Source organism: Arachis stenosperma, chromosome 8 (genome assembly GCF_014773155.1).
Source record: "Arachis stenosperma cultivar V10309 chromosome 8, arast.V10309.gnm1.PFL2, whole genome shotgun sequence".
Taxonomy (NCBI): Eukaryota; Viridiplantae; Streptophyta; class Magnoliopsida; order Fabales; family Fabaceae; genus Arachis; species Arachis stenosperma.
In genome coordinates this window covers 26175683-26317454 of record NC_080384.1, presented here as the reverse complement: position 1 = coordinate 26317454, position 141772 = coordinate 26175683, and the positions used below count along the sequence as shown (strand labels likewise).

Sequence of the window (141772 nt, the reverse complement as noted above, 5' to 3'; positions counted from 1 at the left end):
AATTACTTGTTATTATTAATTAATAATAAATCTTAATGACTTTAATTAACAAAATAGAAAACGTGTATGGATGGTTAAAAAATATTATATCAAAATAATGTTTTGCAATAATTTTTTTTATTGTATTCTCTAATCTAATAAGTCAAGGACTACTAATTAGCCGTAAATCTGAATTATTATATATATATAAGATAAGATTCAAATCTCCAACACTTAGTTAAATAGATTAGAACAACCCAACTTAATTTGCAATAAAAATGTTTAAACATAGCAGGATAATTAAAATACTAACAAGACATTTAGTATTTGGACCAAGATGTTGGATTGTTGTTGGCCCATCGTTAATCTGGTTCCAAAAAGCTTGTTGTCATGAGTCTGCTGTTGAACCTTTGAGAAGATATGGTAGGTGCTAATTAATAGACAGAATAAAAAAAAAAGAACAACTGGCTTTTATTTTCTTGCCGGTCACTCGTATTGAAAAAAAATAATACCAGAAAATAATCAACACTAAAGTTTATATTAAATGTGTTACCAACATCATAAACTAATTAACTACTTAATTAAACAGCATTGAAATGTATTAGAGCATTACGTCATCAACTAACTAATTAACCCCGTTGTTTTCTCAACACAGAGGTCACAGCTTAATTTTGATTTAAATATGATGAGTGAGAGACGAAGAATACATTTAACTACTTACTGGGAAATGGAAAACTAGAGAAAGGGAAATTTCAAGACATGCCAAGTCCCAATGCAATCTATATATATGATATGATATGATACGATGCATCGTCATCAAAATAACTAAATTAACTTAAAATGGATAGAGACACAACGACATTTGCCACGAGCTAGCTAGCCATATATACATAACATACATTATATTGTTACGTTGTTTAATTAAGTCCATGCAACTAGCTAGCTACGCTGCTTTATTTTAGACTTTTCAACGAAAAAAAAAAGTGACCAAATGCAATTTAATTTAAGATCACTGCCTACATGAAAATATTTTTCATAAAAAATATTATATAATTAAGATGTAAATACGAATTATCTTAAAATAAATCTAATTAAATATGTCGAATTATCTAATCCTTTAAAATTATTATAAATTATCCAATGGCAATTTTTTAGGGTTTTTTAACTAATGAAGTAATGATCTTTTAGTCTATTATTATATTTGTTATGGCCCGGCCCAAGGTCCACACGGGTCGACCCGGCCCAAGTTCTACCCGACCCGGATGCCTGCACTCCAACCGACCCGGACACGCGTCCTGTACGGCTCACACCCGGCTGCATGGCAGCGTCCTTGGAGAATTGGGCCTGACCTCACGTGGGGCCCATTACTGACATGTATAAAAGGGGAAGATTGGCTCTTCCCCCGAGGTACGTCACTTTCTACATCACTCCCCCTGCTTGTACGATTTCTGACTTGAGCGTCGGAGTGTCTTTGCAGGTGGCACCCCCCCCTCGTCCGTTCACCAACTCAAGTGCTCGCCAGCTCGGCAGACCCTCGATCAGCGCACCCAGGACTAAGACACCCTCATCTATCCACCTTTGCATCTTCTGTCCACCCGACCTGTTCAGGAGCCGACTAACGAACATTGGCGCCGTCTGTGGGGACTCTAAATGGAGGTTGTACTGGGTCTTGGCGACCAAGGCCGGGCTGCCGGAGCGGAGGGGGCAGCCTCCGTCGCCTCGCAAGGGGGGCGGCGAAGGTCCCCCCATCGACGCACGGGGACACGACCATTCGGAGGAACGGGCGGCGATAGCGCCATAATAATGCAAGAGCTGCGCCACCGAGTCCAGAACCTGGAGCGGCAGCTTGCCGACCGGGAGCGGGACGGACGCTCTACCGATCCGAGCTATACCCCGTCTCCCGGAAGCGAGGAGGGAAGACTCTTACCGAAACCGCCCGCGGACGGAAGCAGAGAGTTCGCGGGAGGAGTCACCCATAATGAGGAGACGAAATGACACGATCATCTACTCCCGAGGCAGACCGACCCATCGAGCGACAAGAGGTCGCGAAGACGGAAGAACACGACAACTGTGATAATGGGCGCCACCCGTTCCACCGATCTATCCTCGAGGTCCGGCTGCCGAAACACTTCGACAAGCCAACGGACATGAGGTACGACGGAACTCAAGACCCTCTAGAACACCTGACGGCCTTCGAGGCCAGAATGAATCTAGAGGGGGTAGGCGACGAAGTGAGATGCCGCGCCTTCCCGGTGACCTTAGCAGGACCAGCGATCAAATGGTTTAACGGCCTCCCCCAAGGTTCTATCTACAATTTCTCAGACATCAGCCGCGCTTTCCTGGCTCAATTCACAACGCGAATAGCAAAGGCTAAGCATCCTATCAACCTTCTCGGGGTAACCCAAAGACAGGGAGAGCCGACCAGGAAGTACTTGGATCGGTTCAACGACGAATGCTTGGAAATTGACGGCTTAACCGACTCGGTGGCCAGTCTTTGCCTAACGAACGGCCTCCTCAACGAGAACTTCCGGAAACACCTCACCACGAAACCAGTTTGGACGATGCATGAAATCCAAACAGTGGCCAAGGAGTATATAAACGACGAGGAAGTCAGCCGAGTCGTGGCTGCCAACAAACGGCAGTCCGGTTACAGCCAAGCACGGAGCCCGTCGACGGAGAGAGAGCTAAGGAAAAAGCTAGGGAAGAGGCGTCAAACAGGGCACCTCGACCATTCCCCAGGGTCGGGAAATTCAACAATTACACCCCACTCACTCTCCCCATCGTGGAGGTCTACCAACAGATAGCGGAGAAGGGAATCCTCCCGAAGCCCGAGCACTTAAGGACCGAACAGGAGGAAACAAGAACCTTTACTGTGATTACCACAAGGGGTATGGCCATCAAACACAGGACTGTTTCGACCTGAAGGATGCATTAGAGCAAGCGATAAGGGAAGGAAAGCTGGCAGCGTTCTCCCATCTTATCAGGGACGAGAAGGCGTTATCGCGACCAGGACGAGGAAGGCAAGACACGCCGGTCAAGCGGCGACAAGAGCCTGAAGACAGAGACCACGGCCTCACGGTGATAAACGTGGTAACGGCAAAGAACACTGCACCAAAATCCCGGTCGGCACACAAGAAAGACGCCAAGGTACTGGCGATTCATCTTCACCAGTGCAGAGTACCAAAAAACCCGTCCATTTCTTTCGGCCCAGAAGATCAATGGTTCAGCGACGCCCCGGAAAACCCTCCCATGGTCATCACGGCCAGAGTAGGAACCGGCCTCGTCAAACGGATCCTTGTCGACACTGGGGCCGACTCAAACATCATGTTCCGAAACGTGTTCGACGCACTGGGGCTGAAGGATGCCGACCTGACGACCCACCAGCACGGGGTTATCGGGTTAGGCGACCACTACATCAAACCAGACGGAGTCATTTCCCTACCGATCTCGGTAGGACAGATGCAAGGCCGAAGGTCGGCGATGGCCGAATTCGTGATCCTCCGAGACTCCACAGCCTACAATATCATCTTGGGAAGGAAGACAATCAATGATTTTGAGGCCATAATCAACACCAAGCTACTAGTTATGAAGTTCGTCACCGATGATGGATCCATAGGGACCATAAGAGGAGACCTCGAGACGGCGGTCGCCTGCGACAACGCCAGCCTTTCCCTCAGAAAGAAGTCCAAGGAAGCATCCGGCGTATTCCTAGCCGACCTCGATGCCAGAGTAGAGGACAACCCGAGGCCGGAACCAGAAGGGACCTGGAGAAATTTAGCATCGGTGACGAAGGGGAAAGATTCACATTCGTTAACAAGAACCTCCCGCATGAGTTGAAGGAGCCTTTGATTGAAATGATAAGGGCCAACAAGGACTGTTCGCATGGACGCCAGCCGACATGCCGGGCATTGATCCACAAATCATTTCACACCACCTAGCGTCAAGCCGGAAGCACGCCCAGGGCTCAACGAAGAAGAAAGATGTCGGCGGAAAGAACAGAGGAGGTAGCCAAGCAAACGGCCGGCCTCCTAGAAGCAGGCTTCATACGAGAAGTGGACTACTCGACGTGGCTCTCAAATGTGGTATTGGTGAAAAAAAACAATGGCAGATGGAGAATGTGCGTGGACTACTCTGACCTTAACAAAGCATGCCCCAAAGATTGCTTCCCTCTCCCCAACATAGATGCACTCGTCGACGCTGCGGCGGGGTACCGGTATCTGAGTTTCATGGACGCCTACTCCGGTTACAATCAGATACCGATGCACCGACCAGACGAAGACAAAACGGCGTTCATAACGCCAGGAGGAACTTTCTGCTACAAGGTAATGCCGTTTGGCTTGAAAAATGCAGGGGCGACATATCAAAGGCTGATGAACAGGATATTCCGCGACCTCATAGGGAAAACGGTCGAAGTTTACGTGGACGACATCCTGGCAAAAATGACACGACCTGACGACCTCCTAAACGACCTGGCAAGTGTGTTTGCGTCCCTCCGTCAACATGGTATGAGGCTGAACCCCCTCAAGTGCGCCTTCGCCATGGAAGCCGGCAAGTTCCTAGGATTTATGATAACTCAGAGAGGGGTAGAAGCCAACCGGAGAAATGCCAGGCAATACTTCAGATGAAGAGCCCGGGCTGTGTCAAGGACGTCCAGAGGTTGGCAGGGCGATTGACATCGCTTTCCCGGTTCTCGGGGCCTCGGCGACAAAGGCCCTGCCATTCTTCAACCTCATGAAGAAAGGGATGGCGTTTGAGTGGACACCCGCGTGCGAAGAAGCCTTTCAACACTTCAAGGAAATCCTAGCGGCACCTCCCGTTCTCGGGAAGCCAAGGGACGGGGAACCACTGTACCTATACCTCGCTATAACAAGCGAAGCCCTGGCCGCAGTACTAGTGCGGGAGGACGGGAGGACCCAACAACCAGTCTACTTCATAAGCAGGGCCCTACAAGGAGTAGAGTTAAGATATAGCAAGTTGGAAAAGCTAGCCTTAGCACTCCTAACTTCCTCGAGAAGGTTAAAACAGTACTTCCAGAGTCACCAAGTGGTCGTCAGAACGGACCAAGGGATCCGACAAGTTCTCCAAAAACCCGACCTGGCGGGAAGAATGATGACTTGGTCCATCGAACTCTCTCAATATGACATACGGTATGAGCCCCGGCAAGCCATCAAGGCGCAGGCGATGGCGGATTTTTTGGTTGAAGTAACAGGAGACCCAGGCGAAGACATGGGTACACGGTGGAAGCTCCATGTGGACGGAGCCTCCAACCAGACCTTCGGAGGAGCGGGATCATCCTAGAAAGTCCAAACGGGGTCGTATACGAACAATCGGTCAGATTCGAGTTCCCCATCTCGAACAACCAAGCAGAATACGAAGCCCTCATAGGAGGCTTGACCCTAGCAACAGAGGTCGGCGCAAAAAGGCTGGAAGTATGCAGCGATTCCCAAGTCGTCACTTCCCAAGTAAACGGCAGCTATCAAGCCAAGGACCCTTGTTGCAGAAGTACTTGGAAAAGGTCAAAAGCTTGAGCCAAAAGTTCGACGAGGTCACGGTCCAGCATGTACCCAGAGAAAGAAACACACGAGCAGACCTCCTATCAAAATTAGCCAGCACGAAGCCAGGGGAGGGAAACCGGTCTCTCATCCAAGGCATGACAAGGGAACCTGCAATTGCACTACACATAACAACCCTAAGTCCTTCATGGCTAGACCCATCACTAACTACCTAGAACACGGCCAAGTCCCTGGTGACGAAAAGGATGCGGTGAAATTAAGGAGAGAAGCGGCCAAATACGCCGTCATCCAAGGACAGCTGTTCAGAAAAGGGCTCAGCCAGCCCCTACTGAAGTGCCTACACCCCGACCAAACGGACTACGTCCTCAGGGAAGTCCACGAGGGCTGCTGTGGGCACCACATCGGAGGAAAAGCCCTAGCAAGAAAGTTGATCCGAGCTGGGTACTACTGGCCGTCGATGATGGCAGATTCCAAAGAGTTTGTCAAAAAGTGCATAAAGTGCCAACAGAACGCCAACTTTGCCAAGGCACCGGCAAACGAGTTGAGCTTGCTGACGACCTCCCGGCCATTCGCTCAATGGGGAATCGACCTCTTAGGGCCCTTCCCTGTCGGCCCTGGGCAGGTCAAATATCTCATAGTGGCAATTGATTACTATACCAAATGGATAGAAGCCGAACCATTGGCTAGCATATCCTCAACCAATGCAGAAAATTCATGTGGAGGCAGGTGATAACACGGTTCGGGATACCAGAAGTCGTCATCTCGGACAACGGCACACAATTTGCTGACAAAAAGTTCACAGAATTTCTCAACGGCCTAGGTATAAGGCAAAGGTTCTCTTCGGTAGAACACCCTCGGACGAACGGACAAGTGGAGTCCGCCAACAAGGTTATCTCTCAGGCCTAAAGAAGAGGTTGGACAACAAAAAGGGTGCTTGGACCGACGAGCTAGCGTCGGTCCTCTGGTCTTACCGAACAACCGAGCAGTCCTCCACCAAGGAAACTCCTTTCCGGTTAACGTACGGGGTGGACGCGGTAATACCCGTAGAAATCGGAGAACCAGCCCACGACTCTTTTGAAAGGGGTGGAGGAAGCCGTAGAAAAGGACCTGATAGAGGAAGCCCGAGAAATGGCCCACTTGACAGAAACGGCGCTAAAACAAAGAGTGGCGCTCCGCTACAACACCAAAGTGCTCAAGAGGGAATTTGAGCCAAACGACCTCGTCCTGAGGCGAAATGATATCGGCCTGCTGACCCCGGAGAAGGCAAGCTGGCGGCCAACTGGGAAGGCCCATATAGAGTCAAGAAGTGATGGGAAAAGGAGCATTCAAACTAGAAAGACTCGACGGCAAGGAAGTCCCGAGAACTTGGAATGCGGACAACCTAAGAAGATTCTACTCCTAGAGGAAGGGCCGGCGCGCCGACCAGGCTAGCTAAGTAGTCGTTTTGCTCATTTATCTCTTGAAATTCTCATAGCGATTTACGTGTCCTTTATACGACTGCTGAATAAGACATACTTGTGCAAATTCTCCATTCTTTTACCTCCGTTTTTCAGATAAATCGTCTTGTCATGACTAACGACAACGCCTAACCCGGGACTGATCACCCCGGGAGGTCATCAACTACCATTGTAACAAACAACTACACGAGAGCCCACGGGCCGCCGATATAAACAACTATAAACCAAAAACGGTTATTAGAAGCGATAACGCAATCGGACAAGTAAGAAAAACTTTATCGCGACAACACGAGCAAGCAACTAAAAAGTCATTGTTCACGAGCCAAAATTAAAACGGCTAAGACTAAATTGTTCATAGGCCAAAACGGCTAAAATCAAGTGTTTACAAGCCAAAACAAAAACGGCTAAACAAGAAACGACGAAACAAAGAGTTCATTTCTTGGGAGCATCGACAACTTGGCCATCCTTAATAATCTTGAAAAACCAATAGCCGACGTGTCGAACTCAGGGGCAACAATTTTAATTTGAGCCTTCAAGGCTTCCTCGGTACCCAAAATCGCGCCTTTACCCTGTTTGACGACGTCTTTGTACTTAGCCTTCCACGTTGCCAGTTCGGCCTCTACGGCCTGCTTCTCCTTCTCGACCTCGGCAGCACGCTTCTGCGCCTCACCGACCTGTTTCTCCAATGCCATCTCACGCTCAACCAACCGTTCAACCGTCGCGTCCGATTCTTTCTGCTTTTTCTCAGCGGTTGTGGCCTTCTGTTCGGCGGCAGTGGCTTTCTGCTCGGCAGCAGTGACCTTCTTCTCGGCGGCATCTAGTTTCTCTGAAGACTGAGTCAGCTGCTCCCGAAGAGTTTCAACTTCACTCTTCAACTCATTATTGGCTTTCCCACTGGCCTCCAACCTCCTGCGGAGGGACTCCATCCCGGACAGCTCAAACTCGGCCTTCCGGGCTATCACGGCGCCCCGCAGGAGTGTTCGGTACATCCACCTCGCCTGCCCGGCAAGGGATGACTCGTGGAAGTACTCCTCAGTGCCAGGGATCAATTGGGTATCTATGAAGTTACTCGCATCAAAGTTCCTCTCCATGACGGTGAGGACCCCTTCAGGGCTTGACGACGCCGTAGAGACTTTCTTCCTCTTTCTCTTCAGGCCGGAGACTTCTACCACCTCCTCCTCATCATCCGGAGTGGGCACCGAACCCCCAATCCCGGTCACCTCACGGATAGGGGAAACGTGGACCGCCTTGCCACCTTCTACCATGGCGCCCTGAGCCGAGGTTCCGATCCCGTCGGTTGCGGCCCTCTGCTCGGGAGCATCCTGGCCCTCCGGAGGAGCATCAGGTCCCTCGGGGGTAGGCTGCTCGTCACCCTCCTCGTCATCACCACCGGCAAGAAAGGTTTGAAACAAGTCGGCAAGGCCCGTCACCGACGCAGACATATCCACTGCAGGAAAACAAAGAAGGTCGGTTAGTCGCCACACAATATCAATAAAAGGAAAAAAGACAAAGGGCAAAGTGAAAAGCTCCTCACAAATATAATTACGGCCGGACTCCCTGTCACCCATGAGGAGATGGGGATTTACCGGGTTCTTCCCAAAAACTGCGTTTAGCACCTCGGCAATCTGCTTATCTACTGCCGACATGCTTTTATAATTTACCTTAATAAAACTATTGGACCCTGCCCCGAAGCTCCAATAAGTCGGGATGAGCCGTACCCCCTCCAAAGACAGCCAAAAGGGGTGACGACCTTTGGCAGGGCGGACCTTAAAATACTTGTCCTTAAACCCATGGTAGGAATCTTCAAACAAACCGAAGATCTTCCGACCCTGGGCAGCACGGAAGGACATGAACCCTTTTCTATGTTTTCCCTCCTTGGAAGGGTTTGTGAGGGTAAAGAAGAAGAGGAAGACATCCACGGACACCGGCAGTTCGAGATATTCACAGACCATCTCGAAACAGCGGATCGAAGCCCAACTGTTCGGATGCAACTGCGACGGTGACACGGAAATTCGGTTTAAGAGCGCCATTTGAAAGGCTGAGAAAGGAATGCGAACTCCGACTTGAGTGAACATGGCTTTGTAGAACCAAATCCAGTCGGCGACCTGGCGGGGTTGGAAGTTGATTTCGTACAAACGCTCGTGAGGAGCCGGGACGAAAACGTCGTAATTGGCCTCCTCGTCGGTCCCGCCGCACAAATACCCGGCTTGTCAGAACTCGGTGAGCTCCTCCTCGCCCATTTGATTGGGTGAATCCCTTACATCAGAGACGACCCAAGCATACTGGTCGTACGCCGCAGGGTTGACGGATGCCCGGGAGACCGTGCGAGCCATACCTACATGGGGGTACCATCCAGTTAGTCTAAGAGATCGGTTGCTCAGGCCGAACGCAAACATCACCCTCACGACTTCTCGACTAAGGCTAAACAAGACTGAATGGCTAAAAGAACGAGAAAAAAGCCTACCCTGGAATGGTACTTTCCCCCTAACACATCTACTCGCAACTAAAAGGCTACAACGTCGAAAAACCAAATAACAAGCATACAGAAATAATGCATAAAAGGGAGGTTGATCAGAAAATTACCTGAATTGAGGAAAAGGAGATGGAGTTGCAAAACTGGGAAAATGCAGGATAGATGAACGAAGGCACCACAATAATGCTCCGAAATCTCGCCACAGGAAGAAAAGAAGAGAATGGGAAGTGTGATAAAACACAGAAGCACAAAACCGACTGTTTAAAAAACTGCTCCCCCAAAGCGCGAAAACACCTGGGGGCAGAATAGTCTTTTCAAACGGGGTTTTTCCACCCCATTATGAGCATTCAATGCTCGGCACGAGAAACGGAGCGACGAAACGGCTGCCTACGCAAACCAAAGGACACGCGCGTTGAGAGCGCCTCCTCCCCACGAGCGGCCGACCAGACGACATGCGAAACTACACGCCATTGGTAGCTCCCATGACCACCATTGGCGCGTGGGGGCACTGTTATGGCCCGGCCCAAGGTCCACACGGGTCGACCTGGCCCAAGTTCTACCCGACCCGGATGCCTGCACTCCAACCGACCCGGACACGCGTCCTGTACGGCTCACACCCGGCTGCATGGCAGCGTCCTTGGAGAATTGGGCCTGACCTCACGTGGGGCCCATTACTGACATGTATAAAAGGGGAAGATTGGCTCTTCCCCCGAGGTACGTCACTTTCTACATCACTCCCCCTGCTTGTACGATTTCTGACTTGAGCGTCGGAGTGTCTTTGCAGGTGGCACCCCCCCTCGTCCGTTCACCAACTCAAGTGCTCGCCAGCTCGGCAGACCCTCGATCAGCGCACCCAGGACTAAGACACCCTCATCTATCCACCTTTGCATCTTCTGTCCACCCGACCTGTTCAGGAGCCGACTAACGAACAATATTGAATTATTTTTTAATTTTCAACTACTATTTTGATCACTAAATAATTTTTAAATTAATTATTGACAATTATTATTGTATTTTCTCACTGATTTAGGACTTGATTTGAAATTAGCCAGAAAAATATCAATGGTTAGATGACAGTTAATTCTTTTAAAATTAATTTTTTTAACAAATTAGTGACGATTTTGTAATTATTTATACAGAAAATTTTATTTTTCTCTCTTGTGAGATGCTAAAATGACACTTCCCTCCCTTCTATTTTATAAATATACATTCTCATCCCTTCTAACTTTTAAAAAAACATCCTCTTTAATCCATTTTAAACTTTTTGTGTTAACTAATGTTAACTTTATCGAATTTTTAAGAAAAAATAAATTATTTTTTAAAAAAATACCCATTAGTAAAAATTTTATTTTTTATCATTAAATTTTGCTTACAAAAATATCCTTTAATAATTTTTTTATTGATTAAATTATATTTTTTAAAAAATATAATAATTATATTATTTTTTTAAAATACCCTTCAATAATTTTGTAATTATTAAATTATAATTTTACCAAAATTTTCATTAATAATTGTTTTATATTTTACTATTAATTTTTCGATATCTATATATATATATATATTATTTTAATATTAAATAAAAAATTTTAGTAAGATTATTTTTCAATATTAATATATATTAATTGTTATACATATTAACAATGGTAAAAATTTTTTATTTAATATTAAAATAATATATATTGATATCGAAAAATTAATAGTAAAATATAAAAATAATTGTCAACAAAAATTTGGGTAAAATCATAATAATTTAATAATTAAAAAATTATTGAAGAGTAGGTATTTTAGAAAAAAATAATTTAAATATTAATTTTTTAAAAGTATTTTGATAAAATACAATTTAATCAATAAAAAATTTATTAAAGAGTATTTTGGTAAACAAAATTTAATGATAAAAAATAAAATTTTTGTTAATAAATATTTTTTTAAAAAATAATTTATTTTTTCTTAAAAAATAAATAAAGTTAATATTAGTTAACACAAAAAATTTAAAATAAATTAAAGAGAAAGTTTTTAAAAATTAAAAAAAAATGTACATTTATAAAATAAAAAAAAAAGTGTTATTTTAATATTTAACAAAGAATGTGAAATTTTCTCTTATTTATACGATAGCTAAGCCTAATCTAGGAAATTCCAGTAAGTGTTAATTTAATTGAAGAAAACGTGGTTGATGTGGTCACCCCCGGGCCCTGAAATAAATTTTACTAAGCTAGTATTTATTATAGAGAACGGAAGTACGTAGCTTATATGCAGAGTATGCGGTTGGAGTTGGTGGATGGCATTAAAGCAGCTTAGGACACTCAACACAAATGCCACATGATCATCATCAAATTGGCCCAAATAAACCATTTTTAATTGGAAAAGTATAAGGTACCAACATATTATCTGTCAATTTATTGTCAACAATGATTAATTATTATATTTTAAATATATATATAAAGAAACACATTCAAATATATATTTATAAAGATACTTCTATTAAATACAGCTATAAAAAAGATATTTTTATTAGACACATCTACAAAAACACTTCTATTAAACACACTTATAAATAAGAGTTGGCAGATATTGGTAGAAATGTTGTTAATAACATAGCGGGGTTGTTCTTAATTTATTACTGCTATATTGCAAACTAATAATAATAAGCTTGAAATAGGACTCTCCTATTTTGAATTCTATGTTTCTTAGCCCTTTATTATTAATTTCCACGGTAACAAAATAACATGTTATGAAACGCTGGACTAGGGGATCGGAGTATTAAACATTACATTTTCATTTCCTTTATGTGTGTTGTAAATTAAATTACATTCATATATAAGGGATATAGAATGATCGTTTTCATTAGTAATAAAAGTTAATGGTCAAATTAATTTTTTTTAAATGACTTATTTTTTAAAATTATATTTATTTTTTGGTATTCTATTAATAATTAATGATGTGAAATATTAATTAACAAATACATATTATATTATGACATACATGTCTAATTGAACATTGATTATGTATGTTTTCTTTTTTCTATGGTATCTCTCAACTTGACAGGTCAAGGACTAATTTATTGCAGTACTGAGCTCCATTCTAAAATTTATCAATTTAGTCTCTTTCTCTAATTATATAAATCCTAATTTCAATGTAATCTAATAACTAAATTGATAAATTTTCATAAATATATTTATTTAAATATTTTAGATATTATATTTCATTTGTTGTCAGTTAATGGAGTAAAAAAGATAAATATAATTAATTTATAATTTTTAAAAGGAAAAGTTTAGGGGACCAGCAGTTTTATTGAATTTTGGCCAGCATATAACCAGCAGAGAAAGGTGAACCATTGGATGAAATCTCACATCAATCTCACACCATCAGATCATCATTGATGGTTAATTGATGGCTAACAATCACAAAAATTGCTGGCCCCCTAGCATTGCTCTTTTTAAAAATTTAATTCAATTGATAAAATCTTTTAAAAACGAATTTTAAAAAGAATTTATCATTCGAATACTACTTTAACTATCAACTCGTAATAATAATAATAATAATAATATGAAAACCTCTTCTATATATATATATATATATATATATATATATATATATAACTACCGACAAACTAGGTATTTTTAGGAAAATAGAACAAAAATTATAATGAATTACACGATTATCTTAAAGGAGATTTTCTTTCGTTTTTCGTTTTTTTTTTTTTAGAAAGTAATCGTTATAGGATTTAATTATAATCCAGTAATTTACAAGTATACATCACATCACCAAATCGATAAATTCCAATCTAGATATATATAAGTAGTGATAGTAGTGTAGTGAATTTTTCAGATTGTACAGATATAAAATTCATTGAACTACCAAATTTACAAATAAAATATATTTTACTCATGAATTATAGAAGCTAAAGCTCCCATGAGAAGTAGAAACTTATCTACACTTCTAAGTTCTATTGCATGCAATATATATAGATTTTTGGAATAAATAACGGGTTACTCAAGTCTTTCTTCCACTTTAAAAAGTATATAAAATTTTCCTCCTTAGTATTTTTTACAGAACAATTACTTTAAAGTATTTAGAATCTTTTTCTACACATTAGAAGTATGTTTTGATAAAAGGAAAATTAAAATAATCTAAAATGATAAAATGTGAATTCAATAATTATCATTCAATTTGTTACTTTATTCTATGTTTGTGTCTTACTATATCTTTCGCTTTTTTACTTCATCAAATTGTTTATAGCCTGTAGACAAAATAGCTATATGGCCATATGGGTTAAAAAAAAACGAGCTAAGGAAGAGTATGTTGGTTGAGTATGAACCAAAAGAGGCTTTGTATTGAAGTGAATTAGTTGGGCTTAAATAGTGAAAACATTTTCTGTTGACAAATAATAGGTGGTTTCAGCCGAAAATGTGTCTGCTAAAACCTTTTGTATAGGAGGTACCCGGCCGCTGTACCTATATTAAATATAATTATTGCCAGAATTTAATTTATCAGTGACTATTTTGTTACGGAAAATGTTTTTATGGATATTTGATTTATCCAGATGTCTTTTATGTATTTTTTTATAATAATTTTAGATGTTTTTTTTAAGGCTACAAAATTAACGAAAGAAGAAAAATGCAACAGTAGAAAAGACAGAAAAGACATGCAACACTGCAGAATTGATGGAGGAAAGTCAACATTTTGTTATTGTAAAATCAGAATTTTGCTATAACATTGGCTGATTTGTTAAATTATTAATAGGAGGAGTATTGGTTATTTAGATTTTTTTTTTCTTTTATTAACGTTAAAGGTGAATTCTATGGTGTAGAAATAAAAAATTTTTTTTACTTATAGAACATTAGTGTCATATTTCTAGACCAACATGTGGCGGACTGAATCATTCTGAAATTTCAGAATTGATGTAGACATGGTATGATTCATAAGTACTATTATTTTTTGCACATAAATTAACAGTTTCATTAAAAAAAAGTATAATAGTATTTTATAATAATTGATTATATGTTGAGCTTATTATATTGGATCAATATGTTATTTCATGTAGTTGTGGGCTTATAAAAAAATAAATATAAAATTAATTTATCATATATTTAAAAAAATTATATTTGTGAAATATAAATTAATTTATTTATCATTGTTAAAAAAAAGTTATCATTAATTCTAATTTTTTCTCGGCTTTTGTAACTCTTTTTCTAATGTACTTTTTTTTAAAAAAATTATTATTAAAATATTATTTTTTAAATTAATTATTTAAATATTATTTTTATTAAGGTAACAACAGATTTATTATTTATTTTAAGTTATAATTAATTATCATAATATACGAAATGACATTTGAATAATTAATTAAAAAAATGACATTTTGATAGTAAATTTTAAAATAGATGCACAACAATAAAATTGTCGATCTTTGTCACATAAATATATAAAAATAAAAAAATTAATTGACTTTGCTAAGTATTTTAATTTATCTATAGCACAAACTATCAGTTTAACCACAACGATAAATTAGATAAGAAATATAATAAGTCCAACATATAATTAATTATTATAAAACACTATTATACTTTTTTTAATAAAACTGTTAATTTATCTGCAAAAAATAAAAGTACGTATCATGTCTACATCAATTCTGAAATTTTAAAATAGTTCAATTCGCCACATGTTGGTCTAGAAATATGACACCAATATTTTATAGGTGTAGAAATTTTTTTATTTCTACACCATAGAATCCACCAACATTAAAATAAAAATAGAGGAGTGTTAGGAGACTAATAAGTTTTGTAATTTATAATTATTAATTATTCATTATTAATAATTTTAATAGTGTAAAATTTTATCTAAAAATATAAAATTACTCACTTTACTTTTACTAATTAAGTGCTGGCCCATAAAAATATGTATCATCACTAATACTTCCTTTTTAAAAATGGTCTTAAGCTTTTAGTCACATAAGGGAAAACAAAAAGTGACGTTAGCTGTTAAATCACTCTTTAATCATACTTTCATTTCTCCCTCCTTTTCATTAATTATTTATTGCGATGGTTTTATATATATGTAATTTCTCAAAAAGATCTATCACTGTTTAATAATTTACATCTATTATATATTTATAATTTTACAATAAAAATATATTACAAATCACTTTTTTATTATAATTAAAATTAAATTTTTTCCTCTAAAATTAAGGAATTTTTCTCTCCTACTTACTAATTTTACAACTAAAATGTATCACATGTTACTCTCTTATTATAATTGAAATTAAGTCTTTCCCTCCAAAATTAAAGAATTCTTCCCTCCTCCTCACTAATTTTACAACCAAAATGTGTTACATATCACTCTCTCATTGCAATTAAAATCAAATCTTTTCCTCCAAAATTAAAAAGTTTTCCCCTCCTCCCTCTTCCTTTCTCTATTTCTCTCATTCGTTCAACCACTCTATTTATTTTATATATCATTACCAATATCAATGATTAATTATTAATTTAACAATCAAAATGTATAACATGACATTCTTTAATTACATTAAAATTAAAATTGAAATATTAAAATTGAAATTAAAATATACCTATATTATATATCATATATTACTATCTAATTTAATAATCAAATATGTCATATGACACTCTCTTATTAAAATTGCGAGAAAATATTTTTTTTTTCAAAATTAATAAACTTCATTCCTAAATTCTTTCATCTACCTCTCTCCATTTTTCTATTGCTCTCTACCATTTTTACTCTATATATAATTTATATTTTATATTAGTAATTTGACAAATTCAGATATGTCATCCGATATTTTTACAATTAAAATATTTTTTTCTTCCAAAATTAACAAACTCTCACTCTCACTCTTATTCTTCATCTTTATATCTTTCTCTCTCTTTTTTCTCATTCTCTATTTTTTTCTATCTTTCTCTTCTACAGAAAATAAAATTAACAAAATAATATAATTTAAATAAAAATATTATTATTATTGTTATTATATACATAATTTTTTATTTTTTATTTAATTTTAAATTTTTACCGCTTATCTTTCTAATCTATATTTTCATTTCTCTTTTTTCAAATATTTATTACATATAATCTAGAGAGAATACTAATGTTATAATTAAAAGTTAAAATCAAGATTCGGTTGTTTTTAAAAAAAATTAATTTTGAGTTAATTTTATAACTATCAATATAATTTTTTTATACTAATATCTAATTATATTTATATACATAGAGAGAAAAATATTATTTTTAAATAACAAGTATACAAATTAATTATTTCTATTTGTACAACAGACTTAAAATTCAACACCTAATTAAATATAAAAATATATACGTTAAATTATTTTAAATTTTAAATAACGAATGTTAAAATTAATTATTAATAAAAAAAATAGACTTTTTCATATAAAAATAATAATTAAAAATTTTATTATTTGATTTTTATCTACAGATACCTTGGTCTTTTTAGCCAAAGACTTTTTTCAACTTTCGATTTTTTTTATAAAAGTAGTTTGATTTTATAAATCTTTTGTACCATGTATAATCTATACTATCACAACTTAATAGACCGTAATTTTAAAAAATTTATATTCCCGTAATGTTATTATGGATAAAATTACTAGTATATTATTATATATACATATCAGATCGATTCACCTAAAAAAATAATAAACTAATAAGAAAATAAGAGTTTAATTTTTTAAAATTAAGATAATAAAATTAATATATTATATAAATTACAAATTTTGTAATAATGAGCCTTTTATTTTTATTTTTTACAGTATTATTTTATCCAATATACCAAAAATTAATTTATCCTACGCATTTAAATAAACGAACAAAATGAACCACTCAAATAATTTAAATTAATTACTATGATGAATCTTTGATTTTAATATTGTACAATTAAGATAAGTGTTTTTCGCATGTGCACCACAACAATAAATAAAAGGAAGTAGCTAGAAGCAAGTATATTAGTGGCGGAGAAGTGATACATATATATAGTAGTGAGGTTGAAAAGGTGCTACTTTGTGTGTTGCATCATATTGTGTTAAGTACGAGACATTAATAATAATAATAATGGAGAACTACTCATCTCTGGAGAGAGATCTAAGTGACATGAAGGCTTATTTTGGGACCGGAAAAACAAAGGAAGCATCATGGAGACAATCTCAGCTTAAGGCTTTGCATAAATTCCTCCTTGAAAATGAGGATCAAATCTTCAAGGCCCTCAACCAGGATCTGGGCAAGCCTCAAGTTGAAGCTTTTAGAGATGAGGTAATTAATGATTAATTAACCGTTTTAATTACTACAACAGAGTAGTCCATAGAAAGAAAAAAAAAAATGTGCATGCATATATTTTGGCATCTCTAAGCTCCACAAGTTAATGATTAATCCGTTACGGATTTAAATTCCATTTAAAAGTTTATTACTGATTAAGTGGTTGAGTGAACTTATCATTCGACCAATCAAAGTTAATTTATGTGCATGCATATATATAGCACTAATTTAATTAGCTTAGGTAGCTGTTACAATTTCTAATTAATTAGCGAGAAATTGCAGGTGGGAACTTTGATTAAGACCTTAAATTTCGTGACCAAGTCTTTGAAACAATGGATGGCTGGCAAAGAGGTGAGTTTTCCGCACAAGATATGGTGTCAATTATGCTAAGTTATATAAAATTAAATCATGTTAACACACTATTTAATTTTGAAGTTCTATTTTTGACTCCTTTGCATGGTTAATTAATTTGTTGATATGTTTGTTAATTAGGCTAAACTGCCACGAATAGCAGTGCTTTCGAGTGCAGAAATAGTTGCTGAGCCTCTTGGCTTAGTTCTCATATTCTCGTCATGGAATTTTCCCTTGGGTTAGTCAATTTCTTTTTCCCTTTGTCTCTAAAAAGATAATTAATTAACAATAAGCTAGCTTAATGAACATGTGTAGGACTATCATTGGAGCCACTAATAGGAGCAGTAGCTGCTGGAAACAGTGTAGTTCTGAAGCCATCAGAGATGTCACCTGCTTGTTCTTCTCTTCTGGCCAATGTTCTTCCTTCTTACTTGGATTCCAATGCCATCAAGATCATCCAAGGTGGACCAACTCTTGGGGAGCTACTCTTAAAGCAAAGATGGGACAAGATCTTCTTCACAGGTACTAATTACTTAATTAATTTATATAATTATAATTAATTATTTAAGAATTTAAATTTGATGTATTGACACGTACGGTAATTTAATTATATCTATTTCTTTGGTGGTTATTTATACAGTTAAGATAAAATATAGTTATTTTTAATTTTAATTACTCTGTCGATATCTATAGTTTTATCGATTTTTTAGTTAAGTTCTTATATTTTTTTTCTTTTTCATTGAATTTTAATATCATATTAGATTTTGTAATTAAATCTCTATTGTAATAAAAATGTTAAAAGTAATAGAATATTCCATTAAATAAAATATGTCTAATATTTTACTTAATATTCTGTTTTGTTTAATATAATATTTCATTAATTCCAACATTTTTTTACGATCAGAATCTAATTATAAAATCTGATATAATATAGTAGAGACTCAATTAAAAAAATTAAGATTTAATTAAAAATTAATACAACAATTAAATCTTATTTTTACTAATATGATATTATATAATTAAATAAAAATATAAAATTAATTAATATTAAAATTAAATTCATTAATTAATTATATTTGTGTTTCCAAATAATAATGCAATTGTAATATAGGAAGTGCAAGGGTGGGAAGGATTGTTATGAGTGCAGCAGCAGAGCATCTGACACCTGTGAGTTTGGAGTTAGGAGGAAAGTGTCCAGCATTGCTTGATTCTCTTGCAACAACTTGGGATAGAGAGGTGAATTTGCTATTTATGTATTATTGCATTCAATTTTGCCACATGCATGTCATGTACTTATTAACTCTATAACTCTAGTGAGATAACAAGTTGAAGAATATAGATGCATTCATTGTCACATGTCATATGTACTTCACTCTATTGAAGTTGTTGATAAAATAGGAGGAGCATGAGGAGAAGAAGAGTGATGAAAAGAGTTTATTAAACAAGACACATAAAAAGATCTGAAAAGGGAAAAAGAATTTTTGTTTTCTTATTAGTTTTGTTAATTAAGTTGATTTGATATTTACTGATATTATATTAGTGTTTGTCATGTTACTTTATTTCTTAAATAGATTAAAATGTGTAGCTTTAAGACATTTTTTTTATTTCTATAATAGAAACTGTTATATATACCTTTTAAACATTAAAACCTAGGGGAGTTGCAAAAGGGGAAAATGTGAGGGTACGTAGGTAAAATATCAAGAGGACTATAAGTAAAGGAAGCTAATTAATTCATTATAGAAAATGCCTTATATTTATAAATATCTAAAAATTTTAGCTTATGTGATAAAATTTATAATAATAATAATAATAATAATAAAACAGTAGCTAATTTGAGTTAGTCAAATAATTATGAGGAGTGTTAGGGAGTTAGCAACTTTTATCATTTTTAACCATCAAGTAGTTATCAATTATGTTTTTAATGGTATAAGATTTCATTTAATGATGTGAAATTACTCATTTTCGTTTTACTGATTATATGCTGGTCATAATTTAATAAAGTTGCTGACCTCCTAAACTTTTCCAATAATGATTTCACTTGTCTATTTAAATAAATGTCAAGAATTCGAATATTATTTTGTGTATACAGTAATCTATTAGTCTAAAATAAATATTTAAATGAAATTCAAATTTGTCACATATTAGTTTTTAACTTTTGGATTCAGGGATGTCCTAAGAAATAAAAAATATAGAGTAGTTAAGATAGGATTCGCTTAATGAAAATATTTAATTAACTTATCGGAAAAGTTCCTTGGTTGAACCACAAGGTGGCTGTGCAACGAATTTTGGTGGCCAAATATGGAGCTTGTGCAGGACAAGCATGCATAACAATCGATTATATCCTTGTAGAAAAGGCTTTCATTTCTACATTGGTACGTAATATATATTACTATACTCCAAAGATAATTAATTTATATATATATATAATATGCTTCTCTACTATTATTTTCTTTAGATGCCATTACTGAAGGATGGGATTAAGAAAATGTTTGGAGAAAATCCAAGAGAGTCCAAGAGCATTGCAAGGATAGTTAATAAACAACATTTCTTGAGACTCAAGTCTCTCATCAACAGTGATCCTAAGGTCAAAGAATCGGTGGTTCTTGGTGGTTCATTTGACGAAGATAACTTGTAAGTTTTTATTATTCAAATAATGCATATATATGTATGAACAAATGTAATAATGTGCTAACCATGCAATAATTGTATGTAGATTTATTGAACCAACTATATTGGTGGATCCGCCTCTTGAATCGGCAATCATGACGGATGAAATCTTTGGCCCACTTCTTCCAATTATCACCGTAAGATATATAATTTAGGTGTCATCAAATTACTTAACCCAACCATGTTATAAAATTAACAGGCCAATACATTTTATTAATATTAGTTAATATTTTATTTTTATATTTATTAAGATTTATAAATTTAGAATTAACAGTTCAGAATTTAGCATTTATAATTTAGAATTGGCAAAGTGTATATTAATAAAAAATAATTAATTTTATTAGCCATATAATATTGATATAAATTTATTTAACTCATAATCTAAGTTGATACATATATATATATATATATATATATATATATATATATATATATATATAACTACTATATTTAATAATAATTTAATTAAAAAATTAAGTATTTTTTTCATCAATTTCAATTAATTTTTTAAAATTATCCTTTAATGTTTTTTTCCCTCTCAATCCTACAATTCACTCCTCACTGCTCACTGCTAGCCACATTGCTAGTCACTCCAAATCTTAAATAATACATTTTAGATCCCTGAATTTTATTTTTTGAACATTAAATTCTGTATTTTTAACTCTAAATTTTAATTTTTTTAAAAAAATAAAGATTTAAAAATAATTTTATAATAAACAAATTAGTTAACCTTGACTAATTAAAAATTAATTTTATGTAATTATTATTATTTAATTTGGTTAATTTTGCAGGTGGAGAAGATTGAAGATAGTGTTAAATTCATAAACTCAAGGGCAAAACCTCTAGCAATCTATGCCTTTACCAAAAACAAATCTCTACAAAAAAGGATGGTAGCTGAGACATCATCTGGAAGCCTTGTATTCAATGATGCAATTGTACAAGTACATATCATCATGAATTACTTATTAATTAAGTTGAGAGCATAGTGAATAATATATTTAATTAACTCTATTTAATTTTGTGTAGTATATAGCTGATACCCTGCCATTTGGAGGAGTTGGTGAGAGTGGATTTGGAAAGTACCATGGCAAGTTCTCCTTTGACATTTTCAGTCACCACAAGGCAGTCGCAAGAAGAAGTTACTATACAGATTTTTGGTACAGGTTTCCTCCATGGACTCTTAAAAAGCTTCAACTCCTTGAGGTCTCTTACAATTTGGACTATATTGGAATCCTCCTTGTCTTGCTGGGTTTAAGGAGATCAAACCGGAAATTCATTAATTAATTCACTAATCCAGATTAATTAAGGTGTATGTGTTTATTATTGGTTCTCTATGTCTTGTTTCTTTAATAATTAATTGGCTTTATTGTGGAAACTATTGGAATAAGGATAGATAATGGAATATGTGCAGGTGTATGCTATGTGTTTGGGGGATAATAAACCATTTAATTTCGTGATCAATTTTCAATATGTGATGTGATGCCAACTACATATTATTTTTGTATGGTCCATAAATGTATAAAATTGTGAAGCCACCTAAATCTCACGCCAGCATTTATTATATGCTTACTCATGTGGTTATATATGATAGTACGTTCGTTTTGAATGAATTCAATAGAGAGAAGAAACGTATTAAATTGTTTTGATATATATGCATGCATCATGTTATTGTCATCAACTAATTAAATTGTTTCGGTCCACTATCCAATTATGGGTCTCAAGTATCTCTTTAGTCCAAATGTGTTTCCTTAAGAGCAAACCCTATTCTTAATAATTATTTAATTTTGTTTGTGTGATTGTTTTTTAATACAATTATTAAATAATTTCAGTTTATTTTAGATTTAAATAAGATATATTTGGCCTGTGTTTGTTTTAAAATGAGTTTGTTTGAATATTGTTATTATTAAATAATTTCAGTTTATTTGAAATTTATTTTTTAGTTCATTTTCAATATAATTTCGGTCTATTTCTAAGTGAATTAAGGTGTATTTGGTCTTGGTGTTCTACATAATTCAAAACTCTTCCTCCTCACATATTCTTTTGAAAGGAATAAAACTAAAAAAAAGAAGAAAAATCAAACAAAAAAGAAGAAACAAAAATAAAAAATTTCTCAAAACTTCTCATTATGTTCTTCTTCTTCTTGTCTTGTTCATCTTCTCTGATCTTTCTTGTTTTTTCTTCTCATAATTCTTCTTATTTTACCCTCTTAACAATAATAAAAACATGAAAAAATCAAACAAAAAAGAAGAAAAGTATAATGCTACAAAATCACTTGATGGATTTGGATGTGTATTTATTCATGATTCAATTTTGTTTGTCTGCTTGTTTTTTAACACAATCATTAAATAATTTTGGTTCATTCTAAATTTAAATAAGATATACTTTGGTCTATGCTTGTTTTGAAACGAGTTTGTTTGTGTATCGTCGTCATTAAGTAATTTTGGTTCTTTCTGGATACAATTTCGATTCATTTATGAGTAAATTAAGGTGCACTTGGTCTCGTTATTCTGCACAATTCAAAACTCTTCCTCCTCTTTCTCCTTCTTTTCTTATTATAATTTCTTCTCTTCATTCCTTTTCACCCTTCTCCTCCATCATCATCATCATCATCATCATCATCATCATCATCATCATCATCATCATCATCATCATCATCATTGTCTTCTTCTTTTAATATGTGTCGTCGTTATCGTTATCGTCGTTATTGTTATCGTTATCATCAAATTTTTGGCATATTGATGATATTGTTTGATCCAAAATTGATTTATCATCATCATCATTATCATCATCATCATCATCATTGTCTTCTTCTTTTAATATGTGTCGTCGTTATCGTTATCGTCGTTATTGTTATCGTTATCATCGAATTTTTGGCATATTGATGATATTGTTTGATCCAAAATTGATTTAGATGTGTTTTTATTTAAAGCTGACTTGGTATATACTTGTTATGAAACACGTTTGTTTGTATATTGTCATCATTAAGTAATTTCGCTTCATTCAGAATTTAATTTTCGGTTTATTCTATATGTAATTTCAGTTTATTTCTGAGTGAATTTTTTATTATTCAATTTTATTTTTGTGCTTATTTTCAAACAGAATCATTAAATAATTTTTGTTCATTCTAGATTTAAATAAGGTGCACTTGGTCTATGTTTGTTTTGAAATAAGTTTATTTGTGTACCCTCATTATTAAGTAAATTCGGTTCATTCGGAATTTAATTTTTGGTTCATTCTAGATGTAGTTTTGGTTCATTTATGAGTGAATTAAAGTGCATTTAGACTCATTATTCTACAAAATTCAAAACTCTTCCTTCTCATCTTCTACTGCTGCTACTTCAATTCGTCTTTTTTTTTATTTTTTTTCTTTATCTTTTTTTTATTTTTTTATATTCTTCTTGTTTCACTCTCTTGAGAGGAATAAAACCAAAAAAAATAGAAGAAAAATCAAATAAAGAAGAAGAAGAAACACATAATGTTGCAAAATTACTAAGGAGAAGAGGAGGAAAAGAATGATATTGAGGAGAAAACATGCGAAGAAGAAGGAACACGAAGAAGAAGAAAAATGAAAAAAATGAGGAGGAGAAGGAGGAGGAATGCGAAGAAAAAGAAGAAGACGACGCCAATGATAATGTAAAGCTCCGCGCGTATAATCACGCTCTTTTAATGAGAGTAATTTTTATTGGTGTTAAGTCTATTTGATTAAATTTGGATTGACAATAATACTTAGATATATAACAGATCTGTATAATTAATATATATAAATATCCTAATATATATATCCTAAAATAATTGACGTTGAATCTTTGAAATGTAAATATACTTGTAATGATCTCTTTTTGAGTTACTATTTAAAGTGGTTCTTAAATTTGTAGTCGATCGAGTGTTAATGTTGTCTCTAAACTTAAAATTGTCCCAAATTTATTCTTGAATATATCAACATTCGTCCTGTGACGAAATGATGATGTGGTTGGATGGAGGCTACGTTAAAAATCACGCTAGCTTGGTAAAACGTCGCCTTTTTATTTTTGGCGCCCAAATAGAATATAAACGATATCGTTTAGAGTATTTTGAGAGCTTTAACATGTTAGAGTTAAAACCTCTCAAAATACTCTAAAAGAGGTCGTTTATGTTCTATTTGGGCGCAAAAAATAAAACGGTAGTATTTTACCAGTGCCGGTGGCATCTATCAAATAAATCACATTATTATTATTTCATTAGAAAGTATTTTAGAGATTACTATTATTATATAAGTTTATGAACAAATTTAGGACAGTTTAAAATTTAGAGACAACACTAAAGTCCGATTGCAAGTTGAGGAACTTTGAATATTAATTCATTTTTAATAAGACAAATCAAATTAATTTTAATATTAATGACACAATCATTAAATCGATATACATTTATTGTTATAATGAATAATTAATGGAATTAGAACTTTTCAAAAACGGACAAAATCAGAAATATTTTGGTAAGATAATATAGATGATGTGTTATTAATAGAGGTGAGCTATCGTACGGGTAACGGATATCAGATTACTTGTCCGAACTAACTAAATTGGTTCTAAAACTAACGGGTAATAATCGGATCTAATCCAAACCAAATTGATGATATTTATTAGTGATTGGTTCAGGTTTCACACTTCAAGAACCGATATCCGAACCAACCCGCAAATCCAATCATATATTAATCAATATATATATATATATATATATATATATATATATATATATATATATATATGTGATTTTTTCATTAGATAGAGATTATTCACTATTAATATGTTTAGATTTTAATGAATTTAATTTTTAATGTATTTGGTGTTTAACATATTTGGATTATTTTTATTGATGTTACATGTTTATTGTACTTGTTGAATTTTTAAGATAAAAATTTGGTTTTTTTAAGAATTTTAAAGTTATCGGGTACTCAATGACTCGAACTGAACCAATCCGTTCTTATTCGGTTTGGTTTGCTTCGGATACATGTACAAAAAAACACAAATTCGAAACAATTATATTTTGATAAGTTCGGTTATAATTTTATTATGAACCCAACCCAAACCGATCCGTGCTCACCCCTAGTTATTAATAATTGAAGAGTGTGTAACTAGCTTCATCTTTAATAATAATATATAAGAGAAATAAGATAAATAGAAAAAGAAAAAACATCGAAAAAGATAGAGAAAAAAGAAACCATTTCCTTTATTTTGAAAAAAAAATAATTTTAATTCAATTATAAAACAGTGTCATGCAATATATTTTAAATTGATAATGTTAAGGAAACAAAAAAAGTAGTCAGAATTTATCTTATTTACCATTCTTGACAATTAATAATATTAAATAAGACAAATTCTAACTATTTTATTTTAGTTAATTTTTTTGATAACCAAATATTTTTAATTTTAATTATAACATTATTAATTATTAATATATAATAAATGAATATTAAATGCAGTCACTCATCAATTAAATAAAAATGATATTTACATTGATTAAGTATATTATCAATAAATAAAATCATAAATTTCAGTTGACTAAAATCATCTCTATCCTCAACCACTTCTATAAATTAAATAAAAAAGTGCCTTGACAATTCTATAGTCACAATAGTATTTAGTAGCGACTATTTAATCTTATTCTCATCCTCAGACACATCTAATAGTTCTACACAAATAATTCTCATGATACAGAAAACAATGAAGAATCAAATTATGCCAACTTCTCTTATAATTTTGTTTGTTTTTCTCTCCTTTGTCTCTGGTATGTATTACAAGTAACGTAGCTGATCATTTGTTCATGATTCATCCTTGTCATGTGTTCTAAAAATAATTAATTAATAATAAATAATATTGTTTTATTGTTGCAGACGGTGGATTATTAGTAGAGGCACAACTATGGACATGTCACAAGCTAGAACCCTTTCCAAATTGCACTTTCGAAAGTTGTCGTTCATACTGTCGTTCGGTGTATTCAAGTCCCGTGTCGATTCCAAGAGGCTCTTGCAAAGATAACAACACACAATGCTTGTGTACTTACACACGGCTCGACCCTTGCCAGCCAGAAGATCATTTGATTTAATTTGCCATAATCATTATCATGCGTTTCGCGGCCCCTCATATATTATAAAAAAATTTTAAATTTATCTGTATATCAGTGTTTTAATAATTTTTATTCGTTGATTTTAATTATAAAAAATATATAATTAAAATCGATAATTAAAAATTATTGAAATATCGATGTAATGATATACTTAAAATTTTTTTATATTATAATAATAAATCCATAGTTCCATAGTTATATACATTACAACCTTGAATAATGAGAATTTAATAAAAAAGCATATGTAGATATATTTTAAAATATTTTATTTAAAGGTAATTATTAATAAATGGATGGATATTTTAATAAAAATATTATAATTATCTTCACATGAAAATTATTCATTTTAATAAGTAGATGAAGATTATAAGATTTAGTTTTAATACGTTATAAAAGCGTTATTATTGTCTAACAAAATTGTTAATTTTTAAAATTATTATTTTTTTTATAAATCATATTTTTAAAATGTGGTTAAATAATAAATATTTTTATAAAAAATATTTGTGAAATCTTTATTAAAGTAACTACTAAATAAAATTATTTCTTAAACTCATATGCGAATGTTGGATTTACATAATTCGACGTTTGCATTTTGAAGGTGATATCATACACAGAAACGATTATAAAGTCGTAGAAAATACTTTTTCTAATGACCTTTTTCATTGCTCTGTCCATCTGTGATAACGCACGCATGAACTTTGTCTAACCTTTCATAACTTCCAAAAAATCTTTCAAGTAGTTAGGAATAAATTAAATCTCTTCGATTTCATTTGCAACAAGGGCAACAACAAAAACAATGGTTTAGATATAATGATTTATGCCAAAAAACACAAACAGTTGGCACATGTATTTATTTTTTCGATAGGTTGCATTAAATGCAACAATATCTCTAAATATATCATAATCTAATTGATTACAGTTATGAAAAAAATACACCACAAATGATGGGAGTGGATCTTCTCGAAAAAATAATTGGATAATGTTTAGTGTCTAATCTAATCCTTTATTGTTTTCTCTCTCTTATTTAATTTTGATCTCACTTATAGAATTAAAAGTGAAAGATCACACTTTATTCTCTCAAGTGAATTTTCTATTCCAAAAGATCCATTTCCCCAAACAACCTATTTCGTTTGCTAAGTAACGCACAAAATAATGAATTCACCATTTTTATCTCGGCTTTAAATTGTAAGACGGAACATAAACATGACTCATAAAATTAAAAAAACTATAAACTATAAAAAATCTTCCAACAAAACATTGATTTCACAAATAATAAAATAAATTCTAAAAAAAAGAAATTACCCATAACTAATATAAACTATAATCAAAATAGTTATACACTTGCCGCTAGGTCAATATACATTTTAATTTAGCATTGGATCAGTCACATTCATAGTCGTTGAACTCAGATTATAGGAAGCTTTGGCATTAACATGTGTTGGACCATATTGTAAATATAAAGTTTTTAACATGCTCATGTATTATATAACACATTTTTTGGAAATTAATTTGGGTTGATTGAGTGGTTAGCTCACTCGTCTGCTTAAGCAAGTGTCGAGAATTCGAATCCCGTTTTATGCATATAGTAATTCATTGGCCAATAAAATTAATGTTAAAACTCATCCGATATATATCTACATTAAAATCAATCACCAAAACTAATATATTACTAATTATTAATAAATAATATATATTATTTAATTTATTTTTAATATATACTTTATATTCTAACATATATATTATACTAGTGGTTGATTTTAATAATTGATTTTAATGTATACCTAATATAATAGTTTGCATAATTTACGGTATCTATATACATAAATATTTGTGTTTAATTTTCATATATTACTAATGAAAGTTTACTTATATCAACATTTAATTAAGTGTTAACTTGTATAAAAAAATTTGTTATCTTTTATGCATAATATTATTCCGAAGAGGAACCATTTTTATCTATGTATAGTAATATAAATTACACATTTGTTAAAAAAGATTAAACTTTGGATATTTCCCTTGTTCAAAAAATTTTTCAGAAAGAGTAATTGGAAAATTATATAATTTTGTAAACGTTTTTTTTTTTTTTTTACTTTCTATTTTTGTCTAGCAGACAATTTTCTTTTGTCGATAAGAAGGCTTAGTACATGCCTTTTTACAATCTAATTACTATATATATTCGTTACAAAAAAATGGGCTGATGGGTTGGGCTTGAAAGGGTCCATCACTTGGCCCAACAATCAAAATAGGCGCAAAAAAATAGACGTTGTTTAAAAGGTGAGGGAGCGAGAGGGAACATTTCGCGCCAATTCTTATCGTAGTTAAGCACAGACACACACTGACACACACTCTCTCACGAAACCCTAGCTATAGCTCCAAGTTGCAGCAGCTTCATCCGTTCGTTTCATCCATGGCTGCAACTCCAATCAAGTCACTTCAATCTCCTTCAAAGCCCAATCTCAGATCCCAATCCAATTACAAACCATCACCCGCCATTACTCCACTCACTCCCCAATCCCTGCCAACTCCACGCAGATCCACGCGCCAACGGTCCCTCCACTTCAACTCCACCGAACCTGCCAAGTTTCGCCAATCCATTGATTACGCCGATGATTCCACCGAAGTGATAAAACGTAGAACTGGAACTGCGCGAAGTGCTTCGGTTGTTAAAGGTGGATCTGAAAAGAAGGCTGGTGAAGAAGTGAAGCAAAAAAATGCGAAAGCCAGGGATTTGGTTGAGATTCAGTTTGCTCCGGCATCGCCTGAGCAGTCGGAAACGAAGAAGAGGAAGATGGAGAGTGAGAGAAAGGTTGTTACCAGAGCCATGGCTGCTAAAAAGGGGAAATTAGAAAATGGAGATAAGGGTGGAAAAAAGGGTGGGAGGTTGACTAAGAGGCGCGTGTATTATAAGAAGGTGGTTTATGATGGAGGCGAGTTTGGAGTTGGTGACGATGTTTATGTGAAGAGGAGGGAAGATGCTAGCTCCGATGATGAAGATCCTGAAGCGGAGGAGTGCAGGCTGTGCTTTGATTCTGGAAGTGAGGTAATGATTGAGTGTGATGATTGTTTAGGTGGGTTTCACTTGAAGTGCTTGACGCCTCCATTGAAAGAGGTTCCTGAAGGGGATTGGGTATGTGGGTTCTGTGAGGATCGTAAGATGGGTAGGAAAGCTAGCTTTCCAAAGCCGCCGGAGGGCAAGAAACTAAGTAGGACGCTGAGGCAGAAGCTTCTTTCAAGTGATTTATGGGCTGCGCATATTCAAAGGTACATCTTATGTTGTGCAATTAAAGGAGCTTGTACTGTTTGCTTTTTTGTAGTGATGGTGATTGATATTGATTAGATGTTTTCCTTGATTTGTAAAATTGGTATTGGTGTGAGCAGTATATGGAAAGAAGTGGATGACAACTACTGGTGTCATGTGCGGTGGTATGTGATCCCAGAAGAGACTTCTGCTGGGCGACAACCTCATAACCTGAGCAGGGAACTGTATCAAACCAACGAATTTGCAGACATTGAGGTGCTATATTAGAACTTTTTTGGCTTTAACATTCAAATAGTACATTGCTAGCATGAATAAATTTCACTAGTTGATTTCTTCTATCAAGCTTCTTGAATTTATCATAACCTGCAGTAATTTACTCCATGGCTGCCTCTGAAGTTTAAGGTAGTAGAAATTCTCCTTTTGTTTATCATGATGTTTCTGTCTTAACTGCAGATGGAATCTATCCTTAGACATTGCTTTGTTATGACCCCGAAAGACTATGCCAAGGCTAGCAATGAGGGAGATGATATTTTCTTATGTGAATATGAATATGACATTCATTGGCACAGTTTCAAACGTCTTGCTGATATTGACAACGAAAAAGAGGTAATCATGTTAGAAGATCGGGAAAAAGAAATTCAAGCATCCTTTGTTCTCATTAAATAAGTTAATGCCAGTATTCATGGGCTTATACTTACATGGTAGGATGGCGAAGAGATTGACAGTGATGAAGATTGGAATGTTTCCAAGGAATCAGACTCTGATACAGATGATGATATTGTATATGAGGAGGAGAATTTAAAAAATACACGATCTCAACCATCAACAAGTCATCAGTTGGCAGCAGTATGTCCATTACTTTTAACTTTATATTTCTGCTTCGTTTGAGATTTATGATTTCCTAAAGAAAGATATGTTGAAATGATGCAGAATCAATACAAAGGACGGTTCATTGGACTTCAGAAGATAGGTACAAAACGAATTCCGGAGCATGTACGGTCTCACAAACAAACAGATCTCGAGAGAGTAAAGGCTTCACTATTGTTAGCATCATTGCCTAAATCGTTGCCATGTAGAAATAAGTATGTTGAAGTTTGAATTATTTTTGTTTTCGAGATTTTTTATCTCTCTCTCAAGTTACTAATCATGCATGCTTTTATATAGAGAAATGGAAGAGATAAATACATTCATTAAAGGTGCTATTTGTGATGATCAATGTCTGGGGCGTTGCCTCTATATTCATGGTGTTCCAGGGACTGGCAAGGTATTTTTTTCGTATGTTCTACAGCTATTGTTTATTTAGTCAAATAAGGCTTTAATTGGCTATTGTGGAGCAAACTTTTATTTTTTTGGTGTTAAATTTTGTTCATATGCAACTGCAGACAATGAGCGTTCTATCAGTAATGAGGAGTTTGAGATCTGAAGTTGATGCAGGAAACATCAAACCCTACTGTTTTGTGGAGATTAATGGTCTGAAGTTGGCTTCACCAGAGAATATCTATAGGGTAAGGTTAATGAAATCTACACTGTTTTTAGCTTTAGATGGACTATATTCCCGATTTATGTATAGCTCCAATATTCCTTCAGGTCATATATGAGGCATTAAATGGGCACAGGGTTAGCTGGAAAAAGGCTCTTCACTTTTTGCATGAGAGATTTGTTGAAGGGAAGAAGACTGGGGAAGATGCTGATCGGCCATGTATTTTGCTTATTGATGAGCTTGATCTTCTTGTAACCAGAAACCAGTCGGTAAATTCCAAATTTTATAACAAAAGGTTTTATTTGGATCATTATTCTTTAGTATACGAATCATATTATGATGAAGTTGCATTAATTACAGGTACTGTACAATATTCTTGACTGGCCTACTAAGGCACATTCCAAACTTATTGTGATAGGTAAGACCTATGGCATGCCATATTTTTTCAGTGTTATGATCTTCCAGTTTGGTTGGGGAAATTAAATAAGGGGAAAGCTGAAACAAGAATCCATATTATACATCCGCAATGGCTTTTTGTTTTCTACCCTAAAATATCTTAGGCTTGTGATAATCTGATGACTTCAGGGATAGCAAATACCATGGATCTTCCAGAGAAGTTACTTCCTCGCATATCGAGTCGAATGGGCATACAGAGGCTTTGCTTTGGCCCATATAATTATCAGCAGCTTCAAGAAATCATTTCAAGTCGCCTTAAAGGAATCGATATATTTGAAAAACAAGCAATAGAATTTGCTTCAAGAAAGGTTAGTCTCTGCTTCATTAAGATGAGTTTCCTCATATCTTGTTGTGCATAATAGACAGTTGTTTTGGCACAATAGGTCATTGTTTCACATCTATTTCAGGTTGCAGCAATCTCAGGAGATGCACGACGTGCCTTGGAGATATGCAGACGTGCAGCTGAAATAGCAGATTATCGTATAAAGAAGCTAACTGTGAATCCTGATTTTGTTGCGGCAGGTATATCAACGTGTCCTACGTATTTTACAAATAGGATTTTGCCTAGGTCTGCATGCTTTGTATTGATATACACATCTGTCATTGCTTCACCTTCCGCCTTAAATGCTAGAATATTTGGATTACGTAATTAACTTAAAAGTCTATAGGATCACCTATATGCATAAATTCCTTCTTACTCCTGCTGTGCTGCTTCTGCCTAGTAATCCCTTTTTGCATATTCTTTCTAGGAAAAGGACTTGTTGGTATGACTGACGTTGAAGCTGCCATTCAAGAAATGTTCCAGGCACCTCATATTCAAGTGAGTTAAAACTTCCAGTTTGCTGATTTATTTATTGATTCTGGAATTTTCGTTGTGTTTCGCAAACGACAGATGATGCCTTATGTTATTGTGAGATCATTGAGATGTATGGGCTAGTGGTGACTTAAATTACATATACAAAGTGTTGCTGATCTACGTCAGCTAGGTACTTTAGAAAACATGAGCTTTTTCCATAGAAGACGACTCTTTTTTACATGACTCTGGCTTAGAATTACAATGTGAACACCGTTTTAGTTAATCAACTGTGACTGGTAAATTTGTGGAACCACACCAGTCACATGTCATTCTAAAATAGGAAGTTGATGTTATCAATGGCAGTTCTGCGTGTGCATATTCTTCTGCAAAATCCATGATATAATTTCTAGGTAATAAGGCAGTTTTGTACATTCATTTACTTGGAGGAATGTTTCCAGCATTTCATTTCGGTCTTACACGGTATGTCATTCTTGTTGAAGGTGATAAAAAGCTGTTCCAGACTTAGCAAAATCTTCCTGACAGCTATGGTTCATGAACTTTATAAAACAGGAATGGGGGAAACCACTTTTGAAAAGGTTAGCTTCCAAAACTCATTGTTGTTTTACTCTCGTATACATTTAGGTCATACATAGAGCTTGGCAGCTTCACACATTAGTCCTTATTACATGAAGTTTACATCTTAGATTAAGTATTTGTCTATTTGATGCATGCATATTTGACAAAAACAATAAGATCTCTATCTGAGTTCATTCTACTAGAATTGCACTAGTAAGAAGCTAAGTTGTCTCCGTTTTGGTTTAGCTCCTTTCATCAGAGCTATCCCATGCAAAATTTGTAGATTTTCTCGTTAAAAAACTTATATTATGGAAACTGAAGGTTTAATGTAATTTATATTTCCATTCTTATATAATCTCTTCATATTTGACAATGCAGCTGGCGATGACGGTTTCGTGTCTTTGTACAAGCAACGGTGAAGTGTGTCCCGGATATGATGTTCTTCTGCAAGTTGGGTAAGATTTCTAATACATTCTCTGCATGAATTTGATATGGTGTGGCTATTGAGCTGAAATGGAGAAAATGCTGTCATGCCTAATACTTGAATGACACTAAAAAAATGCATGTGATCCGTGCCAATTCCATATAATTTAAAACTGAGACTTTTCTGTTCTAATTTGTTTGCAGCTGTAAGCTAGGCGAATGCAGGATTATTTTATGTGAAGCAGGTGCTAAGCACAGGCTGCAAAAATTGCAGCTCAATTTCCCAAGGTTAATTCTTAATATCTCTTGTCACAGTTGCTTCTATATAATAGAGTCTTTATATTTTAGAAACAAATATTGGGATTATGCTTAATATGACATAGACACATATGCTTCGTGTTGAATCTGTTCTTCTTATTTATTGCATTTACTTAATTACATTTGATTTGATCACAATAAGTTGATTGGTTTCATTTTACTTTGTGGCAGCGATGATGTAGCCTTTGCACTGAGAGACTGCAAGGATCTTCCTTGGCTGTCAAAGTATCTAAGTTAGGACTGAAAGTTACATTATGTTCTTCAGTTAGAACATTCTTGCCAAAGTGCCTCTGAAGTGCAAAGAAAAATTTTGCCCATATATTTTCGTTCAATTATTTTATTTTTCTGTAATTGTGAAAATTTCTAGTACTTGCAATTATTTAATCATCAGTTCCAACATCTTTTGTTCAGTTAAAAGACGGAACCGTTTTATTTTAGGTAGGGAAAGGGTTAGCCCATTTGTGTATGCCAGATTCAAGATCTTAGGGCCAGTAAATGAGTGAATCACTTGAATAGCATTTGTATAGTCTCATTTGTATAAACAGCAATTTAAATACAAGCCGATTATATATAGTAGCAGAAAATGTGCCCAACTTCTACGTGTAATTTAAAAAGTTTACGTGTTATCATTGCTGGCAGATCATTGACATTAGGCACAGACGTAGCTGACGTGTCTGAGTAATAATTAAGAATCATAATAAATGAGTGAATATATATTATTTTTTAAAAACGTTAAAAATATAAAATTTATTTATTTTTATTTAAAAATCAGGAAGATAATTAAAAAGATAAGTTAAAATTCTTAATATTTTAAAAAAGTAAAACTAACCATTTTACAACAGTCACACTCGATTTCTCCTAACAATGCAATTGAATTCGTAAAGTTAAAGGGATTGGAAAACTTAAGTTACTTTGACGAATAGATCCAACTTTCTGAGTGTTTTTAATATCATAGAAACTTTTACTATATCTAAATTTGGCATTAAAGTAGGATTCTTCAACTACATGGCGCTACACTAAAGTTAATAAAATGCTCAATATCATGTATTTTAGACTCAACATATATTTCATGCAGGAGAAAATTCACGTGAGTCCCTTAGCTTAGCTACAAGGCCAGTTGAATATTATATGATTGCACATGTTACTTCCTTAATTTGTTATTAATCTTATTAGCAACGACATTTCTGGCTACTTAACCGCTCCTAAAATTCCACCCTCTCACTCTTTATCTCTTATTGTCTTTCTAATTTGTTTTCTTCTTCTCATATTCTCCGCTCATCTTTTTGCCTTGCAAGCATGGCGTTCCCAGCAGCAGTTTTTATTCTTCCTGCAGGCACTCTTTTCATTCTCTCAGGCCTTATTGTTAACGCAATTCAGGTAACTAATTAAGATCCAATCTGCAAATCGCCTTGTTATATATCCTTTCGCTTTTTTGAATGGATTAACTGATTGTTGTATTTTTCCATTTTGCGTTTATGCACATTGTAATTGTTACTTCATCAATGTTGCATGGTAGAATGATATTATGCAACTACATTTATATATGGTTTAAATTTGAAGATCGTAACATATTTTGAATGCAAGGAAGAGGATCATGTTCAGAAGCAACTATGCATGATTATGTTAGAAATGGAAGTTGTAGACGTAGATCTGGTTTCTTTTTTCTTACAAAGCTTCTTATAAGGCACATTTTCTGTTGTTTTGGAATGTTTCATATTAACTGAATAACAGTATACTTCACATCATTCCTGATTTATTTTGAATTTAATTTTCAAATTGTCATTTTTTAGTTTTATGTTTTATTAGTTCATTTGACATATCGTAGTAAATATCCATTTTCGCAGATTGTCGTCTTTATCCTTTTTCGCCCAATATCAAGAAATTTATTCAGAAGAATAAACAATATGCTTACTCAATCACTATGGTTGGAGCTCATATTTCTCATTGATTGGTGGGGAGCCATTAAGGTGTTTGCTTATTATCTTATTCTAAAAACTTTCACCAATATTAATGCATGTACCTTACTCTACAACATCGTTTAAGAACATCTATTACCACTCAATTTTATTTACAATGCTTAAAGTTACACAAAAAATATACAATAAGGGGTTGTATTATAAAGTACTACTCAAATTATTTTTATATTATCCACACTACAATCTAACAAGATGAATTTTCTTATTTGAAGATTGAACTGCACATGGATTCCGAATCTCGTCAATTAATGGGTAGGTTGACAGCAACTTTGTTGGTTAAGTTCTTATAAATAGTAATTATGTACTCTCTGCATTCTGCTGCTGAAAATGTAGTTCTCACAACTCTGCATTATTATCTGAGAAAAAAATTTAGGTAAAGAAAATGCTCTTTTGCTGTGCAACCACAGGAGTGACATTGATTGGCTCATTGGATTCGCCTTAGCTCAGGTAGATATTATCTAAATCAATGGCTCATGAGCACATTATTTTTGCAGTATTTCTTGGTTCAACATGTTTCCTTCTTTTATATATCTGAAAGTAGAAATGTTTTTGTGTCTCCTTTTCTTTGTACTCATTAGGTAAGTATTACTCCATCACTATAGAATGATGAGTGCAGAAAAAGTTATAAGAAAATTGAATCATTTTATCGATGCTCGTTTGAAAGTTTTTTTCTTGATTTTTTGACAGCGCTCGGGCTGCCTTGGCAGCTCTCTAGCCATTATGAAGAAAGAACTCAAGTACCTTCCTGTGAGTTTCTGTAATTCCCTCTTCATTTGTTACTCTATATTATTAGAGAGTTATATTAAGGCTTTTTTGTTTATACTTTTGATGAACTTGTTATCATTGTCATCATTATGGTTAATTGCTAATTCTTATTTTGGCAGTTCTTGCTTGATGATTAGTTTAAGACTTCTGCATGCTGAAATTACCCAATTTATTAACAGTCCTTAGAAATGGTTCTTCGCTTGTATATGTTAGAAAAATAAGAGAGAGTAATAGAGAAAGTATTTGTGTCTATTTAAGTTGTCTAAAATGATGCAATGTAAAAGGGTATTTATAGGTGTTACGAGAATCGAAATAATAAAGATGTAATATCCTTAATAAATATTCAGATATATTAAATAATTCTGATGAAAGTTAATTGATCCTAATATATTCTAACAGTATATATTCTTGCATGAAGGAAAGCTTGACAGTTCTGGAAGTTGACTTCATCATGACTTAGCCATTGCCTGTTGTCTGTTGATATAAATTGGTTCTACTAAGTTAATGTGTGATAGCAAATTGAACTTAGTTGATATGAAGATCAATTAGTAATTTGGTGCATCTATTTATGCAGGTTATAGGTTGGTCAATGTGGTTTTGTGATTACATATTTCTAGAAAGAGAATGGGCAAAAGATGAAAGAACACTCAGTGTACATATAAAATTCTCCTAATCTATCTATATATATATATATATATATATATATATATATATATATATATGTAATCAGCAAATTAATTTTACTTATATATATCACTTCTGGCATTGCAGTCAGGTCTTAAGCAGTTAGAGAATTCCCCACTACCGTTTTGGCTGGCTCTTTTTGTCGAAGGAACTCGTTTCACACCGGATAAGCTTCTAGCAGCTCAAGCATTTGCTGCTTCAAGAGGCCTACCTATACCTAAAAATGTTTTGATTCCCCGTACTAAGGTGAATATTATGTTTTTTTACAATCTATTTTCCTGTAAGGGCAAGTCTAGGGAAAAAAAAAACGATTATCAGGAGACATTATTTCATATTTAATGTTTTAAAAAGCTTATAGAAACATGATATGAGGAGATGACTACTTAAATAACTGATGTTACTAATTGGCAACAGTAACATGAGATCTTAATTGTATTGATGATAATATTTTTCTGCAGGGTATTGTCTGTGTAGTAGAAAATATTCGGAGTTTCACTCCAGCTATTTATGATTGCACTTATTCAGTTAAAAAAGGTGATACTCCTCCAACAATGTTGAGATTGTTTAAAGGTCAATCTTCTTCGGTAAGACAACTAAACTAGACAAATTAATCATTTGTACTATCATGCTATTAATAGATGTGATTACTGTTAACATGCCACAACTTTACATATTAGACAGAAGATAGAGTTAAAACTCCTCTGCATTTTTACAGGTGAAACTTCAAATACAACGACTCAAAATGGAGGATCTGCCACATACGCCTAATGAAATTGCAGAATGGTGCAAAGACCTATTTATATCCAAGGTATTACTATTACAAATTACTAAGTAATGCATAACAGCTTATCTAATGAAAAATTCATGAGTAACATATATAGTTTTCTAACATGACATGTAAACATTGTGTTCTTTAAGAATGCAATGAATTCATACATGCTTTATTTGAAAGGCTTGTATACTATGGTAAAGACCATGAATATTTTTGTAAATTTACCATACAGGATGCTATGTTGGAGAGATATAACACTACGGATGTTTTCAGTGATGCAGAACTTCAAGACCTGGGTCGGTCTAAGAAATCTATTTTTGTAAGTGTAGATAACTGTATTTAGATATTTGAATAGCTTTTCATCTTGGTACTTAAATTTGAAGATTTATTAGGTTGTGCTTTGTTGGACTTGTCTCCTTGGGTTCCTACTTTACGAGTTCTTCAAGTCGACCAAACTGTTGTCCACGTGGGAAGGGATCTTATGCACAGTGCTATTCTTTGTAGTAGTCACACTTGTTATGGAACTTCTCATTCATTCAACTCAATCTGAACGTTCTACGCGCATGAATTTGCCTACACAAGATCCTCTGAGGCAGAAGCTTCTTCAGTGATGAACAAATATGATTCAGCAGCAACAATAGATAATGTTTATATCATTCTTTCTTATTATGCATGTAGATTACATATTTCTCCTTCCATTTTTCTGTGCAGTCATTTATTTCCAAGAAATTTTTGCTTAGTTCTTATTATTTTATCTATTCTTTGGTCTACTTGGCCGCCAAAATTGAAACTTCAAATTCTCATCATGACCACAAGTCATGGCTTACTATAGTCTTATTTATTTATTATTTTTTAAATACTCTAGCACGGAAAATTTCATATTGCAACTTGAGACGTGTCGTTTAAGAAGATGATTCTGTGGGGATATATCTCATACATAGTAATAGGACTAATTTGGCTGCGTGTGCAATGAAAGTGACAAGTGGTGGCTTAACGATGCTTTTGGCTCACGTCGATATCCAAAAGATGAAACTAAAAGAATCCAATGCATAGTGGAAAGGTGGATAATAGTGTAGTATTTACCTCATGCATCTTCCTAATCTACCTTACCAAAATGAGCAAAAGTTGAATGGTTTTATAAATATAATCAATCATATGTAGTTGATTGTTTTTTTTTTTTTACCGAAAATAAGAGATTCGAACCTACAACTTTTTAATTAAGTATAGAAAAATTATACCATTTAAACTATTACTTATTGACATATGTAATTGATTGTTGGAATATGCAAACATATACACATATGATGTCACTGAATGCTGATTACATGTAATTTTTTTCCTTACCCAAGTGTTTGGGTCAATATTGGAAACATCAAATGTTTACTTTTAAAGGAAGTTTTTTAAATTGATAATTTTTATTTTAAAATACAAAAATGTATGCGCACAAAAAAAAAACTAAATTAATTATTATTTATTTATATATAAATATATATATTATTTAACTCATTTTTAACATATATTTTATATTAATAATTAATTTAGTGAATAATTTTGTGTACAATAAATTAAAATGTTATTTGCCTTTTAAAATTTTAAAATATTTATTTATTATTATAACTCTTTTTTATTGATTATTGAATAGATTTACTTAAAGAGTCTCTTAAAAATACTTTTATACCATTACTCTAAATCTCTAATAGATATAGATAATATGCCATGTGCTGCTGAGTCATATACTTCTCTTTTATCCTATTATTTTAATTTTAATTAGTTTACCCTGGCTGTGGTCTTATCATGCCATGCGACAAACATGTTTGGTCGGACTAAGAAGGAGATACCATTTTTTTTTTCTGAAATCTGAGTCGGTTCGTTTGGTTTGGGAGAAAGACGTTTCGAGTTCCGATCACAATTATTAATATTTAATTTTATAATTATTATTGTTTTTACATCTGAAATCATCATAGTCATAACTCATAAGAGTCATCAAATCTTAATCATAATTCAGAATCATAATAAGAATCCTCAGCTGAAGTTGCAGCAGCTCCAAACATGGGGTCACTCAAGAACGACGAAAATCCTCAGCTTCAACCATCGAAGGTGTCTTACGAACCTCTTCTCTACGTTAACGGAGTTCGAAGAGTGTTACCTGATGGATTAGCTCATTTCACCCTTCTTGAGTATCTCAGAGGTATCGCTCCCCATTTTCTCTCCAATTCAACCTAATTTGTTATTGTTTCACTTCACATGCTCAATTAACAAACCTTATTGCATTAATTTTTTAAATATCTGCATTTTGAGTTCATTTATTAGTTCATGGCAATGAAACAGGAATTCTCCTTAGTGCTGAATAAATGTTTCTGCTTATTCGATTGATTCTATAGGTGCTGTAGTTTTGGTTAGTCCATTTGAATTTTCTTCTGTATGAAGCAAAACTAATTATGGGACATTCTACCTTCTTTGGTGCAAAAGGTATAGGCCTCACTGGAACTAAACTAGGATGTGGTGAGGGTGGTTGTGGAGCTTGCACGGTTATGGTTTCTTCTTATGATGAAAAATCGAGGAAATGCTTGTAAGTGTTTCTTCTTTCGCGCCGGTGCTGGTTTCTGGCTTCTGGCTTTTGGCTTTGTTCGTGTATCTTAACAGCAAACTTACCATTTCAGTTTGAAAATGTTCTTCCAGACACTATGCTATCAATGCTTGCTTAGCTCCTCTATATTCTGTAGAAGGAATGCATGTGATTACAGTGGAAGGATTGGGAAGCTGCAAGAGAGGTTTGCATCCTGTCCAGGTCATACATACTTTTGAGTATCCCTTTGTTTTGTTTCTTGCGATGTGCACAGGGCTTAATCTAAGAGCTTTCCTCTTGTTTGTAAATTTAGCTTATACATTTGTGCTTTGAACATGAAATCTCTTCAGGAATCAATGGCACAAGCTCATGGTTCACAATGCGGATTTTGTACACCTGGTTTTGTTATGTCCATGTATGCATTATTGCGGTCAAGTCAAACCCCGCCTAGTGAAGAGCAAATCGAAGAATGTCTTGCTGGAAATTTATGCCGGTGCACTGGTTACCGACCAATAGTTGATGCATTCCGTGTCTTTGCCAAAACTAATGATTTGTTATATACTGCGATTTCTTCTGTGAGCCCTGAAGAAGCTAAGTCTATTTGCCCTTCAACTGGAAAGCCCTGCTCTTGCAATTCAAACAATGTGAATGATAAATGTGTAGTGGGTGATAATAGATATAAAGCTACTTCCTATGATGAATTAGATGGGACCAAATATACAGAAAAGGAACTTATTTTTCCACCTGAGCTCCTGTTAAGGACAGCAACCCCTTTGAGTTTGACTGGATTTGGTGGGTTAATGTGGTATAGGCCTTTAACACTTCAACATTTATTGGATTTAAAAGTCAAATATCCTGATGCTAAGTTGATAGTTGGTAATACTGAGGTAGGAATTGAGATGAGACTGAAGAGACTACAGTATCGGGTTCTGGTGTCTGTAACACATGTGCCAGAACTAAATGTTTTGAATGTAAAGGATGATGGGTTAGAGATAGGTGCTGCAGTAAGGCTATCTGATCTCTTGAGTGTTTTAAGAAAGGTTGTAACTGAGCGAGATGTTCATGAAACATCATCTTGTAGGGCCTTAATTGAGCAACTGAAATGGTTTGCTGGAACACAAATAAGAAATGCTGCATCAATTGGGGGCAACATATGTACTGCGAGTCCAATATCAGACTTAAATCCTCTCTGGATGGCAGTTGGAGCAAAGTTTCGAATTATTGATTCCGAAGGAAACAGCAGGACAACATTGGCTGAAAATTTCTTCTTGGGATATCGTAAGGTGGATTTGGCAAGCAGTGAAATCTTGCTGTCAGTATTCCTACCGTGGAATAAGAGATTCGAATATGTGAAGGAATTTAAACAGTCTCATAGAAGGGATGATGATATTGCAATTGTAAATGCGGGTATGCGCATTCATCTACAAGAAACTAGCGAAAGCTGGGTGGTTGCTGATGCATCAATTGCTTATGGTGGGGTGGCGCCATGTTCACTTTCTGCTAAAAAAACTAAGGACTTTCTCATTGGGAAGGTTTGGGATCAAAATCTATTACAAGATGCATTGAAAGTCCTACAAAATGATATAATACTAAAAGAGGATGCTCCTGGCGGAATGGTTGAGTTCCGGAAATCTTTGACTCTAAGTTTCTTTTTTAAATTTTTTCTATGGGTGTCTCATCAACTGGATGGTGTGAAAGAGTCGATACCGGCATCTCATCTGTCTGCCATGCAGCCAGTCCACCGCCCAACAATTACAGGATCTCAGGACTATGAAATCATGAAACATGGGACATCCGTGGGTTCTCCTGAGGTTCATCTATCTGCAAAACTTCAGGTTAGTTGAACTTACATGGTAAAATGACAGGCCAAATTTATATAGATTATGCTTTCTTCCATAGATTAGTTGTGAAGTGTTATGATTGGTCAAGCATGCTTGCATCTTCATTCATCCTGTTCCTGTAGCTCTTTATGTTTCAGACACATGACCTCATGAAGTACTTGTTTTATAAATTGTAGTGATCTCTAAAAAGTCACTCTATAAAACATCAGAAAATAAGTTGTAACAAAATTCTTTTTGTTGAATATTTGTTCTATATTGAGTTTATTTTAGGGTTTAAAAGAGAAGCTTCCTATCATGCAAATCTTTCCTAAATATATTGCCTGTACATATAGTGCTTTTATTATGTTTGGTTTATTTCTTCTCTTTAGGCAAATCATGTCTTCTACTTATCAGTAGAATGCTTGATGACATGTTTAACATAATGTATACTCAGGTTACAGGAGAAGCAGAATATGCTGACGACATACAATTGCCTCTGAATGGATTGCATGCAGCCTTAGTTTTGAGTAGAAAACCCCATGCCCGGATACTTTCAATTGATGGTTCAGAGGCCATGTCTTCACCTGGATTTGTGGGTTTGTTTCTGGCCAAAGATGTACCAGCTGATAATAAAATTGGGCCTGTTGTTTATGATGAGGAGCTTTTTGCCACAGATTATGTAACCTGTGTGGGTCAGGTATATAACTTATTGAATAATATCTAACTTTTGACTAGTTTATTATAAGTTGAGCTTGAAGAGTCAAAGGGAAAGGAACTCTCCTGCTTCCTTCTTATAGTGTGCTTAGTCTGGAATATTTTCTACACCATAGCTTAGGGTCTAGCCATACAACAAATATCTCCTTTAAAATCTCACTTAAAATCGATATGAATTGACCACTTCTATGTGCTTTCCCCTTCCCAATCAATAATCATACTAGGATGCTCATTCATCTACCTGTTGATGGTAACTTTTCAATGTTCTACCAGATCTTGGTGTCAGTGGCTGGCCCTTTATTGTGAAATATTTAGTCTTCGGTTAGCCTTTTACATTATTAGTCTGTGGAATTGATAAAAATTTTCCAGGTTATTGGAGTAGTGGTGGCCGATACACATGAAAATGCAAAGACAGCAGCAAGAAAAGTTAATGTCAAGTATGAAGATCTACCAGCCATCCTGTCAATAAAAGAGGCCATCAATGCTGGAAGTTTTCACCCCAATACAGAGAAGTGTTTGATTAAAGGTGATGTAGATCAATGTTTTCAGTCAGGTCAGTGTGACAGAATAATTGAAGGGGAAGTTCACATTGGAGGTCAGGAACACTTCTATCTTGAGCCACATAGCAGTTTGGTGTGGACATTGGATGGTGGAAATGAAGTTCATATGATATCATCTACTCAGGTAAGTCATACATTTTTTTGACTTAGCCTGAAGTTTGAAATGTTTATTTTTTGGAAGCCCCAATTTGTATGGAATATTTAGCTTTTTTTGATATATCAAATTCTTTTTGGAAAAATTCGGGAATATATGACCGGACAAGTGATCTTATATATTTAAGTGTTCAGAACTGCTGATCAGTATATATTGATGATAAGAGATTCAAACACTGGAAGGAAAATGGATGGAAAATGGTTGATAATCTATTTATGGTTCTTCTGTTACAAAAATGATCGTGGGAGCTGGTGTTTTCTTCACTTTTGGTCTTTTTCCCTTTTCTGTTGTGATAAACCTAGAGTTTTACAATAAAGTTTTTGTTGTTATCATATCTTCATGGGAATAAGCTTCAACTAAGTATCGTGAATGGTGTTGACTTGTGTTACCTGTAATGTATGGCTTGAACTTTGAAAGAAGCAACTGAGTTGTGAAAATAACATTGTGTTATTGCTAGGGACGGATCCAATCCAGGTTAATATGCCCCTGTCAAGAGTTTAATTTAATCTTTTTACATTTATATTCTTATGTGACTTTTTCCCATTATTGATTGAGTGATCCCACACTAAAGGAAAATTTAAACTAAACTCTTAAGTCTTAAGTATAACTATATAAAAGTACTTCTTGTAGTTATGTATTATCTTTGCGACATAAATTTTCTGGTTTGGTCATCGGTTATTGCAGGCCCCTCAGAAGCACCAGAAATATGTTTCTCATGTTCTTGGTCTCCCCATGTCAAAGGTAGTGTGCAAAACAAAGCGAATTGGTGGTGGATTTGGGGGGAAGGAGACAAGGTCAGCCTTTATTGCTGCTGCAGCTTCAGTTCCATCATATCTGTTAAATCGGCCTGTGAAGCTCACACTTGACCGAGATGTTGACATGATGATAACTGGGCAACGCCATAGTTTTCTTGGGAAGTACAAGGTATTGCTAATATCAAATACGTTGGTAAAACTAGTGTGCTTCTTTGAATGTCAAAATGTTGCTGTAAATTTTTTCTTTCTCTCTCTTTAAGATGTATTTTAGGCAGAAAATGACTATGAACTGTTGTATTAAGTACTTTTGATTGCTTCTATCTGGCTTAAATTCTGAGAGAGATCACTGGTTCTTCTGCTTTTAATGTGGTTGAATAGTCAATTAGAGATATTATCTGATTTAGGTCGGATTTACAAATGAAGGGAGGGTACTCGCATTGGATCTTGAAATTTATAACAATGGCGGAAATTCACTGGATCTGTCACTTGCTATCCTTGAACGTGCTATGTTTCATTCAGATAATGTGTATGATATACCAAATGTGAGGATAGTTGGAAAGGTCTGCTTCACTAATTTCCCTAGTCACACTGCTTTCCGTGGATTCGGTGGTCCGCAAGGCATGCTTATCACTGAAAACTGGATTCATAGGATTGCTGCTGAACTCAAGATGAGCCCAGAAGAGATAAAGGTAAGATATAAGATTTTGGTTTATTCTCTAAGAGGTTTGTGCATTCCTCATTTCCTCACTTGATGTTGGATTTTTACTGTCAATTTACTAAATAAGTTTCTTTCCAGGAAATTAATTTTCAGCAAGCAGGATATATTTCGCATTATGGCCAGCAACTTGAGCACTGCACACTACACCAGCTGTGGAATGAACTCAAGTTATCCTGTGACTTTGTGAAGGCACGTGAACAAGTTGACTTATTCAACAGTCATAACCGCTGGAAGAAGCGTGGCATTGCTATGGTTCCAACTAAGTTTGGTATATCCTTTACAACAAAGCTTATGAACCAGGTAATTACCATCTACAATCATGGTCTGCTTTATAGATTTCTTGGTTAGTAATTTTTCTTTTTTGTGGTTCTCTACTGCCTTTCTTCAAAACTTTTTTTTCCTTTTAGAATTGCATTATCAAATTAGTGATGATTAAATTAATATGTTGTTAATTACTATAGGCAGGTGCTCTGGTTCATGTTTATACAGATGGAACTGTTTTAGTTACCCATGGGGGTGTAGAAATGGGGCAAGGTTTGCATACAAAAGTTGCTCAGATTGCTGCATCAGCTTTCAACATCCCCCTAAGTTCTGTCTTTATATCAGAGACAAGTACTGACAAGGTAACAAGTTACTCTATTTGAGGGTTAACTAATTTCAGAGGATAGCAACTAAAGATCCTGGCAAACTTGTGTAGATTTTCTGCAACTTTTCTGTTGATAAACATGTTGGATATAATATCCTGAAGTTCTTTTGTTGGTTCATTTGGATTATTCATTCTTGTGTCTTGACGTGTTGTTTCTGATTCTACTCATGCTTGCTACAACATCAGGTTCCTAATTCTTCTCCAACAGCAGCTTCTGCGAGTTCTGATATGTATGGAGCAGCGGTTTTAGATGCATGTGAGCAGATAAAGGCACGCATGGAACCAATTGCTTCACGGAACAACTTCAACTCATTTGCTGAGGTACAGATTTTGCTTCAGCAAAATTCATTCAGAATAAATGATTAAGTACATTGTGTTTTTTGTGGAAATTTTATTTTTGCATAAATTTTATGTCAATGCTTGTGTTAGAAAGTGCATGAGGAATTAATAAACGCATGAGGAATTAATAAACCATTGAGACTGTTTAACATTTCTAATAAACAAAATAAATATTTCACAAGATCCTATTGAAATTGTTTAAAACTTCTAACAAATATTCAGAATCCTTCTAAATATGTATTCTGTATAGGTATTGTCAACAATTATTGTACTGTTACAAGGTGGCTTGTGCTTGAAAGATTTCTAAACATTTTTATGTTTTTATTGTTTTCAGCTAGCTGTTGCGTGCTATATAGAGCGAATAGACCTTTCTGCCCATGGATTTTATATTACACCTGATATTGGCTTTGATTGGAAGATGGGTAAAGGAAAACCTTTTAGGTATTTCACTTATGGGGCTGCATTTTCTGAGGTGGAAATTGACACCTTGACTGGAGATTTTCACACTAGAGTGGCAAATATAATTATGGATCTAGGTTTCTCTCTGAACCCAGCACTAGATGTTGGTCAGGTACTCGTCTTCTGCAGTTGGTTTTATTATTTCTATACTTAATTTTCATAATAAAGAAGAATGTTTGATAAAGATACATTCCTTACACTTGCAACTTCCTGACTTTTCTTCTATGTTCTTCAAAAATGAAAATCCTATTTGATATGTTTTCAATTCTATATACATACATATGTTGTTCATCAGATTTCTTTTCGCAGATTGAAGGAGCTTTTATTCAAGGTTTGGGTTGGTTAGCTTTAGAAGAACTCAAATGGGGAGATGCAGCACATAAATGGATTCCCCCTGGTTGTCTTTACACATGTGGACCTGGAGCTTACAAAATTCCTTCTATCAATGATGTTCCTTTGAAATTCAATGTCTCACTTCTAAAGGTGTGTTCTTGATTCCTGAAATTCAATGATGTTCCCCATATTGCCTTTACACATAATACGTGCCAATATCTTAACTGTTACTGAAGACATCTTCATATTAGTAGCCACAAAAAAAATTGAAAGTAACTCTACAGTTGCTTATTTTGTTCATTGTTATGTGTGGTAACTGGTAGGGTCATCCAAATGTGAAGGCCATCCACTCATCTAAAGCCGTTGGCGAGCCGCCGTTTTTCCTAGCATCGGCAGTGTTCTTCGCCATCAAGGACGCCATCAGAGCTGCAAGACTTGAAGTGGGATGCGGTGATTGGTTTCCTCTTGATAATCCAGCAACTCCTGAGAGAATTCGAATGGCTTGTTTAGATGACATTACATCCTCACTTATTAACTCAGATTTCCATCCTAAACTTAGTGTTTGACACTGCACTTATTCGCTTGTTCATTTTCTTATTCAACAGCATGTCAACATACAAAGAATGGAGCAGGAAATATATATGTACGCTTAATTTGTTACATTAAATAAATGCCACATTTGAGATCTTCAAAGTTATATCATGGGCTCAAATCAAAGTATATCTCAACTATCGCTACATACATTGTGATGCATCAATTGGGCATAACATCAAGGACTCTCATATATTGCTTATTATAAATCTCTCATATATTGCTTAATTTAGAGAATGTTATATTTTATAAAGCTTTATAAATAATAATACTCCAAAAAATTTTGTACGTTCACGTGGGATTTAATTGTTTACTTCCGATTCAATTAGCTAATATTGGTTATTTAACATTTTTCTCTGTTAAATAGGAGATTGAGACATCGTTTTGGAGAGAGGGTAGTGGTTAGCTTTATATTCCAAATTTGCAACATTTCATATATTAATGTAAGGATGACAAGACTCAATTCATAATTCTTTAACAAAAGAAATATAATGTCAAATAAAGTATTTATTTCGAAGTAGCACCTCACAAGTTACATAAGAATATCATGCAAATAAGTAAATGGATACTTAACATAAGCGAATGACAATGGTTGAACATTGTTAGAGCAGAACAAACTTCTGAATAAAACGTATACATAAGAAGGTTACATTTAAAGACAATTTCCTTTAGTGTAGATCGTATAACCCCTGTTATTAATGAAGTTATAGTTCCTAACCGCAACACATGCATGCCATAATAATACTGAAGCAATTTAAGATAGCTTATAATTAAAAGCAAGGTTAATAGCCTTTTGGAGGAGGTGGGGGTGAGTTATAGAGGTATGGTGGATGATTGGGAACATGAGGAGGTGGAGGTGACTGCAGCGGATATACATATACGTGGGGTGGTGGAGGTGAGTGGGCTAGAGGAGGTGGGGATTTATAGATATATGGTGGAGGTGGTGAGTGCACTGGAGGTGGTGGAGACTTATAGATATATGGAGGTGGTGGTGAGTGAATTAGTGGTGACGGTGTGTGATATGGAGGAGGGGGTGATTTGTAAACATACGGTGGAGGCGGTGAGTGAACTGATGGAGGAGGAGACTTGTAAATATATGGTGGTGGGGGTGAATGGACTGGTGGAGGTGGTGAGTGGACAGGAGGAGGGGGAGACTTATAAGCATATGGTGGTGGCGGGGAGTGGACAGATGGAGAAGGAGGTGGAGAGTGAACTGGTGGAGGAGGAGATTTATAGACATATGGTGGGGGAGGAGAATGGATTGGTGGAGGAGGTGATTTGTAAACATATGGTGGTGGAGGTGAATGGACTGGAGGAGGCGGAGAGTGGACTGGTGGAGGAGGTGATTTGTAAACATATGGGGGAGGTGGTGAGTGGACCGGTGGAGGCGGAGAGTGAACTAGAGGAGGTGGAGATTTATAAATATATGGTGGGGGTGGGGAATGGACTGGTGGAGGAGGTGATTTGTAAACGTATGGTGGAGGCGGTGAGTGAATTGGTGGTGGAGGAGACTTGTAAATATATGGTGGTGGAGGTGAATGCACTGGAGGAGGCAGAGAATGAACTGGTGGGGGAGGAGATTTATAGACATATGGAGGGGGTGGAGAGTGGATTGGTGGAGGAGGTGATTTGTAAACATATGGTGGAGGCGGTGAGTGAACAGGTGGAGGAGGAGACTTATAGATATATGGTGGTGGAGGCGAGTGAATTGGTGGAGGAGGTGATTTGTAAACGTACGGTGGAGGAGGGGAATGGACTGGTGGAGGGGGTGAGTAAACTGAAGGAGGAGGTGATTTGTAAACGTACGGTGGAGGCGGTGGAGGAGACTTGTAGATATATGGTGGTGGAGGTGAATGTATTGGAGGAGGTGGAGAGTGAACTGGTGAAGGAGGAGACTTGTAGATATATGGTGGTGGAGGTGAATGGACTGGTGGAGGAGGTGATTTGTAAACGTACGGTGGAGGTGGGGAGTGGACTGGTGGAGGGGGTGAGTGAACCGGAGGAGGAGGTGATTTGTAAACGTACGGTGGAGGCGGATAGTGAACTGGAGGAGGTGGAGATTTATAAACATATGGTGGGGGCGGAGAGTGGACTGGTGGAGGAGGTGATTTGTAAACATACGGTGGAGGCGGTGAGTGAATTGGTGGAGGCGGAGAGTGAACTGGAGGAGGTGGAGATTTATAAACATATGGTGGGGGTGGAGAGTGGACTTGTGGAGGAGGTGATTTGTAAACGTACGGTGGAGGCGTAGAGTGGACTGGTGGAGGTGGAGATTTATAAACATATGGTGGGGGCGGAGAGTGGACTGGTGGAGGAGGTGAGTGAACAGGAGGAGGAGGTGATTTGTAAACATATGGTGGAGGTGGTGAGTGAATTGGTGGAGGCGGAGAGTGAACTGGAGGAGGTGGAGATTTATAAGCATACGGTGGGGGTGGAGAGTGGACTGGTGGAGGAGGTGAGTGAACAGGAGGAGGAGGTGATTTGTAAACATATGGTGGAGGCGGAGAGTGGACTGGTGGAGGAGGTGATTTGTAAACATACGGTGGAGGCGGTGAGTGAACTGGAGGAGGTGGAGATTTATAAACATATGGTGGTGGCGGAGAGTGGACTGGTGGAGGAGGTGAGTGAACAGGAGGAGGAGGTGATTTGTAAACGTACGGTGGAGGCGGTGAGTGAACTGGAGGAGGTGGAGATTTATAAACATATGGTGGGGGCGGAGAGTGGACTGGTGGAGGAGGTGATTTGTAAACATACGGTGGAGGCGGTGAGTGAGCTGGTGGAGGCGGAGAGTGAACTGGAGGAGGTGGAGATTTATAAACATATGGTGGGGGCGGTGAGTGAACTGGCGGAGGCGGAGAGTGAACTGGAGGAGGTGGAGATTTATAAACATATGGTGGTGGCGGAGAGTGGAATGGTGGAGGAGGTGAGTGAACAGGAGGAGGAGGTGATTTGTAAACGTACGGTGGAGGCGGTGAGTGAACTGGAGGAGGTGGGGATTTATAAACGTACGGTGGAGGCGGAGAGTGGACTGGTGGAGGAGGTGATTTGTAAACATACGGTGGAGGCGGTGAATGAACTGGTGGAGGCGGAGAGTGAACTGGAGGAGGTGGAGATTTATAAACATATGGTGGTGGTGGAGAGTGGACTGGTGGAGGAGGTGAGTGAACAGGAGGAGGAGGTGATTTGTAAACATACGGTGGAGGCGGTGAATGAACTGGTGGAGGCGGAGAATGAACTGGAGGAGGTGGAGATTTATAAATGTATGGTGGAGGAGGTGAGTGAACTGGAGGAGGTGGAGATTTATAAACGTATGGTGGGGGCGGAGAGTGGACTGGTGGAGGAGGTGAGTGAACAGGAGGAGGAGGTGATTTGTAAACATACGGTGGAGGTGGTGAGTGAACTGATGGAGGCGGAAAATGAACTGGAGGAGGTGGAGATTTATAAACATATGGTGGGGGCGGAGAGTGAACTGGTGGAGGAGGTGAGTGAATCAGAGGAGGAGGTGATTTATAAACATAAGGTGGAGGCGGTGAGTGATTTGATGGTGGAGGAGACTTGTAGATATATGGTGGTGGAGGTGAATGCACTGGAGGAGGCGGAGAATGAACCGGTGGAGGAGGAGATTTATAAACATATGGAGGTGGTGGAGAATAGATTGGTGGAGGCGGTGATTTGTAACCATAAGGTGGAGGTGGTGGAGATTTATGTTCATGTGGATGTCGTTTATGATGATGATGATGGTGTGGATGTTCTTCATGCTCTTTTTTATGTTTTTCATGAGGGAAAGGTTTCCTATCATGATCTTCATCATCAGGCTTAGCAATGACACTAATTGCAAGTAGGCAAAATGCCACTAAGTAGATGAGTCGAGGCCATTGCCTCGACCCTGAGAAAGTTCCCATATTTGGTTTCTTGTGTAGCCTCAGATCTTTATTAGTACTCTCTTTTCCTAGAGACCCTAATGATCTATGCTTGGTTCACAAAGTTTGCATGCTTGCTACCCTTTATATACTGTTGCCCTTCAATCATGCATGAGACTATTCCTTTTGTAAATGCATCAACAGTCTGGAATTCAAGACTTAAAATATATATTACCATGTGTTTTTAATATTTAAAGGCATTTTATATTTCCGACAATTGTGGGCTATATGAACAAATTAAAGTCAATGACTATATTATGGACATGTCAACGGCATTGTTAGATCGGATCAAATTTATTATAAATATATAAAAGAATAGTCTAAAGTAGTATTGTGATGAGTAAATAACACATGAGATTTCAAGTTTCATATAAAATTATTGTGTTATCTTTACAATAACATAGAAATTAGCATCTATCTTAAAATTATATTTATACTTTCATAGAGAAAACATTTATATAATTAATCTAGTATTAGTTTCATATTTTTACACATTAAGTATCGAATTCTATTTAAAAAAAGTTATAATATAAAAAATGTTATTAATTTATATTAATAGTCTAAATTCTAATATGATATATATATATATATATATATATATATATATATATATATATATATATATATATATATATATATATATCCTATTTGGAGAATAAATTTTTATTTTATGAGGTGGTTAATTTAGTTTTATTAATTCTCAGATGAGGTGATTATTAAATAATTATATCAATGATCTTCAAGGAATAATAAGTATACGTACGAATTGAAGTTTAATAATACCCAATAAGTGCATGTACTTCCCTAATTAATCTGTAGTCTCCTAGCTTACTATAAAATAAGAAATTTTCAATCGAACATTTTGCCTCCCAATAAATTTATATCCTCCAAAGTTATTAAAATGTACTTCTATCTGACAAATTATTGATTCTTTTTCTGTTAATTTAGAGGCCTAATAATTATTTTACAATAAAAGTTATTAAAAATTTATTTATCTAATATACATATTAAGAATTTAATTAAATATGATAGAATCACTAATCTATCTAATGAGAGTAATTTTTAAGAATTTGTGTAGAATAATAAAAATTTATTTTAGACCAAAGTATTCAATTTGAAATTTGTTTAGCATTAATTTAGATTTTTACTTGACAACATTTAATTTTACTTGCTTGTTATAATTACCGCTTCATGTTCCCCTAATAAGCTAAGGGAATTAATTAAGGACCTATATTAATTCTTCATCATCTGCTCAAAGGTTGACCTTGTGAACCATTTATATATCTCATGTCATGTGATTACATATACTATATTACAGTAATATTAACTCAATAAAATTATATGGTGCAGGTTTACTACCATACATGAGGTTGATCTAATTGGAAGAACTGCACATGCTAATCTCATTAATTAATTACTAAAGTATATTGTAATCTGTTTAAGTTAGACGTGATGCAGGGCTAATTTGTTGCTGATACATTGTTACCTCGGATCATGTTGTTTAGAATTTTAATGCCATATTATATACTATACCAGATGATTTATATACTTTGACTGATTTATATATTGCATCATGGACGAAATATTATTGATTCATAAGGGTAATGATCATAGTATATAAACTTTAGAAACACTAATTATAGCTACTACCCAAGATGAATTTGAGTCTTACTTTTTGGAATCTTTTGGTTACTTGACTTGCAAGATTTTTCAGTATTTCAGACTACTACTACCTAATATTTTTAGATAAAGATTAGAAAGAATAATGTTCAATACAGGAATGGCTAGCTGCTATATCTGCACTCTTAAGTTTTGGTATCTTAAATGAAGATTTGAATCACAAGCCATAGCCTATAGGGATTGTATCTACCGAAAAAACAGGATAGGGATATTGTACTATATATATATATAAAATTAAAAATGCTATTTGTACACCAAAATCAACCACTAAAATTAGTCATCAATATATTTGTATATAAATAAATGTGTGGTTTAAATTATTTTTAATGTATATTTATATTTTAATATATATTTTATACTGATGACTAATCTTGATAGCTAATTTCGGTGTACACATAGCATAATCCATATATAATATGTGCAGTTAAAATTTAAGAGAAATTCTTAGAGACTAGCATTTTTTTAGTATTTTTTTTATGACTTGGCTAGTACAAATATTAAGTTATCTTTAACAAATAAATTTATTAATTTATGTGTGCAAATTCTGAGAAATGTGGATGTAAAATGTATTGATTCATATATGCAAAACTCTAATAAATATATGTACAAATTATACGCTTTTTGTATGTAAAACATCTGTAAAATAACTAAATATGGGTGCAAATTATTACTGGCCATGCAGGGTCGGATCCAGAAATATTATTATGGGGCCAATAACATATATGATATTAAAAAATTATACAAAAAATTATATAATGTAAGATGTATCACAAAAAGTAGACTGATAGAAAATATATTTTAAAGTACAAAAAACATGTGTGTACTTTTTACTAACGAATCGATAATAGAATTTGTGTCAAATTTTTCAGTAATTTTTTTTCAATATAATTAAAAGATAATTAGTAAGAAATTTATCTTTCATCTTGTTTCTGAGCTGAAAAAATTTTTTCAGTTGTAGTAGTTAAAACAAAGAGAATTAATACTAAATAAATCAAGAAGAACTGTCACAAAAATAAAAAGAATCTACTTTATAGAATTTAAAAAAATTAATTAAAAAATATTAATAATAATATTTTTTTAAATTTTAAAATATTATTACTTACTTTTTAGATATTAAAAATATTAATTACTTACTTTTTAAATATTATTACTTAATAACTTATTATTATTATTATTATTATTATTATTATTATTATTATTATTATTTTTAAAAAACTAGAGTGGAAGCCTCTACTCGGCCCAGTATGTTCGGCACTGTGGCCATGTAGCATTGCTCAAAATTTAATCCACCAACTTTTCTTCTTAATTTTGGATCCTACAACCAAACTATAATGCAAAGTCAACTATGAATGTATGATTATATATTTGCTAGTATTTCTTATTTCTGTTCATCACTTATCCCGTGAATGCAGATGCATGTAACCTTCTTTTTATCAATTATACATATGACATGGTGTGTGTAATGAGAATGATATTGTTTACTTTTAATCACCATATATGCAGGGTTTTGTATGTGTATATATGTTGTGACTTGAAAAATAAAATTGCAGGCTTGGCAGTGTTTGTCGGTTTGGGCAGCAAAGGAAATTGTAATAACTATACTTAGAATGTTAATTAAGGGGAAACCATTGATGCTCCCTTCTAATCCACATGTTCCCTCCTTGTATCTCTCCGCGTAAACATGATGAGAATAAGATTTATTATTATCTATCTTCTGAAGTGTAATGTACATTCTATATAATAATAAGTTAATCACACTAAGATCCACATATGTGATAGTGATACACCAAATTGGAAAAAAATAACTATATGGTAAGAAAGTAATTTCTCTTAGGCAACCATGTCAAATGACGCTTTTTATTTTTTGTGTTGTAGTTGAGCTGGTGTTTTTTAACAATGTGAAAATTAGTGTATTTTTTTTATGGACTCTCATATTTGTTTTTTTTTTTATTTTAAATTTTTTTAAATATACAAATCTAAAGATTAGATTTATATTTTAGCATTAAAAAATTTTTTAAACATGCAAATCGGACTTTCCAATTTACTTTACATCGAACAAAATTTTATTTCACGACAAATTGGACTATTTTATTTGTGTACTATGAAAATTTGGTCTGATTTGTTATTTAAAATAAAAAAATAAAATCTATATAAAAAAACACATAAATTAATTATGATATTGAATTACACACAATCTTTTTTCGTTACTAAAAAAATTAGCTGTCAAATGATAAGCAATGTGCTATACTATTTAGCGCTGATTCTTTAAATTTTTTTACTTTTATTTATTTAGGTTAAAATCATCAAGACTGTTATTGGAAGAGAGAGGCGAGACTGAAAGACAAAAATAAAATTTAGCATTTATGACATAGGTACAAAAAAAAGGGGAGAGGTTATGGACATTCTACAATACAGATTGAAGTGGTATAAAGAGAAAATAAATTTTTTTTATAGTTATTTTTTATTATTATTCAAAATGTAGGTCCTACCTTTTTTAATCTCTCTTTCATCCCATAAAAAAAATTTGTAAACTTACATCTTTACCGTATAATTTACCTAACAATATATATATTGATCCAAATGAAAATTGTATTCCATTTAAGAAATAATTGGTTATTTAAACCAATGCCAAGCAAAATGACTTATTAAAAGTTGACACAAACAAATTCTAATAAGAATTGAGTAATTGGTTGTTTTACTTAATTTTCGTCACCATCTTTTGTTGTAGAGAACAATAATGAATTCTAAGAGCCTCCAGAACTATACTTCTTTCCCAGGAGAAGAATCTGAAGTTTGTCATAGCCGGCAAGGACGCCGGCGCTAGCCATGGCGCGAAGGATGTTAGCACCGGCACCTTTGAAGAGTGATTTTGAACCTTCCTTCTTCAGAATTTGGGAGAATGCATCTATGGAGCTCTTATACTTGATGGCTTCTCCTGATGTCATCATCATCCTTCTACGGACAGTGTCTATTGGATAGGAGGCAAATGCTGCAGCATTTGTAACAACCCATCCCAGAGCAAAACTTGCCATGAAACTATCCTGTAATATCCAAAACAAGAATAATGAAACCAAACACATGGTGTGTGTAACTTATTTCAGATACAAATAGTTTTTTAATTTAATTTAACTCTGGTGTGTACAACAGTTTAGGCCTTTAGGTTGAAAGAAACATTATAAGGCTTTAATTCCCAAATAATTTTTTTTAATAGTCATCGTCATATTCCGTGCCAACATACCATTTATTCACGGTTACATGTGGTACGACTTTTAATGTAAGTACGCACTCTGGTTTCATTTAATAATGGATAGATGATACGTCGACACAGAATACGATAATAACTATGTTCAAATAATACTATTCTTAATTATTGAAATAATTTTTGTTTATCGAGGGCAACCATTATTTTATGATATACTAATTACTAATAGATCATTAATAGTATAACTAGAACTAGAACTAGAATCATATGTAACATTAGTGTAATTCTTAACAAGGGTTTAGAAAGGATAGTAATGGAGTAATGACTGACCTGCAATGATCCTACCAAGATTACAGGCTTAACAGAATCATAGATTCCAAAGTACAAACCCCGGTAGACAATGATTCCGGCAAGAGAAATGTTGAAGCCACGGTAGAGGCCAGCAATGCCATCAGATTTAATGGTCTTCCTGTAAACATCCACCAAACCATTGAACTGCCTCTGTCCACCAGCCTTGGCATCATTGGTAAGCCGAGTTCTAGCATAATCCAGCGAATAAACAAACACTGACGACGAAGCTCCGGCAGCGCTCCCAGATAACAAGTTACCTCCAAACCACTTCCAGTACCCATCTCTATCCTTATTGAAGTTGAATAGTCCCTTAAAGTAGTCTTTAAATGCAAAGTTCAAGGCCTGTGACAGAATTTTATACAATTACTTGTGTGACAAGTTATTACAATGCAAAGTTCAAGCACATGAAAATAATTAGGCAAATAAAATAACCTGTGTTGGGAAGTAACGGATAACATTGACAGTGTTCCCTCTCCAGAGTGAAGTGATCCCTTCGTCTCGGATCGATCTGGCAAAGCAGTCTCCGATGCCTTTGTAGGGTTCGGAGAGCCTGCCAGCCTTGATCATCTCATCTTGGTTTTGAAGTAGAAGCTTTGCGCGCTCAAGCGGCGCTACTGCAGTCTTGGAAACTGCAGCAGACACTCCTCCCATGAGAAAATTAGTGGCAAAAGTTGCAAAGCTTTTCTCTGATGGAGATTGGACAAACACTGCTGAACCTGCAGAATGCACATCACTTGAGGAACTTGCTTTGCATGATGCTGCCATCATAGCATACTTTAAACCACCATTTGAGTAGGTTCCATATGGAAATTGTTGCTGATGCTGCATAACAGGAAACTTTTGCAACATTGTTGGGTGCTGATGATTCCTACCAGCCATCACTGCTTAGTAAATTGTAGTGTTCTTAGAACAAACTATAATAATAACCTGCACGGCTGCACCAGAATATATATGTTAGTGCCTGGAGTTATTTCTGAACTATTGTAAATTTGTAATTCAATGAAATTATACATGTTATGTAGTTGTAATATTAATAGTAAAATATCATATCAACTCATATTTCATTCATTATTATATTCAATATAAATTCCATTTAATGTATGAACACATAAAACAACTCTAAAATACACTAAGAAACAGAAAAGTTGAAGTCAAACCATGGAATACAAGAGAGATTGTACCTTTATGTCCTTGAATTCTGGAATTTTGAACAAGACACCAATTTTTTTTGTTTTCTTTTCTCTCGTTTACTTAGCTTAGATGAAGAATTAGCTCCTTTATAACCGTATAAATATGAGTGCTTTCAAGCATGCATGGTATTGGTAGGCGCAACTACTGCGTTGAAGAATCAACAAGTTGAAAAAGTTAAACGCAAGTAAACCTGTTTATATTCCTAGAAAATTGGAAAGGTGTTGTCATGGAAATTTCTCTTTTCCTGTTTATATTTGACCCCATTTTTTTTCTGTGATACAACTTACGCGCTTTCCAAATGATTTTTTGTTACCTGGAAAAATCTAATATTCTCATTGACTAGTCTTTCATTGCATCATATCTACTATAAAGCCTTGAAATAATAATGGGATTCACTTTGTTTTTAGATTTTAGAACGTTGGAAAATGGAACTACTTTGATGTTAGACATCCAATTTTATGTTTGTGTTTTTAGAAAGAAAAATAAAATGATTTCATTTATCAAACCCTGAAGATTAATAAAAGTCTAATTCCGCAGATTAAGATCTATAGTACACCTTTCCCAGGTGGAGAAAACAAATTTGAATACGTTTCATAGACCATGTCATATAACATAAAAAACTATATTATTAGGAACATTAGCAGCATACGTAACATAACAAAAAGCATCTAGATGTTCCAAAACATTGTTGACAAAAACAAAAATGGCGTGATTATCATGGTTCAATCACAGAAATGAGAAAGTGGATACAGGCTTTCATGAAATTTTTCTTGACAAAAGCAAAGCTAATACAAATAAAATTGGTAACCGATTCTTTTACTGTATACAGTTGACACCAAACCTTTTACTGTACAAAATATACAGTCACAGAACCTAAAACTAAGTCATGAAAATGTTAAATGTATTGACATTTGACAATATACAAAGTCAAAACAAAGCTCAAGTGTCTTAAGGAAACATTCATCCATTTCTGAGTCACAGTCATTACATGGTTGTGGAATACTGGGAAAACGTTTATTCCCAATCCTCTCAATTCTGATGTCTTCTTGGCTTGGCACTGCAAAAGGTAATATGAGAAAAATAAATTGACAATATTATTTGTTTGTTCTTAAATGAGTGCCTCATTCAAAAGGGTTCTGCTGAGCTAGCTCAATTCTCAACATAGTTGAAATCTCAAGAACAATGACTATCACTATATCACTTATTTACCATGTCAAACTCTATTCATAAAATTTGACATGTTATCTAACCGTAATAACAAGCTATGAAACATATTATAAACAAGAGTTTCATGTCATACATTGTTTTGGCAACGATGATGAACACCGGGGAGACAATGCTTTCAGCTAAAGTTGAAATGTTCCCTCCCTTGCGGTCTATTAATTCCGAGAGAAGCAGGGTCTAAGGACATCTCAGGCCTACTTAAATCTGTTTCCTGCTCTTTCTGCTTCAGTTTCAAGACCCTGCGCTCATTTTCCAATTTCATCCTCTCGTTCTCCAACCTCAGCCTCTCCAGCTCTCTATCCTTCTTGCTGCAGTATCTCAACCACTTAAATCGTTGTTTTTCGAGTTCAAGTGCTTGCACTTGGTAGCTCACTCTTTGCTCTTGAAGCTGCAACATCTTTATCTTGATCCACTCTCTTCGTTCCCTCACTGACTTCGTTGGGTCTTGAAAAACCCTTGCCATTTCAACTTCAAATTTATCCATCTCAATGGATTGTGGCCAAAAATGGAAATCTTCCTCGCTCGATTTTCTTCTATGACAGAACTCATCCGCCCTCTCTCCATCCCCATGTGCATTATCCAAATCATCATCATCACTTTCATTGTTATCCTCAGCTTCATCCTCAGAGGCATTGTTATCTCTGGAGTCCCTGCCATGATCCAAAGAATAACCTTGTAAGTCAAGATCATGGAAGTTTGGTATCCTCTGTCCATTATGGTAGGCACACATCTCCTTATAAAACAGGTGTTTTGAGCTCAGTATCTTTCTAACATCATCCTTTGCCTTAGACGAGAGGTTTGGCATCGAATCCATCAGTGTAGGATTCTCAACCACTTGGCAACAAGTTCCCCTTCCAAGTATATCATTTAACCTCTTATACCTCTTATTTAAGTCGTTAAACTTGTCCTCGCACTGCTGCGGCGACACATGACAACCCTTGCTTATCATTATCTTGGAGACGGTTTTCCACTTGCCCTTCTTTTGCAAGACACCGGATTTCCTTTTATGACCATCCGTGCCATTAATGGTGCCATCGTCCCCAACACAGCTCACCACAGCTATAAGAAGCTGAACCACATTGTCTGTCCACTTCATTCGCTGCCAAGGAGACCCCTTTTTGCTCTTCCCACCATCAAAATTCTCGCAATTCCCATCTTCCGCATCGTCATCATCGCTCAAATCATTACTATTGGCAGGATTAGAAGAAGCAATTCCCTTTCCTTTACCAAAATTCACCCCCGCATTCGACCCTTTGAGTTCCATGAGGCCAATTGGGTGATCATTTTCCAGATCAGTCCTCATATTCAAGTGATGCTGTCCCGTCACCGACGGATGACCCATCTGGGATTGTTGTTGGTGTCTATGAAATGGCAATTCGAGGTCCAAGATACCCCCACCAGGACCACCTAAAAAACTACCTCCCAAACCAGAACTATTCATCCCTGGAACACAATCACCAAACCCTAATTCTCAAGCTTGGGATCCCTATTTCCAATTTTGTACAGTACAAGGCAAGAACAGAAGCTGAAATCTGAAATGGATTGTGATTATCAATCAGAACAGTTTTTATCACCAGTTGACTAAGCATGACAGTGACCAACATAAACCTGAAAAAAACTTATCATTTCTTCATACGCATCGCAGAATCTCAAGAGGGGGGGCGGGGAACATACAATCAAGAATCAACACATCAAAACGAAAAGAAAAGAAAAGAAAAAAACACAGAGACATTAAGCGTAGAAATCATAAGTAGCTTGGTGTTTGGGACATGCAAGGTCAACAAGATATAAGAAGAGATTCATTCCTAGTGCAAATCGAAAATCCCAAGACAAAGTTAGTAAGCATTAGTTTGAAGAGCATTAGACAACATAGGACATGAGGTAAACAGATCTTACTATGTTGAACTTACCTTGCAATGACCTGTGACCACGCTCAGTGGCACAGTGTTGCAAACCAAACCGAGTCAGAGAAACGAAGGCGAAGAGGGGACCAACTTATGAGCCCAGTTTCACTATTTCATTTAGATGCATAAACATTTTTTTAGACTTAAAAAAGTTTTTGATCCAAACTCTCGTTTACAAACTATAATCCAAACACACACTTAAAAGTCAGTTAATCAATTAATTTTAATTTTAATGTCAATACTCAATTCCAATTAATTGTTGCTACCTTCAATGCTCATATAATAACCAGTATTTATATGTTAAATGGGCCATGAAATGGAACAATTTACAGAAGCGCTTAATTTGGGTTAAATGGGCCGGAGTCCATACTCAGCCCAATAACTCGTATCCTAACAAAAAAAATAACGATTTCCGTTCATCGTCAGTGGTGAAGTGAAGAAGAAGGAAGAAGAGTGAGCTGCGGCTCTTGGCTGTAGCTGAGTCTCAAAACGGAATCTGTATGAGAATGCCTCGAAACGACGACGTTCGCGTCATTTCTTCCTCGATTAGAATCCCACCTCCTCCCAAACCCCTATGCCCCTTGGAAACCGCGCGTTCTCACATCGCTCAACTCGTTCGCTCCTTCAACTCTCACTCTAACGAGTTGACTCGTTCCGTACTCCTATGCTGCGCCACGCTCTCCCTCACCGGCCAAAGGAGACCGTCCTCTCCGATTCTCTGCTCCGCTTCGCTGTCACTTGCCGATTCGACTCAGCCGCAGGAAAGTCAGCTCAAGGGGATATCTTCGTCTTCTTCTCCTGCTTCGGTTCGACAGAGCGAAGAGAGGGTTCTGATCAGCGAGGTGCTGGTTCGGAATAAGGACGGCGAGGAGCTCCAGAGGAAGAACCTTGAGGCGGAGGCGCTGCAAGCACTCAAAGCATGTCGAGCGAACTCGGCTCTTACGGTGCGTGAGGTACAAGAAGATGTGCATCGCATCATCAACAGTGGCTACTTCTGTTCCTGCATGCCCGTTGCCGTTGACACGCGCGATGGTATCCGATTGGTGTTTCAGGTATTAGGCATTCGGCGATACTCTTCTTTGTTCTTGCAATGTGAGAATTAATGTTTATCTGCATTCTGTTCCGATGGATGCTTTTAAATTTTTTTATGTTAAATTACTCTGTTGGTAATGGCTTTCTTGTGGAATAAGGTAGAACCAAATCAAGAGTTCAAAGGGTTGGTGTGTGACGGAGCTAATGTTCTTCCGGCTAAGTTCTTAGAGGATTCCTTTCGAGATGGATATGGTAACTTGTTATGGTTTGTTTCGCATTTCTTGTTGTACATGATTTTTCAATGTATTCAAATTTACATATTAATGTTGTACAGGAAAAGTTATCAACCTGAGGCGCCTGGATGAAGCAATTTCTTCTATCAATGGCTGGTACATGGAGCGTGGTCTATTTGCTATGGTAAAATTACCCTTAACTTTTGTTCAGACTTGACTTTAGGCTTTAATAATAAGAACTTCCTGCTTATAGTTGAGTCACAACCCAGAATGTGGAGCCATTTCATGTATCCACTGTCGTAGTTGCCCATACTATCATACTTATATGCTTCAACTTTGCTAGGTTTATGCTCTGACCAGTGTTACCATTGGCATTTTCATCTTCTTTTTGTTTGCTGCCTTGATAATTTTTGTAGGTTTCAGCAGTTGAGATTCTTTCGGGGGGTATTCTGAGATTGCAAGTGTCAGAGGCTGAGGTCAACAATATCTCCATACGGTGTCTGGACAGGAAGACGTAAGCACCTTCTTTCAAATTGATCAGTACACAAAAAACATAGTGCATTTCTGTTAGTAATGTGTTTTCCTATCTGTAGAGGTGAGCCCACTATAGGGAAGACAAAACCAGAAACAATACTGAGGCAAATTACAACCAAGAAGGGGCAGGTACTTACTTAACCTAATACTGGGTGCTTGGAAATTTTGTGCAAAACTGTGATACAGGCCAAATAAATATGTTTTCCCAATATAATTAAGCTAATTATAGCATTGATTTATCAAGCTTATGGTCAGCATTCTCTGCTCTATTCAATGGTTTTTGGATTGTCCATTGAAGGGGGAATTCTGATCTTACCTATGATTTCGTAGTCTTTGGCAAAACATGTCTTCTCGAATTTCCATTCTTAAATAAGCATTTTGGATAATAATTAATAGTATTCCAGGTTTACAGCATGCTTCAGGGAAAAAGAGATGTGGAGACTGTACTAACTATGGGGATAATGGAGGATGTTAGCATTATTCCTCAACCAGCAGGTAATGCCTAAATGTTAAAAATGTGCTTTAAGATAAGTTGAATAGTTTGTAAGAAATATTGCCAAATTGTAGTATAATCTTTTGGGGAATATGGTGTTTGATGTCGTTGTGATGACAGGAACACACAAATCGGATGGTCCGAATTGATGGTTCAGTAATCGGACGGTCCAATTAAGGTACACAAATCGGAGCGTGTCATGCATGCAGCTGCCCCCAGTATACTCTTTCTCACCCATCCCTTTCGCCATATACTCCAACCCCACCCACACAATACAAACCCCACGTATTCTCCTCTGTTCTGTTTTCTTCAGATTCATCTTCTTCCATCTTAAGTGCAGCAGCAGCCAAAAACAAATTAATAACGCCCAGAAGACCCAAAATAAAAGAGGTGAGCTTCACATTGTTAAGTATCTCAGTCATCTTAATTATGTAAGTTATGATTATTAAATTTTTTATTTAGTGAAAATAACAGTGACAATATTAGAGATTAATGTTGTTTATAATGATTAAATGATAGTTAATATTGTTAACAATGTGATCTGTGGAATTCTTAGAGATGTGTTCCTTTATTTAGTTAATAAATGTTATTGAGGTAGAAAATATATTTTTAGTGTATTTAGTAATAATTATTAGAATTTATATTTTAGATATATTTAAATTTTATTAATTAGTGTTAGAAGCTAATTGTGAAATTTCTGTAAAATAAATGTTTAATATTTTTGAGTAATTAATGATTTAATTGTTATTATAAATATATTAGTTATGAGTAATGAAAAATAAATATTTTTAAATTTTAATAATTAAGTAACTGTTGTTAGATATTTAATTAGTAATTAATTAATTGTTCTAGGATATTTAATTAATATGTTTATTGTATTATAATGATAACAAAATCAAATTTTTAAATATATTTTCTAATATCTAAACTTATGTATTTATAATAATAATTAATGAATTAAAATAACTAACTAATTATATAACCAAAAATCTTAAAAAGTATCTAAATAACTCTAATATCACTATACTAATATTTAACACTAAATTTATTAATAATAATAAATTTTTAATAATAATAATTTACACTAAATTCAATTATTTGTTAACTTACAGTTTTACGTACGGCTAATAATATATTAATTAAATATTCAACAACAATTAATTAATTACTAATTAAATATCTAACAACAGTTAATTAATTATTAAAATAATAAAATTTAAAAATATCTAATTTTTATTACACATAACTAATATATTTATAATAACAATTAACTCATTAATTGCTAAAAAGTATTCAAAATTTATTTACATAAATTTCACAATTAGCTTCTAACTCTAATTAATAAAATTTTAATATATCTAAAATATAATTCTAATAATGATTACTAAATACTCTAAAATTATATTTCCTATCTCGGTAACATTTATTAACTAAATAAAGGAATACATCTCTAACAATTCCATAGATCACATTGTTAACAATATTAACTATCATTTAATCATTATAAAAACATTAATCTCTAATATTGTCATTATTATTTTTACCAAATCAAAACATTTAATAATAATAATAATTTACATAATTAGGATGAATGAGATAATTAACAATGTGAAGCTCAAGATGATCAACGCCTTTTATTTTGGGTCTTTTAGGCATTATTAAATTTTTTTTGGCTGTTGCTACTGCACTTCGAATGGAAGATGAATTTGAAGAACACAGAAGAGAGGAGAGTATGTGGGGTTTGTGTTGTGTGGGTGGGTTTGGAGTGTATGGCGAAGGGATGGGAGAGAGATCACGGGTAGACTGGGGAAGCTGCATGCGTGACACGTGGATTTAGTACGCAAATCGGAGGGTCTGATTTGTGTGCTCCTGTCATCACAACGGCGTCAAACACCATACTCCCCAATAATGCCGCATTACACCACTCATCCCCATTTCAAAATTAAAAAGTGTCAAAATTACTAGAAGGCCAGAAATAGAAAAAGGATGTTATTCCATAGTTGAAAATAGAAGTTATTCCTTCAGTAATAGTGCTAAAACAGGAGTTGAGAGTTGCAGGGTTCTACAATTGACTTAATTGTTTTCCAAGTATTTCTTTTTGTGCATTATCAACTTATAACTGCACCTCAGTTCTTGCTGTTAAGGTGGAAATAGTGAAATGTATATACTTTTAAAGAATTGAGATTATCTTTTTTAATGTCTTTAGTTCCTTCCCCGATTAGATGCATGGTAATATCTAAAATATTTTCCCCCTTTTGGCATGCTACAGATACAGGGAAGGTTGATATGGTGATGAATGTGGTCGAACGTCCTAGTGGGGGATTTTCTGCTGGTGGTGGAATATCAAGTGGGTAAGTGAGACCACTTCAAATATTTGTTTTAATGAAGTTCATATAAAGTTGCATAAATTACTTTGACAACCTCGAGACTTGATGACATTTCCTAATCTCACTTGTAATTTTATAAATGACTGTAAACTGCATTACTTTAAAATTTCGTGAAAGTGAAAGGACAATACCTTGTTGTATTTTATTTTATGGATATATACACACTTGAGTACATCCTTTTGTACAACTCCATAATGGTGAAACACACTTAAGATGGTATAATTGTTATTCTAAAACAGCAGGGGAAATCAACTTAACTTTTCCGTTTGCTTATTAAACTATTTGTGCCTGCAGGATTACAACTGGTACACTGAATGGACTCATTGGAAGGTGAGCTGATATTTCTGTCTGATAGATTAAGTTATGAGTTAATATTTCGTCTTTTGGCATCTTATGCTCTCCTTCTATGTTATCAATCAACATCTGCAGTTCCTTACATGCAATCAAAACTATCTTTTTGATTATATAGCTGTGCTGGTTGCTCCATATATGCATATACTACTTCTATTGTTTATGACACTTGTAAATGTTTAAACATGGCACTTGAAGCTAAAAGTAGATTACTCTCCTCTATTTTTTGCAGACAACAGAAATTAGGCCATATAGAAATTTAGTGGATATTAACATCTTCCTGCTAGCTTATCTCAGTTTGTTATGCCTATGTATGTTCTTCCCCTTGTGAACAGAGTAAAATTGTTTTTGCTTCGGTGTATATTTTCATATTGTATGTTATGGTCTGACTATGACTGGTTTACACTTTGATGTCCAGTAAAATCTATTTTTATTCTCTTGCAGCTTTGCCTATTCTCATAGGAATGTTTTTGGGAGAAACCAGAAACTAAACATTTCCTTAGAGAGGGGTCAGATTGACTCAATTTTTCGTATAAATTACACAGACCCTTGGATTCAAGGAGATGATAAACGAACATCCAGAACAATAATGATTCAGGTAGCCCAAAGTTTCATTTGTCTTATACCAAAGACTGATTTTGATGATAAAGAAAAAATAGACTGTGTTCTTATATTCATTTATTTTCTGTTTAGAATTCAAGAACACCTGGGACAATGGTTCATGGTGATCGGGATGGCAACATTATCCTGACCATTGGCCGCATCACAGGTGGTATAGAGTTTAGTCGACCAATCAGACCAAAATGGAGTGGCACGGCAGGACTTCTTTTCCAGGTGCTTCATTGACAACCTTTTTTTAGCTGTTTACGTGAGTAGTAATATTGTCATTTCTAATTCATTGTCTAGTTTGTGTTATTTGACTCTAATTTTTCCTTTTATGGTGTGTTAAACCAGCATGCTGGAGTCCGTGATGACAAAGGGGTTCCTATCATCAAGGATCAATACAGCAGTCCTCTTACTGCAAGGTTGTAATCGGAGTGCATGCAACACGTTTTGAAGTATAGCTACGATGATTTTCTGTGGTGGTTTTTAATTCTATCAATTTTTTCTTTGTAGTGGCAATAATTATGACGACACATTGCTGGCTAAAGTTGAGACTGTTTACACTGGTTCGGGTGACCATGGATCTTCTATGGTTTGTAATGCATACTATGGTTCTTCATTTTTTAATTTTGTGTTCTATGATTCATGATTTTTTTCTTGTTTTGCAGTTTGCCCTTAACATGGAGCAGGGGCTTCCTGTTTTGCCTGAATGGCTATCCTTTACTAGGGTGAATGCACGGGCTAGGAAGGGCATTGAGATAGGTCCTGCTCGCCTTAACTTAAGGTACGATTCCTACCTTTCTCATCAAAAGGAGGATGAATGCTTTGTTCTTTATATCAAAGCAGAATGACAAATCTCATTTGTTTTCCCGACTTAAAACTGTTTTGTGCTAGTGTTTCTGGTGGTCATGTGATGGGAAATTTCCCTCCCTATGAAGCATTTGCAATTGGTGGAACAAACAGTGTGAGAGGCTATGATGAAGGTGCAGTGGGCTCCGGTAGATCATATGTTATTGGCTCTGGAGAAATTTCTTTCCCAATGGTACATCATCAAGCTTTTTCTTGCCCAATGAATTAAGCTTCTTGTGCTTATCCTGATTTTCATGGCATGCACCATCTTTAGGAATCCTTTAAATGTTTCAGTGTAAAATTCGAAATAGGAAACAAAAGCATTGTTTTCCAAAGGGAATACTGATGGGATTATAAATTATAAGAGTTGGAGTGTACACGTGGTTGTGTGATCGTGGAAGCTTTGTGCCTGTGCAGTGTGCATGTGGGTGCATGCATTTGATTTCCTAAATTGTATAATTGGGGAATAGTTGACTCACTGATTCTATTTTTAATATTTGGCCAACTGACTCACTGATGCTTACACTGTTTGTAGTTTGGGCCGGTAGAAGGTGTTCTATTTTCTGACTACGGAACTGATTTTGGAACAGGCCCAAGTGTCCCTGGTAGGTCCTGATTTCTTTTGTTTGCTTTTATTTATTTATTTATTTATATTACACGAGATGATATTTTGGAGATTACCCAGTGAACATGAATGTCACCATCCTTCTAATTTTAATAGAAAGATTCAACCTGCCATGTGTCTTGAACCAAATTTTAAATAGTAGCCACTAAATATATGGCAATGATGTTTATTCTTGCCTTGCTTCAACTAGAGACATATTCAATGGAGTTCTGGTTTTGTATTAGGTGACCCTGCCGGTGCAAGGTTCAAGCCTGGAAGCGGATGCGGGTGTGGGTTCGGCATCCGTGTGGATTCACCTTTGGGTCCTTTGCGCCTTGAGTATGCCTTTAATGACAAGAAAGACAAGAGGTTTCACTTCGGAGTTGGCTACAGAAACTGAACATTCTTCCCATGAACAATTCTTAACAAGCACCTCTTAATTGTTTCTTATATACAATTCTTAGCTTGCATAGTGTATCATTTTTTGGTAAAAAAGAAAGGCAGTGAAAGTGTTTTGTATTGCTCAGATGAAATGGTTGATCTGGGTTTCCTATGTTTATGCGTTGAAATCTGTTGCTACACGTGGCACTCAGTCCACGTTCCAATTGGAACACGTGAAAGGACATCGTAGAGAACCATTGAAGATGGTAGTTGGCTAAATTGAAGAGGGTTTCGTGTACAACTTCGTTTACTTTATGGAGCCAGATAAATGTTCTGCACTTCTCCGACGTACGAAAATGGAGGAAGAAAAAAGGGGGGTTACTAATTTCTCAAGCTAAGAACATTAAATTGAGAGTTATCGAGTAAAAATAAGATTAAAATTGTTTATGATTTGTGTTTGGGTGGCTACAATATAATAAGGGTTGCCGACAAACATAAACAAAAGAATGTGAATGAGTTGAGATACCCAATCCGACAAGGAAGATGGCAAACTCCGCGGAAGTGTCAGGACAGTAAATGCTGACAGTTTGTGTTAGCGAACTCAATCCCATAACCAATAACAAAGTACAACTCTATTAATTTATGTGGTGATCCTTTTACTGTTCAATATCCATGATGCTAAAACTAAAAAGAATATCACACACACTACTTCCCTCCGTATATTAACTTCTCCATCTCTGTCACTTTCACTCCCCAAATCCCTCCATTATGCTTTCTGAGTTTTGGGGGGAAGCTCCTGAATTATTGAGAAGTTTGAGACATGGTTCTCATCCAAACATGGCTGGGTTCTCACATTATATAATCAATTAAATTGCATACTTACTAACTTTATCTGGTAGGCCAATCACCAATGTGTAGGGTCATCATATTCATAGCTCCTAAGTTGTATGGGCCAGCTTATACATGTCTACTTTGGGAAGAAAGAGAATACATAAGGATTAATTTGAATTTTTAATGCATGTGGCCCACTATTTCTACCATGTCACGTGAGTAGACTACTTGTGCTCAACAAATATTGAGACTCTAGTAAACTGTGCACGACATTTACTTGGCAATCACCAACATAGACAAGCAAAGAGAATTTGCAACTTGCGAGTGAGTAATGACAAAAAACCAAAATAAGAAAGTTGGGTGATTCCTAACTAAACATAACCTTGGAAAGCTCGTAGCCCACCTTTGTAAGTTGTAACATTGTTCATTTGTTCTTGCACAAAAAAGACATGGTGCTTCTTAGCCTCCTCTCAACTATGCATCTCTCATCAATTGTATCAACATAATTAAACAATTCTCATTAGTTTAGTATTTTTAAGATCTAACAATAAAATAAAATAAGTAAGGTCTAAGGTGGTGCAATAATGAAAATATGACATATACGTGTCTGACGTTGAACAAAATTAGAAAGGTGTAGCTAGGCACTTAAATTGTGAAACTCTCCCAGCATGAGTTGAGGGTAAAAAAACAATAACAATAATTGCAAGTGTATGTAAACATGAGCAATGATTATGACAAGGTCTTTCAGCTCCCCTTGTCACTGTCCTTGTCCACCATGCATTATTCAGAAAAGCAAAATACTCCTCAAGGCCTTGCAGTAATTTCTTCTGCACCATTCACCACAACACCATAGACTTCTCTCTCAACACATTGACCCATCATCATTCATGTTGCCTAGCCCTCTCTGTCACGTCTACATGATTGCCAATTCCTGTCATTTGAACTTCATCAACACTCACACACCCTTCACACTCCAACTCACTCACCCACAAATTAATCTTCTCCCTTACCATCGCATTTATAAAATAACAATAATAAGAGATATTTGATAACAAAAAAAAAATTAACTAAAAATAATTAAAATTTATTTTATTTAATATTTATTAATTATTACTAAAATTAATAAATATTAAATAAGATAAATTTGGACTATTTTTTTTTTATTCTCTAGCGTTACAATAACATTACTCCTTCTGTTTCTTTCTTTGACTTATCAATATATTTAGATATAGTATTGAATATATTACTAAAACAGAAACTTTTGGTGACCAATAATTAAGTTTTAGTTTCTACTAAACCGAATGCACACAAAAATTAATATACTCTGCATTCATATTATACAGAATTTACATATGTGATATGTGTATACTATTTGAGAGTATATTATGAAGTGGTAATTTTAGTAACAAACAAAGAAAAAAAATATATACACATTACCAAAAATTCATTTTCAAATGGTTATTTAGTTAGTGTAATATACTAAAATAGGTGATTAAAGTAATATATAGGGATATAAACTCATCTGTTTTTTTGTAATTTGTGAAAAATTAAAAAAACAGGCATACATCACGGAAAAAATGTATACTATTTTTCATAATTTGCGAAAATAAAAAAAAAAAAAGAAAAAATATTATTTTTAGAAAATTGAAAATTTTTGGAAAGCATATACAAATTTTTGAGACACATCTGATATATGTGGACTATTATTTGGGAGTATATGGCATGTTTTAGGGTGCAGTATAGTAGTTATTAGGACCTAAGATAGATAGATATGTTAGGGTACAGTGTAGGTGGTCATCAAATTATATGGTACAGTGTTCAGAGAAGGTAATCAATTACTACAATAGTATATCCTTCACTAGTCCCATTTGGAGCATGAACACATCAACAGGATCAAAATATACATTGATGATTTCTGATAAAGAAAAGACCACACTTTGCATTGTTGAATTGAATCTTCTATAAATAGTATTTGATCATTAGATTGTGGTAGAGCCACCTGGTACGTACGGTAGTAGAGTATGAAAATACAGCGACAATACTATAAACTAAAGTGAACACGCAAAAGCAGATACACAGTTGATAATAATAACAATAATAATAATAATAAAAATAAAAAAGAAAAAGTTAACCATGCATTCTTAATTGGTAAAGTTGAAAACTAAAAAGATTCCATTGAGGAAAAAAATGGAGTGAGTGATTTCTAGTCACATTTTTTTCCACGAAAGGATATTTATAACGGATCGGATTCCAATCCTTCAAATCAAAATCAAACCGTACCATGCATTATTCACGTTAATAATTTCATTCAATTCGCCACTGAAACCCATATATATTCATCAGCCTTTTAAAGTTTTTTAGGTAACAAACTTTGTTATATGGTCAATTGGTCATGATAATAATAATTTCCACTTCCTTCTTTTTGTGTGAACCTTTTGCTGGCAAAGATCCAAACTTAGATTCACTGTGATTCCTGTATAATTCACAGAGAGAGAGAAAGAGAGAGAGAATAACGATTTTTAGTCGATCCTTCTGTCAACTTTAGCTACACCACTTTGTATTTATCCCATTATAAAAATGGGCTTGCAATTCCACTGTACATACCTTTTATTTTTCTTCAAAAAATGTCTTTACTTTATGCAAAGAAATATAAACTATTCCTCATATCATAGATAAACAACTCAAAAGTTTTTCAAATTTAGAATAAACTATATTTTTATTTTTATTCAAATATACTCTTGACAACTAAATTTTTAAAAAATTTAAAATTAATTTAATAACAATACATGATAACTATGTTTGAATTATTCGTGTTAAGGGTAACAACATATTTATGAATGATATTTATGATTTTTTTACTAATAGTAGTAAGTAGTAACCATCAAGTTGACCAAAGAGAAAGAGAGAAGGATTGAAGAGAAGAGAAAGACAAGGTAGATCCAACAGTAGTTGTGGTGAAAGTGAAGAATTAATTAACAAGGCTTACTTGAATTTGGTCATTGCAGCGGAGACACGGAAACTGAGTCACTGAACAGAGCGTGCAAACCAATGCTTTTGCTGCTTTAAACCCTAACTATTTATTTCTTTCATTCCATTCCTTTCCCCCACCAAATGGTGGCTACCAAACATCACATTCTATGTGTTACTTCCTCGGAACAATAATTAGTCAACTTAATTACCTTCTCCATTACTACTATTAATTAATTAATGAATCCTAATCGGAGCTATACTTTTATTTTTTCTCATGATATCTTTAACCTAATAAGTTAAAAACTAATTTGTCCTAAATTGAAATTACGAAAATTTTTGGTTAATGAGTTTTAATACCTCTCTTTTTAATAGTTACAAATAATTGATTGATTGAAACATTTCTTTTAGTTATTACAGCGTGCATGATTCATTGATAAATACAATATATAAGTCATTTCATTTATTTTGTATTATTTGATTTAAGTAAAAAAAAGGTTTAATTATAAAATAAAGGGAATGGTGGTAAAATGTGTAGGAGTGATTGAAAAAGGAAAGACATATATGTATATATTGTAAGACAAGCAGTTATAAACTTATGTTTTTAATAATGTTTTTAAGCTTAGATTTTCACCCTGATGAGGCTACAACCTACAAAGCAAGGAAGTTTCTGCTTCTCGTGTGAATGGGAATGAGAGAGAACAGGCAGTCTTGAAGAGAGAAGACTTCAACTTCGATGACTCCATCGCTTTAATTTGTCTCTTATCTAACTATTTATGGCTACTGCTAGCTAGACCCACAACAATATTCATTTCTTATAATGTATTAATCTTTTAATAAAGCGAAAACTCAGCACAGTTAATTTCATGTAAAGTTTGATAGCTAATATTTGACTAAACTATTATTTAACGATTCTCAACCATCAATTTTACTAATTGATATGTTGTCTCTTGTAGAAACTTTTTTCCACCCGGTTGGCTTTAACATATATAAGTAGTATTTATGATCGGCAATGTTAAGTCACACTTCACAGTTGGCAACTGATTTCTCTTGTCTCCCTTCAAACACTGTTTCCTCCTCCATCTACTTTTATTTCTTGATAAATCTAAAAAAGCACTGTGTCTTTTTGCACACACTACCTCCTTTGATCACTTTCTTCTTCTGCATCATGACAAATAATCCTTACTACTTGAACAACAATGGTTATTGGTTCGACCTTAATTCTCCAAGCAGCACCTATGTTTTTGGTTCCAATCACGAGTCTCCACCGAGAAGAGAAGCGCTTCCTCTCCTGAATAAGCTAAGCCCTAGCAGGAGTACGAGTAGTAGGCCTCAAGATCTGGAATCTTCGTTTGGTGCCATGGAAGTGAAGGAGAAGCACAAGAGAGGAGATGATGGCGATGAGAGTGTGACGGTGGCTTTGCACTTAGGGCTTCCAGAAACAAGAAGTAAGAATATGACATGCGAAGAAGAAGTTTCAGCTGCGTCAGTGTCCCAAGAACAAGAAGAAGGAGGAGGAAGAAGTTCTGATTCGAATTCGATGAATCGAGGTCAATATTGGATCCCAACACCGGCTCAGATTCTGATTGGTCCAACACAGTTCTCTTGCCCCCTTTGTTTCAAGACCTTCAACAGATACAACAACATGCAGGTACCTTCCTTCTACTTTATTTCTTGCTTTTAATTTAATTCTTTTTTATAATCCATTCATCTGCATCTAATAATAAAGAGTCCAGCCATGTAATTTAGGGTTTTTTCTCCTCTAGGGCTTAATTATGAAATCAAACAAGAAAATGATTTGATTTGATTTGATTTAAATAAGGTGAAAACTCATATGCAGTTGTTAATGAGTTTTGATAAAGTTAATTAGATGTATGTATGTATGTAGAATAATGTTGGGGGTGGGAGTGAAGCTAAGAAGTAGTAGTGTTTCTTTATAAGGATGCCCTACACACTCATGACTGAAAACTTTTTATTCTATGTTTTAATCCCAAGATGGGTATTCAAACATGTTGAAAACGACGCGCCTCTATCTCCATCCCCCTTTTTCTGACTCAAAATCACTCATCCCTACTCTGCCGGCAAAGATAAAATAAAAACACCGAATTTGAAGCTAAGTGCTGTTTCACTGTTACACTTTTCTATTTTGCTTCACGTGAGTGAGTGATGAGTAGTCTTAGCTCTTAGCTCTTGGCTAGCTAGCAACAACTAGTGACTCAAATCGTCGCATGATTTGACATATTGAGTTTTCACATTAATTAACATGAAAATGGATGGAGCAGATGCATATGTGGGGGCATGGATCACAATATAGGAAGGGGCCAGAATCACTAAGGGGAACACAACCAACAGCAATGCTTAGGCTTCCATGCTACTGCTGTGCACCAGGGTGTAAGAACAACATTGATCATCCAAGAGCCAAGCCTCTCAAAGATTTCAGAACCCTCCAAACACACTACAAGAGGAAGCATGGAATCAAGCCTTTCATGTGCAGGAAGTGTTGCAAGGCCTTTGCTGTGAGAGGTGATTGGAGGACTCATGAGAAGAACTGTGGCAAGCTTTGGTATTGTTCTTGTGGCTCTGATTTCAAGCATAAGAGGTCTCTCAAGGATCATATCAAGGCCTTTGGGAATGGTCACAAGGCTTATGGCATTGATTCTCTTGATCAAGATGATAATGAACCTGGCTCTGAAATTGACCAAGAAAATGATCATCTTTCTAATTCTACTACTCATCATCATCATACTTGATTAATCAATTTCATTTCCCTTATGCTTCAACTACTACATTTTGGACTCGATTATAATTACTAATCAATTTCCGAATCCCTAGCTCTCACTCTTGCCAAATACATTTCTTCCTGCTATTTAATTTCATTTCTCAATTCCATTACCATGCCTCGATATATATTGCCTAGTTAGCTAGATCTGCTTCAAATTTCTCTATTATGATATTTTATTAATAATTTAATTTTCATGCAATAAAAAAATTTACATAAATAACTAATTGTATATTGTTATATTAGCAGAAATAGTTACTTTTTTATCTTACTATTTAAAAAATTATCTAAACTCATAAATCTAATCGAATAACTGTCTAAAATATATTTTAAATACATCAAAATTAAACTCTTTTTATTAATTAAATTGAGGCCCAAAAAATATACACATGCTTTTGTGTCCAAAAGAATGTGTTTCCAACATTTTAGGTTGATTTGATGTGATGTGCAAAGAGTTTGAAATGGTCAACATGGTAAGAATCTTCATGCAACGAAACGTTAGTTAGTTTTCTACTGGCTAGTAAGCTAGCATTATCATCTTCATTTAATTATCAGTTGTTCTTAATGGTAAAGAGTAGTACATCAAACAAACCAAATAAGAAGCCAACTAGCTAGTAGAACTAACGAAAGAGACGTACATTTTATCAATAATTAGGTGAGTAGTGTTTGTTGTACTCAATTAATAACTAATAACTTTATTAATAAGATGAAAAAGGAAAAAGGAAAAAGGAATAAAGAGAATATATGTAGTTGCATTGGGGGCCATGAAGCTTTTGAGAACATAGATAGAAAGTTGCACTACACATACAATACTCATAACTCACTACTCATCTTCTTCTAATCAATACTATGTTTAGAGTCACCCTAATGATTTCCCCATGCAAATTTTCAAAAGTAAAGTCTATATTCCATTTTATTTAATAAAATTAAAAGTTAAGATGAAATGGGCGTGCAATCAATAATATTAAATTTATGAGAATAGTGAAAATTGAAGGGGCCGGGAGAGGGGGAGAGAGAGTGCATTGAGATGTCATGTCATAATCATATATCCAAATATGATCAAAGTACAATGCAAGAAGAGAAGCTATGAGAGTGAGAGAGTGTGCCTTCAATTTCTTTCTCTCATCACTCCAAAATTCAAACCCAGAAAAACGGGACTCCACGTTCTCTGTCCCTTATTCCCTCTCTTCTTTTCTTTCTCTCTTTTCATCTATTCTCTTTTACTCTATCTATGTGCATTATTTCATATATAGGACATAAAATAAAAACTATATTCACTAGTAAAGAATTTAAATCATGATCAAACGCACTTAATAATATTTGACAAAAACTTTAGTGTTTAGTTTTAATATATTAATAACATAAATTTTTTTATATGATTAGTTATTTGTTAGTGAATAAAAGTTATTAAATTGAAATTCTTAATACATGTTTAGTTTTGAAAAAGAATTAATTGATTTCTTAACATATGTATGCGATTCTTTTCTTGTTATCTACGGTATCCGTGTAACGTCAATCTGTCACAATGCAATATCCCCCAATGAACACAAACCTGTCAGATTATAAGAAAGATAGATCAGAGAAGATGTGATGGAACCTTGTAGACATTAATAATTTTTTTAAAAAAATGAAGAATATGATTCGGTATAATATATGATAGAAATTAAATGTGTGTATGTAGGCGCAAAAGAAAATCTACTAGGTGGAATATTCATCATCTACAAGACTACAACCACACATGTGTGTATGAATTATTATTATTATAATGTAGCCTCATATATATAATTAAAAGAAGTAATAATATATTATTTTGGATATTTATTTAATTTAGCTTCAACCTTAATAATATTTCTGCCGTTCATGTCCAATAATGGTGTATATATAAAGGTACTGATGTAGAGAATATTGCAAACTCGGGGACCATTGTGAAAGCAATGTCTTAAGAAATTATTAGATCGAATAAATTAAAGTTGGTGATTTAAATTTGCATTGCAACTAAAATTCCATGAATGTTGCAAAGCAATGGCCAACGGTGTAGGTAGGGTTCACTATTTGGCGTCATTATTGTTGCAACATAACATTAATACTCTTAGGAGGAATAGTGGTATTATTATATGCTTCATTTTCTGTCATTGTGGGACAATTTTGTCTCCCTAATAATATCTCATATCAATGAAACAAATGTATTTAAGGGTAACATGACGTTTCATATGATCGTGTGCGCAAAATTATGAAATAGGGTAAGCTATATACATTTCAATTATGAGTTTAATTAAGAGTATAATTAAGTATAATTTATAAAGGTGTGGACAAAATTCTTTGGAAAGGTTTATATAGTTTTTTATAATAATAATATATACGTAGAGAGAACCCACGGTGATATTACCTTAGATGATAGTGTCTCTGTTCGCATGTGAATCTTCCATATAAAATTATTAGGCTTCTCATTTAATTTGATCTTGATCTTCATATCTAGCGTCAACGTCTAGAAATATTGCTTTTGGATTTTTGCTGTTAATTTATTTATATTCATTCTTATATATATAACTTCAAGGAGTAGAAATGATTTAATTTCTTAATTAACTTGTTACTTTTACGTGTCATTGATTAACAAACCCTTCAAAGTCTCTAGAAGCTAATAAGGCTGATTTAAGTAAAATAATAATTCAATCAAAATAATAATTCTCTTGTTGGAGGATCTGATATTTGCATAGACTTTTTTCTATATCATTTATGCTAGAAAATTTTAGACGTCAATATATGAGAATTAAATTTAAATTTTTTGTAGTCATAAAAATTTTAATACAATGTCATGTAATCACTTTTTTTAATTTAAGTTAATAAAAATAGATAATATATAAATTTATATTTCTATTATTTTCAAAATAAAAATTGATAAAAAAAGATATTAGAAAAAATTGCGTAGTCCCTATGATCTTGATGATAAGGACATCAATTTCAAAAAGATTGTAGTTTCGAACATCAAAGTGCATGTAATGTATTTATGCATCTTGATGTGCCTTCCTGCAAACATTGAGTTTATGTGAAACCAAGTTGGCTCCTATAGCTCACTCATCTTATTATTATATCAAAAATATTTGGCAACAAAAAAAATTAATTAAATAAAATAAATTCAGACTATTTTTTTATCCTTCTAATATTACCGCTATTACATAATGGTAATTAATTAAAGAAACTCGAATTCTTTTCATTTATGTAATTTTACTAATAGAAATGAAAAAATTAAGAGTAATACTATATATTTAAGTCTTTTTATAAACTAATTTAATTAAATTAAATAATAAAACTTAAAATAATGCTATTATAACTTATTTTTGTTAATGTTAAATTAATTTAGTTAAACTTAATTAATAAAAATATTTAGATGTATAGTATTATTTAGAAATTAAAACATTGTATGATCATAATTGATAGATATATTTTCAAAGTTTTTTATTCATTAACATGAGAAAAATAGGAATTGATACACATATATACCAACACACTCCTATTTAAGGCAATAAAACATATCCCACCCTTATTTGCCTAATTAACTAATAACTAACCCGATGTTTTGTTAATTTTATTCCAATTCTGAAGCTACTGTTGAGATTGTCGGTGCATCTGGTTAATTAAGCAGTGTATGAATAAAGGAAATTGGGTACTTTACATGATAAAAAGCAGCTGAATCATTATCCATAAAAAGTAGACATAGTTTTAGCAAATTTATAGATACCATACATGCAGTTAATTTTTTACTTTTGAACAGTGTGATCTCAATTTCTAGTCTCATGCAAACAACTCAAATTTCTTCATGACTGATGTTCTATAAAAATATGTATAAATTGAAAATTGTTTTTGCCAAATACTACAATGAAAAACTTGAATATCTTTTCTTTTTTTTTTTTTAAGGATAAAACACATTGTATTGTAAAGGATAGATAGAGATATAAAGGGGAGGAGAAAAAGGGTACTGGGGTAGAATTATTAAAGGAAAAATTGGTTGCTTATCCTAGTTGTTTTGCTTTAATTAGATGCGCCTTTGGTTGATTGAACACTTTTGTCTCCTTATTTCGTTTAGGGATCTTTACTCTCCCAGTCCTTATCTAAGCATAAAATCTTGACACATCCAAAAGCTTCATTGAAAAAGAAAGGGTAATCCATCATTTCTCAACAAATTTCACCAATGCCCTTGTCCAAAACACACCCTATATACCCTCAACCTATAAAATATAAAATTACATTGGTATCCAAGATAGGGTGTGTTAGGACTTAGGAGAGGATTAGTATTTACAAAAGGGCGTTGGCTAATGTGCTCTTAGAGAGTTAATTTTGATTAAAACTGAATTGATGTCATTGTGTTTTGTATTTGGATTCTTTTATTAAATATCATATTAATCAAAAAGAGCATAATATGTATTATTATTTTGATTTTACCTTTCTATTTATTATTTAAATATATTTACATAAAGTATATGAATAATTAACTTTTTGAACTTTTCATAAATTTATAACACGAAGTGCATGAATTATAGGAGGTTGTGCAATTCCTAGTTGAAGAAGCCAACATTAGACAGAAAGAGTTAATAGTGAATAAATTTATTTATTAAAAAAATAATAAAGTTAGAATTGTAAGCAAGAAGAAACAATAACAACATAATATTACAAGGAATAAATTTAAGAAGTGTATACAAGACTTTAATCACGTACTTTTAAAGTTGAATGGAAAAAATGGACACCAAACCGAAGCAACATTTTCTTGCTTTTTAGGAACGTCCGTTTTAAAGTAACTCAATGTTGATAAGGAAGAGAGGAGAATGGGCCAAACATCTGAACTCGTCGTTGGAGAAAAATAATCGGAGTTTGGATGATGAAACGTGGAACCAAACATGCACATAATCTTCCAATCCACATTGGCACATTGAAAGATTCATCATAGTTACTATTCATCAAGTTCCATATAATAGTAACAAAATAGGCCCATAAGATGTTAAGCATAGGTTCCACTTTGTATTTTGATATGCAACATAGTTTTGGGAAATGGTATATGAAGTTTGTGACACCCCAATGCCACAAATAACCAAACATGATATAATAATCAGCAAATTGTGCAATTTAGCGTCTGCAGACTTTTAAGTTTTAATTGATGAGACAGTAGCACAGGAATTCGGTTAAAGAATAAAGACAGAATATTCTTATTCTTTATATATATTGTTTTTCTCTGTACATTCGTTCTACAATGGAAACCTATAGTCATAGGTTAGATATGGTTGATGGTTGTGCATTATTGTCACTGAGATGCTCACCGGTGAAGGAATATTGCTGCCATGCCACAGAATCAGCAAGACGCCACACCCCACATTAATACTTTGAAATCGATTCATCACATTCAGAAAAAGAAACTAAGATTGTTCCTCTACAAGCTCATGTCCTCTGGCAAGCTGATACTTAGAAAGTATAGGCTGCACATTCAACAATGTTTACACTTTACACCATTAAGCGGATACAGAGAGAAAAGGCAGGTAGAAACATTAACCAAAGATTTTGTGATATAAGATAATGTTAATTTTCACATTTCAATATGTACAGACAGATATGCATTAAACAGACCACAACAATCAAATAAGTTTACATGAAGACATGAAATTGGAAGCTCGAAAGCGTCAAATCTTTCATCAGAATAACAAAAAACAATAGAATGAACGAGGTTATCGGTGTCACCTTGCAGACATGAAAGCCATCCCAAAGAAGACAGCTTTAACAGATTGCTTCTGTCCCGCATAATCAAAAGCCAATGGCAGCATTTCATGAAGGGTCAGAAAGGCCATAACTCCACCAACTGGAATCATTATAAAACAAATATGCATGTAAAACATGGATGCTAAAAATCTAACTGGGGCATCTAGAAGACAACAAGTTGTGTTAGGTGAACCTGATCCAAGCAAACCCTCCAAAATCTCAGGATCTAAGCTGCTAGGGAATAGATAGGCTACAGTAAAGGAAAAGAAATCATCACAGTAGGTTCACCTTAGTAAATTCACAATATCTAAAATTTCTAAGTGTTAACAAAATAACGAAATCACATTATTATAGCATAAAAGCCAAATTTCTAGTTGATTGAGAGATTCAATGTGCAGGATTGAAATAGGTGTAAACCACTTCATTTTGTTATAAAGTATAAACCGATAATACATAGCTTTCTGTTTGAAAATAAAATAAAGCTGTACTGTGTAAGGCAACATAAAATCATATGTCTTACCTACAATTATAACACCCAAGGGTTCAGCAAATCCAGAAAGTGATGCCAATTTGAATGCCTGCCATTTACTACAAAACATCCAGAATAAAAATCAAAACATTTTTTTTAAAAAAATTACAGATCTAATTCAAGTTTACAGTAATTATTGACATAACTGCAGTCCACATGGTGACACGAGTTACCGATAACATACAAATTTGCAAATGTAGCATAATCAGATCCTAGAACTAGAATGCCATAAACTTCAATTGCATTTGTATAGATATTAGATACCAACATCAAAATCGAAAATGATGGTCAAGCTTCTTTTCTTCTATTTATTTGTTTGACTTTCTTAATAACTTTTCTGCTGAAGAAAAGAAACAACAAAAACAGCCTCCATAGTTAAACAATAGCATCATGATCCTGAAAAGGATGTTCTTCAAGAACAACCATCAAAATCAGAACTATCCCATCATCTGCATTGCCTCCATCCCTGCCTTTAGCACCATTGGTATCATGGAAATCCATCAGATGGTAATTATATACATCAGCAAACTATTAAGATAATGATCCCAATATCAACTTCTCAGAGTCACTAAGAATAAATTTCCCAAATCTGACATCTTTACTCTATATATAGATCATTGATGAATTCACTATTTCAGATAACAGTGGCAAAGATCACTAATAAGCACTTTACAGTTGAATGCATATGTCATCTTCCAGTTGGTTCAAGAAACTAAAGCAACAGAGGTGCTAAAAACTTCTTACCTTTCTGTAGCAAAATAAACAGGAAGTGCAACAGCAACACCCTGGAAAGCAGAAGCTCATTATAGAACAATCACAGCTATGCCTATGGGAGATTTGAAAACAAAAAAGAAAAATACTGTATTTCTTCAGAAAATGTGTATCTAAACATAGTAAAAAATTTATTCAAATGAAACTTAAAATATTGGAAAAAAGAAATTATCATAATGACCATTGCTCTTCATTCATTTCTAATTGCACCACTGAAATATATCTACCATGTCTACAGTAAACAGGTTCTCTCACAAGATCTATACCTCTGGGATATTGTGCAGAGCAATGGCCAATGCCAAGTTGAGGCCAACACGAAGGCCCTATGGAAAGGAATCATGAAACAAACATCAAATGGAAGCAACATTAACAAGCATATCAGCAATTATAAAAGCAATAATTCAACAATTGTTGATAAAAGTTGCGGTCTTGCAGATGCATATGCACATGAATAGTTTGTTGGGTACCTTAATTGAACCAAGGAACACTGCCATTCCCTCTGGAAAATTGTGCAAACTTATACCTGGTAAATGAATTAAGTAAACATTAAACTTTAAAAGACACTGAAAAATAAATTTATAGAGACAAGATGATCATACCTACTGCGGTAATAATTCCACTGAATAAAACTTGGCGGCGATGCTTTTTCATGATATCTTTGCCTCCTCCATCCCCATTTTTCTAATTTCAAGGACGCGATAATATTCATGAAAATTTGATATCTCTATGAAATATACAAGATGAGTGGTGCAATGGCAGTTTGCAAATTCAACAATAGAGCGGGAAACAGTACAATCATTTGATATAAACCTTTCTACTCTTGTCACTGGAAGCGGGAGCAAGTGTTGGCTCAGGGATAAAATTGGCAACAACACCAAAGAATACTACGCCAGCAAAAAACTACAGGAGTGAGAAGATAAAAACAATTTAGTCAACTAAAATGAGAGAACATGACATGAATCACCCAAGTAGTTAAGTGCAGAGAAAGAGAAGGTTACCCACCCAGAGATTCCCTTTGAGGAAGCCAAGTGAGTTGAGAGCATTATGAGCAAGGTCAAAGAAGGAAATACTAAGCATCAAACCAGCTGCAAAACCCTTCATTGCAAGGAATGAAATGAAAGGCATTTTCAGTTAAGCAAATCAACAAACACCATACATGCATTCCAATTCTAAATTTTGAAGTGAAAAAAGGGGCACCTGTAATAAGCCAAGCATCTTCAAATTAGGAGCTGGATTGATAACTACAAAAAGGGCACCTGTAAAAGAAAAAGGAGCACGTGGGTATGAAGCTGAAGCTGTAGCTGAAGCTGAAGACGAAGAACACTAGAGTTGTAAAAGTGATTAGAGAGAGAGAGAGAGAGAGTACCGAAGGAAGTACTGAGGCCACCAAGAAGGGAAAGAGCAAGAGCTACTGCAACCTGAGACTGAGAATCCATTGCCCTCTCTCTCTCTCTCTCTCTCTCTCTCTCTCTCTCTCTCTCTCTCTCTCTCTCTCTCTCTCTCTCTCTCTCTCTCTCCCTCCCTGAACGGAGGTTCACCGTGTCACCCCCAACACCGTCTTAGAGTCACTCCAAACTTCGCAGCCGACGCTGAATCGCATTTGCTGGTCGCCGGTTTATTTATCTAATTGTATTTATTCCCAAGAATAATACTTTTTTAATATTTTTTTTCTTTCTATTTTATTATGATGATGATGCTGGTGATGATTCTTGCATCCATTCCCATTTTTTTTTATGTTAGATCATAGTAGTAGCATACTTTCACCTACCGAATACATTGGTTAATTTATATTATCTATTTTATCCTTTGTCATTATTAAATTATGATCTAATTTATAATCATATTTAATTGTTGGAGTACTGAATTAAAAAAAAGTTTATTGGAAAAGGTTTACTCCTATAAGATTTATGCGGAGTTTTAGTTAGGATGAATTTGACATATACTCATTTGATAATATTGGTAGTTTGATTAAAACAATAATAAATAAATAAAATTTTATTTACTGTTAATATAAAAGAGTTTATACTAATAATTATTTATATATTAATATATAAACAAAAAAATTAATTCTTAAATTTATCTTTTAAAAAGTTATCTAAATGTTAAACTAATAAATAGTGCTTGTACTTGTTGATATTTTTATGGGCTTATAGAACTACTTATACTATGAGGCTTTTATACACTTGCATTACATTATTTAGACCCAACAATACAATGGCCCATAATACAATGTCATGATGAACATATTTATAGTAGTATACTTTGGAGCAAAATCCTTTTCTTTTGTAATTAGTAGGTGGAAGTATATTGATTAAATTTCTTCTAGGCAAAGTTAGTTAGAATGTTGCAAGTTTTTGAGAAAAAGATAAAGTGAAGGTGCTGGTGCTTGACTCAGGCTACTCCTCTTAAATTTTTTTAATATGACTATGTTATAGTGATTATTATGATTATAGTGTTTTTAAAAGTGTGGCTAAAATTAAAGTAATATTTTTTATTATTAAACAATATTTTTTAAAAATGTTATTTAAAAAAAGTGTTATCAAAATATAAAAAAATATAATTTTAACAATACTTGTATAATTATTATAATCACCATAATATAGTCCTACTAGAATTTACCAATATAAAATATGTGAGATTTGGCTTTCATGTAAATGTGTCTAAACCCAAAGTGTTGTGGTAGATTTAGGTGATTAAGTTGTTAAAATTTGGTTTCACATAGAAAGCAAAATAATGAAAATATGATTACATCTTAAGAATATAAAAACTAGAAAAACAAATACAGGTGTTATGGCCATGATTAACCTTCCACCTCACCAAATCTTTCAATTAACGTAATGAGCACTTCACAAAATAATAACTGGACAGTGCTGCCCTTGCGCATCAGAAACAGAAATTGTGCTGAAGGGGTAATATTCCAAAGCTGGTAAAACCGTCATTAGGAACATGTGAAAGGACAAATTGGGAAATATACGAGGAACACGCGCACCCAATAACAAGCTTCCACGTCACCTCCAATCATCGTTGGCAAAGCCCTTTTAAATGCCAAAACAGAGAGAAAGAGAGAGACTCTCTCTCGCTCTTCTCCGTCCATCGGGCTTTGCTGTCTCTCTCTCCTCGTCGATCCCAAATCTGCTAGGGTTAGGGTTCTGTTACCTTGTCTTTCGATTTCAGTTTTTTTTTTTTCTGTTATTCTGTTCTATTGTTCGAGTATTAAGTATTAATTTGTGCGTGTGTGTGTTTGTGTTTTTTTTTTTTTGTTATTCTTTTAATTTGCTTCTATTTCATTTACCCAGGATATTTATTCGTTGCAATTCTGAGGCTTATAGATCGGCCTGAAGCTTTTGTTTCCGGAATTTTTTAAAAAATTGTTTGTTTTTCCTGGCAATCAGGTTAGATTATTCACCTTCTGGATGTTTCTTCTTTTTTTTTTTTTCCGTTTCTGTTTTATATTATATCACCTTTTTTAAGGAATCTAAGTTTTTGCTGGGTGAATTTTGGAAACACTAATCTGTACATGCAAATTTGTAGTAAAGGTAGAGATTTAGGGCCGTGTTCTGAGATGCTGGCAAATTTTGCAATTAATTTTATTAAATTTTCGGTGTTTTTTGAATTTGCGAGCTATGTCCCCTAATTGCTGCTATACTATAATTACTACTTTAATGCTTTTTGGGCCTGCTTATTGTTTTATGCTCTGTCTTTAAGGAATTTCGTCAAACCGAACTTTTTTTCCTTTTGATTCTTCCATCCTCTTCTTTCATTTTATCTTTTCGTCAACCTTCCTTCCTTTCTTGTTGAATAAGAGGAGATAGATTGATGTAGTTTTTGCATTTAGCAGAGATGAATACTTTTCAAATGGTTTTGAATATCTTAAGTGATGGTTAAGTTCGAATCAGCTATAGATACTGTCATTTTAAATTTGCTTGATCTGGTAAATTCTGTGATCGAATGTATATTAAAGAGAGATTTGAGCTGATGATTCATATATCACATCACAGAAAACGTATTCATTTTTATTAAATGGGTCAACATCCTTAAGCTTGCTTTGTTATATGCTTATTAAAATGGAGTTCTGTAAAACTATTTTCCTGCTGTTTGCTGACTGCTATGCTTTTGTGCTACCAATGATGTTGTTTGATTGAACCAACTACCCATTGTGCATGATGCTATGAGTTTGGTCTACTGTTTGTCCTGATGTAGAGTTATGTCTTTTGTGCAACCCGAGTGTTCAAATTTATAAATTCATTAGCATTTCACTTTTCAGTTTGGGTCTAGGGGTCAGGATGGTGTGATTGTTGCAAACTTTCCTTTTGAGGTTTTAAGGAAGACCATCTGTATAATAGCTTGTCTAGGTCACATTAGTTTACGAACCGCTTTTAATACATTTCTTATTTGAAGTATACTGGTTGATCCCTTTTTTCTGATGTTAAATTGCTCTCTAGTATGCTTGGCAAGTAAATTCACTTTATTGAATGGGAATGATCATCTTTCCTGTTCCAGAATTGGTTTCAAGTAGAAAATGAATGTATATATGCATGCATTAAGAGATGAACAAAGAACTATCTCTCTGTTCTCTCCTTGTTTAAGTGAATGCTCATTAGCTCAGGAGATTGTGTTGGAAAATTTACCCGTAATTAATGAGACTGAGCTTATATTTATGCTGTATATTAATTGGCCAGTTTGCATGTTTTGAGTAATGTAGATGTTTGGAAGCTAGTCATGATTTGATCTTTAATGATGTAAACTAAAAAAAGGAAAATTTGGTGCAGGAAAGCTGAAAAAAGATGGACCATGATAAGACTGGATGCCAAGCTCCCCCAGAAGGTCCTATATTATGCATTAACAACTGTGGATTTTTCGGGAGTCCAGCTACCATGAACATGTGTTCCAAGTGCCACAAGGACATGATGCTGAAACAGGAGCAGGCCAAGCTTGCAGCATCTTCCATAGGAAATCTTATGAATGGGTCATCAAGTAGCAGTGGAAATGAACCTGTTATTGCTGCCAATGTGGATATTCCAGTCAATTCAACAGAACCAAAAGCTATTTCCACGCAACCTTTATCTGCTTCAGTCTCAGAGGAGAGTGGTGAGGCAAAGCCCAAGGACGGTCCAAAACGTTGCAGCAGCTGCAATAAGAGGGTTGGTTTGACAGGATTTAATTGTCGATGTGGTAACCTTTTCTGTGCCGTACATCGCTACTCAGACAAGCATGACTGCCCGTATGATTACCGTACTGCTGCACGGGATGCTATAGCGAAAGCGAACCCAGTTGTGAAGGCCGAGAAGCTTGATAAGATCTAGGTTTGGTGTGTTGAAGTTTCATGCCCTGCGATGCTGTTATGCTGAATTTCATGATGAGATGTTCCGAGTTTCCTGCATATTTTTAGTGGTGTTCTTATTATATTGTTATGTGAGGGGGGACTTGGAGTTATAGGACATCTCTGCAGTTTGAAGGACTCTATTTCATGTGATTGGCGAAAATATATGCCCGAGTGTTTTTAAGTTCTTTAAATGTCTGCTGGTTTTGGTGGGTGTTGGTGGTGTTAGTACTTAGTAACACTGTAATGCGTCTACTTTGTTCCCTATCTCTGTAGTAGTACATGTCAGAATGGTATGTGCAATTTACAGATGATTTAAGGAGCATCCATGGATGTTCGGCTAGATTGTAAATTATTATTATTATGGTTTCATGCCTATCTATGAATTTCACGGTAACAAATGTATCCAGCTTAGTTGGAACCGTACTTTTCAACACTGAATTATCAGCGTTAGAAGTTCGATCTGTTTTGAGAATCAATGTTAGAATTTCGAATCAGGTGTAGATTTAATTGTAGTGTTGTATACAAGTGCGATTCGAGTTGAGAAACAGAAGTAAACGGTAATGTGGACGAGTTAAGGCAATGATAGGATCGAAATTTAACCAATAAACCATAACAATTAACAAAAAGGTCAGTCATTTATTTATCATTTCACAGTGCTTCTTTGCCATGTCAAAGAAAGAGAGAACAAATCACCGCCATCCCTTGAAGGAGAAGGAAATAATGTAACAAACAGGAGAAGGAAATAATGTAACAAAGTGCTAAATGGCAAATATAGAATCACAAGGAGAATCCACTAGATTCTGCTTCAAGATATTTACAAATTCTCTCCATAACCTCTTTACTCTTGCCACTATTCTGAAGGAACCTCTCGGCGCATCGCTGCTCCACCTTCTCCGCCATGGATGCGAGTGCCGAAAAAGGCTTGATCCGGATGGAAGTCTCCTGGCGACAGAGCGTCCATCCCGCAGGGTTATCCGGATGCGGATCGTAGCGAGTCATCTCTTGAACCTCTATGAACTTCTGGAGGCTGATGTTCTTGGAAATCAGTTGCATCGAACGAGATCGCGCATCCACAACCGTTGATTCCACACAATGGCACATATCCTGACCAACAATCTTCCGCACAAACCACGGCCCCGGACAGTGCACCGTTATCGCCCTCGTGGTTCGAAGAATTCCATTGGAAGAGTCCAGGCTATGATTCAGCATGTCAACCTCTAGAATGTGCGACAAAATTCGCTTGTTCTCAGCGTCTGCGAACTTCCGCCAGGATGCAGATGTTACCCTTTCCCACGGGTGCTTGTACACATATTCTTGTTTGTAGCCTGTCACCATTCTTCTCCTAAACCCCCAATCCAATCAAATTAACAATTCCCTCTTCCGATTTACCTAATAATTGATTAAAGCTTAAAATAAGGGGGTTCAGAAGCGTACCGTACCGAGCAAGACAAGCGAATAGGATCTTAACAACACAACAGATTGAATTTTATACAAGTTCCAGAGGCAGATGCAGATGCACTGTTACTCTTTTGTTTTCCATCCTACCTTTCTCCGCCCACAGTTTTCTGTTTTCCACAACACAACAGAAGAGATCACCCGGTCTGAATACTCCACCTGCTTAGTGGGCTCGGCCCAATTACACCTTAGAGAGCCTGGCCCAACTTATTTCATATTAAGGCTCTTAAATAAGCTTTTCTCATGACAAAAAAAACGTTTTTTGAAAAAAGAGCATAAAGGATAAGAACTTTTATTAATAGCAATTTATAAATAAGTTATTTTGTATTTGAATTTTTAGTTATAGAAGTACTTATTTTAAAGTTATAGCGTTTGGATAAATAACTAAAAAATACAATTTTTTTACACAAGAAAATAAAAATTAAAATACCGATAATAGCAAATACTTTTCAATATTAAATGTTTACATAACCTAATCACTAAGATTATAATCGTTTAGGCAATTGATTCTTGGGGCACTCTACTATACAGATTGAGTGATATAGAGAGAGAAAATAAATTACTTTTATAGTTATTTTTTATTATTTTATTGCTATTCAAAGTGTGGGTCCTACCTTTTTCAATCTCTCTTTCATCCCATAAAAAGAAAGATCTGTAAACTTACATCTTTACCATATAATTCACCTTGATTCTTATTTGTTCTTTCATTAGTTCAATTTTTTAGACGATTGATTTTTACCATGTAATGTCATTAGAAATTGGTTCTTCTATTTCACCTTCACCCATAATGGTGTTCTTATATGTGGTGAATAGTAATAAAATTTTAATTCACAATAATTTTGATGACAATACCAAAAAAATTATTATATAGTTAGTTGTTCATACCCTGTCCCAACGCTAAGGCCCAAGTCCAAATAAGATAAAAAGGCCCAATCCATAGATTGGCCTTCCTTCACAACCGATCTCCTCAGAAGAGGTCGGATTCGACGCAGGCTCCACTCTAAAGAAGTCGGGTTTGATAGATAGCGGGCAGATACCACTTATTTGAATAAGTAATTACCCCTAAAATCTCTCAACCCACTTCCAGGAGCCATATCTCAATTTTCCTAAGATAAAGGGACGGTTATCCTCCTAAAACGGTGGAACTACTCCAACGGTGGTTATTGGTTTACCACTATAAATACACTGACACTCCTCAAGTATCTATAAGTTCCAATACTCTCTAAACCTGCTTAGGCTCTTGCTAACTTAAACATCGGAGTGTCTTTGCAAGTACCACCCCCAATTCCTTCACACGCGCTAGTCGGACGGAGGCTCCCTGATGCAGACCTAGTCGGAGACTTCCTCCCTCAGACGATTGGGTCAACCCCACGAGTCCAGCCCACTAATCTCCGGTTACCCATCGTAACATTGGTGCCGTTGCCGGGGACCCGTGAGATCAACCAATAATGGCAGACGATTCACACGAAGATGGCCACATAGCGTTCGATTCTGAGCAAGAGAACCAGGACGTTGGAAACCACCATGACGCGGATATAGTCACCCATCAAGGGGTGACCAACCAACATAAAGAGGGCACCTCTGGGTTGAAAAACCCAAAGGCAAACTCTTATGAAGGGCGCGAATCCGGAAAGGAGGGACAACACCATTCAGCTGATTTCATGGGATTGTTCCACGACCACCAAGGGAGCCTGGAACAGTTGGAACAAGAACTGGAGCGACAGCGAGAGGCGGAGAGAAACTTGAGAAATGAGATCGAGCGACGAAAAGAGCTAGAAGAAAAGCTCCTAAAGCTGGAGTCTGCTCTTAAAAGTCAAAGCTCTCGTAGCGACCGAGAAGATTCTCCCTTGGGAAGAGCAGACCCGTTCAGCGAGGACATAATGAGAGCAAAAGTTCCAAAGAACTTTAAAAGCCCTGATATGGACCTCTACGATGGAACCATAGATCTAAAGCATCATTTAAGCAACTTTAAAAGTCGAATGTACCTGGCCGACGCTTCTGATGCTACTCGCTGCAAGGCTTTCCCGAACACCTTGACGAAAACAGCAATGAAGTGGTTCGACAGTCTTCTCCCAAGGTCGGTCACTAGCTTCGACGACCTCTCGCGAAAGTTCCTGATGCGATTCTCTATCCAGAAGGACAAAGTAAAGCACGCACCAAGCCTCCTGGGAGTAATACAGGAGGTCGGAGAACCTCTGAGAAATTATATGAAGAGGTTCAACAAAGCGTGCCTGGAGATTTAAGATCTGCCCATGGAGGCACTGATCATGGGCCTTGTAAATGGATTTCGGGAAGGCCCCTTCTCCCAGTCCATCTCGAAAAGGCACCCGACCTCTTTGAGTGATGTACGAGAAATAGCTGAGAAGTACATCAACATGGAGAAAAATGCCAGGCTTTGAGAGCCAAATTGGCAACCTGGGCACTTTCACTTGTTAAAAGAGAAAGAGAGAGAGCCCAAGAAAAAGGAGGAAGTCGGCCCGGAAAGGCCTAGGAGATATCACTCCTATACTCCTCTACGAATCTCCCTAGTTGATGTCTACAGGGAAATTTGTCATATTGAAAGACTACCTCCCCCTAGGCCCATCAAAAATAAAAAAGGGGGGAGTCGTGGTGACTACTGTGAGTACCATAAGTTATATGGTCACTCAAAAAATAAGTGTTACGACCTAAAAAATGTGATAGAAAAGCTGGCCAGAGAAGGTCGGCTGGATAGATATCTTGTAGAAAGGTCGGATCATCACGGCAAGAGAAAGTGAGACGATGAGGACCGAAGAGATCTGATGAGCGGATAATTTATACGCTTTTTGGCATTGTTTTTAGTATGTTTTTAGTATGATTTAGTTAGTTTTTAGTATATTTTTATTAGTTTTTAGTTAAAATTCACTTTTCTGGACTTTACTATGAGTTTGTGTGTTTTTCTGTGATTTCAGGTATTTTCTGCCTGAAATTGAGGGTCCTGAGCAAAAATCTGATTTAGAGGCTGAAAAGGACTGCAGATGCTATTGGATTCTGACCTCCCTGCACTCGAAGTGGATTTTCTAGAGCTACAGAAGCCCAATTGGCGCGCTCTCAACGGCGTTGGAAAGTAGACATCCTGGGCTTTCCAGCAATGTATAATAGTCCATACTTTGCCCGAGATTTGATGGCCCAAACCGGCGTTACAAATCAGCCTCAGAATTCCCAGCGTTTAACGCTGGAACTGGCATAGAAATTGGAGTTAAACGCCCAAACTGGCATAAAAGCTGGCGTTTAACTCCAGAAAGAGTCTCTACACGAAAATGCTTCAATGCTCAGCCCAAGCACACACCAAGTGGGCCCGGAAGTGGATTTTTCTGTCATTTACTCATTTCTGTAAACCCTAGGTTACTAGTTCACTATTAATAGGATCTTTTGACATTGTATCTGTACCTCATGACACTTTACACGTTTCTTTGTGTACCTTCCACAGCATGAGTCTCTAAACCCCATGGTTGGGGGTGAGGAGCTCTGCTGTGTCTTGATGGATTAATGCAATTACTACTGTTTCTTATTCAATCATGCTTGCTTCCATTCTAAGATATCACTTGTTCTTAACCCGGATGAATGTGATGACCCGTGACACTCATCATATTCTCAACCATGAACGCGTGCCTGACAACCACCTCCGTTCTACTTTAGATTGAGTAGATATCTCTTGGATTCCTTAATCAGAATCCTCGTGGTATAAGCTAGAACTGATGGCGGCATTCAAGAGAATCCGGAAGGTCTAAACCTTGTCTGTGGTATTCTGAGTAGGATTCAATGATTGAATGACTGTGACGAGCTTCAAACTCCTGAGGGCGGGGCGTTAGTGACAGACGCAAAAGAATCATTGGATTCTATTCCGGCCTGATTGAGAACCGACAGATGGATAGCCGTGCCGTGACAGGGTGCGTTGAACATTTCCACTGAGAGGATGGGAGGTAGCCACTGACAACGGTGAAACCCTACATACAGCTTGCCATGGAAGGAGCCTTGCGTGTTTGAAGAAGAAGACAGTAGGAAAGCAGAGGTTCAGAAGGCAGAGCATCTCCAAAACCTCAACCTATTCTCCATTACTGCAAAACAAGTACTTATTTCATGTTCTTTTGCTTTTCACAATCAATCCTGATAATTTTTGATATCCTGACTAAGAGTTACAAGATAACCATAGCTTGCTTCAAGCCGACAATCTCCGTGGGATCGACCCTTACTCACGTAAGGTATTACTTGGACGACCCAGTGCACTTGCTGGTTAGTTGTGCGGGATTGCAAAAGTGTGATTGCAATTTCGTGCACCAAGTTTTTGGCGCCGTTGCCGGGGATTGTTCGAGTTTGGACAACTGACGGCTTATCTTGTTGCTTAGATTAGGACTGTTTTATTTTTGTTGGTTTAGAGTCTTTTAGTTGAGTCGAGTTTCATATTTTAAGTTTGGTGTCAATTGCATGCTTTTGCTTTTCTTTTAATTTTCGAATTTGCATGTCCCTAGTCCCTTTTTGATCCTTAAAAATTCTAAGTTTGGTGTCCTCTTTGTGTTTTTCCCTTAAAAATTTTCGAAAATTAGTGTTTGATTTTCTGAAAATTTTAAGTTTGGTGTCATTTTGTTGTTCTTCTCTCTCCTCATTTCAAAAAATCAAATCTTTTTCAAAATCTTTTTAATTGACTAATTGATTCAGTTTTTAATTTGCTTTGATTTTATTTTCTTTTAGTTTTCAAAATTTGATTTTATCTTCCATTTATTTTATTTTATTATTTTCGGTAAAAAAAAATATTAATATTTATCTACTTGCAATCCATATCATATTCTCTTTATCCATCATGGACCTAAGTGGAATTGAGCAGTCCAGAAGGACTCTGGGGTCATATGCTAACCCCATTACAGCTGCATATGGGAGTAGCATCTGTACACCCCCCATCAAAGCAAGCAGCTTTGAGCTAAATCCTCAACTCATTATCATAGTGTAGCAAAATTGCCAGTATTCCGGTCTTCCACAGGAAGAACCTACTGAGTTTCTGGCACAGTTCTTACAAATTGCTGACACAGTATGTGATAAAGAGGTCGATCAGGATGTCTACAGACTATTACTGTTTCCATTTGCTGTAAAAGATCAAGCTAAGAGGTGGTTGAATAACCAACCTACAGCAAGCATAAAGACATGGAAACAGTTATCAGACAAATTCCTGAATCACTTCTACCCTCCAAGAAGGATGACACAGCTAAGGCTGGACATCCAAGGCTTTAAACAAGAGGATGATGAATCCCTTTATAATGCCTGGGAGAGGTACAGAGGTATGCTAAGAAAATGCCCCTCTGAAATGTTTTCAGAGTGGGTGCAGTTAGACATCTTCTACTATGGGCTTACAGAAAAAGCTCAGATGTCTCTAGACCACTCAGCTGGTGGATCTATACACATGAGGAAGACAATTGAAGAGGCTCAAGAGCTTATAGACACTGTTGCTAGAAATCAATATTTGTATTCTAGCAATGAGTTCTCTCCAAAAGAGGAAGTCCTGGCAGTAGCCACTGATCCCAATCCTCAAGAACAGATGATAGAGCTTAATCAACAATTACACCTGATGACAAAACAGTTAGCAGAATTTAAAGAGATGCTCCATGAAACTAAAATTGCTAACAAGAACATAGAACTGCAGTTGAATCAAGCAAAACAGCAGATATCTAAACAGATAACAGAAGAATGTAAAGCAGTTCAACTGAGGAGTGGGAAGACATTGAATAACACTGCTCAAAGTAGCAAAAAGCCAAATAAGGAACAATTGACAGAGGATAACCAAACCACTGTCCAAAATCCCTCTGAGGATAGTAAGAGCCCAGAGAGGAGTACTGCTGGCGTTCAAACGCCAGAAAAGGGAGAGAAGTTGGCGTTAAATGCCCAATCTTCACCCATTCCTGGCGTTCAGACGTCAAGGGAGGATCAGACACCTGAGAGTGCTGACAGTAATCCCTCTAAAAAGGCTTCTTCAACCACTTCTGTAAGGAATAAACCTGCAGCAACTAAGGTTGAAGAATATAAAGCCAAGATGCCTTATCCTCAGAAACTCCGCCAAGCGGAACAAGATAAGCAATTTGCCCGCTTTGCAGACTATCTAAGGACTCTTGAAATAAAGATTCCGTTTGCAGAGGCACTTGAGCAAATACCTTCTTATGCTAAGTTCATGAAAGAGATCTTAAGTCATAAGAAGGATTGGAGAGAAACTGAAAAAGTATTTCTCACTGAAGAATGCAGTGCAGTCATTCTGAAAAGCTTACCAGAAAAGCTTCAAGATCCAGGGAGCTTTATGATACCATGCACATTAGAAGGTGCTTGCACCAAGACAGCCCTGTGTGACCTTGGAGCAAGCATCAATCTAATACCTGCATCCACTATCAGAAAGCTTGGGTTGACTGAAGAAGTCAAACCAACCTGGATATGCCTCCAACTTGCTGATGGCTCCATTAAATATCCATCAGGCATAATTGAGGACATGATTGTCAAGGTTGGGCCATTTGCCTTTCCAACTGACTTTGTGGTGCTGGAAATGGAGGAGCACAAGAGTGCAACTCTCATTCTAGGAAGACCTTTCCTAGCAACTGGACGAACTCTCATTGATGTACAAAAAGGGGAAGTAACCCTGAGAGTCAATGAGGATGAGTTCAAGTTGAATGCTGTAAAAGCTATGCAGCATCCAGACACACCAAATGACTGCATGGGCGCTGACATTATTGACTCTTTGGTGGAAGAGATCAATATAACTGAAAGCCTAGAATCAGAGCTTGAGGACATCTTCAAGGATGCTCAACCTGATCAAGAAAAACCAGAGGAAACAAAGGAATTTTCGAAAATTCTTCAGGAGGAGGATAAGCCTCCCAAACCTGAACTCAAACCACTACCACCATCCCTGAAGTATGCATTTCTGGGAGAGGGTGACACTTTTCCAGTGATTATAAGCTCTGCTTTAAATCCACAGGAAGAGGAAGCACTGATTCAAGTGCTAAGGACACACAAGACAGCTCTTGGGTGGTCCATAAGTGATCTTAAGAGCATTAGCCCAGCTAGATGCATGCACAAGATCCTGTTGGAGGATAATGCCAAACCAGTGGTCCAACCACAGAGGAGGCTAAATCCAGCCATGAAGGAGATGGTGCAGAAAGAGGTCACTAAATTACTAGAGGCTGGGATTATTTATCCTATTTCTGATAGCCCCTGGGTGAGCCCTGTCCAAGTTGTCCCCAAAAAGGGAGGCATGACAGTGGTTCATAATGAAAAAAATGAACTGGTTCCTACAAGAACAGTCACAGGGTGGCGTATGTGTATTGACTACAGAAGGCTCAATACAGCCACCAGAAAGGATCATTTTCCTTTACCATTCATAGACCAAATGCTAGAAAGACTAGCTGGTCATGATTATTACTGCTTTTTGGATGGCTATTCAGGTTACAACCAAATTGCAGTAGATCCTCAGGACCAAGAGAAAACAGCATTTACTTGCCCTTCTGGCGTGTTTGCCTACAGGAGGATGCCTTTTGGTCTGTGTAATGCTCCTGCAACCTTTCAGAGATGCATGTTATCCATCTTCTCTGATATGGTGGAAAAATTCCTGGAAGTCTTCATGGATGACTTCTCAGTATATGGAGACTCATTCAGCTCCTGTCTTAACCACCTAGCACTTGTCCTGAAAAGGTGCCAAGAGACTAACCTGGTTTTAAACTGGGAGAAATGTCACTTTATGGTGACTGAAGGAATTGTCCTTGGGCACAAAATTTCAAGCAGGGGAATAGAGGTGGATAAGGCAAAGGTAGAGGTAATTGAAAAATTACCACCACCTGCCAATGTTAAGGCAATCAGAAGCTTTCTAGGGCATGCAGGATTCTATAGAAGGTTTATAAAGGATTTTTCGAAAATTGCAAAACCTTTGAGCAACCTGCTAGCTGCTGACACACCATTTGTGTTTGACACACAGTGTCTGCAGGCATTTGAGACCCTGAAAGCCAAGCTGGTCACAGCACCAGTCATCTCTGCACCAGACTGGACATTGCCATTTGAACTAATGTGTGATGCCAGTGACCATGCCATTGGTGCAGTGTTGGGACAAAGGCATAACAAGCTTCTGCACGTCATTTATTATGCCAGCCGTGTTCTAAATGATGCACAGAAGAATTACACAACCACAGAAAAAGAGTTACTTGCAGTGGTCTATGCCATTGACAAGTTTAGATCCTATCTAGTGGGATCCAAAGTGATTGTGTACACTGACCATGCTGCTCTTAAATACTTACTCACAAAGCAGGATTCAAAACCCAAGCTTATAAGATGGGTGTTGCTTCTGCAAGAGTTTGATATAGAAATAAGAGACAGAAAAGGGACAGAGAACCAAGTAGCTGATCATCTGTCCCGAATAGAACCAGTAGCTGGGGCGTCCCTCCCTTCTACTGAGATCTCTGAGACTTTCCCAGATGAGCAACTCTTTGCCATTCAGGAAGCTCCATGGTTTGCAGATATTGCAAATTATAAAGCTGTGAGGTTCATACCCCAGGAGTACAGCAGAGTGCAAAGAAAGAAATTAATTTCAGATGCCAAGTACTACCTATGGGATGAGCCGTATCTCTTTAAGAGATGTGCAGACGGAATGATCCGCAGATGTGTACCCAGAGAAGAAGCACAAAGGATCCTATGGCACTGCCATGGATCACAGTATGGAGGACATTTTGGAAGTGAGCGAACAGCCACTAAAGTCCTCCAATGTGGCTTCTACTGGCCTACTCTCTATAGAGATGCCCGAGAGTTTGTGCGTAACTGTGACAGTTGCCAAAGAGCTGGTAACTTGCCTCACGGATATGCCATGCCTCAACAAGGGATATTAGAGATTGAATTGTTTGACGTATGGGGGATTGACTTCATGGGTCCATTCCCACCATCATACTCAAACACTTACATTCTGGTGGCAGTGGACTATGTGTCTAAGTGGGTGGAAGCAATTGCTACATCCACTAATGATACCAAGACCGTGCTTAAATTTCTCCAGAAACACATCTTCAGCAGGTTTGGTGTTCCCAGAGTACTAATCAATGACGGGGGCACTCATTTCTGCAATAAACAGCTATACTCTGCTATGGTCAGATATGGAATTAGCCACAAAGTGGCAACTCCGTATCATCCACAGACAAATGGGCAAGCTGAAGTCTCTAACAGAGAGCTAAAAAGAATCCTAGAACGGACTGTGATAGCCCGAAGAAAGGATTGGGCAAAGAGTTTGGATGATGCTCTGTGGGCATACAGAACAGCATTCAAGACTCCTATAGGAACCTCTCCATACCAACTGGTGTATGGGAAGGCCTGTCATCTGCCCGTGGAACTGGAACATAAAGCCTACTGAGCAACCAGGTTCCTAAACATGGATGCTCAATTAGTTGGTGAAAAAAGATTGCTCCAACTAAATGAGCTAGAGGAGTTCAGACTCAATGCCTTTGAAAATGCAAAGATTTATAAGGAAAAGGCAAAGAAGTGGCATGACAAGAAGTTGTCATCCAGAGTCTTTGAGCCAGGACAAAAAGTTCTGCTATTCAACTCTAGGCTCAAATTGTTCCCAGGAAAGCTTAAATCTCGTTGGAGGGGTCCGTATGTCATTACAGAAGTATCACCATATGGATATGTTGAGCTCCAGGATGCTGAGTCTGATAAAAAGTTCATTGTTAATGGACAGAGGATCAAGCATTATCTTGAAAACAATTTTGAGCAAGAATGCTCAAAATTGAGACTTGAGTGATTCTCAGTGAAGGTCCAGCTAAAGACAGTAAAGAAGCGCTTGCTGGGAGGCAACCCAGTCATTAGCAGGTTATATGTTTTGTTTCTACAAAGGCAAAATATCAAAAATGAAGGAATTCACAGAGTTACAGAAGGATTCGGTGCAAAAAGCAGAGAAAAAGAGCTTACTGGCGAAAAAACGCCAGTGAGGGGTACTTTGGGCGTTAAACGCCAGAATGGGCACCATTCTGGGCGTTTAACGCCAGTAAAGGTGCCATTTTGGGCGTTAAACGCCAGAATGGGTACCATTCTGGGCGTTTAACGCCAGGTGTGCAGCATCCTGGGCGTTTAGCAAAAACGCCCAGTGACAAAGGGGATTCTGGCGTTTAACGCCAGCCAGGGCACCTGGCTGGGCGTTAAACGCCCACAAGGGCTAGCAAATGGGTGTTAAACGCCAGAATGGATGCCATTCTGGGCGTTTAACGCCAGAAAAGTGGGGGACCAAGATTTTGCTTTCCAATCAAATTTTTTTCAAACTTTCCTTTTTTGACCCATACTTTTCTACATAAACACACTTCAACCTTTCATCATTCACTTTCAAATCTTCAAAAATCAAAATCATTCTTCAAATCTCTCTCAAATCAACCCCAAATCTTGTCCAAAAAACTCACCCTTCTCTCAAATTCTCTCCATATCTTCTCAAATCTCTTTCCAATTTTTTCGAAATCTTCTCCCCCCCTTATAAAAACACGTTCGGCCTCCTTATTCCCCCACACCATTCGAATTTGCTCTTCTCTTCTCTCTCTTCTTTCCTTTCTTTTGCTTGAGGACAAGCAAACCTCTAAAGTTTGGTGTGCTTTTCCGTGATCACTAAGCCAAGATTCATCAAGATCATGGCTCCTAAGGGAAAACAAACCAATGTAAGAGGAAAGAAAGAGAATAATCCAAAGAATCTTTGGAATCAAGAGAAGTTCTTAACCAAAGAACATGAAGACCATTATCACAAAATAATGGGTCTGAGGTCAGTGATCCCGGAAGTCAAATTTGATCTGAAAGAAGATGAATATCCGGGGATCCAAGAGCAAATTTGAAACAGAGGATGGGAAGTTCTAACCAATCCTGAGATAAAGGTTGGAAGAAATATGGTTCAGGAATTCTACTCAAATCTGTGGTTGACAGATAAGCAGAGAATGACTGGAACTGCTTTCCATACTTATAGAACCATGGTCAGAGGGAAAGTTATCTACTTCCATCTGGACAAAATAAGAGAAATCTTCAAATTGCCTCAACTGCAAGATGATCCTGAATCCTTTAATAGGAGAATGGTGAGAGCAGATAAAGGGTTGGATCAAGTTCTAGAGGACATATGCCTCCCTGGAACTAAGTGGATAACCAATTCAAAGGGTGTCCCAAACCAACTCAAGAGGGGAGACCTCAAACCAATTGCAAGAGGTTGGCTAGACTTTATTAGGCGTTCCATATTGCCCACTAGCAACCGTTCTGAGGTCACTATCAAGAGAGCAGTGATGATTCATTGCATTATGCTTGGAAAAGAAGTGGAGGTTCATCATCTGATTGCTTGTGAGATCTACACAATTGCAAATAAGAATTCCACTGAAGCCAAACTGGCTTACCCAAGCTTGATCTCCTTGCTCTGTAAAGAGGCTGGGGTAAAGATGGGAGTAGATGAATTCATACCCATTGAACATCCAATCACCAAGAAGTCAATGGAAGGACAAATGCAATACAACTCTATCAAAAGGAGGGCGCAGGAGTTCCTCCCTGAATTTCCTGAAATTGGCTACTGGGCCAACCTAGAAGCATCTATCACCAAGTTGCAAGAAACTATGGAGCAACTTAAGGAAGAACAGCAGAATCAGAACTGCATGCTCTGCAAATTGCTGAAGGAACAAGAGAAGCAGGGGCGTGAGCTTCAAGAACTGAAACGCCAAAAATTCTCCCCTCAATTTGAGGGAGCATCCACTTCTCAAAATCAAGGTTGTTGAGTCCTAACTCTGTGAAAACCTCTATCATTAGGAGCCTATTTAAATTTTTGTTTTCTAATTTTTAGTCTCATCTTATATCTATTTTTGAGTCTTGTTCTTAATTCATAATTAATAAAATTTAAAATTCATGTCTTAAAGCTATGAATGTCCTATGAATCCATCACCTCTCTTAAATGAAAAATGCTTTAATCACAAAAGAACAAGAAATACAGGATTTCGAATTTATCCTTGAAACTAGTTGAATTAGTTTGATGTGGTGACAATACTTTTTGTTTTCCGAATGAATGCTTGAACAGTGCATATGTCTTTTGAATTTGTTGTTTTGAGAATGTTAAAATTGTTGGCTCTTGAAAGAATGAGGAAAAAGAGAAATGTTATTGAGGATCTGAAAAATCATCAAATTGATTCTTGAAGCAAGAAAAAGCAGTTATTCAAAAAAAAACGAAAAAAAAAGAAGAAGAAGAAAGAAAGAAATAAAGTTGTGATCCAAGGCAAAAAGAGTGTGCTTAAGAACCCTGGACACCTCTAATTGGGGACTCTAGCAATGCTGGGTCATAATCTAAAAAGGTTCACCCAAGTAAGTGTCTGTGGCATGCATGTATCCGGTGGTAATACTGGAAGACAGAGTGCTTTGGGCCACAGCCAAGACTCATACACTAGCTATGTTCAAGAATCATTATACTTAACTAGGAGAATCAATAACACTATCTGAGTTCTGAGTTCCTAAAGATGCCAATCATTCTGAACTTCAAAGGATAAAGTGAGATGCCAAAACTGTTCGGAAGCAAAAAGCTACTAGTCCCGCTCATCTAATTGGAGCTGAGTTTCCTTGATATTTTGGAGTCTATAGTATATTCTCTTCTTTTTATCCTACTTTGATTTTCAGTTGCTTGGGGACAAGCAACAATTTAAGTTTGGTGTTGTGATGAGCGGATAATTTATACGCTTTTTGGCATTGTTTTTAGTATGTTTTTAGTATGATTTAGTTAGTTTTTAGTATATTTTTATTAGTTTTTAGTTAAAATTCACTTTTCTGGACTTTACTATGAGTTTGTGTGTTTTTCTGTGATTTCAGGTATTTTCTGGCTGAAATTGAGGGTCCTGAGCAAAAATCTGATTTAGAAGCTGAAAAGGACTGCAAATGCTGTTGGATTCTGACCTCCCTGCACTCGAAGTGGATTTTCTAGAGCTACAGAAGCCCAATTGGCGCGCTCTCAACGGCGTTGGAAAGTAGACATCCTGGGCTTTCCAGCAATGTATAATAGTCTATACTTTGCCCGAGATTTGATGGCCCAAACCGGCGTTACAAATCAGCCTCAGAATTCCCAGCGTTTAACGCTGGAACTGGCATAGAAATTGGAGTTAAACGCCCAAACTGGCATAAAAGCTGGGGTTTAACTCCAGAAAGAGTCTCTACACGAAAATGCTTCAATGCTCAGCCCAAGCACACACCAAGTGGGCCCGGAAGTGGATTTTTCTGTCATTTACTCATTTCTGTAAACCCTAGGTTACTAGTTCACTATTAATAGGATCTTTTGACATTGTATCTGTACCTCATGACACTTTACATGTTTCTTTGTGTACCTTCCACAGCATGAGTCTCTAAACCCCATGGTTGGGGGTGAGGAGCTCTGCTGTGTCTTGATGGATTAATGCAATTACTACTGTTTCTTATTCAATCATGCTTGCTTCCATTCTAAGATATCACTTGTTCTTAACCCGGATGAATGTGATGACCCGTGACACTCATCATATTCTCAACCATGAATGCGTGCCTGACAACCACCTCCGTTCTACTTTAGATTGAGTAAATATCTCTTGGATTCCTTAATCAGAATCCTCGTGGTATAAGCTAGAACTGATGGCGGCATTCAAGAGAATCCGGAAGGTCTAAACCTTGTCTGTGGTATTCTGAGTAGGATTCAATGATTGAATGACTGTGACGAGCTTCAAACTCCTGAGGGCGGGGCGTTAGTGACAGACGCAAAAGAATCATTGGATTCTATTCCGGCCTGATTGAGAACCGACAGATGGATAGCCGTGCCGTGACATGGTGCGTTGAACATTTCCACTGAGAGGATGGGAGGTAGCCACTGACAACGGTGAAACCCTACATACAGCTTGCCATGGAAGGAGCCTTGCGTGTTTGAAGAAGAAGACAGTAGGAAAACAGAGGTTCAGAAGGCAGAGCATCTCCAAAACCTCAACCTATTCTCCATTACTGCAAAACAAGTACTTATTTCATGTTCTTTTGCTTTTCACAATCAATCCTGATAATTTTTGATATCCTGACTAAGAGTTACAAGATAACCATAGCTTGCTTCAAGCCGACAATCTCCGTGGGATCGACCCTTACTCACGTAAGGTATTACTTGGACGACCCAGTGCACTTGCTGGTTAGTTGTGCGGGATTGCAAAAGTGTGATTGCAATTTCGTGCACCAAGATCCACCACCACAGACCCCGGAAAGACATATACATATGATCTTGGGGAGATTCGGTGGAGGCAACCTCACAAAGTCATCTTGCAAGAGGCACTTGAAATAAGTCTACCAGGTCGGGAGTGAAGCTCCCGACCTCCCAACCATCTCATTTACTAAAGAAGACGGACAAGGTATCGTTCCTGGACATGACGATCCAGTTGGGATAACCATAATCCTTGCCAATGCCCATCTTCATAGAACCCTGGTGGATCAGGGAAGCTTAGCCGACATCCTATTCAAACCGGCATTTGATAAGCTGGGACTGGATAAAAATGAGTTAAGAGCTTACCCCAACACTCTGTATGGGTTGGGGGATACCCCATAAAACCACTAGGATTCATACCCCTACATACAACTTTTAGAAAAGGGGAAAAATTCAAAACTCTGAGTATCGACTTCATAGTCGTCGATGTGGGTTCAGCTTACAATGCTTTAATAGGCAGAACTACCCTAAATCGACTCGGAGCAGTGGTGTCCACCCCCCACCGTTGCATAAAATTTCCAACACTTGAGAGAATAGCAACTATCAGGGGAGACCAGAAATTAGCAAGAAAATGCTAGTATGTTATAATAAAAGCCTGAACCTGAGGGAAAAGGGCAAAGAGCTTCACACCATAGAGTTCAGAGGAGTCAAAGCTAAGGAAGAGTTGCGCCCACAACCCGGAGGAAAAACTGAAGAGGTGCAGATTGGAAAAGAGAAAGGAAAAAATACCAACATAGGAGCCAACTTGAAAGAAGATCGGAAACAGGAACTTATAAGGCTCCTACAAGAAAATTCCGACCTCTTCGCTTGAAAAGCCTCCGACATGCTAGGGATAGATCCTGAACTCATGTTGCATAAACTGTCATTGTACCCCGGATCACGACCTATTCAACAAAGAAGATGAAAGCTCGGACCAGAGCGGCCCAAGTGGTAGAAGAACAAGTACAAGCCCTTCTAGAAGCCGGCTTTATCAAAGAAGTTAAATATCTTGCGTGGCTGGCAAATGTAGTGCTGGTCAAAAAGCAAAATGACAAATGGAGGATGTGCGTCGATTACACTGACCTGAACAAGGCGTGTCCCAAAGACCCATATCCATTACCAAACATTAATACCCTAGTAGACTCCAGCTCAGGTTTCAATACTTGTCGTTTATGGACGCGTACTCGGGATATAATCAAATTCCGATGTATAATCCGGATCAAGAACAGACATCTTTCATCATGCCAAGAGCAAACTATTACTATGTGGTTATGCCTTTCGGGCTAAAAAATGCAGGAGCCACATATCAAAGGCTGATGAATAAGGTGTTTGCACCTCACCTTGGGAGTTTGATGGAAGCCTACGTAGACGACATGCTAGTAAAAACCAAGGTTGAGGTCGACCTCCTGACTGACCTCTCGCAAGTTTTCAACACCATAAGGATGCATGGGATGAGGCTAAATCCTGCAAAATGTACCTTTGCGGTGGAGGCTGAAAATCTTTTAGGATTTATGCTTACACAAAGAGGGATTGAAGCCAACTCCGATAAGTGTAAAGCAATCCTAGAAATGAAAAGTCCGACTTGCTAAAGGGAGGTCCAACAGTTGAATGGCCGACTTGCAGCTCTCTCCAGGTTCTTGACAGGATCAGTGTTAAGATCCCTACCACTCTTCTCTCTACTAAGAAAAGGATGCCAGTTCGAATGGACTCCCGAATGCGAAGAAGCATTCTAGGAGTTCAAAAGGTTTTTAAGCCAACCTCCCATTCTAACCCGACCCAAAGTTGGGGAAGAACTCGTTCTGTATTTGTCCGTAGCAGACAAAGCTGTAGCATCAATTCTAATACAGGAAGACGAGGTCGGGCAGCATCCCGTATACTTCACCAATAAAATTCTACAAGGCTCTGAATTGAGGTATCAAAAACTTAGAAGTTTGCATACGGCTTAATTGTAGCCTCTCAAAGGTTACGGCATTATTTTCAAGCTCACACTATAAGAGTTTGAACAAACCAGCCCATGAAGCAAATCCTCCAGAAGACGGATATTGCGGGCAGAATGGTTCAATGGGCAATAGAGCTATCTGAGTTCGACTTAAAATACAAAACTCGGACGACAATTAAAGCCCAATACCTCACTGAATTCGTGGCAGAATATGTAGGAGACCAAGAGAAAGCCTCCACTACATGGAAACTATATGTAGATGGATCCTCCAACAAAATTGGAAGCGGTGCAGGCAAAATATTAGTCAACCAAGAGGGAACAAAAATATAAGTCTCCCTCAGATTCGAATTTCCAGCCTATAGCAATCAGGCAGAATATGAAGCCTTGATTGCAGGGTTAAAACTGGCAGAAGAAGTCGGCGCAACCAGAGTAGTTGTGTTCAGCGACTAACAGGTGGTGACCTCCCAAACAAATGGAGAATATCAGGCTAAAGACCCCAATATGAAGAGGTACTTAGACAAAATCTTGGAGTATCTCAGGCGTTTTGCAGAGACCGAGGTCAAACACGTAACTCGGGATCTCAATAGTAGAGCAGATGCCCTCTCCAAGATAGCAAGTACCAAGCCAGGGGGAACAATAGAAGCCTGATCCAAGAAACTCTCCAAGAACCCTCTGTGGCAAAAGCAGAGACCAAGCAAGACGTCCTTGAAGTCTCCGAATTAGACCACGGGTGGATGAACCCATTAATCGAGTACCTAAAATTCGACATCCTACCCAAAGAGGAAAAAGAGGCCAAGAAAATCCAGAGAGAAGCACAAAACTACACTTTGGTGAAAAATATGCTCTATAAAAGGGGGATATCAACATCATTATTAAAGTGCGTCCCGACCTCAAGGACAATAGAAGTCTTGGAAGAGGTCCACAATGGTATCTGCGGGAATCATCTCGGACCAAGGTCATTAGCTAGGAAAGTTATCCGAGCAGGATTCTACTGGCCGACCTTGCAGAAAGATGCCACCGAGTTCGTGAAGAAATGCCAACCATGCCAAATGCACTCAAACTTCCACGTCCCCCCCCCCCCCCCCGAGGAGCTCATCAGTATAACTTCTTCATGGCCTTTCACAAAATGGGGATTGGACCTGCTAAGACCCTTTTCCCAAGCGCCTGGACAAGTAAAATACCTAATAGTATGAGTAGCCTACTTCACGGAGTGGATAGAAGCAGAACCATTAGACACCATCACGGCTCAAAGAAGTCAGAAGTTCTTCTACAACAACATTATCACAAGGTATGGGGTACCTCACTCCATCACCACCGATAATGGCACTCAGTTCACTGACTCTACCTTCAGAAACCTAGTAGCCAGCATGAAGATCAAGCATCAGTTCATCTCGGTAGAGCACCCACAAGCAAATGGGCAAGTCGAGACGGCTAATAAGATCATACTGGCGGGGTTGAAGATAAGGTTGCAAGACGCAAAGGGAGCTGGGCTGAAGAGCTCCCTCAAGTACCATGGGCTTTTCGGACTACACCTCAGTCTGCCACAGGAGAAACACCCTTCCGACTTGCTTTTGGCATAAAAGCCATTATACCAATTGAAATCAACGAGCAAAGTCCAAGGGTGAGCTTCTACGATGAGGTTGGAAACGTACAGGGACACAAAGAAAAACTCGAGTTACTCCCTGAAGTCTGAGAACAAGCCTAGATAAGAAAAGCAGCATTAAAACAAAGGATGACAAATAGAGATAATAAGAAAGTCATTCGAAGAAGCTTCACTCCAGACGACTTGGTCTTGATCAGAAACGACATTGGAGTTAACAAGTCTAGGGAAGGAAAACTTACTGCTAATTGGAAAGGGCCATACAAAATTAGTGAAGTCTTAGAAAAAGGCTACTATAAGGTGACCGACTTAATCGGCACCGAGCTACCTAGGTCATGGCATGCTTGTAATATGAAAAGGTACTATAGTTAAAAGCGAACTCCATTCCCCGATGTACTCTTTTCCCGACTTCATGGTTTTTTCCCAAAGAAAGGATTTTCCTGAAGGGGGGTTTTTAACGAGACATCAAAGTGGAGGCTAAGGGGCAACTATTTTTAACCCCTTGGTAGCAAAAAGTACCTTTACAAATTGTTCCGAGGGTTACCTGAAACTGTAGGTCAATCTTGGATGAGATCGTCTGTGTTGGTCGGAACCGACGTGTCCGACAGGTGGGTATCGGCCGGAGCTGGTGTGTCCGACTTGTTGGACTTGGTGGTGGTGCTGATCCTTCGTCCCCGGAGGGTGGGGGGTACCTGCAAGAGACTCCGATGCTTAAGTTAGCAAGGATATTAAGCAGGTATTGAGTAGAATCAGAGTATATGTTATACCTGGGTGCTCCAGTGTATTTATAATGGTGAGATGTGGCCTCTGTGGATAAGTTAGTTATCTTATCTTATCTTTAAGTGAGGTCAACTTTAAGGGAACCGCCTTTATCTCTATGGGCTTGGACTGCCCCTGGATTTGGGGCGCGTTCCTCTATTTGGGCCCTTCGTTTGGGTTTTCCTTGTGTCTTTGGCCGAGCTCTTTGAGGAGAGGTCGGATTGTCTGACCTGAAGAGGTCGGTCGCTTTGTCTGTAGAACATCCCGGATCGGACAGCTCGATCCAGGGTATGAACAGTGCCCCTGCTTGAGCTCGGTCTTTCTGTTGAGGTCGAATTTTTGACTTCGGTCCTTTCATGATGAAGCCGAACTCAAGTATTTTGTCGATTTCTTCTTTTTGTAGAATCTTTTGAATGTAGAACGTTTTCCTCTAAAGGCGCGCGTTTTTATATCAGCGCTTTGTTTTGGGAACGTGAAAGGGTTTAGTACCTTCATTAATTGGTATTAATTGCCCCGTTTTCTCCTGGCTTTTATTTTGAATCTCTTAATCAAAAAACGGTTTCTCTTCTTCACTTCTTCTTCGTAACTCCTCCCTTTGCTTTCTCATTTTCTGTTTCTCACCCAGGGTTTGTAGTTTCTTCGTCTGTTCTGCTACTGCGTTTTTCGAAAGAGGGCTGATTCCACATTTTCTCCTTCTGTCTTTGCATTCTTCCACTTTCGAGGGGGTGGTGGTGCGCGAAATTGTGAACAATACTTTTTCACAACTCTCATAATCCCCGGTAATGGCTCCAAAAACGTGGTAGCTCAATACCATGGCATTACACAACTTCGCACAACTAACCAGCAAGTGCACTGGGTCGTCCAAGTAATACCTTACGTGAGTAAGGGTCGATCCCACGGAGATTGTTAGCATTGAAGCAAGCTATGGTCATCTTGTAAATCTTAGTCAGGCAAACTCAAATATATATGATGATGAACGAAAATAATATAAAAGATAAAGATAGGGATACTTATGTATATCATTGGTGTAAGAGCTTCAGACAAGTGTATGAAGATGCCTTCCCTTCCGTCTCTCTGCTTTCCTACTGCCTTCATCCAATCCTTCTTACTCCTTTCCATGGCAAGCTCGTGTAGGGTTTCACTGTTGTCAGCAGCTACCTCCCATCCGCGCAGTGAAAGCTAATGCACGCACTCTGTCACAGTACTGCCAATCACCGGTTTGGTTCCCTCCCCTACCGGAATAGAATTCCTCTTTTGCGTCTGTCACTAACGCCCAGTAGGTTACAGGTTTGAAGCACGTCACAGTCATTCAATCATTGAATCCTACTCAGAATACCACAGACAAGGTTAGACCTTCCGGATTCTCTTGAATGCTGCCATCAGTTCTTGCCTATACCACGAAGACTCTGATCTCACGGAATGGTTGGCTCGTTTGTCAGGCGAGCACTCGGTTGTCAGGCGATCAACCATGCATCGTGCAATCAGGAATCCAAGAGATATTCACTAAGCCTCAGATGCTTGTAGAACAAGAATGGTTGTCAGTCACCTTGTTCATGAGTGAGAATGGTGATGGGCGTCAATCATCACCTTCATCATGTTGAAGAACAAGTGATATCTTGGATAAAGAACAAGCGGAATTGAATGGAAGAACAATAGTAATTGCATTAATACTCGAGGTACAGCAGAGCTCCACACCTTAATCTATGGTGTGTAGAAACTCCACCGTTGAAAATACATAAGAACAAGGTCTAGGCATGGCCGAATGGCCAGCCTCCAAAGGTCTAAGATAGCATAAAACGAAGATAGCTACCAAAAGTCTCTCTAAATACAATAGTAAAAGGTCCTACTTATAGAAAACTAGTACATAGATGAGTAAATGACATAAAAATCCACTTCCGGGCCCACTTGGTGTGTGCTTGGGCTGAGCAATGAAGCTTTTTCGTGTAGAGACTCTCCTTGGAGTTAAACGCCAGCTTTAGTGCCAGTTTGGGCGTTTAACTCCCAATTAGGTGCCAGTTCCGGCGTTTAACGCTGGAATTTCTTGAGGTGACTTTGAACGCCGGTTTGGGCCATCAATTCTTGGGCAAAGTATGGACTATTATATATTGCTGGAAAGCCCAGGATGTCTACTTTCCAACGCCATTGAGAGCGCGCCAATTGGGCTTCTGTAGCTCCAGAAAATCCACTTCGAGTGCAGGGAGGTCAGAATCCAACAGCATCTGCAGTCCTTTTGAGTCTCTGGATCAGATTTTTGCTCAGGTCCCTCAATTTCAGCCAGAAAATACCTGAAATCACAGAAAAACACACAAACTCATAGTAAAGTCCAGAAAAGTGAATTTTAACTAAAAACTAATAAAAATATACTAAAAACTAACTAGATCATACTAAAAATATACTAAAAACAATGCCAAAAAGCATACAAATTATCCGCTCATCACAACACCAAACTTAAATTGTTGCTTGTCCCCAAGCAACTGAAGATCAAATAAGATAAAAAGAAGAGAATATGCAATGAACTCCAAAAACATCTATGAAGATCAGTATTAATTAGATGAGCGGGGCTTTTATCTTTTTGCCTCTGAATAGTTTTGGCATCTCACTCTATCCCTTGTAATTCAGAATGATTGGCTTCTTTAGGAACTCAGAATCCAGATAGTGTTAATGATTCTCCTAGTAAAGTATGATGATTCTTGAACATAGCTATTTCTTGAGTCTTGGCTGTGGCCCAAAGCACTCTGTCTTCCAGTATTACCACCGGATACATACATGCCACAGACACATAATTGGGTGAACCTTTTCAGATTGTGACTCAGCTTTGCTAAAGTCCCCAATTAGAGGTGTCCAGGGTTCTTAAGCACACTCTTATTTGCCTTGGATCACAACTCTTATTTTTTTCTTTTTCTTTCTCTCTTTTTTTTTCGGTTTTTCTTCTTTTTTTTCTGCTTTTTCTTGCTTCAAGAATCATTTTTAATGATTTTTCAGATCCTCAGTAACATGTCTCCTTTTTCATCATTCTTTCAAGAGCCAACATTCATGAACCACAAGTTCAAAATACATATGCACTGTTCAAGCATACATTCAGAGAACAAAAGTGTTGCCACCACATCAAAATAATTAAACTATTATAAAATTCAGAATTCATGCAATTCTTTCCTTTATCAATTAAGCACGTTTTTATTCAAGAAAGGTGATGGATTCATAGGACATTCATAACTTTAAGGCATAGACACTAAGATACTAATGATCACAAGACACAAACATGGACAAACATAAAGCATAAAAATCGAAAAACAGAAGAATAAAGAACAAGGAAATCAAGGAACGGGTCCACCTTAGTGATGGCGGCTCTTTCTTGCTCTTGAAGATCCTATGGAGTGCTTGAGCTCCTCAATGTCTCTTCCTTGTCTTTGTTGCTCCTCCCTCATGATTCTTTGGTCTTCTCTAATTTCATGGAGGAGAATGGAGTGTTCTTGATGCTCCACCCTTAGTTGTCCCATGTTGGAACTCAACTCTCCTAGGGAGGTGTTTAATTGCTCCCAATAATTTTGTGGAGGAAAGTGCATCCCTTGAGGAATCTCAGGGATCTCATGGTGAGAGGGGTCTCTTGTGTACTCCATCCTTTTCTTGGTGATGGGCTTGTCCTCATCAATGGGGGTATCTCCCTCTATGTCAACTCCAACTGAATAACAGAGGTGACAGATGAGATGAGGAAAGGCTAACCTTGCCAAAGTGGAGGTCTTGTCCGCCACCTTGTAGAGTTCTTGGGCTATAACCTCATGAACTTCTATTTCTTCTCCAATCATGATGCTATGGATCATGATGGCCCGGTCTATGGTAACTTCGGACCGGTTGCTAGTGGGAATGATTGAGCGTTGTATGAACTCTAACCATCCTCTAGCCACGGGCTTGAGGTCATGCCTTCTCAATTGAACCAGCTTTCCTCTTGAATCTTGCTTCCATTGTGCGCCCTCTTCACATATGGTTGTGAGGACTTGGTCCAACCTTTGATCAAAGTTGACCCTTCTAGTGTAAGGATGCTCATCTCCTTGCATCATAGGCAAGTTGAACGCCACCCTCACACTCTCCGGACTAAAATCCAAGTATTTCCCCCGAACCATAGTGAGATAATTCTTTGGATTCGGGTTCACACTTTGGTCATGGTTCTTGGTGATCCATGCATTGGCATAGAACTCTTGAACCATCAAGATTCCGACTTGTTGAATGGGGTTGGTAAGCACTTCCCAACCTCTTCTTCGGATCTCATGGCGGATCTCCGGATATTCACCCTTTTTGAGTGAAAAGGGGACTTCGGGGATCACCTTCTTCAAGGCCACAACTTCATAGAAGTGGACTTGATGCACCCTTGAGAGGAATCTATCCATCTCCCATGACTCGGAGGTGGAAGCTTTTGCCTTCCCTTTCCTCTTTTTAGAGGTTTCTCCGGCCTTGGATGCCATAATTGGTTATGAAAAAGCAACGCTTTTACCACACCAAACTTAAAATGTTTGCTCGTCCTCGAGCAAAAGAAGAAAGAAAAGAGTAGAAGAAGAAGAAATGAGGAAGAGGGGGAAAGTGGTGTGTTCGGCCAAGAAGGGAAAGAAGGGGTGTTTAGGTTGTGTGAAAATGAAGGGTTGAAGAAGGGTATATATAGGAGAGAGGGGGGTTAATGGTTCGGCCATGATGGGTGGGTTTGGGAGGGAAAGTGGTTTGAATTTGAAGGGTGAGGTTGGTGGGGATTTATGAAGGATGGATGTGAGTGGTGAAGAGAAAGATGGGATTTGATGGGTGAAGGGTTTTTTGGGGAAGAGGTATTGAGGTGATTGGTGAATGGGGGAAGAAGAGAGATAGTGATGGTGGGGTCCTGTGGGGTCCACAGATCCTGTGGTGTCAAGGAAAAGTCATCCCTGCACCAAATGTTGCTCAAAATCACGTTTTGAGCTATTTCTGGCGTTAAACGCCGGGCTGGTGCCCATTCCTGGCGTTTAACGCCAGGTTGTTGCCCTTTACTGGCGTTTAACGCCAGTCTGGTGCCCCTTTCTGGCGTTAAACGCCCAGAATGGTGCCAGACTGGGCGTTAAACGCCCAACAGCTAGTATTACTGGCGTTTGAACGCCAGCTTCTTCTCCTCCAGGGTGTGCTGTTTTTCTTCCTGTTTTTCATTCTGTTTTTGCTTTTTTCATTGTTTTTGTGACTTCTTATGATCATCAACCTACAAAAAAGATAAAATAACAAAAGAAAATAATTAGCTATAAAACATTGGGTTGCCTCCCAACAAGCGCTTCTTTAATGTCATTAGCTTGACAGAGGACTCTCATGGAGCCTCAAAAATACTCAGAACCGTGTTGGAACCTCCCAACACCAAACTTAGAGTTTGAATGTGGGGGTTCAACACCAAACTTAGAGTTTGGTTGTGGCCTCCCAACACCAAACTTAGAGTTTGACTGTGGGGGCTCTGCTTGGCTCTGTTTTGAGAGAAGCTCTTCATGCTTCCTCTCCATGATGATAGAGGGATGTCCTTGGGCCTTAAACACCAAGGATTCTTCATTCACTTGAATGATCAACTCTCCTCTATCAACATCAATCACAGCCTTTGCTGTGGCTAGGAAGGGTCCGCCAAGGATGATGGATTCATCCATGCACTTCCCAGTCTCTAGGACTATGAAATCAGTAGGGATGTAATGGTCTTCAATCTTCACCAAAACATTCTCTACAAGTCCATGAGCTTGTTTTCTTGAATTGTCTGCCATCTCTAATGAGATTCTTGCAGCTTGCACCTCAAAGATCCCTAATTTCTCCATTACAGAGAGGGGCATGAGGTTTACACTTGACCCTAAGTCACACAAGGCCTTCTTGAAGGTCATGGTGCCTATGGTACAAGGTATAGAAAACTTCCCAGGATCTTGCCTCTTTAGAGGCAGTTTCTGCCTAGACAAGTCATCCAGTTCTTTGGTGAGCAAGGGAGGTTCATCCTCCCAAGTCTCATTTCTAAATAACTTGTCATTTAGTTTCATGATTGCTCCAAGGTATTTAGCAACTTGCTCTTCAGTGACATACTCATCCTCTTCAGAGGAAGAATACTCATCAGAGCTCATGAAAGGCAGAAGTAAGTCCAATGGAATCTCTATGGTCTCATTTTGAGCCTCAGATTCCCATGGTTCCTCATTGAGGAACTCAGAGGAGATTGGTACACGCCCACTGAGGTCTTCCTCAGTGGCGTCCACCTGCTCTCTTTCCTCTCCATATTCGGCCATGTTTATGGCTTTGCACTCTCCTTTTGGATTTTCTTCTGTATTACTTGGAAGAGTACTAGGAGGGAGTTCAGTAATTTTCTTGCTCAGCTGTCCCACTTGTCCTTCCAAATTTCTGATGGAGGACCTTGTTTCATTCATGAAACTTTGAGTGGTCTTTATTAGATCAGAGACCATTGTTGCTAAGTCAGAAGTATTCTGCTTAGAACTCTCTGTCTGTTGCTGAGAAGATGATGGAAAAGGCTTGCTATTGCTAAACCTGTTTCTTCCACCATTATTGTTATTGAAACCTTGTTGAGGTCTCTCTTGATTCTTCCATGAGAAATTTGGGTGATTTCTCCATGAAGAATTATAGGTGTTTCCATAGGGTTCTCCTAGGTAATTCACCTCTTCCATTGAAGGGTTCTCAGGATCATAAGCTTCTTCCTCAGATGAAGCATCCTTAGTACTGTTTGGTGCATTTTGCATTCCAGACAGACTTTGAGAAATCAAATTGACTTGTTGAGTCAATATCTTGTTCTGAGCCAATATGACATTCAGAGTGTCAATCTCAAGAACTCCTTTCTTCTGACTAGTCCCATTGTTCACAGGATTCCTTTCAGAAGTGTACATGAATTGGTTATTTGCAACCATTTCAATCAATTCTTGAGCTTCTGCAGGCGTCTTCTTCAGATGAAGAGATCCTCCAGCAGAGCTATCCAAAGTCATCTTGGATAGTTCAGAGAGACCATCATAGAAAATACCTATGATGCTCCATTCAGAAAGCATGTCTGAAGGACATCTTCTGATTAATTGTTTGTATCTTTCCCAAGCTTCATAGAGGGATTCTCCATCCTTCTGTCTGAAGGTTTGGACTTCCACTCTAAGCTTACTCCATCTTTGTGGTGGAAAGAACTTTGCCAAGAAGGCATTGACTAGCTTTTCCCAAGAGTCCAGGCTTTCTTTAGGTTGAGAATCCAACCATATTCTAGCTCTGTCTCTTACAGCAAAAGGGAATAGCATCAGTCTGTAGACCTCAGGGTTAACCCCATTAGTCTTGACTGTGTCACAGATTTGCAAGAATTCAGCTAAGAACTGATGAGGATCTTCCATTGGAAGTCCATGGAACTTGCAATTCTGTTGCATTAGAGAAACTAATTGAGGCTTAAGCTCAAAGTTGTTTGCTCCAATGGCAGGGATAGAGATGCTTCTCCCATAGAAATCAGGAGTAGGTGCAGTGAAGTCACCCAGCACCTTCCTTGCATTGTTGGCATTGTTGTTGTTTTCGGCTGCCATGTGTTCTTCTTCCTTGAAGAATTCGGTCAGGTCCTCTAAAGAGAGTTGTGCTTTAGCTTCTCTTAGCTTTCTCTTCAAGGTCCTTTCAGGTTCAGGATCAGCTTCAACAAGAATGCCTTTGTCTCTGCTCCTGCTCATATGAAAGAGGAGAGAAAAAGAAAATGTGGAATCCTCTATGTCACAGTATAGAGATTCCTTGAAGTGTCAGAGGAAAAGAGAAATAGTAAGAAGAAGGAGAAGAAGAATTCGAACTTTATTAGTTAGAGTTCGAATTGTGCATTAAGAAGGAGTAGTACTCCATAAATAGAAGGATGTGGGAAGGAGGGAAGAGAATTTTCGAAAATTCAATTAAAAGATTTTGAAAACATTTTGAAAATTTGATTGATAATTTTCGAAAATTAAAAGTGAAAAAGAAATCAAGTGATTTTTGAAAAAGATTTTGAAATTAGAAATTAAAAAGATTTGATTGAAAACTATAAAAAAAAGATGAGGTTAAAAAGATTTGATTGAAAAGTTATGGTTTTAAAAAGATGTGATTGAGAAGATATGATTTGAAAACAATTTGAAAAGATATGATTTGAAAACAATTTGAAAAGATATGATTTTAAAAATAAATTGATGACTTGCCTAACAAGAAAAGATATGATTCAAACATAAAACCTTCCTTAATAGAAAAGGCAAAAAATGTTCAATCAAATCATTAATTGTTAGTAAGTATCTTTGAAAAAGGAAAGAAATTGATTTTGAAAACATTTGATTGAAAAGATATGATTTGAAAAAGATTTGGTTTTGAAAAACTTTGAAAACTTGAAAAAAAATTGATTTGAAAACAAAATTCTCCCCCTAGCACCATCCTGGCGTTAAACGCCCAGAATGGTATACATTCTGGCGTTTAACGCCCAAAATGCTACCTTTTTGGGCGTTAAACGCCCAACCAGGTACCCTGGCTGGCGTTTAAACGCCAGTCTGCCTTCTTCACTGGGCATTTTTGAATGCTCAGCTTTTTCTGTATAATTCCTCTGCAGTATGTTCTGAATCTTCAATTCTTTGTATTATTGACTTGAAAAGACACAAATTAAAAATATTTTGGATTTTTAATAATCAAATGCAACAAGAATCAAATAACAATGCATGCAAGACACCAAACTTAGCAGTTTGTGTACTACTGACACTATATGAGACACATAAATACTCAAGCCAAAAGAATTCAAAGATCAGAGTAAGAAATCATCAAGAATTACTTGAAGATCCTTAAGACACATGAATGAATGCATGCAATTGACACCAAACTTAAGATGAGACACTAGACTTAAGCAAGAAACAGCAAATATTTTTTTGGTTTTTATGATTTTGTAATTTTTTTTTTTGTGTTTTTCGAAAATTAAGTGGAAAAAGGTATCAAAATTCTTAATGAGAATTCCAGGAATCAGTGCAATGCTAGTCTAAGACTCCGGTCCAGGAATTAGACATGGCTTCACAGCCAGCCAAGCTTTCAAAGAAAGCTTCGGTCCAAAACACTAGACATGACCAAAGGTCAGCCAAGCCTTAGCGGATCACTGCTCCAAAAGCAAAATTGATGAAAATCAACAAGCTCTTGTGGTGATAAGTTGAAACCTCGGTCCAATCAGATTAGACATGGCTTCTCAGCCAGCCAGATTTCAACAAATCATCATGAAACTCTAGAATTCATCTTCAAGAATTTCGAAAAAAAAATAAATACCTAATCTAAGCAACAAGATGAACCGTCAGTTGTCCAAACTAGAACAATCCCAGGCATTGTTACCAAAAGCTTGCTCAAAACTTGAACAATCCCCGGCAACGGCGCCAAAAACTTGGTGCGCGAAATTGTGAACAATACTTTTTCACAACTCTCATAATCCCCGGTAATGGCTCCAAAAACGTGGTAGCTCAATACCATGGCATTACACAACTTCGCACAACTAACCAGCAAGTGCACTGGGTCGTCCAAGTAATACCTTACGTGAGTAAGGGTCGATCCCACGGAGATTGTTAGCATTGAAGCAAGCTATGGTCATCTTGTAAATCTTAGTCAGGCAAACTCAAATATATGATGATGAACGAAAATAATATAAAAGATAAAGATAGGGATACTTATGTATATCATTGGTGTAAGAGCTTCAGACAAGTGTATGAAGATGCCTTCCCTTCCGTCTCTCTGCTTTCCTACTGCCTTCATCCAATCCTTCTTACTCCTTTCCATGGCAAGCTCGTGTAGGGTTTCACTGTTGTCAGCAGCTACCTCCCATCCGCGCAGTGAAAGCTAATGCACGCACTCTGTCACAGTACTGCCAATCACCGGTTTGGTTCCCTCCCCTACCGGAATAGAATCCCTCTTTTGCGTCTGTCACTAACGCCCAGTAGGTTACAGGTTTGAAGCACGTCACAGTCATTCAATCATTGAATCCTACTCAGAATACCACAGACAAGGTTAGACCTTCCGGATTCTCTTGAATGCTGCCATCAGTTCTTGCCTATACCACGAAGACTCTGATCTCACGGAATGGTTGGCTCGTTTGTCAGGCGAGCACTCGGTTGTCAGGCGATCAACCATGCATCGTGCAATCAGGAATCCAAGAGATATTCACTAAGCCTCAGATGCTTATAGAACAAGAATGGTTGTCAGTCACCTTGTTCATGAGTGAGAATGGTGATGGGCGTCAATCATCACCTTCATCATGTTGAAGAACAAGTGATATCTTGGATAAAGAACAAGCGGAATTGAATGGAAGAACAATAGTAATTGCATTAATACTCGAGGTACAGCAGAGCTCCACACCTTAATCTATGGTGTGTAGAAACTCCACCGTTGAAAATACATAAGAACAAGGTCTAGGCATGGCCGAATGGCCAGCCTCCAAAGGTCTAAGATAGCATAAAACGAAGATAGCTACCAAAAGTCTCTCTAAATACAATAGTAAAAGGTCCTACTTATAGAAAACTAGTACATAGATGAGTAAATGACATAAAAATCCACTTCCGGGCCCACTTGGTGTGTGCTTGGGCTGAGCAATGAAGCTTTTTCGTGTAGAGACTCTCCTTGGAGTTAAACGCCAGCTTTAGTGCCAGTTTGGGCGTTTAACTCCCAATTAGGTGCCAGTTCCGGCGTTTAACGCTGGAATTTCTTGAGGTGACTTTGAACGCCGGTTTGGGCCATCAATTCTTGGGCAAAGTATGGACTATTATATATTGCTGGAAAGCCCAGGATGTCTACTTTCCAACGCCGTTGAGAGCGCGCCAATTGGGCTTCTGTAGCTCCAGAAAATCCACTTCGAGTGCAGGGAGGTCAGAATCCAACAGCATCTGCAGTCCTTTTGAGTCTCTGGATCAGATTTTTGCTCAGGTCCCTCAATTTCAGCCAGAAAATACCTGAAATCACAGAAAAATACACAAACTCATAGTAAAGTCCAGAAAAGTGAATTTTAACTAAAAACTAATAAAAATATACTAAAAACTAACTAGATCATACTAAAAATATACTAAAAACAATGCCAAAAAACATACAAATTATCCGCTCATCAGGTGGCTTTGTTGCTTCTACTCTTCAACTTTCTTCGAGGTTTTCTTCTATTCTCCAGGTTAGTCCCATTTCGTGTTTCCTTGTTTATTTTCTGATTTTGCGATGGAGTTTTCCTTTTGATCTTCCTTTTGGAAAAAGTTTGGATCTTTCTGTTTTTATTGTGCTTGACTTGTTGCATGCTATGGTTTTTTCTCTTTTTCGGTGCGAATCTTTTTGTTTTGCTTGAATCTTTTTCTTTTGCATGTTGCCGCTGTTTCTGATTGTGTCTTGGATGATGATTTTTGCTTGATTTTGAAAAGCTTGTGCTTTTGCTGTTTTTCCTTTGGTCTTTTTGGTGTTCTGATGAACTGTAGCAGTAGTGTTGGTAAACTGTAGGAGCAATGCTTTTTCCTGATAAACTGTAGAAGGGTGGATTTTTTGCTTCCTTCACTTTCTTTTCTGGACTTTATTCTGATGAGTGTAGATTGTAGAAATGATTTTGAGGACCCTTCTTGTTTACTGCCTCCAAGGGATGCTCCAAGACTTCTTCTCTTGAGTTTTGGGGTTTTTCCCTTTTTGGTTAATCCGTCCGTTTGAGATGTTTTGACCCATGTCCGAGATGTTTTTAAGTAATCCACTTTTCTTTTCTTTTTGTAGGATTTAGTTGGCCTCATGTCTTCCCGAAATAACGTTGTAGAGATGCCTTCCCAGGTTCCTGTGGGTATGGCCGATTGGGTGGACTCCATGGTTCTCCTGTGTGTCTCGCTGGCTGATTCTGAGTTTTGTGCTCAGCTTAGGCAGTTTCATAGTGTCTGTAGCAATTCTGGTGATGAGAAGAACTATGAACTTGTACCTCCTTCTTCTGACGAGAGAGTCTGTTTTTCAACTTGGGTTGTTGATGGTCGCCCTTTCTTTTATGTTTATGACTTTTTCTTTGGTCCGCTGGGTATTACTCTTCCTTTTACTCAATTTGAAACTGACCTGTTATGGTCTTGTAATATTGCCCCCTCTCAACTTCACCCTAATTCCTGGGGTTTTATAAAGATTTTTCAATTGTTGTGCAATGGTTTTGGTATCCCTGCTTCCCAATCTCTCTTTTTCTATCTGTTTGTCTTGACTAAGCCCGGAGTGGTGAAAAAGAAGGCAGCTTGGGTCTCCTTTCGCTCTACCCAAGGAAAGAAGGTCTTTTCCATGTTTGAAGAGTCATTCCGTGATTTTAAAAACTACTTTTTCAAGGTCCGAGCTGTTAAAGGATCTCGGCCCTTTTTTCTGGACGAAAATGATGAGCCTGCCTTTCCCCTGGAATGGCAAAAATATGTGAGGGTCTCCAGGTATTCTTGGGACATGTTGGATGAGGCTGAGCGGGCCTTTGTGACTGTTTTGGAAGAGCGCTGGGGTCAATCTCCCCATCTTGATACAAAGAAATTTCTAACCAATCCTTCTCTTCTTCGAACTGAACTGGGTATCTTGTGTTTTCTTTGCTATCTGTTTATGTTTTACTTGTAGCTGTATTTCCGACTTGTTCGATTTGTAGCTTGACTTCTGTTTTATTTGCAGAGGCAATGAAGAATAATGAATCCATGAAGGCTTTTAAGAGGGCGCAGAAGGCGACTGCTGCCAGGAATATTGCCGCCAAGGCAGCTGGGGAGGGGTCCTCCCAAGTGCGCGAGAAGCCATCAGTACCGAGTTCCCCTATAGTGAAGAAAGCGATTCCGACACCTCGGGTCCGCTTGGTGGATCCTTATCCTGCTTCTGCCGTTCCATCTGCTGCCCCTCCAAGTAAGAAGCAAAAGACGGTTGAGCCCTTCGACAAAATTACTCTACTATAACCATTGATAGTAAAGTAATTTATGTAGAAAAAGGTATACTAATGCCAAAATTTCTAACCCTAATTAATATTAGTGATGTAATATCAATAATTAGTATACCTTTTTCTACATAAATTACTTTACTATCAATGGTTATAGTAGAGTAATTTTAATTAATATTAGTGATGTAATATCAATAATTAGTATACCTTTTTCTACATAAATTACTTTACTATCAATGGTTATAGTAGAGTAATTTTAAAAAAATTACTCTACTATAACCATTGATAGTAAAGTAATTTATGTAGAAAAAGGTATACTAATTATTGATATTACATCACAAATATTAATTAGGGTTAGAAATTATGGCATTAGTATACCTTTTTCTACATAAATTACTTTACTATCTATGGTTATAGTAGAGTAATTTTTTAAAAAATTACTCTACTATAACCATTGATAGTAAAGTAATTTATGTAGAAAAAGGTATACTAATTATTGATATTACATCACTAATATTAATTAGGGTTAGAAATTTTGGCATTAGTATACCTTTTTCTACATAAATTACTTTACTATCAATGGTTATAGTAGAGTAATTTTTTCTAAAAGGGATGCAAAGGAAGTTATTAGAGTATATGAAGCAGGACATCCGTCTCCTTGGGGGTGTAATGCGTAGAGCTCAAGAGATATACTGGGACCAGTACAAGATTGACATTGACAGTGTGATAACCCTTTCCTCACTAGCTCTAACAATCTTTCGTAAAATTACTCTACTATAACCATTGATAGTAAAGTAATTTATGTAGAAAAAGGTATACTAATTATTGATATTACATCACTAATATTAATTAGGGTTAGAAATTATGGCATTAGTATACCTTACCATAATTATTTCTAACTAATTGATGAGCGGATAATTTATACGCTTTTTGGCATTGTTTTTAGGTAGTTTTTAGTAAGTTCAAGCTACTTTTAGGGATGTTTTCATTAGTTTTTATGTTAAATTCACATTTCTGGACTTTACTATGAGTTTGTGTGTTTTTCTGTAATTTCAGGTAATTTCTAGCTGAAATTGAGGGACTTGAGCAAAACTCTGAAAAAGGCTGACAAAAGGACTGCTGATGCTGTTGGATTCTGACCTCCCTGCATTCGAAATGGATTTTCTGGAGCTACAGAACTCCAAATGGTGCGCTCTCAACGGCGTTGGAAAGTAGACATTCAGAGCTTTCCAGCAATATATAATAGTCCATACTTTATTCGGGAATTGACGACGTAAATTGGTATTCAACGCCAAGTACATGCTGCTGTCTGGAGTTAAACGCCAGAAACACGTCATAACCCGGAGTTGAACGCCAGAAACACGCTATAACTCGGCGTTCAACTCCAAGAAAAGCCTCAGCTCGTGGATAGATCAAGCTCAGTCCAAGCATACACCAAGTGGGCCCCGGAAGTGGATTTATGCATCAATTACTTACTCATGTAAACCCTAGTAGCTAGTCTAGTATATATAGGACATTTAACTATTGTATTAGACGTCTTTTTGACCACGTTTCATCTTTGGTCTCAGTTTTGTTTTATTCTTCATCTTAAGAGGCTATTGATCACATTTTAGGGGGCTGGCCATTCGGCCATGCCTGAACCTTTCACTTATGTAGTTTCAACGGTGGAGTTTCTGCACACCATAGATTAAGGGTGTGGAGCTCTGCTGTACCTCAAGCTTCAATACAATTACTATTACTTTCTATTCAATTCTCTTTTATTCTTATTCCAAGATATACGTTGCACTTCAACTTGATGGATGTGATGATCCGTGACACTCATCATCATTATCACCTATGAACGCGCGTGACTGACAACCACTTCCGTTCTACTTTAGGCCGGGCGCATATCTCTTAGATTCTCCAACAGAATCTTCGTGGTATAAGCTAGATAGATGGCGGCATTCATGGGGATCCGGAAAGTCTAACCTTGTCTGTGGTATTCCGAGTAGGATTCCGGTATTGAATGACTGTGACGAGCTTCAAACTCCTGAAGGCTGGGCGTTAGTGACAGACGCAAAAGAATCAAGGGATTCTACTCCAGTCTGATTGAGAACCGAAAGATGATTAGCCATGCTGTGACAGAGCATTTGGACCGTTTTCACTTAGAGGATGGGATGTAGCCATCGGCAAGGGTGATGCCTCCAGACGATTAGCCATGCAGTGACAGCGCATAGGACCATTTTCCCGAGAGGATGAAAAGTAGCCATTGACGATGGTGATGCCCTACATACAGCTTGCCATGGAAAGGAATAAGAAGGATTGGATGAATGTAAGAAGAAAGTAGAGATTCGAGAGGAGCACAGCATCTCCATACACTTATCTGATATACCCACTATTGATTTACATAAGTATTTCTATCTTATTTTATTTTCTGTTTATTATTAATTTTCGAACTCATCATATACTATTTTAATCTGCCTAACTGAGATTTACAAGGTGACCATAGCTTGCTTCATACCAACAATCTCTGTGGGATCAACCCTTACTCACGTAAGGTATTACTTGGACGACCCAGTACACTTGCTGGTTAGTTGAACGGAGTTGTAGAAAGAAAGTGCTGAGTTAATTTTTACGCACATGCCAAAGAGCCATTATTGATGATCACAATTTCGTCCACCAAGTTTTTTGCGCCGTTGCCGGGGATTGTTCGAGTTTGGACAACTGACGGTTCATCTTGTTGCTCAGATTAGGTAATTTTCTTTTCAAAAATCTTTTTCAAAATTTTTCTTTTATTTTTCGTTTTTCCAAACTTTATTTTCGAAAAAAATTAATTAAAATAAAAAAAATTAATAAAATCATAAAAACTAAAAATATTTTGAGTTTCTTGTTTGAGTCTTGAGTCAATTTTTAAGTTTGGTGTCAATTGCATGCTTTAAAAAAATTTTCTTGCATTTTTCGAAAATTCCATGCATTCATAGTGTTCTTCATGATCTTCAAGTTGTTCTTGATAAGTCTTCTTGTTTGATCTTGATGTTTTCTTGCTTTGTGTTGTTTGTTGTTTTTCATATGCATTTTTTGTTTGTTAGAGTCCATGCATTAAAGATTTCTAAGTTTGGTGTCTTGCATGTTTTCTTTGCATCAAAAATTTTTCAAAATTATGTTCTTGATGTTCATCATGATCTTCAAAGTGTTCTTGGTGTTCATCTTGACATTCATAGTGTTCTTGCATGCATCCTGTGTTTTGATCCAAAATTTTCATGTTTTGGGTCATGTTTGTGTTTTTCTATCTCATAATTAAAAAAATTCAAAAATCAAAAATATATCTTTTTCTTTTTTTTCTCTCCAAATTTTCGAAATTTTGGGTTGACTTGGTAAAAAATTTTTAAAATTAGTTGTTTCTTACAAGTCAAGTCAAATTTTCAAAAAAAAATTTAAAAATCTTATATTTTCAAAATCTTTTTCAAAAATCATATCTTTTCCAATTTTTCCTCTTTTTCAAAAATTTCAAAAATCTTTTTCAAAATCTTTTTCTTATCTTTATATCAAATTTTCGAAATTTAGCTAACAATTAATGTGATTGATTCAAAAATTTGAAGTTTGTTACTTGCTTGTTAAGAAAGGTTCAATCTTTAAGTTCTAGAATCTTATCTTTTAGTTTCTTGTTAGTAATTAATTTTAATTTTAAAAATTAAATCTTTTTCAAACATATCTTTTTATCACACCTTCTTATCTTATCTTTTTATCATATCCTTTTCAAAATTTTATCTTTTTCAAAAATTTGATTTTAAAATATCTTATCTAACTTCTTATCTTCTTATCTTTTTAAAATTTGATTTTAATATCTTTTTCAACTAACTATTTGACTTTTTGTTTGTTTCTTATCTTTTTCAAAACCACCTAACTACTTTTCCCTCTCTAATTTTCGAAAATATCTCATCTTTTTTTCAAAAGCTCTTTTTGTTTTAAATTTTAATTTTAATTTTATCTTATCTTTAATTTTCGAAAATACTAACCTCTTTTTCAAAATCATTTTCGAAATTTTCTATCTCTTCTCTCTTATTCTATTTAATTTATTTACTAACACTTCTCTTCACCCCTCTTCATCTAAATATCCGAACCCACTCTTCTTCACTCTTCTCCCCTTTCTTTTTCTACTAACATAAAGGAATCTCTATATTGTGACATAGAGGATTCCTCTTCTTTCCTTGTTTTCTTCTCTTTTATATGAGCAGGAACAAGGACAAAAGCACTCTTGTTGAAACTGATCCTGAACCTGAAAGGACTCTGAAGAGAAAACTCAGAGAAGCTAGACTACAACAATCTAAAGGTAACCTTTCAGAAACATTAGAACAAGAGAAGGAGATGGCAGCCGCACCCAACAACAATAATGCAAGGAGGATGCTTGGTGACTTCACAAAGCCAACGTCCAAATTTGATGGAAGAAGCATCTCCATTCCTGCCATTGGAGCAAACAATTTTGAGCTGAAACCTCAGCTAGTTGCCTTAATGCAACAAAACTGCAAGTTTTATGGACTTCCATCTGAAGATCCTTATCAGTTTTTAACTGAGTTCTTGTAGATTTGTGAGACTGTTAAGACGAATGGAGTTGATCCTGAAGTCTACAGGCTCATGCTTTTCCCTTTTGCTGTAAGAGACAGAGCTAGAATATGGTTGGACTCACAACCTAAAGATAGCCTGGACTCCTGGGATAAGCTGGTCACGGCTTTCTTGGATAAATTCTTTCCTCCTCAAAAGCTGAGCAAGCTTAGAGTGGATGTTCAGACCTTCAAACAGAAAGATGGTGAATCCCTCTATGAAGCTTGGGAAAGATACAAGCAGCTGACCAAAAGTTGTCCATCTGACATGTTTTTAGAATGGACCATATTAGATATATTCTATTATGGTCTATCTGAATCTTCGAAAATATCATTGGACCATTCTGCAGGTGGATCCATTCACCTAAAGAAAACACCTGAAGAGGCTCAAGAACTCATTTGACATGGTTGCAAATAACCAATTCATGTACACCTCTGAGAGGAATTCCGTGAATAATGGGATACCTCAAAAGAAAGGAGTTCATGAAATTGATGCTCTGAATGCCATATTGGCTCAGAACAAAGTGTTGACTCAGCAAGTCAACATGATTTCTCAAAGTCTGAATGGATGGCAAAATGCATCCAACAGTACTAAAGAGGCAGCTTCTGAAGAAGCTTATGATCTTGAGAACCCTGCAATGGCAGAGGTTAATTACATGGGTGAACCTTATGGAAACACCTATAATTCATCATGGAGAAATCATCCAAATTTCTCATGGAAGGATCAACAAAAGCCTCAACAAGGCTTTAACAATGGTGGACGCAATAGGCTGAGCAATAGCAAGCCTTTTCCATCATCTTCTCAGCAACAGACAGAGAATTCTGAACAAAACACTTCTAATTTAGCCAACTTAGTCTTTGATCTGTCAAAGGCCACTTTCAGTTTCATGAGTGAAACAAGATCCTCCATCAGAAATCTGGAGGCACAAGTGGGCCAGCTGAGTAAGAAAGTCATTGAAACTCCTCCCAGTATTCTCCCAAGCAATACAGAAGAGAATCCAAAAGGAGAGTGCAAGGCCATTGATTTAGTCAATATGGCCGAATGCACAAGGGAGGAGGAGGACGAAAATCCTAGTGAGGAAGACCTCCTGGGACGTCTCTCAAGCAAGAAGGAGTTTCCTATTAAGGATCCAAAGGAATCTGAGGCTCATATAGAGACCATAGAGATTCCATTAAATCTCCTTCTACCATTCATGAGCTCTGAAGACTATTCTTCCTCTGAAGAGGATGAAGATGTGACTGGAGAGCAAGTTGCTCAATATTTAGGAGCTATCATGAAGCTAAATGCCAAGTTGTTTGGTAATGAGACTGGGAAAAGTGAACCTCCCTTGCTCATTGGTGAACTAGACACCTGGATTCAGAAGATTTTACCTCAAAAGAGACAAGATCCTGGCAAGTTCTTAATACCTTGTACCATAGGCACCATGACTTTTGAAAAAGCTCTATGTGATCTAGGGTCAGGGATAAATCTTATGCCACTCTCTGTAATGGAGAAGTTGGGGATCATTGAGGTACAACCTGCCTTGTTCTCATTACAATTGGCAGACAAATCATTGAGACAAGCTTATGGAATAGTAGAGGATGTGTTAGTAAATGTTGAAGGCCTTTACATCCCTGCTGATTTCATAATCTTAGACACTAGGAAGGAAGAGGATGAATGCATCATCCTTGGAAGACCTTTCCTAGCTACAGCAGGAGCTGTGATAGACGTCAACAGAGGTGAATTAGTCCTTCAATTGAATGGGGACTACCTTGTGTTTAAGGCACATGGCCATCCCTCTGTGACAAAAAAGAGTAAGCATGAAGAGCTTCTCTCAGTTCAGAGTCAAGAAGAGCCCCCACAGTCAAACTCTAAGTTTGGTGTTGGGAGGCCACAACCAAACTCTAAGTTTGGTGTTAAGACCCCATATCCAAACTCTAAGTTTGGTGTTGGGACTATACAACATTGACCTGATCACCTTGTGGCTCCATGAGAGTCCACTGTCAAGCTATTGACATTAAAGAAGCGCTTGTTGGGAGGCAACCCAATTTTATTTATCTAATTTTTAATTTATTTTATTTTATTGTTATTTTGTATTTTATTAGGTACATGATCATGTGGAGTCACGAAAAAAATATAAAAATTAAAAACAGAATCAAAAATAGCAGAAGAAAAATCATACCCTGGAGGAAGGACAGGCTGGCGTTCAACGCCAGTAAGGAGCATCTGGCTGGCGTTCAACGCCAGAACAGAGCATGAATCTGGCGCTGAACGCCAGAAACATGCTACATATGGGCGTTGAACGCCCAGAACATGCTTCACATGGGCGTTGAACGCCCAGAACGTGCATCACCTCGGCGTTTAAACGCAAGAATGGTATGCAAAGGCATTTTACATGCCTATTTGGTGCAGGGATGGAATTCCTTAACACATCAGGATCTGTGGACCCCACAGGATCACCTCAGGATCTGTGGACCCCACAGGATCCCCACCTAACATATTTCCACCTTACCTCCTAATCCTATTACACTCTCCCCCATGTCACACTTCCCAACAACTTCACCAATCACCTCAATCTCTCTTCCCCATCACCTCTTCACCACTCACATCCATCCACTCTTCCCTATAAAACCCACCTACCTTCAAAATTCAAAAACACTTTCCCACCCAAACCCACCCTAAAATGGCCGAACCTACCCTCTCCCCTTTCCCTATATAAACCCCTCCATTCCACTTCATTTTCACACAACACAACACTCTCTTCTATACCTTGGCCGAAACCCACACTCTCCATTCTCCTCCATATTTTCTTCTTCTTCTTTTTCTCTTCTTTCTTTTCTTGCTCGAGGGTGGTGGACGAAATTGTGATTCATTCTTTTCACTTTAACAATCCCAGGTAATGGCTCCAAAAACTTGGTGTCAATGCCATGGTTCACAACTTCGCACAACTAACCAGCAAGTGCACTGGGTCGTCCAAGTTATACCTTACGTGAGTAAGGGTCGATCCCACGGAGATTGTTGGTATGAAGCAAGCTATGGTCACCTTGTAAATCCCAGTCAGGTTAAATAACTAAATTAAGAGATTATAGGATTAAATTAAATAAACTGAAAATAAAGATAAAGTTACTCATGTAATCCAATGGTGGAAATTTCAGATAGGCATATGGAGATGCTGTGTTCCTTCTGAATCTCTGCTTTCCTGCTGCTTTCATCCAATTCTTCTTTCTTCTTTCCATGGCAAGCTGTATGTAGGGCATCACCGTTGTCAATGGCTACATCCCATCCTCTCAGTGAAAATGGTCCTATGCTCTGTCACGGCACGGCTAATCATCTGTCAGTTCTCAATCAGGTTGGAATAGAATCCCTTGATTCTTTTGCGTTTGTCATCACGCCCAGCCTTCAGGAGTTTGAAGCTCGTCACAGTCATTCAATCCCAGAATCCTACTCGGAATACCATAGACAAGGTTTAGACTTTCCGGATCCTCATGAATGCCGCCATCAATTCTAGCTTATACCACGAAGATTCTGTTGGGGAATCTAAGAGATATGCGCCCAGCCTAAGGTAGAACGGAAGTGGTTGTCAGTCACGCGCGTTCATAGGTGAGAATGATGATGAGTGTCACAGATCATCACATTCATCAAGGTGAAGTGCAACGTATACCTTGGATTAAGAATAAAATTTATTTGGATAGAAAATAATAGTAATTGCATTGAAACTTGAGGTACAGCAGAGCTCCACACCCTTAATCTATGGTGTGTAGAAACTCCACCGTTGAAAATACATAAGTGAGAGAGGTTCAGGCATGGCCGAATGGCCAGCCCCCAAAACGTGGTCACTGGATCAAAATACAATCCAGGGATCAAAACCAAGATGATAATATGATAGTAAAGAGTTCTATTTATAATAAACTAGCTACTAGGGTTTACAGAAGTAAGTAATTGATGCATAAATCCACTTCCGGGGCCCACTTGGTGTATGTTTGGGCTGAGCTTGGTCTATCGACGAGCTGAGGCTTTTCTTGGAGTTGAACTCCAAGATATAATGTGTTTTGGGCGTTCAACTCCGGATCATGACGTGTTTCTGGCGTTTAACTCCAGACAGCAGCATGTACTTGGCGTTCAACGCCAAGTTACGTCGTCAATTTCCGAATAAAGTATGGACTATTATATATTTCTGGAAAGCTCTGGATGTCTATTTTCCAACGCCGTTGAGAGCGCACTATTTGGAGTTCTGTAGCTCTAGAAAATCCATTTTGAGTGCAGGAAAGTCAGATTCCAACAGCATCAGCAGTCCTTTTGTCAGCCCTTTTCAGAGTTTTGCTCATGTCCCTCAATTTCAGCCAGAAATTACCTGAAATCACAGAAAAACACACAAACTCCTAGTAAAGTCCAGAAATGTGAATTTAACATAAAAACTAATGAAAACATCCCTAAAAGTAACTTGAACTTACTAAAAACTACCTAAAAACAATGCCAAAAAGCGTATAAATTATCCGCTCATCAGAGGGCGAGCAATATTTTAAGTTTGGTGTGGTAAAAGCATAAGCTTTTTGTTTTCCATTACCATCAATGGCACCTAAGGCCGGAGAATCCTCTAGAAAAGGAAAAGGGAAGACAAAAGCTTCCACCTCCGAGTCATGGGAGATGGAAAGATTCATCTCCAAAAGCCATCAAGACCACTTCTATGATGTTGTGCCAAAGAAGAAGGTGATCCCTGAGGTCCCTTTCAAGCTCAAGAAAAATGAGTATCCGAAAATCCGACATGAGATCCGAAGAAGAGGTTGGGAAGTCCTAACCAACCCCATGCAACAAGTCGGAATCTTAATGGTTCAAGAGTTCTATGCCAATGCATGGATCACTAGGAACCATGATCAAAGTATGAACCCGAGTCCAAAGAATTATCTCACAATGGTTCGGGGAAAATACTTAGATTTTAGTCCGGAAAATGTAAGGTTGGCGTTCCACTTGCCCATGATGCAAGAAGATGTACGCCCCTACACTAGAAGGGTCAACTTTAATCAAAGGTTGGACCAAGTCCTTATGGACATATGTGTGGAAGGAGCTCAATGGAAAAGAGACTCCAAAGGTAAGCCAGTTCAACTAAGAAGACTGGACCTCAAGCTTGTGGCTAGAGGATGGTTGGAGTTCATTCAACGCTCCATCATTCCCACTAGCAACCGATCTGAAGTTACTGTGGATCGGGCTATCATGATTCATAGCATCATGATTGGAGAGGAAGTAAAAGTTCATGAAGTCATCTCCAATGAACTCTACAAAATAGCCGAAAAGCCCTCCACCATGGCAAGGCTAGCTTTTCCTCACCTTATTTGCCATCTATGTTACTCAGCTGGAGTTATCATAGAAGGAGACATCTCCATTGAAGAGGATAAGCCCATCACCAAGAAGAGGATGGAGCAAGCAAGAGAAACCCTCCACGGATCTCAAGAGATGCATGAGGAAGCTCATCATCAAGAAATACCTGAGATGCCTCAAGGGATGCACTTTCCTCCCAACAACTATTGGGAACAACTCAACACTTCCTTAGAAGATTTGAGCCACAATGTGGAACAATTAAGGGTGGAACATCATGAGCACTCCATCATTCTCCATGAAATAAGAGAAGATCAAAGAGCAATGAGGGAGGAGCAACAAAGGCAAGGAAGGGACATAGAAGAGCTTAAGGACATTGTTGGTCCTTTAAGAAGAAGACGCCACTAAGGTGGATTCATTCCTTGTTCTTATTTCTGTCTGTTTTTCGGTTTCTATGTTATGTTTATCTATATTTTGTGTCTCTACTTCATGATCATTATTATGTAGTAACCATGTCTTAAAGCTATGAATAAAATTCCATTAATCCTTCACCTCTCTTAAATGAAAAATGTTTTAATTCAAAAGAACAAGAAGTACATGAATTTCGAATTTATCCTTGAATTTAATTTAATTATATTGATGTGGTGACAATACTTTTTGTTTTCTGAATGAATGCTTGAACAGTGCATAATTTTGATCTTGTTGTTTATGAATGTTAAAATTGTTGGCTCTTGAAAGAATGATGAACCAAGAGAAATGTTATTGATGATCTGAAAAATCATGAAATTGATTCTTGAAGCAAGAAAAAGCAGTGAAAAAGCAAAAGCTTGCGGAAAAAAAATGGCGAAAAAAAATAGAAAGAAAAAGAAAAAGCAAGCAGAAAAAGCCAATAACCCTTAAAACCAAAAGGCAAGGGTAAAAAAAAATGATCCAAGGCTTTGAGCATCAATGGATAGGAGGGCCCAAGAAAATAAAATCCAGGCCTAAGCGGCTAAATCAAGCTGTCCCTAACCATGTGCTTGTGTCATGAAGGTCCAAGTGAAAAGCTTGGGACTGAGTGGTTAAAGTCGTTATCCAAAGCAAAAGAGTGTGCTTAAGAGCTCTGGACACCTCTAACCGGGGACTTTAGCAAAGCTAAGTCACAATCTGAAAAGGTTCACCCAGTCATGTGTCTGTGGCATTTATGTATCCGGTGGTAATATTGGAAAACAAAGTGCTTAGGGCCACAGCCAAGACTCATAAGTAGCTGTGTTCAAGAATCAACATGCTTAACTAGGAAAGTCAATAACACTATCCGAAATTCTAAGTTCCTAGAGAAGCCAATCATTCTAAACTTCAAAGGAAAAAGTGAGATGCCAAAACTATTCAGAAGCAAAAAGTTACAAGTCCCGCTCATCTAATCAGAATTAATATTCATTGATATTTTGGAATTTATAGTATATTCTCTTCTTTTTATCCTAATTTATTTTCAGTTGCTTGGGGACAAGCAACAATTTAAGTTTGGTGTTGTGATGAGCGGATAATTTATACGCTTTTTGGCATTGTTTTTAGGTAGTTTTTAGTAAGTTCAAGCTACTTTTAGGGATGTTTTCATTAGTTTTTATGTTAAATTCACATTTCTGGACTTTACTATGAGTTTGTGTGTTTTTCTGTAATTTCAGGTAATTTCTGGCTGAAATTGAGGGACTTGAGCAAAACTCTGAAAAAGGCTGACAAAAGGACTGCTGATGCTGTTGGATTCTGACCTCCCTGCACTCGAAATGGATTTTCTGGAGCTACAGAACTCCAAATGGCGCGCTCTCAACGGCGTTGAAAAGTAGACATCCATAGCTTTCCAGCAATATATAATAGTCCATACTTTATTCGGGAATTGACGACGTAAATTGGCGTTCAACGCCAAGTACATGCTGCTGTCTGGAGTTAAACGCCAGAAACACGTCATAACCCGGAGTTGAACGCCAGAAACATGCTATAACTCGGCGTTCAACTCCAAGAAAAGCCTCAGCTCGTGGATAGATCAAGCTCAGCCCAAGCATACACCAAGTAGGCCCCGGAAGTGGATTTATGCATCAATTACTTACTCATGTAAACCCTAGTAGCTAGTCTAGTATATATAGGACATTTAACTATTGTATTAGACGTCTTTTTGACCACGTTTCATCTTTGGTCTCAGTTTTGTTTTATTCTTCATCTTAAGAGGCTATTGATCACGTTTTAGGGGGCTGGCCATTCGGCCATGCCTGAACCTTTCACTTATGTAGTTTCAACGGTGGAGTTTCTGCACACCATAAATTAAGGGTGTGGAGCTCTGCTGTACCTCAAGCTTCAATACAATTACTATTACTTTCTATTCAATTCTCTTTTATTCTTATTCCAAGATATACGTTGCACTTCAACTTGATGGATGTGATGATCCGTGACACTCATCATCATTCTCACCTATGAACGCGCGTGACTGACAACCACTTCCGTTCTACTTTAGGCCGGGCGCATATCTCTTAGATTCCCCAACAGAATCTTCGTGGTATAAGCGAGATAGATGGCGGCATTCATGGGGATCCAGAAAGTCTAACCTTGTTTGTGGTATTCCAAGTAGGATCCCGGGAATCCGGAAAGTCTAACCTTGTCTGTGGTATTCTGAGTAGGATTCCGGTATTGAATGACTATGACGAGCTTCAAACTCCTGAAGGCTGGGCGTTAGTGACAGATGCAAAAGAATCAAGGGATTCTACTCCAGTCTGATTGCGAACCGACAGATGATTAGCCGTGCTGTGACAGAGCATTTGGACCGTTTTCACTGAGAGGATGGGATGTAGCCATCGGCAAGGGTGATGCCTCCAGACGATTAGCCATGCAGTGACAGCGCATAGGACCATTTTCCCGAGAGGATGAAAAGTAGCCATTGACGACGGTGATGCCCTACATACAGCTTGCTATGGAAAGGAGTAAGAAGGATTGGATGAATGTAAGAAGAAAGTAGAGATTCGAGAGGAGCACAGCATCTCCATACACTTATCTGATATACCCACTATTGATTTACATAAGTATTTCTATCTTATTTTATTTTCTGTTTATTATTAATTTTCGAACTCATCATAAACTATTTTAATCTGCCTAACTGAGATTTACAAGGTAGCCATAGCTTGCTTCATACCAACAATCTCTGTGGGATCGACCCTTACTCACGTAAGGTATTACTTGGATGACCCAGTACACTTGCTGGTTAGTTGAACGGAGTTGTGGAAAGAAAGTGCTGAGTTAATTTTTACGCACATGCCAAAGAGCCATTATTGATGATCACAATTTCGTCCACCACTAATCCTATCATGCAACATTTTAATTCAAACTAACTAACAGGATACTAACAGTAGCTAACAGAATCAAACAATTAAAAATAAACAGAATTTGAGCAGGAACCTGGGAGTGGAGAAGAACTGAGAATGGGAAGGGAAATTAGGATTGGAGCAGGGGTAGCAGAATCAGAGGTTCGCGCCGCCGTGGATGGTGGCAGTTGTGGCAGTGAGGCAGCGAAGACGGAGTGAGAGACAGAGTACAGGGGAAGCTGGCGATGGTGAGAGAAGGCAGGTGAGATGAGAATGTGAAATGGGAGAAGAAAAGGAGGAGCCGCCGCGTGCCTATTGCCGGCGGTGGTGGCAGAGTTACGGCGGTGGGAAAGGAGAAGTGAGAGGTAGGAGCGGAGTGGATAAGTGAGAGAGAGAGAAAACGAAGGGGTTGATGGTGAGAGAAAGAGGCTGGCCGTGCGGTGGTGGCGACGGCGCTGCTGTTAGCGGCGGTTGAGGGTGAGAAGAAGAAGAAGATGATGAGGGAGAAGAGAGAGTGCGCGACTGCGCAATGCCCTTCGCGTAGTAGGGTTATCCTATTTTTGAATCGACGCGAGCGCGTATCGTGCGCGTCCGCGTACATTGATGAAACTAGGGATCCACGCGTGAGCGTACAGCGCGCTCAAGCGTGGATGGGCAAACTATTCAAGGGCGCGTGCGCGTACAGCGCGCGCACGCGTACATGGGGTTTGGCTGGAGGCTTAGAGTGTGCTTGATGCACGCCCAACTCTCTGCGCAAAGGCCTAGAGTGGCATCATGTAAGGGACGCGCGCGCGGCAAGCGCGCGTCCGCGTACATTGAGAATTTGTCGTAAGGCGCGCTAGTGCGATGCGTGCGCTTGCGTCTGTTCCTCCTTTTGGCGTATAGGCACGCACGCGGCGAGGGCGCGTCTGCGCAAATTGTGTTGGGCTAGGGGCTTAAAGGTGGCCCAGATCCAGCACAACTCTCTGGGGCTTGGCTCAAAAGTTGCAGCAGCAGATCGACGCGGACGCGGCAGGTGCACGTCCGCGTGAACTTCCTTGTTCTCGTGATCGGCGCGCACGCACGTAGTGCGCGTCAGCGTGGGTCGTTTGGGCTCATGGCATAGTGGTTGCCCAAGAGAGGCCCAACTCTCTGGAATGTGGGTGATGATGCATCTACTCAGGGACGCGTGCGCGTACATTGCGCGCGCGCGTCCACCCCCCTCTTTTTTTCTCTCTTTTTTTTTATCATGAAAAATTATGCTCAGGTGCTCCCCATACTGCTCACAACTCTTTATTCATCTACTACTAAACACAAAAAAATTCAATTCACAAAAATGCAATTTGATATTATTCATCTACTACTAAACACAACATACATGTGAATATACTAACAATTAAGTTGTACAAACAAATTTATATGAAACATCTACCTACAATAGCAACTCAAATCACTTGTGAAGCTAAAATAAAAGAGAATGGAAAGAGTTTACCATGGTGGGGTGTCTCCCACCTAGCACTTTTAGTTTAAGTCCTTAAGTTGGACATTTTGAGGAGCTTATTGTCATGGTGGCTTATGTTTGTACTCATCCTTGAATCTCTAAGGATCTTTGCTTCTCCATTGGTTGACAGAATTTCCAACCATTTTCATCACGCTTGGGCAAAGTTCTACCCAAGATATGAGTCCCCATAGTTGGTCTTCACATAGCAAACCGGGATCCCATGTCTTATCTTCACACCCGTCCGTTAGTTGATTTTTATGATTTTTCCGTGCGGGTGGTTGACATAAGGGTGATTGACACATAGAATTCTCTTTATTCCACCAATGATTCCATCTAGACCCATATACGGTGATTTCCGTTCCATCCTCATTCCTATACCTTGGAGTCTTGGCCTTTATGATTTTTATACCGAATTTCCAACCACTACACAACTCTCTCCTATTCCTAACTCCACAAAGAGCTCGAAGTTGACCATCATTTTCAATTAAACCATATTCAAGCGAGAAGTTAAAGCTTAGAGATAGAGGCGTTACCCACTTAAATGTTGTATTGGATGGTATCTTGGGAAGGGGGATCTCCCCACACTTAGACAATGCAAGGTCTACTTCCTTGTACTCTTCTTTGTGTATTTCCACCTCTTCACAAGCTTCTTCAATTTCAATCTTATCGCCTTTTTCACTTGGCTTGGTGTTGTCTTCAAGAACTTCATCTTGCCCAATGGGAGGTGAGTCAATTTTGGATAGGAATTCATTGATGAATGAATCCATCTCTTGATCAACCTCTTCATATTCTTCAATTTCAATATACACCATGCCATTTTCGTCTTCCTTGGGAGGTTGTGCACACTCTTTTATAACTTCAACTTTATGTCCAATGGGAGAGGGTTCCATTGTAGAGAGAAATTCATCCATGATTGAATCCATCTCTTGATAAGCTTCTTCCAAGTCTCCAACGATGATATGCCTTGGAGGTTGCGCACCCTCCTTAACATCAATATCAAGCTTCGTGGAAGAGTGCTCCATGATGCTACATTCCCATGGACTTTTAACATCTCCTAAATCTTCAACCACTTCTTCCTTTTCTTCAATGATCATAGGCTCCTCCAATTGTTCTAACACAAAATTTGATTCCTCCTTTTCCACCGAATTTTCCAATTTATCCTTTATGTTTTGCTCTTCTTTTGACTTTTCACATGTGGTTACGGAATTACCTTGAGTCTTCAAACATTGGTGGGCTAGAGTATGCACCACCTTGGTCAAATTGGTCACAAACTCAAGTGTATCTCACTTCATGGCTTCTTGTCCTTGAAGTAACAAAGTGAGAGGATCGTCTATTGGGGCTTGTGATGGGTAGGAAGGCTCATCATTTTGGAGAGAGGGTTCATAATAGGAAGGTGGTTCTTCTTGGTAAGGTTGTGGAGATTGTGTGTATTGAGGTGGTTTTTGGTAGTAGTAATCTTGGAATTGTGGTGGTTCTAAAGGTTCTTGCTCATAATGGTTATAGGAGTATGGTATGGTTGCTTGGTCATATGATGGATATGGATCATAGGAAGGTGCTTGGTATGGAAAGGCTTTTGAGAATGGTTGAGGTTCATGTTGAGGGTGAGATTCATAGGCATGTGATGGTGATTGTTGAAAATCACAAGGAGATTCACCATAGCCATTTGATTGATATGCATCATAGAATGGATCTTCTTCATAGTGCATTGGTGGGGGTTGTTGCCAAGAGGATTGATCATAAGCATATGGCTCTTCCCACCTTTGATTGTCCCATCTTTGATGCACATCCTCATTGAAGCTCTCATCACCTACAACATAGTTGTAATCACACTCATAGCCAAAGTGAGAATTCATGGTGGAAGGAGAAAATAAAATTCTACAACTAGCAAATAAAACAAAAAGCAAGATATTCACACTATTCACATATGTACAATAACCAATAACATAACACCATTGCACATCCCCGGCAACGGCGCCATTTTGGTGATTGGATTTTTGACGGTTTAGAATTTCACTAATGAAATCTCGTTGTAAAGTATAGTTTCTAAACCAAACAATAATCCTTTCATACAAAAAGTTGTTTGTCACTAAAACAAACCCCTAAAATTTATAAACCGAAGTATTAAACCTCCGGTCGTTCTCCCTAGGAATTACAATGAAGTGTCTTGTTATTGGTTATGAATTATTTTGGGGTTTTGATAAGAGGCATGAAAGGTAAATGGCAAGAAAAATAAACTAACAACTAACAAAGCTCTTGGCAAGATATGAGAACTAGAAATCCTATCCTAGTTGCCTTTCTCAATTGTGATGAGAATTGTTCATTGCTCCCACTTAGTTAACCTCTAACCATGGAGGGAAGTCAAGTGGATGAATCAATTTGATTCCTCAAGTCCTAATCAACTCCTAAAGGAATGACTAGCTTTAGAGACATTCAAATCAATTAGCAACTTCTAATTATCAATCAACAAAGGAATTAGATAACTCAAGAGTCACTAATTACTCTACCTAGGCCAAGAGGAACAAAATCTACACTAGAACTCAACCAAGCATTTCATCAAACACTTGGAAGGCACAAAGGGAAAGCATAGTAAATCAACAACAAGAATGAAGTCTAACAACAATTATTACAAAGAATTAACAATAACAATCAAGGAAATCACAATTATCATGAATTACCTCAAATTGCATTATTGAAAGAAAACAAAGGAACAACAATCTATCCAACACAAAATGAAGAATTACAATTATTAAAGTACATAACTAGAAAGATGAAGAGGGGAAGCTTAAAACTTGATGAAGGAAAAGTGAATTGAAGCATGAATTAAACTTAGATATAAGAGGAGAAATTAACCTAATCCTAATCCTAGAGAGAAGTGAGAGCTTCTCTCTCTAAACTAATCCTAATTATGCTATATGATAGAATGATGATGCCTTGCCCTCAATCCTTGATCCTTTTATTCCTTTCTATCATCAATTGGCGCCAAAATGGGTTCAGAAACCCTCTCAAATCGCCATGCACGTGTTGCTTTAATGAAGTCATGTGCGATCATCGACGCGTGCGCGCACGGTACGCGTGCGCGTCCCTGGCCGATTCTGCAATGTGCGTGCGAGCGCCTTGTGCGCGTGCGCGTGCTTGGTCGAGATCAATTCTTTGGTTTTTGTGCTTTTCTCCACTTGCATGCTTTCTTCCTTGCTCCCTTGATCCATGTCTAGCCTATTTCAACCTGAGACTACTAGCAAACACATCAAGGCATCTTATGGAATCAAGGATGAATTAAAATTATCAAATTAAAGGCTTAAAAAGCATGTTTTTACACTTAAGCACAAATACGGGAGAGATAATAAAACCATGCTAATTCATAGGTTAAATGCGAGAAAAGGTCATCAAAATACTCTAAATTCAATACAAGATAAACCCTAAAAATGGGGTTTATCACTTATCGACAGGAAAGGCCTCTAACCAGTAAACAGGAAAGCAGGGAGAAGAATTTTCATCCAAGAAAAAAGGATGGTGACCCTCTATGGCTTGAACTTTGAAGAAAAAGTTTTTAAAGTCATGAAAAGATTCATAAAAAGGTTAAAAACTTTCCGAACTTGAATAGCTCAGAAAGACACCCACTGTTGCTTATTGTTCTGCCCACTGAAGGGCTTGGTCATATGGAAAAGATAAAAGAAGATTTTCAGAGAAGTCGAAAAATCCAGTGCCTGGCTAACAAGTTGGTAAATCTTCAGGAGACCCAATTATTGGGGTGAAGCTGAGTAGGAGCGACACGGCAGTGAGACAAAACAGCTATTTCAAAATCAGAAAAAGGCAGAAAAACTCCCAGGCGGGTAAAAAGGTTTTCGTACATAAAAAAGAAATGAGGGCTAGCATCAGAAAGCCTCCCAAAGCAAACCCGGTCTTCTGGGCCTGGGGCAATCAACTCATACTTCGGCTCGTCATCATCAGAGCCGCAGATCCTATGGTGGGTACGAAGGTTAATGATATAGTCTGTGTCTACTAAGGGGCTCTCCCCAAGAACTGTAACATCCACCCATAGCGATAAGGACTCAAGGAAAGACATCTTTTATAGTAGGTAAAAAGACAACAAAACCTACAAAGAAAAAATGGGAAGGATCAAAAACAGGTCTTTAAAAAGGCCTAAGTAAGTTCTTCAATAAAACAGAGTCACTAGACCTACGGTCCGGTTCACTATGAGCACGCTATAAAACGCTCCTCTAAACAAAACATGCAAACAAAAGCATTCATTAATAAGAGAAGAGAGGAGAAAGAAATGACCTTTGCTTGCAAACAAGAACAGGTGCGACAGCAACCAAGGCACTCGAAGAAGGAAAAAGTTTTCTTTCGAACAGAGGGTGTAGGCAAAAAGTTTTTTTTTTCAAAAAGAAAACAAAGAAAGAGAGGAAAAAGTATTTATAAACTCGTTAGGGGTACAACGGTAAATCGACGTGATCATTTAAGGTGTGCACCGTTACCAATGTAACTGCTACCCCACGTGTGAATACGAAAAACTCTAATGGGCGCGACGTTTGATTAGACGCGACTGTTTGAATTTAACAAAAAAACACGTCAGTTTTGAAAATCATGTCGGTTCCCACTTCACATCGGCTATAAGTCCGAGTTCAAATACTCGAATCCAACTCATTAATTAATGAGATCGGACTCGAGTAGGGGCACTGTTCATACCCTGACCCAATGCTAAGGCCCAGGTCCAAATAAGATAAAAAAGACCCAATCCATAGATTGGCCTTCCCTCACAACCGACCTCCTCAGAAGAGATCGGATTCGACGCAGACTCCACTCCAAAGAAGTCGGACTTGATAGATAGCTGGCAGGTACCACTTATTTGAATAAGTAACTGTCCCTAAAATCTCTCAACCCACTTTTAGGAGCCATATCTCAACTTCCCTAAGATAAAGGGACGGTTATCCTCCTTAAAAGGTGTAACTACTCCAACGGTGGTTATTGGTTCACCACTATAAATACACTAACACCCCTCAGGTATCTCTAAGTTCCAATACTCTCTAAACCTGCTTAGGCTCTTGCTAACTTAAGCATCGAAATGTCTTTGCAGGTACCATCCCCCATTTCTTCACACACGCTAGTCGGACGGAGGCTCCCTGATGCAGACCTAATCGGAGACTTCCTCCCTCAGACGATTGGGCCAACCCCACGAGTCCAACCCACTAATCTCCGGTTACCCATCGTAACATTAGTATTTGCTGTTTTATTGTGTTTGATATGGTAGGTAAACATAAAAAAATAAATATAAAATGAGTGTCAATGTATATTTTGTTGTTATTTTTTTTTTTTTATTCCTATTAGCCTCCTCCTTTATTGGAATCAAGAACTTGTTAATTTGTTATAACTAACTATAAAAATAATAAGAAGCTATATAAAAATAAAATTACATGTGAAAAATAAAATTAAAATTGAGATTTCATACTACACACAATTAAATACAAATTTAATAATAAAAATAGAGTGCTAAAATGATAAAAAGAAAATAACTGAAAGAAATATATGCAATAGGTAGTTTGTTTTAAAATGGTAGTGAAAGGTCAATATTTTCATCAGATGAATCATTACGTGAAAATGGTAGTGGAAGGACAGTGCTTCTAAGAGATGGAACCTTGCGTGAAAATGGTGGTAGATGGTTAGTATTTCCAGCCAAAACAGAAAATATTTTCACAGAGTTAAGAATAAAAGTAGATTTTTTTTTATTTTGAAGTCAATTTTTTTAGGAAAATGATAGAATGACTTATTGAGAATTATTTCTATTTCTTTAAAAAACTGTGAATTAACCTTTTGAAAAGTTAAAAAAAAATTGAAATGATAAAACCCGTGTATTATGACTTTTTTATAATTCAAAAGTAAAAAAAAAGTAACTTTTGTTTTTTTCCAAACGTTCTCTAAGTACAGCTGCTTGCATTGCAAAATAAATGTCACTTCAAAGCATGTCTTTGTTTATTATGTGAGGGTGATGGCTATGGTGCCTCATTAATGATGTCTAATTTATTAAAATAGGTAATTAATTAATATTTAATAAATTTTAAATATTTTTATTTTTAAAAACAATTTAGATATCAAAATAAAAAACACAGTAGAATTTACTTTTTTTAGTCTTAATATTTTGGATTTACATTTATAAAAATGCAATAATATTACTATCTATATATATATATATCATTTTAAACAGATCTATTATTTATTCAAATATATTGCATATTTTTTCTAATTTTCAAAAAAATAAAACAGGGTAATGTTTTACAATATTCAAGAATCACGTTATAACATTACACATGTCACATGTCTATCATTTACAAGATAATTATTATCCATAGTTAAATTAAAGATTCAATTCAACTAGGTATTTTTTAAAAATGGTATAATATTCAGTCTTTTATTATAATAATTTAAAAAATAAAATAAACACATTTAAATAAATATAACATTTTTT

The 141772-nt window shown here is 36.7% G+C and overlaps 13 protein-coding genes and 3 non-coding genes across 23 annotated transcripts; 10 read left to right on the top strand and 6 right to left on the bottom strand.

The window, feature by feature from the left end:
- The first annotated feature begins 1970 nt into the window (after positions 1–1970).
- On the top strand, positions 1971–3816 carry LOC130945661 (uncharacterized). The gene is made up of 2 exons (XM_057874363.1): positions 1971–2688; positions 2780–3816. Exons 1-2 carry the CDS (start codon positions 1971–1973, stop codon positions 3814–3816), a joined length of 1755 nt encoding a protein of 584 aa, XP_057730346.1.
- A 13588-nt stretch (positions 3817–17404) lies between these two features.
- LOC130946623 (aldehyde dehydrogenase family 3 member F1-like) lies at positions 17405–22215 on the top strand. Of its 2 annotated transcripts, XM_057875427.1 has the most exons (10): positions 17405–17690; positions 17976–18044; positions 18186–18282; positions 18360–18566; positions 19156–19280; positions 20312–20416; positions 20500–20675; positions 20758–20848; positions 21503–21652; positions 21738–22214. In XM_057875427.1, the coding sequence occupies exons 1-10, from the start codon at positions 17493–17495 to the stop codon at positions 21993–21995; spliced, it is 1476 nt and encodes a 491-aa protein (XP_057731410.1). In that variant the 5' UTR covers positions 17405–17492; the 3' UTR covers positions 21996–22214. The 2 variants fall into 2 exon arrangements, with proteins under 2 accessions (XP_057731410.1, XP_057731411.1); XM_057875428.1 differs by lacking the exon at positions 20312–20416 and having other exon boundaries at positions 21738–22215.
- Positions 22216–29144: 6929 nt separating this feature from the next.
- Positions 29145–34639, top strand: LOC130945816 (origin of replication complex subunit 1A-like). The gene is made up of 16 exons (XM_057874512.1): positions 29145–30074; positions 30192–30327; positions 30526–30678; positions 30778–30918; positions 31003–31154; positions 31237–31336; positions 31455–31577; positions 31660–31821; positions 31913–31970; positions 32138–32316; positions 32416–32530; positions 32758–32828; positions 33305–33400; positions 33759–33835; positions 34008–34091; positions 34293–34639. Exons 1-16 carry the CDS (start codon positions 29221–29223, stop codon positions 34357–34359), a joined length of 2568 nt encoding a protein of 855 aa, XP_057730495.1. The 5' UTR covers positions 29145–29220; the 3' UTR covers positions 34360–34639.
- Positions 30586–30663, top strand: LOC130947152 (small nucleolar RNA snoR28). Its single transcript, XR_009072561.1, has one exon. It is a non-coding gene; the product is annotated as a small nucleolar RNA snoR28 (small nucleolar RNA).
- A 778-nt stretch (positions 34640–35417) lies between the features above and the next one.
- LOC130946569 (1-acyl-sn-glycerol-3-phosphate acyltransferase 3-like) lies at positions 35418–38929 on the top strand. Its single transcript, XM_057875345.1, has 11 exons — positions 35418–35498; positions 35966–36088; positions 36310–36349; positions 36471–36544; positions 36785–36844; positions 37437–37514; positions 37634–37792; positions 38005–38130; positions 38262–38354; positions 38551–38637; positions 38711–38929. Exons 1-11 carry the CDS (start codon positions 35418–35420, stop codon positions 38927–38929), a joined length of 1140 nt encoding a protein of 379 aa, XP_057731328.1.
- Positions 38930–40133: 1204 nt separating this feature from the next.
- Positions 40134–48069, top strand: LOC130945037 (xanthine dehydrogenase 1-like). Of its 2 annotated transcripts, XM_057873688.1 has the most exons (14): positions 40134–40506; positions 40788–40887; positions 40998–41106; positions 41235–42719; positions 43159–43401; positions 43788–44102; positions 44817–45056; positions 45292–45576; positions 45684–45905; positions 46067–46228; positions 46438–46572; positions 46925–47161; positions 47359–47532; positions 47706–48069. In XM_057873688.1, the coding sequence occupies exons 1-14, from the start codon at positions 40368–40370 to the stop codon at positions 47946–47948; spliced, it is 4089 nt and encodes a 1362-aa protein (XP_057729671.1). In that variant the 5' UTR covers positions 40134–40367; the 3' UTR covers positions 47949–48069. The 2 variants fall into 2 exon arrangements, with proteins under 2 accessions (XP_057729671.1, XP_057729672.1); XM_057873689.1 differs by lacking the exon at positions 40134–40506 and having other exon boundaries at positions 40979–41106.
- A 393-nt stretch (positions 48070–48462) lies between these two features.
- On the bottom strand, positions 48463–51935 carry LOC130945038 (extensin-2-like). Its single transcript, XM_057873690.1, has one exon. It carries the CDS (start codon positions 51873–51875, stop codon positions 48756–48758), a length of 3120 nt encoding a protein of 1039 aa, XP_057729673.1. The 5' UTR covers positions 51876–51935; the 3' UTR covers positions 48463–48755.
- A 3973-nt stretch (positions 51936–55908) lies between these two features.
- Positions 55909–58479, bottom strand: LOC130944593 (ADP,ATP carrier protein 1, mitochondrial-like). The gene is made up of 4 exons (XM_057872980.1): positions 58308–58479; positions 57559–58061; positions 57106–57468; positions 55909–56614 (listed from the first exon to the last, which is right to left on the bottom strand). Exons 2-4 carry the CDS (start codon positions 58003–58005, stop codon positions 56318–56320), a joined length of 1107 nt encoding a protein of 368 aa, XP_057728963.1. The 5' UTR covers positions 58006–58061; positions 58308–58479; the 3' UTR covers positions 55909–56317.
- A 234-nt stretch (positions 58480–58713) lies between these two features.
- On the bottom strand, positions 58714–61680 carry LOC130944592 (uncharacterized). 2 transcript variants are annotated; one of them, XM_057872979.1, is made up of 3 exons: positions 61452–61680; positions 59618–61149; positions 58714–59374 (listed from the first exon to the last, which is right to left on the bottom strand). In XM_057872979.1, exon 2 carries the CDS (start codon positions 60980–60982, stop codon positions 59660–59662), a length of 1323 nt encoding a protein of 440 aa, XP_057728962.1. In that variant the 5' UTR covers positions 60983–61149; positions 61452–61680; the 3' UTR covers positions 58714–59374; positions 59618–59659. The 2 variants fall into 2 exon arrangements, with proteins under 2 accessions (XP_057728962.1, XP_057728961.1); XM_057872978.1 differs by having other exon boundaries at positions 59618–61624.
- LOC130944591 (outer envelope protein 80, chloroplastic-like) lies at positions 61104–69670 on the top strand. Its single transcript, XM_057872977.1, has 16 exons — positions 61104–62497; positions 62636–62729; positions 62812–62894; positions 63127–63224; positions 63304–63373; positions 63649–63739; positions 66007–66088; positions 66419–66454; positions 66920–67073; positions 67169–67309; positions 67430–67500; positions 67592–67670; positions 67747–67862; positions 67973–68120; positions 68463–68532; positions 68777–69670. The coding sequence occupies exons 1-16, from the start codon at positions 61946–61948 to the stop codon at positions 68929–68931; spliced, it is 2040 nt and encodes a 679-aa protein (XP_057728960.1). The 5' UTR covers positions 61104–61945; the 3' UTR covers positions 68932–69670.
- A 4084-nt stretch (positions 69671–73754) lies between these two features.
- On the top strand, positions 73755–75568 carry LOC130946296 (zinc finger protein WIP2-like). The gene is made up of 2 exons (XM_057874971.1): positions 73755–74361; positions 74993–75568. Exons 1-2 carry the CDS (start codon positions 73879–73881, stop codon positions 75458–75460), a joined length of 951 nt encoding a protein of 316 aa, XP_057730954.1. The 5' UTR covers positions 73755–73878; the 3' UTR covers positions 75461–75568.
- Positions 75569–80498: 4930 nt separating this feature from the next.
- On the bottom strand, positions 80499–84153 carry LOC130943790 (zinc transporter ZTP29). Its single transcript, XM_057871811.1, has 12 exons — positions 83895–84153; positions 83726–83784; positions 83531–83623; positions 83339–83428; positions 83128–83209; positions 82996–83051; positions 82795–82851; positions 82502–82542; positions 81749–81816; positions 81422–81478; positions 81211–81328; positions 80499–80951 (listed from the first exon to the last, which is right to left on the bottom strand). Exons 1-12 carry the CDS (start codon positions 83962–83964, stop codon positions 80906–80908), a joined length of 837 nt encoding a protein of 278 aa, XP_057727794.1. The 5' UTR covers positions 83965–84153; the 3' UTR covers positions 80499–80905.
- Positions 84154–85558: 1405 nt separating this feature from the next.
- Positions 85559–88253, top strand: LOC130943748 (zinc finger A20 and AN1 domain-containing stress-associated protein 8-like). Of its 4 annotated transcripts, none has more exons than XM_057871756.1 (3): positions 85567–85668; positions 85825–85920; positions 87303–88253. In XM_057871756.1, the coding sequence occupies exon 3, from the start codon at positions 87313–87315 to the stop codon at positions 87829–87831; it is 519 nt and encodes a 172-aa protein (XP_057727739.1). In that variant the 5' UTR covers positions 85567–85668; positions 85825–85920; positions 87303–87312; the 3' UTR covers positions 87832–88253. The 4 variants fall into 4 exon arrangements, with proteins under 4 accessions (XP_057727738.1, XP_057727739.1, XP_057727737.1 ...); XM_057871754.1 differs by having other exon boundaries at positions 87298–88253; XM_057871755.1 differs by lacking the exon at positions 85825–85920 and having other exon boundaries at positions 85559–85668; positions 87298–88253.
- A 208-nt stretch (positions 88254–88461) lies between these two features.
- LOC130943747 (uncharacterized) lies at positions 88462–89429 on the bottom strand. Of its 2 annotated transcripts, none has more exons than XM_057871751.1 (2): positions 89286–89429; positions 88462–89193 (listed from the first exon to the last, which is right to left on the bottom strand). In XM_057871751.1, exon 2 carries the CDS (start codon positions 89184–89186, stop codon positions 88629–88631), a length of 558 nt encoding a protein of 185 aa, XP_057727734.1. In that variant the 5' UTR covers positions 89187–89193; positions 89286–89429; the 3' UTR covers positions 88462–88628. The 2 variants fall into 2 exon arrangements, with proteins under 2 accessions (XP_057727734.1, XP_057727735.1); XM_057871752.1 differs by having other exon boundaries at positions 89291–89429.
- Positions 89430–114802: 25373 nt separating this feature from the next.
- On the top strand, positions 114803–114910 carry LOC130947086 (small nucleolar RNA R71). Its single transcript, XR_009072498.1, has one exon. It is a non-coding gene; the product is annotated as a small nucleolar RNA R71 (small nucleolar RNA).
- Positions 114911–125385: 10475 nt separating this feature from the next.
- Positions 125386–125489, bottom strand: LOC130947055 (small nucleolar RNA R71). The gene has a single exon (XR_009072468.1). It is a non-coding gene; the product is annotated as a small nucleolar RNA R71 (small nucleolar RNA).
- Positions 125490–141772: the final 16283 nt, after the last annotated feature.

Excerpts from the sequence above, each read along its gene's own strand:
- LOC130946569 (XM_057875345.1), top strand. The coding sequence starts at position 35,418 with ATGGCGTTCCCAGCAGCAGTTTTTATTCTTCCTGCAGGCACTCTTTTC. Across the intron at positions 38,355-38,550 it reads AAGACCTATTTATATCCAAG|GATGCTATGTTGGAGAGATA; the intron begins GTATTACTATTA and ends TTTACCATACAG. Across the intron at positions 38,638-38,710 it reads GGTCTAAGAAATCTATTTTT|GTTGTGCTTTGTTGGACTTG; the intron begins GTAAGTGTAGAT and ends AAGATTTATTAG.
- LOC130944591 (XM_057872977.1), top strand. The coding sequence starts at position 61,946 with ATGAGAATGCCTCGAAACGACGACGTTCGCGTCATTTCTTCCTCGATT. Across the intron at positions 66,089-66,418 it reads GGTGGTGGAATATCAAGTGG|GATTACAACTGGTACACTGA; the intron begins GTAAGTGAGACC and ends TTGTGCCTGCAG. Across the intron at positions 68,121-68,462 it reads GAGAAATTTCTTTCCCAATG|TTTGGGCCGGTAGAAGGTGT; the intron begins GTACATCATCAA and ends CACTGTTTGTAG.
- LOC130946296 (XM_057874971.1), top strand. The coding sequence starts at position 73,879 with ATGACAAATAATCCTTACTACTTGAACAACAATGGTTATTGGTTCGAC. Across the intron at positions 74,362-74,992 it reads ACAGATACAACAACATGCAG|ATGCATATGTGGGGGCATGG; the intron begins GTACCTTCCTTC and ends TGGATGGAGCAG.
- LOC130943747 (XM_057871751.1), bottom strand. The coding sequence starts at position 89,186 with ATGGTGACAGGCTACAAACAAGAATATGTGTACAAGCACCCGTGGGAA.
- LOC130945037 (XM_057873688.1), top strand. The coding sequence starts at position 40,368 with ATGGGGTCACTCAAGAACGACGAAAATCCTCAGCTTCAACCATCGAAG. Across the intron at positions 45,906-46,066 it reads CAACAAAGCTTATGAACCAG|GCAGGTGCTCTGGTTCATGT; the intron begins GTAATTACCATC and ends TAATTACTATAG. Across the intron at positions 46,573-46,924 it reads ACTTCAACTCATTTGCTGAG|CTAGCTGTTGCGTGCTATAT; the intron begins GTACAGATTTTG and ends TATTGTTTTCAG.
- LOC130943790 (XM_057871811.1), bottom strand. The coding sequence starts at position 83,964 with ATGGATTCTCAGTCTCAGGTTGCAGTAGCTCTTGCTCTTTCCCTTCTT. Across the intron at positions 83,785-83,894 it reads TGGCCTCAGTACTTCCTTCG|GTGCCCTTTTTGTAGTTATC; the intron begins GTACTCTCTCTC and ends TTTCTTTTACAG. Across the intron at positions 82,852-82,995 it reads TGTTCCTTGGTTCAATTAAG|GGCCTTCGTGTTGGCCTCAA; the intron begins GTACCCAACAAA and ends TCCTTTCCATAG.
- LOC130945661 (XM_057874363.1), top strand. The coding sequence starts at position 1,971 with ATGACACGATCATCTACTCCCGAGGCAGACCGACCCATCGAGCGACAA. Across the intron at positions 2,689-2,779 it reads GAAAAAGCTAGGGAAGAGGC|ATAGCGGAGAAGGGAATCCT; the intron begins GTCAAACAGGGC and ends GTCTACCAACAG.
- LOC130943748 (XM_057871755.1), top strand. The coding sequence starts at position 87,313 with ATGGACCATGATAAGACTGGATGCCAAGCTCCCCCAGAAGGTCCTATA.
- LOC130945816 (XM_057874512.1), top strand. The coding sequence starts at position 29,221 with ATGGCTGCAACTCCAATCAAGTCACTTCAATCTCCTTCAAAGCCCAAT. Across the intron at positions 31,822-31,912 it reads TTGTAACCAGAAACCAGTCG|GTACTGTACAATATTCTTGA; the intron begins GTAAATTCCAAA and ends CATTAATTACAG. Across the intron at positions 31,971-32,137 it reads TTCCAAACTTATTGTGATAG|GGATAGCAAATACCATGGAT; the intron begins GTAAGACCTATG and ends TGATGACTTCAG.
- LOC130946623 (XM_057875427.1), top strand. The coding sequence starts at position 17,493 with ATGGAGAACTACTCATCTCTGGAGAGAGATCTAAGTGACATGAAGGCT. Across the intron at positions 18,045-18,185 it reads AATGGATGGCTGGCAAAGAG|GCTAAACTGCCACGAATAGC; the intron begins GTGAGTTTTCCG and ends TTTGTTAATTAG. Across the intron at positions 18,567-19,155 it reads GGACAAGATCTTCTTCACAG|GAAGTGCAAGGGTGGGAAGG; the intron begins GTACTAATTACT and ends ATTGTAATATAG.
- LOC130944593 (XM_057872980.1), bottom strand. The coding sequence starts at position 58,005 with ATGGCTGGTAGGAATCATCAGCACCCAACAATGTTGCAAAAGTTTCCT. Across the intron at positions 57,469-57,558 it reads TCCGTTACTTCCCAACACAG|GCCTTGAACTTTGCATTTAA; the intron begins GTTATTTTATTT and ends ATTCTGTCACAG. Across the intron at positions 56,615-57,105 it reads TCTTGGTAGGATCATTGCAG|GATAGTTTCATGGCAAGTTT; the intron begins GTCAGTCATTAC and ends TGGATATTACAG.
- LOC130945038 (XM_057873690.1), bottom strand. The coding sequence starts at position 51,875 with ATGGGAACTTTCTCAGGGTCGAGGCAATGGCCTCGACTCATCTACTTA.
- LOC130944592 (XM_057872979.1), bottom strand. The coding sequence starts at position 60,982 with ATGAATAGTTCTGGTTTGGGAGGTAGTTTTTTAGGTGGTCCTGGTGGG.